We start from the raw sequence: 144179 nt of genomic DNA, 5'->3' as shown, positions 1-144179 counted from the left end.
ATCCAATCATTTACAGAGTTTTTAATTCAGTGATATTCAAAGAATTTCAAGTCTGCAAATTTGATTCATTGCTCGTCGTTTTTAAAGTAACATAAATAAATATTCTCACAAAAACTTGAGAAAAGATGAAAAAAAACAAATTCAAACAAAATGTCTCAAATGATGAAATGATCTTCCTCACTTCGATACCATCAAGTTGTTGAAGTTGATCCAGTTCTTGTTACGCATCTTCTGCGTGATTCTCTTGAATGTGAAGCAGTTCTTGATAGTGTGCCTTGGGACACCGCCCTGATATTTGCAATGAGCGTTCTCATCATACCGCCTGGGGTATGGGGCTTCATGGGTTCCATCGGGTATGGCGACACTACGTGAGTGTCAAAAAGTTGTTGGTAAAGTTCCTTGTAAGTCATAGGAATAGGATCGAAATGTTCCCATTTTTTATGAGACATGTGAATGTAATAAGAAAGAGAAAAATAATGCGAATGTAAAGAAATGAAAATAACAAAATGAAAAATATGTTTAAATGCATAATGCATGCAATGTTCGAGGTATTGATCCAAAAAATGTGTTTGTTATTATAAAAAAATCCTTATTGGGGACAAAAGTGTTACGATTTTAAGAGAAAAAACATTTTGATGGTATAGATCCCGAACTGCCTCTGAAAAGTTGATTCGTCTTCCGTCTTTTTTCTGTCACCGGTTGAATACCCTGTCGAACCGTTCCGGCTCCTTTAGCTGAACTATGCAAGTGACGAGCTGCTTGCCCCAAAAAAGTCTCGAATGACTGCATCTTCGGCTTTCACTCTCTGCTGAGAATGTTCCTAACGAAGCGCCATTGGAGCCCTCAATCGATAAGAATTATCCGAAGTCTAGCTGTGTGTTTCTTGAATTTGTTAATAATGGCCTCCGACTCAACTAGGGTTCCGCCATCTTGTTATTGTTGTCTTTGAAGGGACCCCTCAAGTCAGTAACCTTTTATCGTCTTGCCCCTGCAACCCTTGCCAACTCAAAAAGTTGACTTTTAGTGTGCTCGGTGTAAACCCTGGTCCATCCTGAGTATTCTTTGACTATAGCTGGACTTCTGAGCTTTTCATTTCTTTGTATTATAACCCATTTATCAATTAATATAGATTATTTACGTTTAACGAAAACATTTTTGGTGGATCAACACCTCTTTTGAATGAATGATGCAAATGATGAAAATAAAATAAAAGAGAACAAAAATGAAAAGAGTTGGTGAGGTGAAAATAATAAAAAACAATCATGAAAATAAAAAGTCCTACCCCACATGATATCTATCCTACATGCTTTTTATTCCTACCCGGACATGATTTCTATCTCGTAAGTTGATTTTGAACAAGTCATAACCGCATAAATTTCTAGTTCACATGCTTTGAACATAAAATAAAGCAGGATATAATCAAAATAGCCTAGGGTTTGAAATGAGGTTTTGGGGTGGGCTCTAATTCCCTGCAGTCTCCCGGTTTAGGTTCTAAAAAGGTCCTCGAGTTCTCCTTACTGGTGCCCCCTTGGGCTTGCCAGACCCTTAGTCCTAAGCTGATTATAAGCTCATGTAGACTAAGTTAAACTCGAGAGGATACATTCCCTTATGCCCGCACGGTGAATAAATTCACACGAAGACATAAGGTATATAAATCCCGAAGGTTACTTGTTAGGCCCGCACGGAGAATAAATTCTCACGAAGGCGTCGCTTTCACCCCCACTTAAAAGGGTTCAGAGCTCAGGTATAGAGCCTGATATGAAAATTTTGAAAATCTGAAATCATTGAAAAAACGTCAGTACAACTATTTATTTGAAAAATAATCAAAGATAAATAATTAGAATTGAATAAATAAATTAAAACTTAAATTTGTAATTTTCGCTCAAAAAGACAACCGTAAATTAATTTCAGCCTGACTCACTTACCTGTCCCCATCAAAGTCGCCAAGCTATCGCGATCATCTTTCGGTTGGGCCCGAAATTGGGCTTTGACTTGAATAATTGGGTTAGAGTCGCCATCTATCACTTTAAAACGATATTTAGGTGGATCGGACACCATCTTACCTGATTTGCGTTTTACCAAAAATGTGTCGAGTTCGGGAGTCGGTTACGGCCAAGGAAGGATTAGCATCCTTGAACCACCATTTCGGTACCAATTAATTTGTTGGTTGTCTTTATTTGCGAAAATTAAGAATTTAAATTTAAATTTAAAATCCGATTCGAATTGCTTACCTTTGATCGGTTGAACTTTAAAAAAAGGTTAAAAATGTTAGGGGGGAAATGAATAAAACATAAGAATGAAAAGGAAAAAAATGATAATAAATAAAAAAGGAAAAAACAACAAATAAATAAATAAAATAAATAAGATAAAAGAAAATAAAAAAGTAAAAGTAAAATAAATAAAAATAAATAAAACAAAATAATAAATATCCTAAAAAAAGAATACCAAAACAATGAAATAAAAAAGTAAAATAATATAAAGAGACAAAAAGGAAATAATAATAATAATAACATACATATATAATAAATAAATAAATAAATAAGAATAAGAATAAAACAAAGAAATTGAAACATGAATGGACCAAATTGAAATAAAAACAAACTGGGTGTTAAATTTCAAAGAGAATTTAGAGGCAAATTAAAATATTAAAAAAAATAGGGGGATCAATATTGAAATTTCCCCCTTTTACTCACAAAAACGTGCGGATCTTTTAATCTCGGGTCGGGTTACGGGCCAACCCAACGGGTTAGTATATAATCCAAAAAATGCCCCCATTTCCTTCATTTCTCATTCTCTCAAAACATAAGAGAGAGAGACCTAGAATCTGGCGAAGCCCCACCGCCTCGGCCGCCGCTGACTGGCGGCGACTGTCGTCCGCCGGCGCTGGAGAAGAGAAAAGGCGTCACCTTTCGATGCGTTTTTCAACCCTGGAAATGAATACGGGCTTCGTTTTTCCTGAAAACGCCTCAAAGCCCGTAGATCTACGAAAGACTTTTCATATTTTTTCTGTTTTTCTTTTGCTTTTGTTCGAATGGCTTCGGGTTTCTCTTTTGTTGATTTATGTTGGTATTTTGGCCTTGGTTGTTGTCTTTTTGATGCTCTGTTTGTTTCAATCTTGTTGTTAGTTTTCTTTGTTGATGCTTAGTTTTTCTGTTGGTTCTGTGGTTGTGTTTCGTTGTTTGTGATCGATGATGGTTCTCGTGGGTTCTCTCACTGTTCTCACTGGGGGCTTTTATAGCCCTAGTATGGTTGTTGTTGACCCCGAAATAGTAGGGATCATGGCCGTTGTGTGACCGGTCACCCCGGTATGGGTCCGTCCCGGGGATCTCGGCCGGTCATTTGATGTTGACTGGAGCGTGGCCTTATGCGCACCCCTCAGTTTCCCTCCTATGCGACACTTTGACTGATATCATTTTAGGGTTTCCAAACCCTAAACCTTATCGGGCTGGATCAAGCCCATCTCTGGATTGCTTATTGGACCCTGACAGTGGACCTATTTGGACCTGAAACAAAAAGAAAAAAGAAATGAATAATAAATAAATAAAAATAAAATAAAAAAGAACATTTTAAAAATCATATGCTATATATATGTTTTTAAAAAATATTTTTAAAATCATATAATATATATTTTCAAATAACATTTTAAAACTATATATTATATATTTTTAAAAAAATATTTTCAAAATTATATATTATATAGTTTTCAAAACGTTTTAAAAAACTATATATTATATATATTTTTCAAAATGTTTTTAAAAACCATATAATATATATATTTTTAAAATGTTTTCCAAAACTATATTATATATATTTCCAAAATGTTTTTTTAAAAAAACTATATAATATATATGTTTTCAAAATGCTTTTAAAAAAACTTTATATTATATATCTATTTCAAAAACCATTAGCATATATATATATAAATACGGACGAAAATGAGTGTCTACAAGTATAATTACACAATTTTCTTTTGATGGATTTATTCGCTCCTATGATATTAGATAATTGTGGTTAACCATCTCTAACAATATAACAACAATATGAGTATAACAATAGCACAATTGTAATTTTTCTAATCAAATACCATTAATGTACTTTCCCATCTTGTAAATTAAGGTAACAATCCCATATAGTCATAATTTTACACATTCAATAATATTCAAGCTGATTTGTGTATATAAACATGTCTCACATTTGGTATCTCACTGGAATATGAACTTTCCATTTTTTTCTGAACATAATGCACATGTAATTTACTGTAAGCACAATCATTTATAATTCAACTACTGTACATATGATATAACGTTGTCAATGTCTCATGGAATATAATATAAAATGATAATTTTATGATTCAAATCTTTATATTTATCAATTAAAAATACATCTCAAAATTTTCAAAATCGATTTTTTCACCAATATTGATATGAAAAATCAAAGAAAATGAGGTGATTGGAGAACTCAAGAGGCATCACCACCTCAAACTAGATAATGTTACCTTATCCACTCCCATGTTAAAAATATCTTTGCCATCAAACCTTATCTATATTCATGTCATCAATGAACTCAACTTCATATATATATTGCTACTTCTCCAAACCCAGCATTTCACAAGATCCCCAGCAACAAAAAATGCAGGCAGCCTTAAGCTTGACACTTTCATCACCTCTCCCCATAGTTACAACCACCAAAACTTCGTCTCCGCCGTGCAAACCCACGCTCCAATTGCAGACTCCTAGACGTTTCGTTATCAAAGCAACGCCCGTCCGACAGGACAACTCGACGGTTGATTACAGCTCCACGGCCTCGTAAATATCACGCTCCACAAACTTCTGTTATCACGCTGATGATCTATTTCCCTCCTTGTTTTAAACCGGACGGTGGCTTTGTTGCAGTGTATTTCCAGCTGAGGCATGCGAGACCGTCGGAGGAGAAGCTTGCGATGTCGAGATGTTCCCCGAAGTTAAGCTAAAGAAAGAAGCTCAAAGCAATAAGGAAAAGAGTGGGCCGGAGCAGATTGAGAGAGAATACTTGGAGTACAACAGTCCCAAGACGTAAGTTGATGATCATCATTTGGATACGTTGAAGTTTGTAGATTTTAATACATGGAACTTGATGAATGATTTCAGGGTTTTCATCGGAGAGGCTTGTGATGATCTGGGAGGAGAATTCTGTGAGCCCGAGTATCAGAAAGGGGTTCAATGATCACCAGATAACTTGAAATGAAACAGTTATCGTAGATAAATAATGTATGGTTCATCACCATACTTGTAACCTATTTACTCTCCTTTCCTCTGTTTTCTTAATAATTTGAATGATTATAATACATTTAAAATTTTCTTAATCAATCGATAATTTATACATAATTTATTTACATAATTGTTCGTACTCAAATTTTTTGAGAAATAATGTTCTCTTCTATCATTAAAACATATTATACATATATGTATGCAGGAAGACATAAGACTCTATGTAAAATTCTGACTTTTATATGTGATTAATTTCACAAAATCCTAGTAAAATTTTCATCATTTGTTTTATTGTAAATTTTAAATAATAATTAAAATTTAATTAATTATCATTCTTAAGATTAAAATTATCGAGATTAATATTAAATGTTAGATGACTAAATAGATTCAATATTAAATAGGAATTTAGATTTAAAGATTAAATTGAATAGAAATTAAGCTAGAACTAGAGACTAAGAGAAAGGATTAAATTGAATAAGAGATAGTAATTACACCAATATTTAAAGATAAAATATCACAATTCACCCATAATATTTGGTTGCATAAGACTATTATTCTTTTATTTTGATTCACTTTAGTCTCAATATTTTATTGATATGATAAATCATGTGTCCAAAGTGTTGAAGTGACATTGTTAAATGTATACAAGTAAAAACATGATATTTATCACATGTCTAAAATGATAGCGTGACATTAGTCGATCAATAAATTCCTTAATTAAGGTCAGATGTTCGAATTTTAACGTTGTGAATGGAGCAAACTGGGTTGAGAGGGTCGCTCTCGCCTCTGCAATACCCAAACTGGATGAGTCGATCAATTAACCGAATACCAATGATTAATTTTAAAAATGTAACATTATCACATGTATATAAGTTAAGACATGATATATACCATATGTCTAAAATAATGACGTGACACTATCAAATTAATTTAAAATATTTTATTTATTTGTTATATTAATATTATTTAATTTTTATTAAATTAAGTCTATTCAATGAGATTAATTAGAAAATAGCAAGTAGTGAGATTAAGCATAGGCTTTTAGGAAGGAAAATTGAATGCTTAACTACCGAGCCAAGTTAGTAACATATAGTAATATATTTTATAATTTATGTTATAAAATATTTTATGATTAATATATTAATATTATTTATTTTATATTTTTTATTTAATTATCAGTATCCAATAAATTGATAAATTAATCTGAATCAGATATTGCAGAGACATATTTATGAGATAATCCTTTCAACTCAATATATTTAATTCAATAAATCAATATTTAAACTCCAAACTTTTTTTAATATCGGGTTGTCTCCTCAAAAGCTGCCCAGTCAAATGGTATAACGTTGACGAGATCAGCTTCGTGTAGCTGGTAGTTAACTCATCGATGCATTACCAAAAACAGAATAAAGTCGTGGATTGAACAACATTGATATGTATACAAAGCCCTATATTTATTGAGGGGTGGTAAAAGAGAATAATCCCATCATTAATCCTACAATGTAGTTTTATCTAAGCAAACCTACATGCAAATGCTGAGCACCAGTAGCCTAGTCACATCATGATATGAGTAGTAGTCTTAACACACCAACCATAAAAACAAAACCTCAGAAAAGCATAAATTAAGAATCATAATCCATAAGGAAGCAATTAACCTATCTAGCTACCTAAGTTCCATATGATTCCATACTCCTTCCACACAACACTCTCTTCAGCCATGATAATCGAAACCAAGTTTTCTTACCAACTTTATCGCTTAATTCCGGCGTCTTCCCGTTGTCATTTCTCTTTATGAACTCGGTCTGCTGGCTTGCATTATCATCTACCAGTTCCGAGACCTTGAACCTCAGTTCATTCCACAGCTTCTCGTTCTCCATTAGTAGAGAACCATCACTTATATTGCGCTGGAACTTGATGTTCTTTTGCTTATCGACCTTTTTCATCTTGATCGAATTCGAGGGATCTTGATTGAATTCGATCTCCTGATCAGTGTCTTCGGCAGTGAACTTGGGATGCAAATTAGAATAATGGACTCTGTTAAGTTCCTCATGTCCTTGAACATAGTTTTGCAGTCCTTGGGATCTCAATTGGTCATACTTCTCAGCTAACGACCGGTACGATCTTTGCAACTCTTCGACCCTCTCGATGAGCTCGGGTCGCTTTTGATAGTACATCTCGGCCCTCTTGGCGAATGTATCTCCATCTTGTACAATGATGGTAAGAATGGCGTTTATCTTCGTGTCCATATCTGCATACAAACATATATAATTATATATAACAACAGAACATATGATGCCATTAATGAAAGAATTTCTACAGTAGTATAACATCATCACCATTGCAGGCAGTGACATTACTGTCTTCCATTGAATCTATATGGAATCACCAGTCTCCACTGAGAACCGAAGCAATAGTTAAATCTCTCTTATACTAACAACCACATGGAACTGGAAGAGAAATTTGTTAGAGATGCGTATGAATGAAGTAAAAATTTTGTTTTTCTTCCTGTGTGCGTGAAGGAATGGTGATGGGGCTAGTGTCTCATTGAAGCAAAAGCAAATGGAAGAGCTATACTGCTCAAGGGGACCAGACTAGGCAGCCGCCACACCAGTTAACATGGGATGGGTCCAAGCCAGGAGTGAGTAGCCATATCCCTAAATGATTACTTAACCTTTTTAACAAAATGAGGAACACTAGTTTGAAGCCAGTGGGATTACTTACCCCCATAAACAACAATAATAAACAAGATTATCGTTGATGATAACATTTGAATTGTTGTAATAATAGGAGGCTTTTTTTTAGCTTGGATGAAGAGTTGCAACTAATGATTTCATGACGAGTGGTAGATTTTTGAACTATAGAATGTATCTTTTCCCCGAGAGGAAGAGAGAAAGAATGGTTTTCTTCAATCTTACATGAGATTGACTGAGAAAGAAGAAGAGGTTCCATCAAACTGAGATTACTGACTATTAAAACTCATTAGAGGTAAAATTTAATTAATTTTATACTCTTTTTTCATCAAAATATTTTTTTATAAAATTTGATATTACAATATATAGCAATTTAACTAAAATTTGATTTTTTTAATATGTTATAACTTTATTTTTTCATAATTTATAAATTATTTTATAGAATCAAATGTTTTTTTATTTAATAATTTGTTAGTAGGTGTTGAACTCAGTTAAAGCAGCAATTACTTATATGCTCAAGGATATGTAAATGTAATAAATGCTCAGGTGTTAATAAGAACGATGGTTTATCTCATTTTTCAGTATATTTTCCCCTCATTTTCTTGAATTTTTCTTCTTCCCAAACACTATCTTATTAAACCCGAGACCACTCCTTTGAATTTCCATGGTAGCCATCATGCCACAACAATACCCAACTCCCATTCACTTGACCCAGCTCCACCATAGTCGCCATCAATGCAACGAAAAAGAAAACTCAGATCACCTGCACCACTACATTAACCCTGATCCGTTTCTTTACTTAATCATCACTAGAGGTGTAAATGAATCGAACTAGAATGAACAAGATCGTATTTGTAATCATTTGTTTATTTTTTAATATGTTCATACTATGTTTGTGCTCATTTCAAATTTTAATATCATGTTTGTGTTCATTTGTTATCTATAGAGTTGTTTATGTTTTAATTCGTTTAACGTTCACAAACATATTCATTTGACATTCACAAACATGTTCATTTAATATTCACAAACACCATACGTGATATGTTATACACTTAACAAACCAATGAAAAAAAGTACAATTTAATAACACTACTAATCAATTTGTAACACACTAATCTAATTTACCTTTAAAATCAAAATATGTAGACTAAATTTAACTACTAAACTTTGATAGTAATCTATACTTAGCTCCTGACCCTTCTTCCTTGAGAAACTTGCTTCAAATCCATCTGCCTACTGACGCTACAACTGATCTAATTAAAAATGTTACTACTGATGAGATCAAAGAAGCTTTATTTAATCAAGGGAACGACAAAGCTCCGGGCCCTGATGGTTTCACTCCTCACTTTTTCAAACATTCTTGGTCAGTCATAGGGAACGACTTTGTTGATGCTATCAAGTATTTCTTTCAAGAGTCTAAGATCCATCATGCTTTTAATTCCACCATCATTGCCTTGATTACTAAAATCCAGAATCCTAGTAAAGTTAAGGATTTTAGACCCATCTCTTGTTGCTCAGTAGTCTACAAAACTATTAGTAAAATCCTAGTCAAAAGAATGAATTTGTTGTTGCCTGACATTATATCCCTCAATCAAACCGCTTTCGTGAGAGGTAGATCTATCATTGACAACACCCTCCTTGCTCAAGAATTGGTCAAAGGCTATGGTAGAAGGAATATTTCTCCAAGATGTGCCCTTAAAGTTGACTTACAAAAAGCCTTTGATTCCCTTAACTAGGATTTCATCTCCTCCATTCTTAGAGCCATTGGACTACCTCCCATTTTCACTAAATGGATTGAAACTTGCTTCAAAGAAGCTAGATATTCCATATCTTTTAATGGTAGTCTAATAGAGTACTTCAAGGGTCAGAGAGGTATTAGACAAGGAGACCCCTTATCTCCAATCCTTTTTGTGATAGCTATGAATACCCTCTCTAAAATTCTCAATCTTACTGCAGCTAGAGGTATTTTTGGATACCACCCTAAATGCAAAAAACTTGGTATTACTCACTTATCTTTTGCTGATGACCTCTTAATCTTTTGCAAAGGCAATCTTGATTCTATTGCTGGAGTGACAAGTGTTCTAAACCATTTCTATGTTTTATCTGGTCTGAACCTCAATGTTAACAAAACAGAATTTTACGCGGTTGGTATTCTTGATAGAACCCTGGACTCCATTAAATCTGTCACTAGCTTCAAACAAGGTTTCCTGCCTGTTAGGTACCTAGGAGTTCCTCTAGTTACTCGGAAGCTTACTGAAAAAGACTATCTACCTCTCTACGATAATATTATTCGTAGGCTTCACCATTGGTCTGGTAAAATTTTAAGCTATGCTGGTCGTCTTGAGCTTATTAAAATTGTTCTATACAGTGTTGTTAACTTCTGGAATAGGCAATTTATCCTTCCTCAGAAAGTTATCAATCGTCTAGAACAACTTTTCTCTCGGTTTCTTTGGAAAGGTAATGGTACTGCTGCTAAAGGTGCTAGGATTAGCTGGGATAGACTGTGCTGTCCTAAATTTGAAGGAGGTCTCAGGTTGAAGAACATTCATTCCTGGAATAAAGCTTGCATGTTGCAACTAATACGAAAAATAATGGCTGGAGAGGGCTCTCTATGGGTTGCTTGGATCCATTGCTATGTTATTAAAAATAATGATCTTAACGACATTAATGTTAATTCTTCCCACAGTTGGACCATCAGAAAATTGATGAAAATAAAAAGTGAAGCCTATCCAAATTTAACTGTTGGTGCCACGAAAACAAAAGATTTATGGGAAAATATAAGAGTTCATAGAGACAAAGTTTTCTGGCATAAGGTGATTTGGTTTCCACTACACATCCCAAAGCTAAGCATTATCTCTTGGATGGCAATTCTGGATCGTCTTCCTACTCGTGATAGACTTATTAAAATGGGTATTGTGACTGATAGTTATTGTATTTTGTGCAATCAGGACCATGAATCTAGAAATCATTTGTTTGTTGACTGTATTTACGCTACTTCACTATGGCATTCTATTATGAATCTATCTAGCATGAGAGATACTTACTGGTCTTGGGATTCAAGGCTTCATTGGGCTGCTCAAACTTGGAAGGGCAAATCTCTTATTTCTACTATATTGAGGATCGCCTGGACTGCTTTCATATACTTCATTTGGGAGGAGAGAAACAGAAGAATTTTCAACAGAGGAACAAGAACAACAGACCAACTTCTAAAGGCTATTAAGGAGCTTGTTCGTTTCAAACTCAGTGCCAAAGGTTTTAATAGACTAGACTATGTTAATTCTAGACTTTATAATTATTGGGGTATAGACTAATTCTGTAAATATGTGTTTATACTCCCAATTGGGATGACAGTTGTATGATGAACCATTTCTATTGGGTAATAAAATTATACTTATCCAAAAAAAATCTATACTTAGAACTGAAAATTCTGAATATTAAATATGTATACTTCTTAAATTTATAGTTAAATATAGAAGACGTATCAGCACATGCATATAACATTAATATCATTAAAAAAATAAAAAATAATCTTTCTATCGTTTTTTTTTAAAAAAAGTAGTGATAATCTTTAAATGATGTACATACCCATAGCATATTGTTTCTCTTTTTCCCCCTTAACTAATTTCCTTATTTGACCTTAAGTTTATTCAATTTTCAGAAAGCATGCAAATAAGAAAAGCGACATAAAACACAATGAGATTGCGTAGTCGACGGGTTTCATCGTGGTCCTCTTGAAGCCTAATTTTGTATCGAATCTCTCGTCCTATCGCCTGGTTACGTATGGGGTAGGACCCTATGAGTCTTAATTCTCAAGCACAGCCTCTGACAATACATTCAGATCAAAGTACCACATTTGACTCCAATCTCACTCTTTGATTCTAATTCTAGTTTTCCTTCCAATTCCTCAAACCCATAGTCTTCTCCATCTTCTTCAAAACGACACAAATATAGCTCTGGAATTATTATTATTTTTTTCTTTTTTGATTCCAGCGCAAGACTCAAAGGACCACCAAAATCAACAACCAGAACACATCAAATAATATAATAAATAATAGAAAAATGAATTGCAAAACAATTGCAAACACCATCCGTTGCGTTTCTCATGATTTAAACATAGAACAACCCTAATTCCCAAGTCAGACCAGTTTGGATACCATCAATGCTCTCCTCCCTTCTCTCATCTTTTTTCCTTCGAGGACCGTTGCTTTCTTTATACCTTTAGAATACTCATTGATTCCATCAGTGAGAGGTTTTCTTTTTAATTAGTTGTATTTCATTTTTTTTACACAATTAGGCATTTGGCAATTTTATTAGTACTGCAAGTGTTGAGCTTTAATGAAATCGCCCCCCTCCAATGCTCAATCAGGTCGTATTTTCAAATCCTAACAACCCATCATTAAGGTTCTCTAAGGGCAGAAAAAAATTTCTACCCACTCTATCAAAATCAAACCGAGTCGGGACTACTTTCATCAGGTTGGCAGTTGAAGGTTGGTCTGCAATTGCCAACCATAGCGAGTGGATAATGTGTTAAAAGCGAATCTCGGGTTATGGATGTAAAATCAGATAATCGTTCAAGTTTCAATCGGATTCTGTTAAGTCAAGTAAAATTGGATGCATATCATGTCATGTCATTTTGATGGTTGGACTCCGATCAGGTCGGGTTCAGGTCAAATTAGTTCGGTTCATTTTCAGGTTTATTTGACATCAGATTCAGTTCGGGTTCAGGGCGAGTTAATTTCAGTTCGGATCGATGTCAGTTCAGGTCAAAACGGTTTAGGTCCGAAATAGTTAAACACCAAGTTAATTTAGGTTCGGATGGACTTCAGTCAGATCTCTTTCATATCGAGTCACATCATTGGCAGATAAAATTCAGGTCGGATCTTTTCTGGATATAGATTGACTTCAGGTTAGTTCATTTTTTATTTTTGATTAATTATTTTTCTGCTTTCGGAATTACAATTTGTAATTGTATATGATTTAGAGTAAATTAGTAAAATTATAAATAATTATAGATCAATTTTGATAAAAATATAATTTTAAGGATTAAATTGAACCAATATGAAATTACAAATAAAAATTTAAATAAATTAAACAACATGCATTGATGAGAGATAAAATCGAAATAATTTTAAAATGTGAGATTAAAATTAATATAAAAAGTACTAAATTATACCCATTTAAAAAGTTATGGGCCAATTACAAAAATATAAATTAGTAATAAGTATGAGCCAATTTCATATGCAAATATAATTTTAAGGAATAAATTGAATGAATGTGAAATTACAAATAAAAATTTAAATAAGTTAAACAACACAAAGGGATCAAATTGAAATAATTATAAAATATGAAGAAAAATATGTAAAATAAACTAAATTACATTCATTTCAAAAGTTGATAAAAAAGTTGAAACAATTATAATATATTAATATATATAAAAACTATATAATAATATAATATAGATAAACTATATAATTTATACATAATATATATAGTTTATACATAGTAGTATATAAGAATAAACTATATGGTTTATATATAGTTTATATTAATAAACTATATAATTATACATAGTATATATATAAATATAAACTATATAGTTTATATATAGTTCTATATATAAACTATATAATTTATATTAATAAACTATATAGTTTTTATATATAGTATATAATAATATAAATATAAACTATATATACTATATATATAATATATATAATTTATATATAAAGTATATAGTTTATATTTATACATATACTATGTATAATTATAAATTATTTATACTATATATAGTTAAATAATAGTATATAAACTATATATAAACTAGAGGTGTTCGCGGTCAGTTTGGATCGATTTTTGGCTAAAAATTTCATCCGATCTGAAAGTATAAATGTTTACGGTTTGGATGTTTCTAAAAAAATCCGATCCGATCCAATTAAGTGTGGCTTTATTCGGTTTGGATTTGTGTGGTTTTTGGATTCTAATTTTTCAAAATAATTCTTGAATTTTTTTCATAAAAAAATATATGTATAACAAAATCAAAGAGAATATATATTTTAACAAATGCAAGCTTGTGAAGTTTGCTCACATTAATAGTTCAACAACAGTTTGTAGATCGAACCAAGATTTTTCATCTTTGGGCATAGCTGAGTCCATTTCTTTCCATTTTGTAAATTCAATATTACCAAAATGCAAAATTGCAGCAACCACTCGAAATATTGCTTCCAAGATAGTGGTGGGGGACAAAATATCAAAGCATTGAAGCACAGTGTGCATTCATTGTAAGAGACTATCGGTTCGGTTCGATTCGGTTTGGATCAGTTTCGGATTTCCAAACCGAAACCGAACCGAACCGAACACACTAAATCGGTTTCGATTTTTTTCGATTTTCAGTTATTTTTTTGGATCGGATTGCATTTGAACACCCCTAATAAAAAACCATATATAATATATATAAACTATATATACAAACTAAATAAATTATAGTTTACATATGAACTATATATGTAAACTAATAAACTATATAAATTATATATAAACTATATATGAACTATATATAAACTGTATAGTTTATATTTATATACTATATATAATTATAAATTATATAGACTATGTATAAATTATATAGTTTATTGATATAAACTATATATAAACCATATATACTATGTGTAAACTATATATATAAACTATATATATAAATTATATAAACTATACTTTATATATAAACTATATACTATAGTTTATATATATATATATAATATAAATATACATTATAGTTATAAGTATATAATATATAAGTATAAAATACATATACATAGGACTAAATTAAATAAGTATAATATATATATATATATATATATATATATATATATATATATATATATATATATAAGTAGAAAGTATTAAAGTATAATATTAGTGTGATTGTATATGTGTGTGTAGGACCAAATTAAATAAGTACAAAATTTTAAGCTGAAATTAAAAAACAATTAAAATAAGATAAAGAATTAAATTGAAATAATTTAAACTTAATATAAGTGTTGAGTTAATCGATTGACGGAATCGACCAAGAGGGGGGTGAATTGGTAATTAAAATTTTGTGGAAACTTTTACAGAAAATTGAAAGTAATTGCACAGCGATTTAGAGTGGTTCGACTTTATCAACCAAAGTCTACGTCTACTACCTTAGCTATCCACACTAAGGATTTTCCAACAAATTTACTAATTTGTTCTTTCTTTTGAGGCCAAAGAGATAACCTTACAACTCCCTCAAGAATATACCCCAATTCTTGAGAACACTCTTTTCTCAAAGAGAAGATTACAAATTTGCAAACTCACAAGAAAAACCTCACAAGGCAAATATGTTTGCACAATTCTAGAACAAATGAAGAACACTCAAGAATAAATACAATTGAGCACAATAAGTGTTCTTGAAAGAAAAATGAATATTGAATGAAAAATAGGCTTGAAATGCTCAAACTTGAGGTTTGATGTTTTCTCTTTGATTCTCTCTTAATTCTAGTTGCTTGATGTTTCTTGTTATTGATCAATGGCTTCTAAGCTTGCTTAAATACACCTTGAATCACTGCTGAATGTTAGGGATGATTAGTGGAGTCAATAGAGCCGTTTAAGTGTGAAAACAATTAATTAAAACAGTTAGGAGCGTCAGTGCATCGATGCATACCCATGGTGCATCGGTGCATCAGTGTAAAATTCAAATATTTTGACCCTTGGACCCTTAGTGCATCGGTGCACTAAGAGTGCATCGATGCATCAAGTGAATTCGATGATTTAAAATAGCCAGAGTGCATCGATGCATCAAATGCATTCGATGTTTTCATAAAATCCTCAGTGCATGGATTGGTGCATCGGTGCATCACTCTGAAAAATTGATTTCAGGCTTGATTTTGGTTCAAAATACTTTGTGAAAATTGTTTCAAAAATATATTAAGTATAAAACACAATTTTACACATTTAGTAAGGTTTGAATTTGATCTTAAAAGACTTGGAGTAATAATTTGATATTCAAGTAATTAAATCGAATATACTTTTAGAAAATCATTTGTAAAATCTTAAAATTCATTTAACTTAATTTCTTATATCGAAACATCAAAATGTTTTCAACAATCTCCCCCTTTTTGATATAACAAAACTCTTGAGTAATTTTAAGATTTTCTTTGAAAATAAGTTTTGAAATAAATTGAAAAATTACTCCAAATTACACCCTTACTATAACACTTCTCCCCCTTTAAAACTTTTAACACTTAACACTTCCCCCCTTTTTGTTAAATAAAAAAGACTTAAAATCGATTTAAACAAGGTTTTCAAAAACATAGCCAATTGATTAAATATCTATATATATATATATAGCTTAAGCTGCTAAGATCACAATCAAAAGAGAGATTAGCCATTAGTTTCATAATCAATATTCATAATAAAAATGTGAAATGGTAAATTGGTCATATTTCAACTAAAAAATAAATGATGCATATGTTGTAACAAACCAAAATATATATGAAATAAAATATCAAACAATCATCCAACAATCAAAGAAAGACAATCCAAAATGTTTTAACAATTCAAGTTCAACCCAAAAACAATCAAAGAAAGATAAGTCTATTCATCCATTGAAGGATCGGGAGGAGGAGGAGGGTAACGAGCTCTCATCTCAAGCGAGAGTGCATCCAAACGATCATTCATATCTTGTTGTTGAGCTCCCAAGGTAGAGAGCTGGGACTCAATGAATGTGAAGCGCGAATCCATGGATGCATACCGTAAATCAAATGTCTCCAAAAACGAACGAAAATACGGAGGCATTTGTTCTTCTTGTGGAACTGGTTCCGGTGCAGGCTCGTCATCAGGTACGTGATCATCAATGTCTTGCATAATTTGTTGAAATTCAGGATCATCGTCATCAGCCGGAGCCGGAGGAGGAGGAGCACGAGAGGAGCTAGGAGCAGTTCGTGAGGAACTAGCTCCCGGAGTTTGCTTGCCTGGTCTAAAAACCCATTGACCAATTACCTCGTCTTGTTTCCAATCCGCTTTCTTCAAGGATGTGAGATTGATTTGATTTTGAAGTGGGATAGGATTGTTAAGAGAGACGTCTAGACCAAGTTTGATAAAGAGGTTACAAAGAAGACATCCATAAATCAATGTTTCAACATGTTTTGAAGGAACAATGTTTATGATGTCCACTAGTTGACTGAATATAATATGGGGTATATTTATTTTGATTTTATTTTTAAGACAATACATCCACCATAAATCCTTAGCACGAAGTGTGGAGTACCTACCTCCGGATGGTCTAAACCACCATGAGATCATCAAATGGAGAAAACGATCGTGATGAGATCGTAGAGCACAAACACTGGAGTTTGGAACATAGGGATATTCCACATTTTCATTCTCATTATATACACCACTATCATCTAACCCAAATCGAAAAGCTATAGTCTCGGGGTCAATATTAATATATTGGCCTAAAAGATAGGATCTAATGGCTATAGTTTCACATTGAGTTTTATTTTGAATACACACCGCATTGGAATAGAAAATGCGGACCAATTGTTGATAGACTATAGGTTTAAGCTGAAACAATTTATCAAACTTCCAAGCTTTAAGAGTCGGAAGGTATTCGAAGTCAATGTCAACCATGGTTTAAAGCGAAGGAATATGCTCTTCGCGAATTCTATAAGTTTGGAAAGAATTTCTGTACCTAGAGTACAATTCGTCTCTACGACGCTCAGGCATGTTAAAACAAGATCCTAATAGAGATGAAGGTGGAGGAGGAACGGGATTAGGAGGTTGGTTTGAATGAGAACGACTCGATGAAGTTCTAGGGCGTTTAGGATTTGACATTGTTTAAAGGAAATCGGAATAAGGAATATCACCTGCAATTTGAAACACATGTATGCATAATCAATCCCAAAACTCAAATGAGTCCTCAATAATTCAAGGTTCTCTAAACCATATCCTAATGGGCATGTTTTGAAAACTATTTAATAATATTTGATAATCATAATCTAGTTTTCATGAAAACAACACAATTAAATCAAAAATATTACTAATTTTCGAAATCAATATTTTTTTTAATTTCGAAATTCAAAGAAAAATCTTGAAAAATTGTTTATTTTTGACGAAATTGGTAGTAAAATCTAGTTTAGAACCAACAAACAATCAATGCCCGATATAATGTTCATCCTAGAACTAATCAAAACTAGTTCTAAAATCAAAAATCAATAAAATAGAGGTTTTTGAAATATTACCTTGAAAATTCAGATTGAGAGGGATGAGGTGTTGTTTTGCACGATTTAATGATATAAGCAGGTTTGAAAGTTGAAAAACTTGAAGATTTCGACGAAAAACCGTTGATTTTGAGCAAGAATGGAGATTTTTAGAGAGAGAGGGTGAAAGATGGGAGAGTTTTAGTTTTAGGGTTTGAGAAAATGAAGAAAATGAAGCATTTTAACCCAAAACCCGACGGATGCATCGATGCATGACCCTGTGCATCGATGCACATTCAAGGCGTGCATCAGTGCATCAACATGATGAATCGATGCACATTCAAAGGGATGCATCGATGCATTGTTAAGTGAATCGGTGCATGAAGCAAAAAAAGTCAAAAATCCATTTTAAATACTTAAAATGCTAAATTAATTAGCTCTAGTGATATTGACAACTCATATATTAAAAATTAATCATGTTCAATCAATTAAATTAATATTTATTTGAACATAAAATTAATTTTCATCAAGAATCATAAACTCCCCCTAACTAATAGTAATGAATGTAATCATAAATTACTATTATAAGCATTTTTCATTTAGTCTTAAAAGTGCTAAAATTATTTTAAACACTAAGTGAAGATAGGTTAGTTAAACCTAATTCTCTCCTAAGTGTCCAAAAACGTTCCTTGTCCAAAGGTTTTGTAAAGATATCCGCTAATTGATGCAAAGTATCAACAAATTCTAGAACTACATCTTCCTTAGTGACATGGTCTCTAATGAAGTGATGTCTTATTTCAATGTGCTTAGTTCTAGAGTGTTGGATGAAATTTTTAGTGAGACAAATAGCACTAGTATTGTCACACTTGATAGGAATGGTACTTACTTCAATTCCATAATCAAAAAGTTGTTGTTTCATCAATAAAACTTGTGCACAACAACTATCGGCTGAAATGTATTCGAATTCAGTGGTAGATAATGCAACACAATTTTGTTTTTTTGAAAACCAAGAAATCAGCATATTTCCAAGGAATTGGTAAGTACCGGAGGTGTTTTTCCTATCTAATTTGCATCCTCCATAATCCGCATCAGAAAAGGCATGCAAGCTAAAGCTAGAGTCTCTAGGATACCAAAGTCCTAAACTAGGAGTGTCCTTAAGGTATCTAAAGATTCTCTTAACAGCTAGTAAATGTGATTCCTTATGTCATGATTGAAATCTAGCACATAAGTAAACACTAAACATAATGTCAGGCCTACTTGCAGTTAGATAAAGTAGAGATCCAATCATTGACCTATATAATTTAACATCTACACATTTACCTCCTTCATCTAAGTCAAGCTTTGTTGAAGAGCTCATTGGAGTGTCATGAGGTTTGCCATTTTCCAGTCCAAACTTCTTGAGCATATCTTTGACGTACTTAGCTTGATTGATGAAGATGTCATCTTTTCTTTGCTTGATTTGGAGTCCCAAGAAAAATGAGAGCTCCCCCATCATGCTCATCTCAAACTCATTTTGCATTAGCTTAGAAAATTCTTGGCAAAGAACATCATTAGTAGAACCAAATATTATATCATCAACATAAATTTGAACTACTAATAAATCTTTACCTTTATACTTTAAAAACAATGTAGTGTCAACCTTCCCTTTTGAAAAACCTTTTTCAATTAAAAAGTTTGACAATCTTTCATACCAAGCTCTAGGAGCTTGTTTTAAACCATAAAGTGCTTTTGTCAATTTAAGAACATGATCTAGAAATTTTGAATCTTTAAAACCTGGAGGTTGTTCCACATACACTTCTTCTTTTATAAAACCATTTAAAAATGCACTTTTAACATCCATTTGATATAGTTTAAATTCATGAAAACATTCAAATGCTAATAACATTCTAATTGCTTCCATCCTAGCTACGGGAGCGTATGTTTCATCATAGTCTATGCCCTCTTCTTGAGTATACCCTTGAGCAACAAGTCTAGCCTTGTTTCTCACTATATTACCACTCTCATCAAGCTTATTCCTAAATACCCATCTAGTACCTACAGTAGATTTATTACTAGGCCTTTCAACTAATGTCCATACTTTACTTCTCTCAAATTGATTTAATTCTTCTTGCATAGTGTTGAAAACATTTTGATATTTCGATATAACAAATTAAGTTAAATGAATTTTAAGATTTTCCAAATGATTTTCTAAGTATATTCGATAGAAGTATTTGAATATCAAAACATTACTCTAAATCTTTCAAAGATCATTTTTAATCCTTACTCAAAGTGTAAAATTAAGTTTTAAACTTAAAACAATTTCAAAATAATTTTACAAAGTATTTCGAACCATTTCAAAGCCAAAAATTCCAGATTGCTCAGAGGGAACCGATTCCCCCTAAGGGGGTACCGATTCCCCCTTAATGGTTTGGCTCCGAGAATTCCAGTATGCTCGGAGGGAACCGATTCCCCCCCAGGGGGTACCGATTCCCCCCACGCTCCAAACTGTTTTATTAATTGTTTTCACACTAAAACGGCTATATTATTTTCTCTAATCATCCCCAACGTTCAGAAGTGATTCAAGGTGTATTTAAGCAAGCTTAGAAGCCATTTATCAACAACAAGAAACATCAAGCAATTAGAATCAAGAGAGAATCAAAGAGAAAGCATCAAACCTCAAGTTTGAGCATTTCAAGCCTATTTTTCATTCAATATTCATTTTGCTTTCAAGAACACTTATTGTGCTCAATTGTATTTATTCTTGAGTGTTCTTTCTTTGTTCTAGAATTTTACAAACATATTTGCCTTGTGAGGTTTTTCTTGTAAGTTTGCAAATTTGTATTTCTCTTTGAGAAAAGAGTGTTCTCAAGAATTGGGGTATATTCTTGAGGGAGTTGTAAGGTTATCTCTTTGGCCTCAAAAGAAAGAACAAATTAGTGAATTTGTTGGAAAATCCTTAGTGTGGATAGCTAAGGTAGTGGACGTAGACTTTGGTTGATAAAGTCGAACCACTCTAAATCGCTGTGCAATTTCTTTCAATTTTCTGCAAAAGCTTCCACCAAAATTTTTATTATCAATTCACCCCCTCTTGGCCGATTTAGTCAATCGATTAACTCAACAATTGGCATCAGAGCCTAACTCATTTGAAGGTTTAATCGCCTCTTGAGTCGATTCGGGAAGAGTTATATCGATAATCAAAGTCATCAATGGCCTCCGCTTCAAACTTCAACTCCGGTCTCGACTCGATGCCCGTCAACAAGCCTCCTTTCTTCAATGGAGCTAACTATGCCTATTAGAAGAATATAATGATGTACTTCATTCAAGCAAGTGACATGGGAGCATGGAATGCTGTAGAAGAAGGATACATCAAACCTCTCACTCATCCAAGGTTGTGGAGTGAAGGAGAGACAAGAATGTTCCAGCTCAACTCCAAGCCATCCATATCATTTTTTGTGCTCTTGGACCAGATGAATACGGAAGAGTTTCATCGTGTACAACTGCCAAAGAAATATGGGACAAACTTCAAGTCACTCATGAAGGTACCGATGAGGTAAAGAAATCTAAAATTAGTATTCTAACACATAGCTATGAAAATTTCAGGATGAAACCAAATGAAGATATCAAAGCTATGACGGATAGATTTTCAACGATTTTCAATGGTCTCAAATCATATGGAGAGATCATTTCAAATGAAAAGCTTGAGAGTAAGTTAGTCTACTCCCTCCCAAAATCGTGGCAATCAAAGAAGACGACAATCATCGAGTCTAAGGACTTAACGTCCTTAACTATTGAAGAGCTAATTGGGTCACTCCTCACTCATGAAATGATGCTCGAAGATGAGGTGGACCTCGACAAGATTAACGAGACACCAAAGGAGAAGGAGAAGAAGAAAAACATTGGAGTTGCTCTCAAATCCACAAAAGATGAGAGTGATTCGAATAACGATGACGATGACGAGGAAATGACATTGTTTGCCAAACGGTTCAGAAAAATGATGAGACCTTATCGAGGAAGAAAATTGAAACGAAATGAAGGTCTCAAAAATGAACCGAAAGAGAAGGACCCAATCATTTGCTACGAATGTAAAAAGCCAGGGCATGTCAAATATGATTGCCCACAATTGAAGAAAAAGGGTCAATCAAAGAATAAGCACAAGTCTCATGTGGCTACATGGAGCGATGAAGAAAGTTCCGATGAAGGGGAACAATAAGTAGCTAACTTGTGCTTGATGACATTTGGGGAAGATTCTAAGGTAACCTCTAACTCATCCGATTTTGATGATTTATCCTATGATGAGTTATTAGAGGAATATAATGGGTTGACTTCGGATTATGAGAAATTATTTTTAAAATATAAAAATGATGTTTCAAAATTGAAAAATGAAAACAAACTCATATCCAAAACCAGCAACGATCTTGAAAGTAAAATCAAAGATTTGCAAATCAAACTAGAAGAGTTTGAAAAGAAAAATTTAGATTTGCAAAATTTACTTTCAAAGATCAATGATGATCATCAAAAGAAAATTGATGATCTTAAAACTTCTTTTGATAAAGTTGGAACAAAACATTTTGAAAAAGGTGGAAATTCAAAATCCAACTTTGTTAGAAAAAGTTTTAGAAACTACAATCATAGAGGTCCCCAAAGAACCTCTAATGGAAAAATCGTTAGAAGTATGTGGGTTCCTAAAAACTCATTACTACTAAAGATAAAAATATCTTACACAAATTGATACCTAAGGGGACTAGGATTTTGGAAACTAATGAATATGAACCCAAAAGAATTTGGTTACCAAAAATCAAAAATTAATCTATGTTTGTAGGGAAAGGAGCATTGCTACAAGCCACGGGAAACAAATTCAAATTCATGGTACCTTGGTAGTGGATGCTCAAGACACATGACCGGAGACAAAAGCCGGTTCATTGAGCTTAACGCCAAAAATGGAGGAGAAGTGACTTTTGGAGACAATTCAAAAGGTCACATTGAAGGTATTGGTACAATAGGTAATACCTCTTCCATACAAATTAAAAATGTTTTATATGTGAATGGATTAAAGCATAATCTATTGAGTATTAGTCAATTATGCGATAAAGGATTCAATGTCTTATTTGAAATTAATGGTTGTAAAGTCATTGACATTGCATCTAATCGGATTATGATTGTTGGTCATAGAATAGGAAACATATACATGGTGCATTTAGATTCTTTTGATATGACTAATTTATGCCTAGTTGCTAAGGATGAACATGATAGTTGGTTATGGCATAGGAGACTAGGACATGCTAGTATGAGTGTTTTGCAACGGTTAATTCAATGAGACCTAGTAAGAGGGTTGCCTAAGATTAAACTTGATAATGATAAAATCTGTGATGCTTGTGCTAAAGGAAAACAAAAGCGAGTTTCTTTTAAATCCATTAATGATGTATCAACTAGTAGAGTTTTACAATTGATCCATTTAGATCTTTTTGGGCCAACTAGAACTACTAGCTTGGGTGGAAAACAATATGCATTTGTCTTGGTAGATGACTATTCTAGATATACTTGGGTTCTTTTTTTAAATACTAAAGATGAAGCATTAGAACAATTCATCACGTTTTCAAAAGTAATCCAAAATGAAAAAGGTTACTCTATAACTAGTGTTAGGAGTGATCATAGAACTGAATTTGAAAATCTTGGATTTACTGAATTTTGTAACTCTAACGGTATTAGCCATAATTTTTCAGCACCTAGAACCCCTCAACAAAATGGAGTTTTTGAGAGGAAAAATCGAACTTTAGAAGAAATGGCTAGAACCATGCTTTGTGAAAATAATTTGCCAAAATATTTTTGGGCAGAAGCCACAAATACCGCTTGTTATGTTGTAAATCGAGTAATGATTAGGCCAATTTTAAAGAAAACTCCATATGAAAATTTCAAAAATAAAAATCCTAACATTAGTTATTTTCATCCTTTTGGATGTAAATGTTTTGTTTTAAACAACGGTAAAGAAAACCTTGGCAAATTTGATGCTAAAAGTGATGAAGGAATTTTTCTGGGTTATTCCTTAAATTCTAAAGCCTATCGTGTATTTAATAAAAGAACTTTAGTTGTAGAAGAGTCTATACATATTGTTTTCGATGATAATCCCCTTCCGAGGAAGGATTCTTGTGTGAATGATGATATAGGTGTTATAAATACGAATGACGTTAGACATGACGTTGGAGAACCATCATCAAAGAAAGAAATGAAAAATGAGGAAACTCATGATCCTCTTGAGAATCCAACCATTGAAGAAAGGGAAGTATCTTATCCAAGAGAGTACAACTATGTCAAGGATGGTAAAATTATAGGTGATCCATCAAAAGGGGTAACAACTCGATCTTCTCTTAGAAATATTTGTAATTATGTTGCATTTATCTCATGCATAGAGTCTAAGAATATTAAAGAAGCATTAAATGATGAACATTGGATTATGGCTATGCAAGAAGAGTTAAATCAATTTGAGAGAAGTAAAGTATGGACATTAGTTGAAAGGCCTAGTAATAAATCTACTGTAGGTACTAGATGGGTATTTAGGAATAAGCTTGATGAGAGTGGTAATATAGTGAGAAACAAGGCTAGACTTGTTGCTCAAGGGTATACTCAAGAAGAGGGCATAGACTATGATGAAACATACGCTCCCGTAGCTAGGATGGAAGCAATTAGAATGTTATTAGCATTTGCATGTTTCAATGAATTTAAATTATATCAAATGGATGTTAAAAGTGCATTTTTAAGTGGTTTTATAAAAGAAGAAGTGTATGTGGAACAACCTCCAGGTTTTGAAGATTCAAATTTTCCGGATCATGTTTTAAAATTGACAAAAGCTCTTTATGGTTTAAAGCAAGCTCCTAGAGCTTGGTATAAAAGATTGTCAAATTTTTTAATTGAAAAAGGTTTTTCAAAAGGGAAGGTTGACACTACATTTTTTTTGAAGCATAAAGGTAAAGATTTATTAGTAGTTCAAATTTATGTTGATGATATAATATTTGGTTCTACTAATGATGTTCTTTGCCAAGAATTTTCTAAGCTAATGCAAAGTGAATTTGAGATGAGCATGATGGGGGAGCTCTCATTTTTCTTGGGACTCCAAATCAAGCAAAGAAAAGATGGCATCTTCATCAATCAAGCTAAGTACGTCAAAGATATGCTCAAGAAGTTTGGACTGGAAAATGGGAAACCTCATGACACTCCAATGAGCTCTTTAACAAAGCTTGACTTAGATGAAGGAGGTAAATGTGTAGATGTTAAATTATATAGGTCAATGATTGGATCTCTACTTTATCTAACTGCAAGTAGACCGGATATTATGTTTAGTGTTTGCTTATGTGCTAGATTTCAATCATGTCATAAGGAATCACATTTACTAGCTGTTAAGAGAATCTTTAGATACTTTAAAGACACTCCTAGTTTAGGAATTTGGTATCCTAGAGACTCTAGCTTTAGCTTGCATGCTTTTTCTGATGCGGATTATGGAGGATGCAAATTAGATAGGAAAAGAACCTCCGGTACTTGCCAATTACTTAGAAATATGCTAATTTCTTGGTTTTCAAAGAAACAAAATTGTGTTGCATTATCTACCACTGAAGCCGAATACATTTCAGCTGGTAGTTGCTGTGCACAAGTTTTATGGATGAAACAACAACTTTTTGATTATGGAATTGAAGTAAGTACTATTCCTATCAAGTGTGACAATACTAGTGCTATTTGTCTCACTAAAAATCCCATCCAACACTCTAGAACTAAGCACATTGAAATAAGACATCACTTCATTAGAGACCATGTCACTAAGGAAGATGTAGTTCTAGAATTTGTTGATACTTTGCACCAATTAGTGGATATCTTTACAAAACCTTTAGACAAGGAACGATTTTGGACACTTAGGAGAGAATTAGGGTTGACCAATCTATCTTCACTGAGTGTTTAAAATAATTTTAGCACTTTTAATAATAAATGAAAAATGCTTATAATAGTAATTTTTATTGCATTCATTGCTATTAGTTAGGGGGAGTTTATGATTATTGATGAAAAATTAATTTTATGTTCAAATATCGTTTAAAGATTAATTGAATTGTTTGAACATGATTAATTTTCAATATATGAGTTGCCAATACCACTAGAGGAAATTAATTTAGCATTTTGGATGTTTAAAATCGGATTTTAGCATTTTGGTGCAGAGAGAATCAATCCCCCCTTGAGGAAACCGATTCCCCCTTTGAAGGGGAATCGATACCCCCCACAAGGGAATCGATACCCCCTTAGGGTTCTGGTTTTAACACGGGCAGAACCCAATATTTACTCAAACCCTCTCTTATTCCTTCACGTCGTTTCTTCCCTCTACTCTCTCAAATCTCCATTCTTGCCTCAAATCAACATTTTTAATCGGAATTCACTTCAAATATCATCCTCTAAACCTGTTGGAATCATCAAAAATGTGCAAACTTCATCTAATCTCACTCAAATCCGAAATCATTCAAGGTATTTTTCCAAAACTTCTTTTTATCAATTTATGAACATAGAACTAGTTTTAATTAGTTCTAGGTTGAATTTTTGATCGGGCATTGATTATTTAGTGATTAGAAACTAGATATTACAACTAATTTCATAAAAAAAACACAAGATTTTTTTTTCAAAATTTTCTAAATTTTTGAAATAAAAAAAATTAATTTTCAAATTATTGTGTTTTGATTAAATTATGTTGTTATTATGAAAACTATACATATATTGTTTCTCAAAACGTATTTTTCAAAAGTTTTTCTAAAACTTTGCCCATTAGGATTGATTTAGAGAACCTTGAAATATTGAGGACTCAATTGAGTTTTGAGATTGATTGAATTGCATACATGTGTTTTCTAAATTGCAGGTTATCAATTCTATTCTGATTTCCTAAACCATGTCCAATCCTAAATGTGCTAGGTCATCATCTAGTCGTTCACACCGTCAACCAAATCCACCTCCAAATCCTCCTCTATTCCAATTTCTAATACTAATCCCATTGATCCTAACTTGACCATCCAAAATTCGTGTTTCAATCATCCTGGTCCTAGAAATCATCGTTTTTGGTATTATCAATATTTTGACTCTTACAAAATCCGGGAATAACGTATTCCTTCTCGTCAAGCTATGTTAGCTATCAATTTTAAATATCTTCCTCTTTTACAAGAGTGGAAATTTGATAAACTCTTTGACCTTGAACCCATCGTTTACCATCCACTTGTTCGTATTTTCTATTCTAATGTCGTTTGTGTTAAAAACCAAACTGAAACCAAAACCATAAGAATTCGTTCCTACCTTCTAGGACAATTCTTATATATTGACTCGACTTACATAGCCAATACATTCGGATTAGATAATGATGGTATTTCAAATGAAAAACATGTTTTAGGATCTTGTTATAAAAGAAGGGATAGTGCAAGTGTCCTAGACCTTCATGAACGTTTTCTTCATCTAATGATTTCTTGGTGGTTTCGACCATCCGGAGGTCGTTATTCTACTCTTAGAGCCTTAGATCTTTGGTGGTTACATTGTTTCGAAAACAATATTAAAATCAACCTACCTCAGATTATTTTTTGCTGAAATTGTTGAAACCGTAAATATTGTTCCTAACAAAAAACTCTGTTCATCTCTTGTTTACGGTTGCATTTTGAGTAATCTGTTTTCCAAAGCTGGGCTTAGAGTCGGTCTAGATGCCGTTTTTCCCCTTAAGAAACAAATTAACCTTCTTTCCTTAACGAGAACGGGATGGATTAAGAATAAGGAAATCGATGAATGGGTTCGATCTTCTGCAAATACTCCGGGAGCTAGTTCTTCACAAGCTCCACCCAAAGCTGACGAAGATCTCGAGCTTGAGCAATTAATGCGAGACATCGATGAAGCCAAAGATGAGCCTGAGTAGCCCGAGGAGCAGCCCGAAGAGCAAGCACAACAAACGCATCCAATGCCTCCATATTTCTAATCCTTTATGGAGACATTCGATTTTCGATACGCTACTATAGATTCGCGCTTTACTTCTATAGAGTCTCATTTATCCACAATGGGAGCTCAATAATTAGAAATTCTTCACGAAATGCGTGCAAATAATGAAGCAACCAACGCACGTATTAATGACCTCACTAACGAAATGGCCGCTATGCAAGCTCGTTTTCCTCCTCCTGATCCGGATATGTGATTCTATGTTTTGCTTTGAACTCCAAACTTATTGTTTTAACATTTTGAATATTTTGGAATGTTTGAATTTGTGGATTGATTGACTTTAAATTTGTTTGGATTTATGAATGGTTAGAAATTATCTATTTGGTGTGATTAAATTTATTCATTATTGCATCATTTACTTCATGATTAGATATATGACCAATTTTGCCATTTCACATTAATTATGAATATTGATTATGAAACTAATGGCTAACGTTTCCCTTGCTTGTGATCTTAGCAGCTTATGTTATATATAATCAATTGGCTAAATGACTTCAAAAACTTGTTTAAATTCTTTAAAATGTCTTTTTGATTTAACAAAAAGGGGGAGAAGTGTTAAATGGTGTTAAATGCGTTTTCTAAATGCTAAATGGGAGAAGTGTTAAAGTAAGGGGGAGTAATTTCAAAACTTGATTTCAAAATCTTAAAATTACTAAAATATTTTGTTATATCAAAAAGGGGGAGATTGTTGAAAACATTTTGATATTTCGATATAACAAATTAAGTTAAATGAATTTTAAGATTTTCCAAATGATTTTCTAAGTATATTCGATAGAAGTATTCGAATATCAAAACATTACTCCAAATCTTTCAAAGATCATTTTTAATCCTTACTCAAAGTGTAAAATTAAGTTTTAAACTTAAAACAATTTCAAAATAATTTTACAAAGTATTTCGAACCATTTCAAAGCCAAAAATTCCATATTGCTCAGAGGGAACCGATTCCCCCTGAATGGTTTGGCTCCGAGAATTCCAGTATGCTCAGAGGGAACCGATTCCCCCCCAGGGGGTACCGATTCCCCCCTTGTATAATGGTCAAAATATTTGAATTTTACACTTAGGGAACCGATTCCCCATAGGGGGTACCGATTCCCCCACGCTCCAAACTGTTTTATTAATTGTTTTCACACTAAAACGGCTATATTATTTTCTCTAATCATCCCCAACGTTCAGAAGTGATTCAAGGTGTATTTAATCAAACTTAGAAGCCATTGATCAACAACAAGAAACATCAAGCAATTAGAATCAAGAGAGAATCAAAGAGAAAGCATCAAACCTCAAGTTTGAGCATTTCAAGCCTATTTTTCATTCAATATTCATTTTGCTTTCAAGAACACTTATTGTGCTCAATTGTATTTATTCTTGAGTGTTCTTTCTTTGTTCTAGAATTGTGCAAACATATTTGCCTTGTGAGGTTTTTCTTATAAGTTTGCAAATTTGTATTTCTCTTTGAGAAAAGAGTGTTCTCAAGAATTGGGGTATATTCTTGAGGGAGTTGTAAGGTTATCTCTTTGGCCTCAAAAGAAAGAACAAATTAGTGAATTTGTTGGAAAATCCTTAGTGTGGATAGCTAAGGTAGTGGACGTAGACTTTGGTTGATAAAGTTGAACCACTCTAAATCGCTGTGCAATTTCTTTCAATTTTCTGCAAAAGCTTCCACCAAAATTTTTATTGCCAATTCACCCCCCTCTTGGGCGATTCAGTCAATCGATTAACTCAACACATAGCCATAATCCAATGTTCATCATTTAATGCTTCTTTAATATTCTTAGGCTCTATGCATGAAATAAATGCAACATAATTAAAAATATTTCTAAGAGAAGATCGAGTTGTTACCCCTTTGGATGGATCACCTATAATCTCACCATCTTTGACATAGTTGTACTCTCTTGGATAAGATACTTCCCTTTCTTCAATGGTTGGATTCTCAAGAGGATCATGAGTTTCCTCATCTTTCGTTTCTTCCCTTGATGATGATTCTCCAACGTCATGTCTAACGTCATTTGTATTAATAATACCTATATCATCATTCAAACAAGAATCCTTCCTCGGAAGGAGATTATCATCGAAAACAACATGTATAGACTCTTCTACAACCAAAGTTTTTTTATTAAATACTCGATAAGCTTTAGAATTTAAGGAATAACCCAGAAAAATTCCTTCATCACTTTTAGCATCAAATTTGCCAAGGTTTTCTTTATCGTTATTTAAAACAAAACATTTACATCCAAAAGGATGAAAATAGCTAATGTTAGGCTTTTTATTTTTGAAAATTTCATATGGAGTTTTCTTTAAAATTGGCCTAATCATTACTCGATTTACAACATAACAAGCGGTATTTGTGGCTTCCGCCCAAAAATATTTTGGCAAATTATTTTCACAAAGCATGGTTCTAGCCATTTCTTCTAAAGTTCGATTTTTCCTCTCAACAACTCCATTTTGTTGAGGGGTTCTAGGTGCTGAAAAATTATGGCTAATACCATTAGAATTACAAAACTCATTAAATCCAAGATTTTCAAATTCAGTGCCATGCTCACTTCTAACACTAGTGATAGAGTAACCTTTTTCGTTTTGGATTACTTTTGAAAATGTGATGAAATTTTCTAATGCTTCATCTTTAGTACTTAAGAATAGAACCCAAGTATATCTAGAATAGTCATCTACCAAGACAAATGCATATTGTTTTCCACCCAAGCTAGTAATCCTAGTTAGCCCAAAAAGATCTATATGGATCAATTGTAATACTCTACTAGTTGACACATCATTAATGGATTTAAAAGAAACTCGCTTTTGTTTTCCTTTAGCACAAGCATCACAGATTTTATCATTATCAAATTTTAGTTTAGGCAGCCCTCGAACCAATTCTCCTTGAACTAACCGTTGCAAAACACTCATGCTAGCATGTCCTAGTCTCATATGCCATAACCAACTATCATGCTCATCCTTTGCAACTAGGCATAAATTAGTCATTTCTATAGAGTCTAAATGCACCACCATATATATGTTTCCTATTCTATGACCAACAAGTATAATCCTATTAGATGCAATGTCAATGACTTTACAACCATTAGTTTTAAATATGACATTGAATCCCTTATCACATAATTGACTAATACTCAAGAGATTATGCTTTAATCCATTCACATATAACACATTTTTAATTTGTATGGAAGAGGTATTACCTATTGTACCTATACCTTCAATGTGACCTTTTGAATCATCACCAAAAGTCAATTCTCCTCAATTTTTTGGCGTTAAGCTCTATGAACCCATTTTTATCCCCGATCATGTGTCTCGAGCATCCACTATCAAGGTACCATGATTTTAGATTTGTTTCCCGTGCCTTGTAGCAATGCTCATTTTCCTACAAACATAGATTAATTTTTTATTTTTGGTACCCAAATTCTTTTGGGCCCATATTCATTAGTTTCCAAAATCCTAGTCCCCTTAGGTATCCATTTGTGTAGGATATCCTTATCTTTAGTAGTAATGAGCTCTTTAGAAACCCATATACTTCTAACGATTTTTCCATTAGAGGTTCTTTGGGGACCTCTATGATTGTAGTTTTTAAAACTTTTTCTAACAAAGTTGGATTTTGAATTTTCTCCATTTTCAAAACGTCTTGTTCCAACTTTATCAAAAGAAGCTTTAAGATCATCAATTTTCTTTTGATGATCATCATTGACATTTGAAAGTAAATTTTGCAAATCCAAATTTTTCTTTTCAAACTCTTCTAGTTTGATTTGTAAATTTTTTATTTTACTTTCAAGATCGTTGTTGGTTTTGGATATGATTTTATTTTCAATTTTCAATTTTGAAACATAATTTTTATATTTTAAAAATAATTTCTCATAATCCGAAGATAACCCATTATAATCCTCTAATAGCTCATCATAGGATAAATCATCAAAATCAGATGAGTTAGAGGTTACCTTAGAATCTTCCTCGAATGCCATCAAGCACAAGTTTGCTACTTCTTGTTCCTCTTCATCGGAACCTTCTTCATCGCTCCATGTAGCCACATGAGCCTTGTTCTTAATTTTTGATTGACCATTTCTCTTCAATTGTGGGCAATCATATTTGACATGTCTCGGCTTTTTGCATTCATAGCAAATGATTGGGTCCTTCTCTTTTGGTTCATTTTTGAGGCCTTCATTTCGTTTGAATTTTCTTCCTCGGTAAGGTCTCATCATTTTTCTGAACCGTTTGGCAAACAATGCCATTTCATCGTCATCGTTATCTTCATCCGAATCACTCTAATCTTTTGTGGATTTGAGAGCAACTCCAATGTTTTTCTTCTTCTTCTTCTCCTTTGGTGTCTCTTCAATCTTATCGAGGTCCACCTCATCTTCAAGCATCATTTCATGAGTGAGGAGTGAACCGATTAGCTCTTCAATAGTTAAAGACGTTAGATCCTTATACTCGATGATTGTTGTCTTCTTTGATTGCCATGATTTTGGAAGAGAGTAAACTAACTTCCTCACAAGCTTTTCATTTGAAATGATCTCTCCATATGATTTGAGACCATTGACAATCGTTGATAATATCTCCGTCATAGCTTTGATATCTTCATTTGGTTTCATCCTGAAATTTTCATAGCTATGCGTTAGAATACTAATTTTAGATTTCTTTACCTCATCGGTACCTTCATGAGTGACTTGAAGTTTGTCCCATATTTCTTTGGCGGTTGTACAAGATGAAATTCTTCCGTATTCATCTGGTCCAAGAGCACAAAATATAATATGGATGGCTTTGGAGTTGAGCTGGAACATTTTTGTCTCTCATTCACTCCATAATCTTGGATGAGTGAGAGGCTTGAAGTATCCTTCTTCTACGACATTACATGCTCCCATGTCACTTGCTTGAATGAAGTACATCATTCTATTTTTCTAATAGGCATAGTTAGCCCCATTGAAGAAATGATGCTTGTTGACGGGCATCGAATCAACACCAGCGTCAAAGTTTGAAGTAGAGGCCATTGATGACTTTGATTATTGATGTAACTCTTCCCGAATCGAATCAAGAGGCGATTAAACCTTCAAATGAGTTAGGCTCTGATACCAATTGTTGAGTTAATCGATTGACGGAATCGACCAAGAGGGGGGTGAATTGGCAATTAAAATTTTATGGAAGCTTTTGCAGAAAATTGAAAGTAATTGCACAACGATTTAAAGTGGTTTGACTTTATCAACCAAAGTCTACGTCCACTACCTTAGCTATCCACACTAAGGATTTTCCAACAAATTCACTAATTTGTTCTTTCTTTCTTTTGAGGCCAAAGAGATAACCTTACAACTCCCTCAAGAATATACCCCAATTCTTGAGAACACTCTTTTCTCAAAGAGAAGATTACAAATTTGCAAACTCACAAGAAAAACCTCACAAGGAAAATATGTTTGCACAATTCTAGAACAAAGGAAGAACACTCAAGAATAAATACAATTGAGCACAATAAGTGTTCTTGAAAGCAAAATGAATATTAAATGAAAAATAGGCCTGAAATGCTCAAACTTGAGGTTTAATGCTTTCTCTTTGATTCTCTCTTGATTCTAGTTGCTTGATGTTTCTTGTTATTGATCAATGGCTTCTAAGCTTGCTTAAATATACCTTGAATCACTTCTGAATGTTGGGGATGATTAGTGGAGTCAATAGATCCGTTTAAGTGTGAAAACAATTAATTAAAACAGTTGGGAGCGTCAGTGCATCGATGCATACCCATGGTGCATCGGTGTAAAAATTCAAATATTTTTACCGTTGAACCCTTAGTGCATCGGTGCACTAAGAGTGCATCGATGCATCAAGTGCATTCGATTATTTAAAATAGCAGAGTGCATCGATGCATGGCCGGTGCATCGATGCATCAAATGCATTCGATGTTTTCATAAAATCCTCAGTGCATTGGTGCATGGTATGTGCATCGATGCATGAAATGCATTTGATGTTCAATTTAATTCGTGGTGCATCAATGCATGGATTGGTGCATCGGTGCATCACTCTGAAAAATTGATTTCGGGCTTGATTTTGGTTCAAAATACTTTGAAAAAATGTTTCAAAAATACATTAAGTATAAAACACAGTTTTACACATTTAGTAAGGTTTGAATTTGATCTTAAAAGACTTGGAGTAATAATTTGATATTCAAGTAATTAGATCGAATATACTTTTAGAAAATCATTTGTAAAATCTTAAAATTCATTTAACTTAATTTGTTATATCGAAACATCAAAATGTTTTCAACAATAAGACTATCGCATCCACAGAAGCGCGAGTCTAGAAGTCCAAATTAAAATGTAATATAAATATCATTTTTACTGATTTTTAACTTTAATTTTCTCATTTTATTAATTCTCTCCCTCTAAATTATTTCTCTCAAAAAATCCTCTCCCCTCTCTAGAAAAACATAAATTTTCCAAATATTAATTTTTTAGATCAAACCCCTAAAATTGATACGTGTTTTTCCTCTGTTCTTCCAAAAAAAGCATGTTCGATCCAAAAAAACAAAAATGTTTATTTTTTTGTTTTTTTTTGGATCAAAACACAAATTCCTTCACCAGTTCTTCATTATTTTTTTGATCCAAAACAACATCAAAAATCGTTCTTTTCTTAATTTTTTAGATATAACCCAGAAAATAAACAATGTTCATCTGGGGAAAATCTCTGGAATCCTCCAACTTCTCGACTCTTCATATTCGAAACAAAATCAAAAATCATTCCTTTCTTTTTTTAGATCTAACCCATAAAATAAACATTATTCTTCCGAAAAAAAATCTCTAGAATCCTCAATCTTCTCGAATCCTCATCTTCTATAGTTCTATTCTTCATAAAACCCAGAAGAAGAAGAAAAACAAATGTTCATCCCAAAAATTTTATGACTCTTTACCTACTGTTCGTGACTAATCATCTTCTTAACTCCTAATCTTTTATTCTTGGCTACTTTCATTTTTTCAACCGGATCCTTTTATTTTTTAGGATTCGATGGATTATCATTCGTATGAGATAAATTTCCCGGGTAAAAAGACATGGTGTTTTTTTATTTTTCTTCTTCTTCTATTTTTTTGGGGTTGTAACAAATAAATAACTATATTTTTTCTCATGCATGAGACCTACAAAGAAATCAAAATGATCAACCAACACAATGGAGTTAAAAAACTACAATGTTTTATTTTTTATTTGGTTTTTGTTTCCTATTTTTTATATGTGTTAAAATTTTCTTTTTTTTATATATTTTTTTGTTTTTATATTCTGTTTTGTATTTGTTTTTTATATTCTCTTTTGTATTTGTTTTTTATTACTTGTTTTTTATTTCTTTTCGTTTTCTATTTTTTAGTAGTATATTTTGTTTTCTATTATTTATTATTTGTTTTATACTATTCATTTTTAATTCAGAGTTGTTATGTTAAAATGTAATTCTGGGCTGTTATGGGATCCGATTCAAGTTTTTGTGCTACGAGTTAGTTTGGTTTAACTTGATTAGACTATTGACTCAATTGATTTAATTGGATAGTTCAATCTTATTGAAAACATTAGAAAACATAAATTAATAAAATAATAAAATTGCTCTAAATTAATAAAATTTGGTAGATCTAATATTAGTGATTTAATATATGATACTATGAGAAGTTTAAGCCTTTGAACCAGTCACTTCCAAAACTTATCAATTGATATAAAACAATAACATTACACAAAAGCTATACAGGAACTAGGAATTAAACAAAAATTAATAAAATCTCAAGTAGAACACAAAGTCATGCAGGAACATAAACTTTAAAGAAAATAAAAAAGGGGAAAATATACAATATGATCATCAATTTATTATATTTGCTGAAATCATGTACATACTTTAAAAAATACTAATATGTTACTTAACATTTCTTAGATATCTTTAAACCTTAAAAAAATTAAAGAAATTTAATCTTTTTTATTTGCTATATATATATATATATATATATATATATATATATATATATATAATGTTCTAACAAATGATTTTTTTTGTTTTTATTTCTTTTATGGTGTTCATTTTATTTGTTTTTTATTTTTTTATTTTTGAGGGTTGTAACTAACAAATGATTATGTTTTTTTTTCTCATGCATGGGCTTACAAAGAGATCAAAATTATCAACAATTCCAAAGAGGTAAAAAAAACCATTGTTTATTATTTGTTTTTTATTTTCTAATTGTTTTTTTGTTTTTTATATGTTTTTTTTTAATTTTATATGTTTTTAATTTTTTGTTTTCTTTTTTATTTATTTTCTGTATACATTATATTTTTTTATTTTTCTGTTTTCTATTTTATTTGTTTTTATTTTCTATTTGTTTTTTTATAAGTTCAATCTTATTTTTTGTTATTTTTTATTTTTATTAGTTGATTCTTATGTTAATGTGAAGGACTTTGAATTAGCCGATTCTTATATTTATTTATATTTTTATTTGTTTTCTGTTTTTTTATTTCTTTTTTATTATTTAGTTTCTGTTTTTTTTGTTATTTATTTATTTTCTGTTTCCCGTTTATATTTACTGTTCTAACAAATGATTATTTGTTTTTTTTTTCAAGACGGTTTCAATGATCAACAGTCTGTAGCAGTTGATGACATTATTTCCTCTAAGAGGAATGCTTCATCAGAATTCGAGAGAAGAACTTCTTCTTTTTGAGACCATTATACCTTTATCAAGTCTCCCGAATATGGTCTTTATGCCCAATGTAAGTATTGCAAAATCAAAAGGTATACAACTTATTCTTATATTGGTACATCTAACCCTAAAAGGCATACTGATAAATGCCAAGCTTATAAGGATTTCCTGGCTGAAAATCCTAAAATGGTAAGTTCTTTTTTATCAAAATAGATATTGTGAATTGTTTGTTGATGCTATTATGTGTCATGGTTATGCTTTATGCATGGTTGAACATGATAAACTTAGGGCTTTGTATCATTACCTTAATGTTAATGTGAAGGATATTTCGAGGTATATTATTACTAAGTTTTGCATGTTGCAATATGAAAAGCAAAAGCAGTACCTACATGATTCAATGTATTTTGTTTCAAGTCGAATCTGTTTTACATGTAATGGATGGTCTGCTTGCACTTCACGTTCTTATTTTGTTCTCACTACACAATATGTTGATAATAATTGGATTCAACCTAAAATACTAAATTTTCATTGTTTTCCTCCACCACATGATGTTGAGTCAATTTTTAAGTATGTGAAAAAATAATATACGAGTGGGGTCTTGAAAGAAATTTTTTACCATAACTCTTAACAATGCTTCTGCAAATGATAAAATGGTTAAAATACTTAGAGATTATTTGCATGCTATTTCTCCTCTTCCATGTAATGGTAAATATTTTCATGTAAGGTGTGATACCCACATTTTGAACTTGATAGTTCAAAAAGGTTTGAAGGTAATTGATTCTTCTGTTATTAAGTTATGAGAAATTGTTAAGTTTATTGATTCTTCTGATTCTCGACTTTGTGCCTTTGAATTAGGAGTTAAAGATTGTGAATCTTCTTTTCATGGTAAATTATTACTAGATGTTCCTACTCGATGGAATTCTACTTACTTTATGATTCATAGGGCACTTGATGCAAATTTAGCCATTAATTTGTTTGTGAATAAGGAAAATGACTTGAATGTTATTACTGAATATGATTAGGAAATTGTTCAAACAATTTGTGATTTTCTTGAGCAATTTTATGAAATTACTACTCTGTGTAAACACTAATTTTTTTCATTTTATTATTATTATTATTATTTTTATAAATATTATTATTATTATTATTATTATTATAAACAATATTATTATTACAGGCCAAAAATAATAACCCAGAGCCCAAATTACAAAGGAAGCCCAACCAGACCCAAATTACAGTCCACCTGGTCCAGAACCCGGAGGTCCAGACCCGACCAGGTCTAGCAAACCCAACTAGGGTTTTTCATCATCAACTCCCAGCCGCCAAATCCTTTCCACTGTTGGATCTGGCAAGATCCAACGATCCATATCTCTCCCAGTAGAAACCCTAGGGTTCACCAACCCTAGGGCGATTTCGGTGCCACCGCTCCTTTCCAACTGCTCCGTCGCTTTCTCTCCAACCACTCTGCCACCATGTTCTCCAAGCATTTGTTGCCACGACTCCGCCGCCGCACCGAAGGCTCTAGAAGAAGTGATTTAAGCCGCATACTTCACGACTCTATGGAGAGTCACCATCATAGATCCGGTGACTCACCATAGATTCATCAAATAAACGCCATTATCGAGGCCTATAAAAGCCTTCGATCACCTATAAGAAAAAAAGGGGTGGAGAGCAAGAAAGATACGAAGACACAGCAAAACACCGAATCAAAAAAAATAGAAAATAACCAACAACCAACCGAGAAACAAAACGGAGAAGAAGACTTACCATCGTCAGGAAGTCAAAACGTCATTGGAAAACTTGACACATCAAAGATAAAATTTTAGATCTACGTTGATCTAAGAGTTTTTAGGGAAAAAAGGTTCCCGGATTTGGCTTTAGGGAGAAAAGGGCTTTAATTTGGTATAGTTGGGTGAACTCCAGCCACCATGGATGGTGGCCAACGGTGGAGGTTAGTGGTAGTTCACGGCGGTCGACGGGTGACCGTCGTCCCTCCGATGGGAGGATTTTAGAGAAAGTTCAGAGAGAATTTAAATCTCTCTCTTTTAGAAAGATAAGAGGAAAAAAAGAAAATGAGAGAAATGGTTGAGTTTAGGTCGGTTTTGGGCCTTTTATCTCCCTTCCCAAACGACGTAGTTTTGGAAAGGAGTGTCTGTGTAATTTCCTTATTGGTAAAATCACGTCCGTGATCCCTCCGAATTTATATCTTTTTATAATTTGGTCACTAAATTGACTTTCTAAGTCTTTTAATTTTGTATTCTTATTTTATTTTATTATGTTATAGTCACTACCATATTTATTAAATATTTAGGGTAAATACTAGATTTAGTCCTTTTAATTTTAAAAACATATATTTTAATTACCAGTTAATAATTATAGTTAAATTACACTGTTCATTCTTATATTATATAATATTTCGAGTTATTTCTATTAACTTTAATTTTTTACAATTTCATCCTTAAAAGCATGTTTTTATTTATTTTTTGGAATTTATATTTTATTTATTTTTAGTCATTTATACATGTATTTTAGGATAAAATATGACTAAGATATGATTTAATAATTTTTTATTAAACTTTATTTTTTTTTCTTTCCAAATTAGTGATGATTGATATACAGATAATGATCCTATTGACTTAGTGATAGCATGATTGTCAATAAATTGATTAATGAATTTATAAAATATGTATGTAGGGTATATAATTAAATTACTTTATTTTTGCTACTATATGCACGTGAAAAGCATATTATAGATAAACAATCATATGATCCCACTTTTGACTTGATAAAATCTTAAAGAAGGATCCTATGTCTAGGTGTATTAATAAATTAATTTTTTTTAGAATTTAATATTTGAATTTTATTATATTAGTACATGTTATGTTTATATATATATTTTAAAATAAAGTATCATATTTAATCCTATATTTGTATCACTTTTTAATTGAAATTTTTATTATTACCCTTTTGTGTTTAGATATTTTAAATTAAATCTTTTAATTATTATTTATTATTTTATTAAAATATAATATTTATTTATTTTAAATATTAAAAAGGCTGTGTTAAAGTAATTAGATATCTTATTCTGATATTTTAAAAATAAATAAATATTATGCTTATAAAAATATATATATTTCAATAATTTTTAGGAAAATTATTATATTAATATTTATTTATTTATATTAAAGAAAAATGCAGTCTTAAAGCAATTAGATGTCCTTTTTTGATATTTTTAAATAAATGTCATATTTACAAAACCCTAAATATATATATATATATATAATATTTTTTCTTTGGAAATGTCAGATTAAATTTGAAATAATACAGTTGTAAATTAAATTCATATTCGAATTCTTAAATTCTATTATTAGATACAATTTATAATCGACATGTACCAATTTTGGGCGTTGTAGGGGTGTTAATCCTTCCCCAAACGTAACTGACCACGAATCCTTTTTTATTTCTAAAAAGAATGAATTTTTGGTTAAACGCAGACTGGTTTATCTTTTAACTGGTGTTTTCTTAAAAACTCTTTTAAAAGATGATTTTTAGGTATTCGACCTACTTGACTTAAAAGGCCGATGGCGACTCCCAAAATATTTTTTAAAATCATTTTTTATCCACATTATTTTTCCCGCCAAGTAAAATTTCGTGTCCGGGCGAAAACCGGTTACGAAAGCTTGGCGACTCCACTAGGGACCCTGGTCAACCCAAGTCGATTATATATTGTCTCCATAATTAGAAATTGAGAATCCAATTTTATTTAATTTATGATCTTTTTGATTTCTTTAAATTTATTTTATACTCTTGTATATTAATATTTAATTACTTTTTAGATATTAATTTTTGTGTGAAAATTTCTCCTCACACACAATACTTTCATTGCATAACGTAAGCTTTATAATCAAGCTTGTCCCTTTTAAGTGGGAGTGAAAGCGACGTCTTCATGAGAATTTATTCTCCGTGTCAGACCTAGCAAGTAACTTTTGGGGTTCATATGCTCTATTTCTTCGTGAGAATTTATTCTCCGTGTCAGGCATAGAGAAATGTGTCCCCTCGAATTGAACTCGGTCCGCTTAAGTCTGTGATGGACTAGGATTGAGGGTTTGGCAGCCCAATGGGGCATCCCACTCGAACCCAAAGAATAGCCTCATTAATTATTCACAATATGAGGAGAGATTCAAGAGGGCAGATGAAGCAATCAGAAATATGAAATGTGTTAATAATTCCCACAAAGAACTAGAAGCAAGAGAGCTCAGCTTGGTTCTAGATTTGGTTATTCCCCATGAATTCAAAATGCCTGATTTTGAGAAATATGATGGCACCAGTTGTCCTCTAATACACCTGAGAATGTTTTGCAGAAAAATGGAAGGGTATTTAAATTTTGATGATTTATTAATTCACTCATTCCATGATAGCCTCATTGGCCCAACAGTAGTTTGGTATAATCAGTTGACCCAAGAACATATCAAGAAATGGGTTGATCTAGCTGATGCATTTTTGGGACAATATCGGTATGTTAAAGACTTAGCTTCAACACTTATGAATCTTCAAGGAGTAAAGAAGAAAGCCAATGAAAGGTTTCGAGAATATGCCTTAAGATGGAGAGGAGTGGCAGCACAAGTTCAACCTCCCATGTTAGAAAAAGAGATATCATGTATGTTTCGTGATTCCCTTCACGCTCCTTTCTTTGAGTTAATGCAGGCAAATCCAACGAAGGAATTCGAGAATCTTGTGACAAATAGAGAATTGATTGAGAATGTAACTAGCAAAGAAAACTCAAAAGTCACATCCAAGAGCCCGACGGATCAAAAAGCAAAAGCTGATGATGTAAATGAATGTAGCATCCAGAGTCACCGCAATTGCAAAAGAAAAAGAGCAAGTAGTTGTTCGGATCGACCAAATAAAATCATGCGATCAAGAAAAACTTTGAAAGTGTTCCAAACTTCCATTTCAGACTTGTACCCTCATTTGGTTAAAGGTCAATACATTACACCAAGATCTGTGAAAGTACCACCAAACCCTTCTGCTCATTGCTATGATCAAAATAGTTTCTGTAATTTTCACTTAGGGGAAAAAGGGCATTCAACAGGGAGTTGTTGGCCACTGTTAAAAAAATAGAGACGCTTGTTGACAAGGGAGTCTTGACACAAGAAATGAGGGGCAAATGAGGACAATGACCCTGATCTTATTACACACCCGACATTAGAGGAGTAATGATACAAAATAAGTGGAAGTTGTTATCTACCACTATAATACCTTTATATTTTCAGCATCTTGTTTGAACTTGTTTTTTATTCCTTTCTATGCTTTTGTACAATAAATAAATTTGTGTTGTTTTTATGGTTATGAGCAAGGAATCAAATTTTAATCTTGAAATTTTTTAGTATCAAGTAGATTAAATATTCTTTTAATTTTTCAAGAATTATAGATCTTTGGCAAGTGGTAAAATTATATCTTCCATATCTCATTCAACGCCAATTACTTAATCCTTACCAAAACCAAATCCTAACACTACAATTATCTGAGACTCTGAAGAAATGTCTCTACCTACTTTTGAAAGACCAACTCCAGATGTTTATTGGTTTATGATAATACCTTCTACCATATACATGACTTCATAAGTCACACTTTTGTCCTTCCAAATACAAACCCATCATAAACAAAAAAACTTCAAAAGAACCAAACTTTCAAATTATCCGTGAAATTTCCTGCAAGAAGAGACGAGATGAGGCATCATGGATCAATTTATTGAAGATAATTTTGAGTGATTAGGGCATACTCAAATAAGAAAAAATAGATTGATTTAAATAAATATAGCATGCATTAATTACATTGTTTTCATGTAAATAAAAGTTAATCTTGAATATTCATCCCCCTGGAGATACCTCTTTTTACAAAGACTTCTGTGTATGAGACGACTGAACTTTATGAACAGTTTAAGCATGCAATCTCATTGACATATCGCCCAAAGATGAATGGGGCATTTGAAGGAGAAAATAAGAACGTTAAGAGGATCATTACAAAGACCACTGAAACTTACAAGGATTGGCACGAGAAGCTACCTTTTGCCTTATATGCATATCGAAATACTGTTCGAACATCACTAGGGCAATACCTTATTATTCAGTTTTACCGATTTAAGTTGAGATTCCACTACTTTGTATATTGAAGGAGGTAAAATTGGAGGAGGTTGAAGGGATCCAAGCTCGATTTTATCAATTAAACCTTATTGATGAGAAGAGATTGAAAGCTATTTACCATGGGTTGATGCATCACAAACAGATTTCCATGAGAAATGGATGTCTAATTAGGAAGGGTCATATGTTGTAAAAAAAAGGGTCTTTTCCGGAGGAGCATTGATTTTGGTAGAAATGGATGGGAAAGTTATGATAAACCAAATAAACTCAGATTCTGTCAAGAAATATTATACTTGAAGAAGAAGAAGAAGAAGAAAAGAAAAAAGAAAAAAAGAAGGAAAAAAATGAATCAAAATAGGCGACTCATAGAGCCTCAAATTACAAGATTGATCAAGTACAATTAGTTCAAAGATTCATATTCAACAAGAAGCGCAAGAAATAATGGAGATGAATGAATCTTATGGAAAAATCCCCAGCAAAGCATATCCAAGTCAAGCAAAGCAAGATTGAAGGCATCTAATTAAAAGAGAATATCTTCATAATTCATTCCGCCTCTCAAGATTGATTTTTATTTGCAAAAGTTGGTTTTTTAAAATCTTTAATGTATGATATGAAAAATGATAAAAGGGGGTTCTAGATGTAAATTTTGAATAACATCTTGAAACCAAAGGAGGATTCGAGTTGAAAATCTGAAAAGGCGGCTCGAATATTAAATGGTGCAACAACGACATAAGAGACGATCTTAAGCTCTTAATGAAGCACCACACATCCCAAAGATGTTCCTGAGAGTTTGAACACAATAAGTATCTCTACGAGATGAGCATAACAACGAGAAGTATCTCTACCAGATAAGCATATCAATCGTTTCTTCAAGTTAATGGAAATCCAAAGAGACATATATGCTGGATTAACCTGAGAGACTTTACTTTACTGTAATCAACCTACACCTTAAATCAGTCAATAATTTTGACACTTGTCATAGGACTATGATTTTTGAATGATTTAAAAGAGTAGTTGATTTATTTGATATTCATTAATTTCATATTTTATGATTTGATTCCATTGTGAGCCTAAATTAAGAGGCAATATTTTACAAAATTCTTTCATTTTTTTGACAAAGAAATGAGAAAAATATTTTCAAACAGGACAGCCTCAAATGAGAAAGGTTCTTGAAGCAAATTGTTTCCTGTTCTACCTCTATTAAAGAAAAAGAATGAACGAGGCCAGAATGATGAAGCACTTCACATCTCTTAAAAACAAGTGGTTCAAGAAGTCCAAGAAGTCTAGAGAATTGAACTTATGACGCTCTCCTGTGACATTATTGGCAATTCATCAAGAAAGATTATCACTTATCTCATGTTGAAGGCGATAAGCATCACCAGACAAATTATTTTCCCCAGCCACTAATCTAGATCCTCCAATCACAGAGCTACAAACAAGTCAACACATGCACTCTGGTTATACGTGATACTGCCTCAAGTCTTGATACATCATTGCTACCTCTTCTATACCGATCATTTTTTTGTCAGGATTATATCCATTATGTCATTCAGAAGATTGTTGAACTTGAAATTGAGAACTTATAGGTGTGTTTCTTGAAGCAGCAGAAGAGGCAGTCACTATAGCAGTCATTGCAAGAAAAATCACCAACAAAAATCTTCAAATCTATCCTGGTGATGTTTATTTCTTCCAGTAAGGTTGTTACACTGGATGCCACCAAAAACAAGATCGAGTCCGTCAAATTTAATCATCAATTGCTCCAACTGATCACCATTCAGTTTTTGCACATTTCAAGGATATACCAAGACAGTAAAAGGCAACCTCTGCATCACTGATTCCAGAGAAAAGATACAGGACATTGATACCACTGGGGAACATGTCTCTAGCAGATCCTCCTCCTCGTGTATGGTTTTTAGGGAAACCTAGAAGCATTTCCACCTCATCAGGTTTAAGTGGAGCAACTTTATTTCTTCCAACCCATATCAGATTCCATTTTCGGCACTCATCAAGAACATACTTATGGACACTTGAAGGTGGCTCATCGTCATAAGCTTCAAGAGCCTTACGAATCCTTTCTGTCAATTTGGTACTTCTTATACATATTTATAAACATTTCAACTTTGTTCTTGGATCCCATGAAGGCCACCAGTTTTTGTCAATGGAAAAGCATCATGTATGGTACGTGGAGGAAGTGGAGCAAAATAAAATATGTTCTCAATTGGCAGATTATGAATATAGCTCCTTTTCCGTACAGCAACACCAAAATACTTCGAATCTACAAATTCTGGATCTACATCGTATAAGTACCGTGACATTTCAGTCCAAACACCAACTGGAACAAGTTACACGTTCTCGTAGTAGAAATAAGGAGACCCAATATCATCTCCTGAAAGTATTCTTTGAGTTATCTGATATGGTTCGGTAGAAACCCCAAAACCAATTATTGGATTTAGAAGATGAACTGCATGATCGTCTTCATTAAGAAGCTTCTTTTCAAGCTTCCTTTGTTTATTCCTTTTCCAAAAATCATAGCCCGAGTTTCGCTTTTTCTTGTAATTAGGTTCATTGCATAATGGCTTCCTATTTTCTACTAGAAGAAGTACGTTAGTAGCCTTAGCCATTTGAGCATTACATATAAAATCTATCAACTCTGCAATTGATGAATCCGTACCACATCTCTCCATGGCTATTGAAGCCTTAGCCTCTGAGTACCCCATTTTCGTCAAGTATAACAATTTATTCTCCTCATCAGAATCAGAATTCAGGATTTCCTCGGTATCAGAAGAACTATCAATATCTGTGAAATCATCCTGAAAGATCGCTTCATAATCAAATAAGTAGTTATCAGAATCAACATGTTACATGGGTGCAGACTTTTCAAGAGCCTTCACTGAAAATAAGGTTCACTGTGTCAGCCTGAAATGAATTACCAAGCGATTTATACCATTCTGTCCTACTAGATCCCTCCAGATCCAAAGAATGGGCACATCATTCAGAAGAGACACATATCTCTGACATTTCTGTCATAAAGATTAATCACTTGTTAAGTTTGTGACAACATGAAGAGAATTCCTCAAGTTACTTGACAACTGTTGTTTAGTGACACCAAAATGAGAGTATTCAAGATAAACATATTTAGGGAACGAATGAAGCCACAAGTACCCACAATAGTACATTGTCAAAATCAGACCTCGTGGGGATCATGATATTCAAGTCAAACAGACGTTGAGAGTGAACCAGAAATAGAATGTTGGGGCATCTCGAAAACCCATTTCAGACAGAAATAATCCATGTGTGGCATTTTGAATGTCCATATCAGTATGAATATTTGGGCATTTTTGGAGGCTAATCTTAACAAGAAGTAATGTGAATGCATTTTTAACATCTGTATCAACAAATGTTGGAGCATGCTGAAAGCCCATTTCAATCAGAATCAGGAATGTTGATACGTTCATATCAGCAAATATTGGGGCATGCTGAAGGCCCACATCATCATGTGTTAAATATCATTGATTGCAAATACTTCCAATGAGGAAGAAAGGTATGAAGAATGAAAATGTTGAAACAGTGACAGTCGAGCTGATTATACATAATTACTTCGTTCATCAGGCAGTTGCATTAAGGTCCTGTTGTTGAACAAAATTTTATTCAGCAAGAATAGTTTCAAATACCCAATCTTCTTAACCATGTGTCACATAACAACATGTTATTTTTTAAGCTACATCATGGTTGCATGAATAAAGATGGTCCCCAGGCAGATCATTCGATCTAGGGTTCAGTTCCTCAAGATCTCAGATTTTAAATTGGTCTTCTGTGTGTCAGTGATGATTAGAAATATTTCTTTGAGGTTTCTGGTAGTTAGTTTTAATCATACTGATGGGGCTACGAAGCTGTTTTTCACAAAAATTTTCGCTTACTTGATGACATTGAAGAAAGAGGCTCATCTTATGTATATTACCCTTATTCCCGTTTTTACTGGGGTTATCATTGCCAATCAAGTTGAACTGAGTTTTCATCTATTTGGTTTTATCTTGTACGTTTCATTTACAGCAGCAAGAATTCCATGAACCTCCTTCTGTACATGATTCCTATAGCTGATGTGTTTCTACTTCCTACAATGCTCATTACGGAAGAAAACGTGATCTGTATTACACTTGCCTTGCTCAAGATGATATCAAGATCAGTTGGTATCTCTTATTCAATTCATTATTAACATATTTTTTGAATTTGACCAACTTTTTGGACATGAAACATGCCAACATCTCATTTGTATTCCCATTGAGTTTTAGACTTAAGTGGTCTTATGACATCATACAAAAGTTCTGAACACTATGAAAGAGCTTCATTGACCAGAAATCTGTGAAGAAGCCACAACTAGATGAATGTATTGTGAAATGTTTTACAAACATCTGTGCAGAAATTACTAGAAAAGATGAATGTATTACTAACATCTGAGCAAAAACCACATGAGATGATGAATGCGTTGTCAAATGTTTTACAAACCAGTGATTATGGTGCTGAACCAATGTTACTATCATATGGTGTTTTCATTTATTGATCTGAGATAAAGTTTGAATTCTTCAACCCCAACGTCAAAAGTGATATATGATGAAAATTTCTTTCCACAGAAAGGAAGAAAAAATTTTAACAATAAGAAACTAGTGGATCCAACTAAGGTTGAACGACAGGTTGTTGTTAAACATCTCGACATGATATGGTCCAAGTTGCCTTGTTCGAGATCCAATTAGATATGGAGACATGAAAAGAATTAGGATAAATCCTTCTTATGATGTGTTTCAAGAGTCAAATCAGAACAGACGCTGATCTCCTAATTAATTTACTGAGGCATGCATATCTACATCTAATATTTTCAAAGATGATAGATTCTCTTTTCAAAGATAATAGATTCTCTCTTCAAAGATGATAGATTTTCTCTTCAAAGATAATAGATTCTCTCTTCAAAGATGATAGATTCTCTCTTCAAAGATGATAAATTCTCTTTTCAAAGATGAAAGCTTTATTGGATTTCTTCACAAGTCCAGGCAAAGAAAGTTGATTTTATCCGCAATAAAATGGGGCAACAAGATCATAATTTTGATTACAGCAAGAAGCCCATAAATGAAACATTTCTTCTGAGACTTTCATAAAACAAAGAAATCACAAAGATGCAGATTGATCAAATGGTTCTTCAGAAATATATCAAAGGTTGCTATACTGATATTCGAAGGTAACCCTGAAAATAAATGATCAAGTGAATGAAGACCAAGTTCACCAATTTGAAGTCAAATGAAGATTGCATCAACATTCATGCATTTATAAGAACATCATTTACACAATAGACAATGCATTACATTGATACATCTGAGTGCATTTAAACATGAAGTTTTACAGATCTTCCTATGAACAAGAAGATTCATGATGGAAAATACCTTACAATAAGAAGGTAGAATTCAAAACCTCAAATACAAGAATCACGCAAACATATAAAGAATAGATGGATGCAATCCACAGAAGAAGCATTATTTTAAAATGGGGCATGTTACCCAATCAACAAGTTATTTCAATGAGAAAATGATTTCCAAAATTTCTCATTTAATCTTTTCTAAAAATGAAATTGTTGAATAGTAAGAAAATGATTTCCATAGTTTCTTACTTAGTAAACTATTTCCCACATCTGTAAGCCCTTCAGTGCATGATGTTATCAAAACCTTCGGGTCATCTGTAAGCCCTTCAGTACATGATGTTATCAAAACCTTCGGGTCATCTGTAAGCCCTTCAGTGCATGATGTTATCAAAACCTTCAGGTCATCTGTAAGCCCTTCAGTGCATGATGTTATCAAAACCTTCAGGTCATCTGTAAGCCCTTCAGTGCATGATGTTATCAAAACCTTCGGGTCATCTGTAAGCCCTTCAGTGCATGATGTTATCAAAACCTTCGGGTCATCTGTAAGCCCTTCAGTGCATGATGTTATCAAAACCTTCGGGTCATCTATAAGCCCTTCAGTGCATGATGTTATCAAAACCTTCGGGCCATCTGTAAGCCCTTCAGTGCATGATGTTTTCAAAACCTTCGGGTCATCTGTAATCCCTTCAGTGCATGATGTTATCAAAACCTTCGGGTCATCTGTAAGCCCTTCAGTGCATGATGTTATCAAAACCTTCGAGTCATCTGTAAGCCCTTCAGTGCATGATGTTGTCAAAACCTTCGGGTCATCTGTAAGCCCTTCAGTGCATGATGTTATCAAAACCTTCGGGTCATCTGTAAGCCCTTCAGTGCATGATGTTATCAAAACCTTCGGGTCATCTGTAAGCCCTTCAGTGCATGATGTTATCAAAACCTTCGGGTCATCTGTAAGCCCTTCAGTGCATGATGTTGTCAAAACCTTCGGGTCATCTGTAAGCCCTTCAGTGCATGATGTTATCAAAACCTTCGGGTCATCTGTAAGCCCTTCAGTGCATGATGTTATCAAAACCTTCGGGTCATCTGTAAGCCCTTCAGTGCATGATGTTATCAAAACCTTCGGGTCATCTGTAAGCCCTTCAGTGCATGATGTTTTCAAAACCTTCAGGTCATCTGTAAGCCCTTCAGTGCATGATGTTTTCGAGACCTCTGGGCAAAATGTTTTCAACATTTCTATCCTGCTCAAAAGAAGCCAAATGAAAAAATTATTGTTTTTTTCGTCTTTGCTCTATTCTTGTTAACACAAAAATGAACAAAGAGGGGCAGTTGTAAACACTAATGTTTTCATTTTATTATTATTATAATTATTTTTATAAATATTATTATTATTATTATAAATAATATTATTATTACAGGCCAAATACAATAACCCGGAGCCCAAATTACAAAGGAAGCCCAAGCAAACTCAAATTACAGTCCACCCGGTCCAGAACCCGGAGGTCCAAACCTGACCCGATCTAGCAAACCCAACTAGGGTTTTTCATCATCAGCTCCCAGTCGCCAAATCCTTTCCACCGTTGGATCTGGTAAGATCCAACGATCAAGATCTCTCCCAGTAGAAACCCTAGGGTTCACTAACCCTAGGGTTATTTCGGCGTCGTCGCATCTTTCCAACTGCTCCGCCGCTTTCTCTCTAACCACTCTACTGCCATGTTCTCCAAGCATTTGTTGCCACGACTTCGTCGTCGCACTAAAGGATCTAGAAGAAGTGATTTAAGCTGCACACTTCATGACTCTATGGTGAGTCACCATCATAGATTCGGTGACTCACCATAGATTCATCAAATAAACGCCATTATTGAGGCCTATAAAAGCCTTCGATCACCTACAAGAAAAAAGGGGGTGGAGAGAAAGAAAGATACGAAGACACAGTAAAACACCGAATCAAAAAAAATAGAAAATAACCAACAATCAACCGAGAAACAAAATAGAGAAGAAGACTTACCATCGTCAGGAAGTCAAAACGTCATCGGAAAACTTGACACATTAAAGGTAAAATTTTAGATCTACGTTGATCTAAGAGATTTTAGGGAAAAAGGTTCTCGGATTTGGCTTTAGGGAGAAAAGGGCTTTAATTTGGTATAGTTGGGTGAACTCCGGCCACCATGGATGGTGGCCAGCGGTGGAGGTTAGTGGTGGTTCACGGCGGTCGACCGGTGACCACCGTCCCACCGATGGGAGGATTTTAGAGAGAGTTCAGAGAGAATTTCTATCTCTCTTTTATAGAGATAAGAGGAAAAAAAGAAAATGAGAGAAATGGTTGAGTTTAGGCCAGTTTTGGGCCTTTTATCTCCCTTCCCAAACGACGTAGTTTTGGAAAGGAGTGTCTGTGTAATTTCCTTCTTGGTAAAATCACGTCTGTGATCCCTCCGAATTTATATTCTTTTATAATTTGGTCACTAAATTGACTTTCTAAGTCTTTTAATTTTGTATTCTTATTTTATTTTATATGTTTAGTCCCTACCATATTTATTAAATATTTAGGGTAAATACTAGATTTAGTCCTTTTAATTTTAAAATTTTATATTTTAATTACCAGTTAATAATTATAGTTAAATTACACTGTTCATGCTTATATTATATAATATTTCGAGTTATTTCTATTAACTTTAATTTTTTACAATTTCATCCTTAAAAGCATGTTTTTATTTATTTTTTGGCATTTATATTTTATTTCTTTTTAGTCATTTATACATGTATTTTAGGATAAAATATGACTAAGATATGATTTAATAATTTTTTATTAAACTTTATTTTTTTTCTTTCGAAATTAGTGATAATTGATATACAGATAATGATCCTATTGACTTAGTGATAGCATGATTGTCAATAAATTGATTAATGAATTTATAAAATATGTATGTAGGATATAGAATTAAATTAATTTAGTTTTTGCTACTATATGCACGTGAAATTCATTTTATAGATAAACAATCATATGATCCCACTTTTGACTTGATAAAATCTTAAAGAATGATCCTATGTCTAGGTGTATTAATAAATTAATTTTTTTTTAGAATTTAATATTTGAATTTTATTATATTAGTACATGTTATGTTTATATATATATTTTAAAATAAAGTATCATATTTAATCCTATATTTTTATTTTTATCACTTTTTAATTGAAATTTTTATTATTACCCTTTCGTGTTTAAATATTTTAAATTAAATATTTTAATTATTATTTATTATTTTATTAAAAGATAATATTTATTTATTTTAAATATTAAAAAATGTTGTGTTAAAGTAACTAGATGTCTTATTCTGATATTTTAAAAATAAATAAATATCCTACTTATAAAAATATATATATTTCATTATTTTTTAGGAAAATTATTATATTAATATTTATTTATTTATATTAAAGAAAAAGGCAGTCTTAAAGCAACTAGATGTATTTTTCTGATATTTTTAAATAAATGTCATATTTACAAAACCCTAAATATATATATATATATATATAATATTTTTTCTTTGGAAATGTCATATTAAATTTGAAATATTACGATTGTAAATTAAATTCATATTTGAATTCTTAAATTCTATTATTAGATACAATTTATAATCAACATGTACCAATTTTGGGCGTTGTGGGATTGTTAATCCTTCCCCAATCGTAACCGACCACGAATCCTTTTTTATTTCTAAAAAGAACGAATTTTTGGTTAAACGCAGACTGGTTTATCTTTTAACTGATGTTTTCTTAAAAACTCTTTTAAAATATGATTTTTAGGTATTCGACTTACCTGACTTAAAAGGCCGATGGCGACTGCCAAAATATTTTTTAAAATCATTTTTATCCACATTATTTTTCCCGCCAAGTAAAATTTTGTGCCTAGGCGAAAACCGGTTACGACACTCTGTCACCTGGATCTAAGTACCCCCACCTCTAACTTGTGTTTGGCTAATGTTGTTGCAATTGAAAAGTTGTTGTGTGATGCTCACAATGACCATTGTCAAGGCATTTCTACAATGGCATGACCTATGCTTGAATTATATGAGAAATATTGGTTTAATCACTCATTGATTCTGTATATTGCTATTTTGTTTGATCCTCGATATACATTACAACTCTTGAAGGAGTTTTATAGTGTTCTTTATGTAGAGGACAAGGTTAAACGAAAAGGTAAATGTCATAAATAATGAGTTTATTATATATATATATATATATATATATATATATTATTCAAAATTTGCACTTTCTAATTCTTTTTGTCTAAAGTAACACATCTCTAGAGACAAGTGGGTCAAGTTCTTTTAATTAGTCTCGAACATTTAAAAAATATGATCTATTTCAGGTTGGTTTTTTATAAATTTAATTAATTTAATTTGATTATTTTATTTTCATAATTATGACTTTTTATTTTATTTGTCTTTTCAAAATTTTGATGCTAATTTAGCTACTTCAAAGACTAGAAAATCATATATTGATTCCTACGTTAATTTGCCTCTTGTTCCTCATAATGATGATGTTGAGTTTGACATTTTGGGATATTGAAAATCACAAAATGCTTCTTATATGGTACTCTCTCGCATGACGAGAGATATATTGGTCACTCCAATTACTTCAGTTGCTTATAAATCTTTCTTTAGCATGGGGGTCGTATTTTGAACAAGTTGAGAGCCAAACTTTTACCTAAAAATATTGAGATTTTTGTAACAACCCGAAATTGGTTGTATGATTTTAAACCAGAGAAAAGGGATAAAGAGTATCTTACTGTAGCTACTGATTCTTCCCTTTAAAGGTAAATATTTGATTTGCTTTATTTTTCTTATGTTTATTTCATTTAAATTGTTTATTAAATGATTTTTTTTGTTTTTGTAGGGTGCTACTGCTTTTAAATTTACAGCAAACACATTTGAATGAATTTTTAAATAATTCTTCTTGATAATTCCCTTTTATGATAATTTCTTTATTGTGTTTATTTCATAATTTTCATTAATACATGAAATGATTTATTTTAGGGTGCTACTACTTTTACATTTACTGCTTTTTCATTAGTTTTCATGAATTTCAGCAAGCATGCTACTCCTTTTACATTTATTGCTTTTTGATTAATTTTCATAAATTTCAGCAAGCATATAAATGTATGCTTTACCATTGCTTCAACTTCTGTAAGTTTGGTAAGGTCGGAAATGTTTGGCATTGTTAGCCATCGTATTCCCCTTGGCTTTACCATTGATTAGATTAGTATGAATTATGACTGGAATTAGTCTGAATGTTGATTGAAATTCGTCTGAATGCTAATTAGAAATAATTTTGTTGGGATTTTCGGAAGCTCGAATCGATAACCGAAATTGCTTGCAAAGAGGGTCAGGATCGATTTTTGTGTTTAGGGAGTAAGGAGATTGAAAGATAGATAATTGCACAGCGATTTAGAGTGGTTCAACTTCCCAACCAAGTCTACATCCACTACCTTAGCTCCTCACCAAGGATTTTCTAACAAATTCTACATCCACTACCTTAGCTCCTCACCAAGGATTTTCTAACAAATTCACCAATTTGTTCTTTCTTTTGAGGAAAAACAGTAACCTTACAAACTCCCTAGTTTTTCCGGGATAAACTAGAACCTTTCCCTAGCTTTTACACGAGATTAGCTAGAACATTTCCCCTTTACAAAAGGATAAAAGAAGTAAACAAATAAACCTCTCAAAGGTGGGTGTTTACAAGATTGAGCTCACAAGAACAAAATATTTACAAGAGAAAGATGAAATAAGAATGAAAAACTCTTCTCTTGTGTTTGATTGCTTGGATAGTTGTTCTCATACTTCTTCAAGTGTCCTTAGCTTGTATTTATAGCTTGGAATGTGTTTGATGTCGTATATAACCGTTGGGGATGTTTTGGAGCCGTTTGGGATGATTTTTCTACTCAAAAAGGCTGCCCATTCAGTGTACTATTAAGGTGCATCAATACCCCTTCATTAAATTCAAATAAACTAGTTGTTACTAGCCGTTGCAGCCTTGGTGCATGGATGCACAGCAGAGTGCATCGATGCACTAATTGCATTCAAAATGGAGTGCATGGATGCACTACATGGTGCATCGATGCACTAGTGGAAGGTGCATGGATGCACTGTAGGGGTGTATGGATGCACTTTGACACCCTTTAGCATTTTTGCTCAAATCCGAATTTTATGGACTTTGAATTATTTTTGAAACCTTTTTAAAACTTTGAATAAATTCAATTCAAGTCCAAAAACATTTTGCCTTTAAATTTATTATATCGAAACATAATTCAATAGTCTCCCCCTTTTTGATATAACAAAACATTTGAAAAATTATTTTTGGCAAAACTCCCTCTTAATAAAATGTTTAATGAAAAAGATATCAATTGTTAACAAAAGGATATCAATTGTTAAAAAAGATATCAATTTTTACCAATTGTTGGAAAATAAATGAAAATGTTAAGCTCCCCATTTTTCATTAAGAAATTATTTTTCATTAAGAAATTGAATTTTTCAAACCAAACTTCTCCCCCTTTTTGTTATATAAAAAATAATTCAATCTTTGAAGTTCAAAATAATTTTGGAGAGTAAGTAGTAAATTTGACATTTAAAAAATCATTTGAAAAATCAAAGCTCCCCCTCAATAATAGAATTCCAAACAAAATTTAGCTTTTAAGATCATGACACTTAAACAAAATTGAATTTCAATAAAGAATAACAAACATGTTAGTAGCACATGAAATTCAATACATCCAAGTCTAAACTATTTTATGTAATATCAATTATTGAAATTAAGTTCATGTGTATAAAGTTTTCCAAAAATGTTATGCCTTTGAAAATTTTGATATCAATTGTTAGAGAGATATCTTTTGCATTTTAAATCACATGCATAAACATTTAAATTTAGGTCAAAATTTAAAATTTATAAAATCAAAGTATTTGAAAAGTTGATATCAATTGTTATAGAGATATCGTTTGCATTTAAAACTAATTTTGATCAAAATTTTATTATGATGAACTAAAAATTCTGAAAAAATCATTAAAACTTTAAAATGTTCATCATAAAGCATCTTTTCAACATACATGAGATTAAAACAATGCATAATCATTCAAAATCAAAACTCATGCACACATAAATCCAAATGAATAACCAAATAACCAAAATCAAAAGCATTAAGTTTAGAGGTTACCCATTCCTTTTTCATGTGTAGCTAGAGCATCTTGAATATTATCACTTTTATCACCATTGCTCCCACACACCTACAAGAGACATTTAAGTAGATTTTGGTATCCAAATTGCTTTGGATCCTTGAACATTAGTTTCTATGCCCCTTGTTCCTTTGGGAACCCATACTTGTTTAATTTTAAAACCTTTTCTTTTCTTCAAAGGACAAGTATGTTCCTTATGACCATGAAAATGACAATGTGAGCATTTTGTCATTTCTAAACATAATAAGTTGTTTTTAGAAATTAATTCTTTTTATTTTGTTAAGCTTTCAAGCTTAACTCCTAACTCAAAAATTTTCTTTTTTAAATCATTTATTTTGATTTTTGAAAGCTCTAAATCATTTTTCAAAATTTCATTTTGATTTTCAAAATCAACTCTAGCTTTCAAAATTGATTTATTTTCAATTTTGAGTTTTGAAATTAATTTCGTATATTTGGAATTCATGGTCTCAAATCCCAAATACAACCTATTATAAGCATCTTGTAACTCATCAAAAGTAAATGAATTAAAATTATTTGAGTTAGAAGATACCTCGAATTCTTCTTGAGTGGCCATGAGGCATAGGTTGACTACTTCATCTTCATCGCTCCAAGATGCAACAAATGCCGTCTTCCCCTTTTTCTTTAGAAGATGACATTCATACTTGACATGCCCCTTTCTTTGACAATTGAAGCACACCGGGGGACTCTTCTTCTTGGTTGATTCATGTTTCACTTCCTTGGAAATCATGAATCTCTTGAGTTCCTTCAAGAGCTTGACCATCTCTTCTTCTTGTTCATCATCATCTTCATCCACCTCATCACTTGAATCATGATATCTTTCATTGGTGGATTTGAAGACAATGCCTACCTCCTCATTCTTCTTCTTCTTCTTCTTGTTTTTCTTCTCTTCCCTTTCTTCATATTCCTTTATCATCATCTCATGAGTGACAAGGGAACTAATTAGCTCGTTGAGAGTGAGAGACTTTAGGTTTCTTGCTTCGATAATGGACGTCTTCTTCGATTTCCACTCCTTTGGAAGAGAGTAGATTATCTTCCTCACACGCTTTTCATTTGGGATTACTTCTCCATATCCCTTGAGACCATTGACAATCACGGAAAATCTATCTGTTATAGCTTTGATGTCTTCATTTGGTTTCATCTTGAAGTTCTCGTAACTATGGTTGAGAAGACTTTTCTTTGATTCCCTCACTTCGTCGGTTCCTTCATGAGTGACTTGGAGCTTATCCCAAATCTCTTTGGCACTGGAACAAGATGAGATTCTTCCATATTCATTTGGGCCTAAAGCACATAATAGAATATGTATAGCCTTAGAATTAAGATGAAAATTTTTCTGCTCTTCTCTACTCCAATCATTGTACTTACTGGGTAGAGAAGAGTAACCGTCCATGATTGAGATCCAAGCTCCTAGATTGTAAGATTGAATAAAGTACATCATCTTATTCTTCCAATGTGCATAATTTGCTCCATTGAAGAATGGTGGCTTGTTAACCTGTTGTGAATCCATAATAGGATATTCTTCAAGATAATAAGCACCGGAGGAAAAAGTCATTTCTTTGTCGGTTGTGTCAGGAATTGGTAAAGCTTCTTCGAGGATCGTCTCAAGGTGGTTAAACCTTCTTAACGAGTTAGGCTCTGATGCCAATTGTTGGGATTTTCAGAAGCTCGAACTGATAACCGGAATTGCTTGCAAAGAGGGTCGGGATCAGTTTTTGTGTTTAGGGAGTAAGGAGATTAAAAGATAGAGAATTGCATAGCGATTTAGAGTGGTTCGACTTCTCAACCAAGTCTACATCCACCACCTTAGCTCATCACCAAGGATTTTCCAACAAATTCACTAATTTGTTCTTTCTTTTGAGGACAAAGAGTAACCTTACAAACTCCCTAGTTTTTCCGGGATAAACTAGAACCTTTCCCTAGCTTTTACACGGGATTAGCTAGAACCTTTCCCCTTTACAAAAGGATAAAAGAAGTAAACAAATAAACCTCTCAAAGGTAGGTGTTTACAAGATTGAGCTCACAAGAACAAAATATTTACAAGAGAAAGATGAAATAAGAATGAAAAACTCTTCTATTGTGTTTGATTGCTTGGATAGTTGTTCTCATACTTCTTCAAGTGTCCTTAGCTTGTATTTATAGCTTGGAATGTGTTTGATGTCGTATATAACCGTTGGGGATGTTTTGGAGCCATTTGGGGATGATTTTTCTACTCAACAAGGCTACCCATAACATGGTGCATCGGTGCACTATCAAGGTGCATTGATACCCCTTCATTAAATTCACATAAACTAGCCGTTGTAGCCTTGGTGCATGGATGCACAGCAGAGTGCATCAAAGCACTAATTGCATTCGAAATGGAGTGCATGAATGAACTACATGGTGCATCGATGCACTAGTGGCAGGTGCATGGATGCACTGCAGGGGTGCATGGATGCACTTTGACACCCTTTAGCATTTTTGCTCAAATCCGAATTTAATGGACTTTGAATTATTTTTGAAACCTTTTTAAAACTTTGAATAAATTCAATTCAAGTCCAAAAACATTTTGCCTTTAAATTTGTTATATCGAAACTGTTGAGTTAATCGATTGACGGAATCGGCCAAGAAGGGGGTGAATTGGCAATTAAAATTTTTTGTGGAAGCTTTTGCAGAAAATTGAAAGTAATTGCACATCGATTTACAGTGGTTTGACTTTCTCAAACAAAGTCTACGTCCACTACCTTAGCTATCCACACTAAGGATTTTCCAACAAATTCACTAATTTGTTCTTTCTTTTGAGGCCAAAGAGATAACCTTACAATTCCCTCAAGAGTATACCCCAACTCTTGAGAACACTCTTTTTCCCAAAGAGAAGATTACAAATTTGCAAACTTACAAGAAAACCTCACAAGGTAAGATGCTTGCACAATTCTAGAACAAGAAAAGAACACTCAAAGAAAATTACAAATGAGCACAATAAGTGTTCTTTGAAAGAAAAATGAATATTGAATGAAAATTGGCTTGAATTGCACAAACTTTGTGTTTGATGCTTTCTCTCTTGTTTCTCTATAATTTGTTGTTGATCAAGGGCTTCAGAACTTGTTTAAATACACCTTGAATCACTTCTGAACGTTGGGGATAATTAATGAAGATAATATAGCCGTTTTAGTGTGAAAACAATTAATAAAACAGCTTGGAGCGTGGGGGGAATCGGTTCCTCCTTATAGGGAATCGGTTCCCTAAGTGTAAAATTCAAATATTTCGACCGTTGAACAGGGGGGAATCGGTACCCCCTATGGGGGAATCGGTTCCCTCCGAGCATTCTGGAAATCTCGGAGTCAAACCATTCAGGGGGGAATCGGTACCCCCTATGGGAGGGAATCGGTTCCCTCTGAGCAATCTGGAAATTTTGGGTTTGAAATGGTTCGAAATACTTTGAAAGATTATTTTGAAATTGTTTTAAGATTAAAACTTAATTTTACACTTAAGTAAGGATTAAAAATGATTTTTGAAATATTTGGAGTAATGTTTTTATATTCGAATAAATTTATCGAACATACTTTAGAAAATCATTTTGGAAAATCTTAAAATTCATTTAACTTAATTTGTTATATCGAAATATCAAAATGTTTTCAACAATCTCCCCCTTTTTGATATAACAAAACATTTTAGTAATTTTAAGATTTTGAAATCAAGTTTTGAAATTACTCCCCCTTACTTTAACACTTCTCCCATTTATCATTTTAAAAACACACACTTTAAAACACACTTTCTCCCCCTTTTTGTTAAATCAAAAAGATTCAAATAAACGTGAAAATATTAAGCCATTTGATTAGGTATATGTATGCATAAGCTGCTAAGATCACAATTAAGAGAAACGTTAGCCATTAGTTCCGTAATCAATATTCATAAATAATGTGATATGGCAAAATTGGTCATATTGCTAATAATGATGTAAATGATGCAATAACGAATAAAACACACCAAACATATAAGTTCACACCGTCCATAAATCCAAAATCCAACAATCCACAAAATCAAACAATTCAAAATGTTGAAACAATATTCATTTTGTTCAAAGTTTTAAAGCTAAACACAAAATCAAGCATCCGGATCGGTAGGAGGAAAAACGGGCTCGCATAGCAGCCATTTCATGAGTTAGTTCATTAATACGAGCATTGGTTGCTTCATTGTTTGCACACATCTCCTGAAGAATCTCTAATTGTTGAGCTCCCATTGTGGATAAATGAGACTCTATAGAGGAAAAGCGCGAATCCATTGTCGCATAACGGAAATCAAATGTCTCCATAAAGGATTGAAAATATGGAGGCATTTGAGTCGATTGTTGTGCGTGCTCCTTGGGTTGTTCAGGTTCTTCTTCAGCTTCATCGATATCCCTCATTAATTGTTCAAACTCGAGATCTTCGTTAGCTTCGGGTGGAGCTTGTGAAGAACTAGCTCCCGGAGTAGAAGATCGAACCCATGCACCGGTTTCTTTATTTTTGACCCATCCCGCTCTTGTTAAAGAAAGAAGATTGATTTGTTTCTTAAGAGGAAATGAGGCATCTAGACCAACTCGGAGTTCGGCTTTAGAAAAGTGATTACTAAGGATACAACCGTAAACTAGTGAAGAACAGAGTTTCTTATTTGGCACTAAGTTAACGGTTTCAACGATCTCAGCAAAGATAATCTCGGAAAGGTTTATTTTTATATTGTTTTCAAAACAATGCAACCACCAAAGGTCTAAAGCTCTAAGAGTAGAATAACGACCCCCGGATGGTCGAAACCACCAAGTGATCATAAGATGAAGAAAACGCTCATGGAGATCTAAAACACTTGCACTATCATTTCGTTTATATCGTGAGCCTAAAACTTGTTTTTCGTTTGATAAACCTTCATTATCCAAGCCTAAGGCATTGGCTATGTAATCCGGATCAAGATGGAAATATTGACCTAGGAGGTAGGAACGCACTCCTATGGTTTTGGTTTTGTCACGATTTTTGATACAAACGGCATTACAGTAGAAGATACGAACAAGTTGATGATAGACAATGGGTTCAAGTTCGAAAAGTTTATCAAATTTCCATTCGTGCAAGATAGGGAGATATTTAAAGTTAATATCAACCATAGTTTGAAGAGATGGGATACGTTCTTCCCTAATCTTATACGAGTCAAAATATTGGTAAAACCAATAACGATAATCTTTAGGACCCGGTTGATTGAAACAAGAATTTTGGATAGTCAAGTTAGGATCAAGATTTGGAATAGGATTTTGAGGAATAGGAGGAGGATTTGGTTGACGACTAGAACGACTAGATGAAGACCTAGCACGTTTAGGATTGGACATGGTTTAGGAAATCGGAATAGAATTGATAACCTGCAATTTTAAAAACAAATGTATGCAATTCAATTAATCCCAAAACTTAAATGAGTCCTCAATATTTCAAGGTTCTCTAAATCAATCCTAATGGGCAAAGTTTTTGAAAAACTTTTGAAAAATATGGTTTTGAGAAACAATATATGTATAGTTTTTATAACAACAACATAATTTAATCAAAACACAATGATTTGAAAATTAACATTTTTTTTCGAAAAATTAAAATTTTTGGAAAAATTCTTGTGTTTTTGATGAAATTAGTTGTAACATCTAGTTTCTAATCACTAAATAATCAATGCCCGATCACTATTTCAACCTAGAACTAATTGAAACTAATCCTATGTTTAAAAACAATGAAATAGAGAGTTTAGAAAAATTTACCTTGAAAGATGAAGATTGAGGGGATTTAGATGTTGTTTGCACGATTTTAATGATTCCAACAGGTTTAGAAGATGATATTTGAAGCGAATTCCGATTAATATCGTTGATTTGAGGCAAGAAAGGAGATTTGAGTGTTTGAGGAGGGTGAGAAACGGTTTGAAGAAAATATAAGGGTTTTGGGAATTTTGGGGTGTTCTGCCCGATTTTAACATAACCCCAGGGGGGTATCGATTCCCCTGTGGGGGGAATCGGTTCCCCTTCAAAGGAGGAATCGGTTCCCTCAAGGGGGGATCGATTCCCTCTGCACAAAAATGCTAAAATCCGATTTTAAACATCCAAAATGCTAAATTAATTTTCTCTTGTGGTATTGGCAACTCATATATTGAAAATTAATCGTGTTCAAACAATTAATTTAATCTTTAAACGTTATTTGAACATAAAATTAATTTTTACTAAGAATCATAAACTCCCCCTAACTAATAGCAAGAATGCAATCAAAAATTATTATAATAAGCATTTTTCAGTATTTATTAAAAGTGCTAAATAATTTTAAACACTAAGTGAAGATAGATTGGTCAAACCTAATTCTCTCCTAAGTGTCCAAAATCTTTCCTTATCTAAGGGTTTTGTAAAGATATCCGCTAATTGGTGCAAAGTATCAACAAATTCTAGAACTACATCTTCCTTAGTGACATGGTCTCTAATAAAGTGATGTCTTATTTCAATGTGTTTAGTTCTAGAGTGTTGGATGTGATTTTTAGTGAGACAAATAGCACTAGTATTGTCACACTTGATAGGAATAGTAACTACTTCAATTCCATAATCAAAAAGTTGTTGTTTCATCCATAAAACTTGTGCACAACAACTACCAGCTGAAATGTATTCGGCTTCAGTGGTAGATAATGCAACACAATTTTGTTTCTTTGAAAACCAAGAAATCAGCATATTTCCAAGGAATTGGCAAGTACCGGAGGTGCTTTTCCTATCTAATTTGCATCCTCCATAATCCGCATCAGAAAAAGCATGCAAGCTAAAGCTAGAGTCTCTAGGATACCAAAGTCCTAAACTAGGAGTGTCCTTAAGGTATCTAAAGATTCTCTTAACAGCTAGTAAATGTGATTCTTTAGGACATGATTGAAACCTAGCACACAAGCAAACACTAAACATAATATCCGGTCTACTTGCGGTTAGATAAAGCAAAGAGTCAATCATTGACCTATATAATTTAACATCTACACATTTACCTCCTTCATCTAAGTCAAGCTTTGTTGAAGAGCTCATTGGAGTGTTATGAGGTTTCCCATTTTCCAGTCCAAACTTCTTGAGCATATCTTTGACGTACTTAGCTTGATTAATGAAGATGCCATCTTTTCTTTGCTTGATTTGGAGTCCCAAGAAAAATGAGAGCTCCCCCATCATTCTCATCTCAAACTCACTTTGCATTAGCTTAGAAAATTCTTGGCAAAGAACATCATTAGTAGAACCAAATATTATATCATCAACATAAATTTGAACTACTAATAAATCTTTACCTTTTCTCTTTAAAAACAATGTAGTGTCAACCTTTCCTTTTGAAAAACCTTTTTCAATTAAAAAATTTGACAATCTTTCATACCAAGCTCTAGGAGCTTGTTTTAAACCATAAAGAGCTTTTGTCAATTTTAAAACATGATCCGGAAAATTTGAATCTTCAAAACCTAGAGGTTGTTCCACGTACACTTCTTCTTTTATAAAACCATTTAAAAATGCACTTTTAACATCCATTTGATATAATTTAAATTCATTGAAACATGCAAATGCTAATAACATTCTAATTGCTTCCATCCTAGCTACGGGAGCGTATGTTTCATCATAGTCTATGCCTTCTTCTTGAGTATAGCCTTGAGCAACAAGTCTAGCCTTGTTCCTCACTATAATACCACTTTCATCAAGTTTATTTCTAAAAACCCATCTAGTACCTACAGTAGATTTATTACTAGGCCTTTCAACTAATGTTCATACTTTACTTCTCTCAAATTGATTTAATTCTTCTTGCATAGCCATAATCCAATGTTCATCTTTTAATGCTTCTTTGATGTTCTTAGGCTCTATGCATGAAATAAATGCAACATAATTACAGATATTTCTAAGAGAAGATCGAGTAGTTACCCCTTTTGATGGATCACCTATAATTTCACCATCCTTGACATAGTTGTATTCTCTTGGAAAAGATACTTCCCTTTCTTCAATGGTTGGATTCTCGAGGGGATCATGAGTTTCCTCATCTTTTGTTTCTTCCTTTGATGATGATTCTCCAACGTCATGTCTAACGTCATTTGCTTGTACAATACCTACATCATCATTAACAGAAGAATCCTTCCTCGGAAGGGGATTATCATCGAAAACAACATGTATAGACTCTTCTACAACTAAAGTTCTTTTATTAAATACACGATAAGCTTTAGAATTTAAGGAATAACCCAGAAAAATTCCTTCATCACTTTTAGCATCAAATTTGCCAAGATTTTCTTTACCGTTGTTTAAAACAAAACATTTACATCCAAAAGGATGAAAATAGCTAATGTTAGGCTTTTTATTTTTGAGAATTTCATATGGAGTTTTCTTTAAAATTGGCCTAATCATTACTCGATTTACAACATAACAAGCGGTATTTGTGGCTTCCGCCCAAAAATATTTTGGCAAATTATTTTCACAAAGCATGGTTATAGCCATTTCTTCTAAAGTTCGATTTTTCCTCTCAACAACTCTATTTTGTTGAGGGGTTCTAGGTGCTGAAAAATTATGGCTAATACCATTAGAATTACAAAACTCAATGAATCCAAGATTTTCAAATTCAGTTCCATGATCACTTCTAACACTAGTGATAGAGTAACCTTTTTCATTTTGGATTATTTTTGAAAATGTGATGAAATTTTCTAATGCTTCATCTTTAGTACTTAAGAATAGAACCCAAGTGTATCTAGAATAGTCATCTACCAAGACAAAAGCATATTGTTTTCCTCCCAAGCTAGTAGTTCTAGTTGGCCCAAAAAGATCTAAATGGATCAATTGTAATACTCTACTAGTTGATACATCATTAATAGATTTAAAAGAAACTCGTTTTTGTTTTCCTTTAGCACAAGCATCACAGATTTTATCATTATCAAATTTAAGCTTGGGCAACCCTCTTACTAAGTCTCCTTGAATTAACCGTTGCAAAACACTCATACTAGCATGACCTAGTCTCCTATGCCATAACCAACTATCATGCTCATCCTTAGCAACTAGGCATAAATTAGTCATATCAATAGAATCTAAATGCACCATGTAAATGTTTTCTATTCTATGACCAATAAGCATAATCCGATTAGATGCAATGTCAATAACTTTACAACCATTAATTTCAAATAAGACATTGAATCCTTTATCGCATAATTGACTAATACTCAAAAGATTATGCTTTAATCCATTCACATATAAAACATTCTTAATTTGTATGGAAGAGGTATTACCTATTGTACCAATACCTTCAATGTGACCTTTTGAATTGTCTCCAAAAGTCACTTCTCCTCCATTTTTGGCGTTAAGCTCAATGAACCGGCTTTTGTCTCCGGTCATATGTCTTGAGCATCCACTATCAAGGTACCATGAGTTTGAATTTGTTTCCCGTGCCTTGTAGCAATGCTCCTTTCCCTACAAACATAGATTAATTTTTGATTTTTGGTACCCAAATTCTTTTGGGTCCATATTCATTAGTTTCCAAAATCCTAGTCCCCTTAGGTATCCATTTGTGTAGGATATTTTTATCTTTAGTAGTAATGAGTTCTTTAGGAACCCACATACTTCTAATGATTTTTCCATTAGAGGTTCTTTGGGGACCTCTATGATTGTAGTTTCTAAAACTTTTTCTAACAAAGTTGGATTTTGAATTTCCACCTCTTTCAAAATGTTTTGTTCCAACTTTATCAAAAGAAGTTTTAAGATCATCAATTTTCTTTTGATGATCATCATTGATCTTTGAAAGTAAATTTTGCAAATCTAAATTTTTCTTTTCAAACTCTTCTAGTTTGATTTGCAAATCTTTGATTTTACTTTCAAGATCGTTGTTGGTTTTGGATATGAGTTTGTTTTCATTTTTCAATTTTGAAACATCATTTTTATATTTTAAAAACAATTTCTCATAATCCGAAGCCAACCCATTGTACTCCTCAAATAACTCATCATAAGATAAATCAAAATCGGATGAGTTAGAGGTTACCTTAGAATCTTCCCCGAATGCCATCAAGCACAAGTTTGCTACTTCTTGTTCCTCTTCATCGGAACTTTCTTCATCGCTCCATGTAGCCACATGAGCCTTGTGCTTATTCTTTGATTGACCCTTTTTCTTCAATTGTGGGCAATCATATTTGACATGCCCCGGCTTTTTGCATTCATAGCAAATGATTGGGTCCTTCTCTTTTGGTTCATTTTTTAGGCCTTCGTTTCGTTTGAATTTTCTTCCTTGGTAAGGTCTCATCATTTTTCTGAACCGTTTGGCAAACAATGCCATTTCCTCGTCATCATCATCATTATTAGAATCACTCTCATCTTTTGTGGATTTGAGAGCAACTCCAATATTTTTCTTCTTCTCCTTTTCCTTTGGTGTCTCTTCAACTTTATCAAGGTCCACCTCATCTTCAAGCATCATCTCATGAGTGAGGAGTGAACCGATAAGTTCTTCAAGAGTTAAGGACGATAGGTCCTTAAACTCGATGATTGCCGTCTTCTTTGATTGCCATGATTTTGGGAGGGAGTAGACTAACTTCCTCACAAGCTTTTCATTTGAGATGATCTCTCCATATGATTTGAGACCATTGACAATCGTTGAAAATCTATCCGTCATAGCTTTGATGTCTTCATTTGGTTTCATCCTGAAATTTTCATAGTTATGCGTTAGAATACTAATTTTTGATTTCTTTACCTCATCTGTACCTTCATGTGTGACTTGAAGCTTGTCCCATATTTCTTTGGCGGTTGTACACGATGAAACTCTTTCGTACTCATCTAGTCCAAGAGCACAAAAAATAATATGGATGGCTTTGGAGTTGAGCTGGAACATTCTTGTCTCTCCTTCACTCCACAACCTTGGAAGAGTGAGAGGTTTGATGTATCCTTCTTCTACAGCATTCCATGCTCCCATGTCACTTGCTTGAATGAAGTACATCATTCTATTCTTCCAATAGGCATAGTTAGCTCCATTGAAGAAAGGAGGCTTGTTGACGGGCATCGAATCGAGACCGGAGTCGAAGTTTGAAGCGGAGGCCATTGATGACTTTAATAATCGATATAACTCTTCCCGAATCGACTCAAGAGGCGATTAAACCTTCAAATGAGTTAGGCTCTGATGCCAATTGTTGAGTTAATCGATTGACGGAATCGGCCAAGAGGGGGGTGAATTGGCAATTAAAATTTTTTGTGGAAGCTTTTGCAGAAAATTGAAAGTAATTGCACAGCGATTTATAGTGGTTCGACTTTCTCAAACAAAGTCTACGTCCACTACCTTAGCTATCCACACTAAGGATTTTCCAACAAATTCACTAATTTGTTCTTTCTTTTGAGGCCAAAGAGATAACCTTACAATTCCCTCAAGAGTATACCCCAACTCTTGAGAACACTCTTTTTCCCAAAGAGAAGATTACAAATTTGCAAACTTATAAGAAAACCTCACAAGGTATGATGTTTGCACAATTCTAGAACAAGAAAAGAACACTCAAAGAAAATTACAAATGAGCACAATAAGTGTTCTTTGAAAGCAAAATGAATATTGAATGAAAATTGGCTTGAATTGCACAAACTTTGTGTTTGATGCTTTCTCTCTTGTTTCTCTATAATTTGTTGCTGATCAAGGGCTTCAGAACTTGTTTAAATACACCTTGAATCACTTCTGAACGTTGGGGATAATTAATGAAGATAATATAGCCGTTTTAGTGTGAAAACAATTAATAAAACAGCTTGGAGCGTGGGGGGAATCGGTTCCTCCTTATAGGGAATCGGTTCCCTAAGTGTAAAATTCAAATATTTCGACCGTTGAACAGGGGGAATCGGTACCCCCTATGGGGGAATCGGTTCCCTCCGAGCATTCTGGAAATCTCGGAGTCAAACCATTCAGGGGGGGAATTGGTACCCCTTATGGGAGGGAATCGGTTCCCTCTGAGCAATCTGGAAATTTTGGGTTTGAAATGGTTCGAAATACTTTGAAAGATTATTTTGAAATTGTTTTAAGATTAAAACTTAATTTTACACTTAAGTAAGGATTAAAAATGATTTTTGAAATATTTGGAGTAATGTTTTTATATTCGAATAAATTTATCGAACGTACTTTAGAAAATCATTTTGGAAAATCTTAAAATTCATTTAACTTAATTTGTTATATCGAAATATCAAAATATTTTCAACAGAAACATAATTCAACACATTTGAATGCTGATTAGTTTTGGTCTAAATGATGAATTGCTGCTTGTTGGCTAATTGTTGCCTTGTAAATTGTTGTTGTTGATATGATAGAACTGAACTGTTGTAAATTCTTATCTAATTAGTTACCCATGGTTTAATTATGTTAGTGTTATTTTGGCTTTAAAAACTGGAAAGATGCCCATAATTTAATCATGTTGGCAACATTTAGATATTTTGATATAAACAAAAGCTTGATGAAGAGATTTATGCTAATAAAGTCGGGTTTTCAGCCTTTAAAACCTTTTCTATAAGATCTAGGAGCTTAAATTTCAACGTAAATTTATTTACTTCATTTAATTGTAATTGTGGTATATTGAATTGTAATAAATTTAATGTGTATATTTATACATTTTGTTAGTTTCAATATTTATAAAGTTATTAAATTTTTAATCTCATATTATAATATTATCAATAACTGGAACCATGTTTAATATATAAATTAAAATTTTAAGATAAATTATATTTACGTTATCAATTATTACGTAAAAATGATTCATGAATTATTTAATAAATTAATTTAATAGCCATATTTAATTTTTTTAATATTATGATCATAATAAACATACAAAGTCAATTTAGTAATTTAAAGTAAATTTAGATGATAATTAATAATTTATTTTATATTTATTATTAATACCAACTCATTAATTTAATAAAAATTTTAAATATATTTATAGGCTACAATTTATAAGAATAAAAAGTAAATACATTAATTCAATTATCATACATGCATTATAAATTGTGAAGAAGTATTATGACACATTGGAATATTAAAAAAATATAATTTTCTAACTTCATCAATTATAACTTACAAGTCAAATAAATATCAAGTCCAGTTCAGTTTAATAATAGGTCGAATCATTTACAAGTTGAATCAGTTACAGATCATGTTTATAACATGTTAGGCTGATAACAAGTCGTATGATATCAATTATTTGTCAGGTTATTCTCAAATTCATGTTCATATCAAGTTGGATGCAGGTCGGGTTCGATTGTCACATTATCAAGTCAAATTCAGGTTTAGGTTGTTCTCAGGTTGAGTATAGATCGAGTATAGGTTGTAAATTTTCCGATTCAACTCGAGTTCAATTCAACATCAGTTTGGACTCAAATCAATTTCGGATTTTCACCATCTAAGGTCACAAACAATTTTAACTCGAGTCGATTTTAATCAATTTTGCAAGTCGGGTCAGTTTTTTACATCTATACTCGGGGTGCACTCTCGGTCCCGATGTAAAACAACCCCGAAAAAAATACCTGATGGTTTCATCTCTACCCACGTTTGACTCTTGATTTTATTGGGTCTTAGTTTTATCATGAAAATGATTAGGGAGGTGATTATTTATTGTTTAATCGCAAAGTCATTCTCATTCGCCCTTCGATACAGCAGGGCTGATGCTTCCACCCTGTTTTGTAAAAAGAGTGGAAAGGGAGGAAATGTCAAGTCTAAAAAGCTAATAATTGCCACCATGCAAGTGAATTAAGGAGGATAGATAATCTCACCAGCCAGGGTGAACAACAAATTTTCCAGTAGATAGAGCCCAATTCACCTGTGGGAAACAATATAATGAATTAAATTTGGTTAAACCGAAACAATGAGCTCAGATTTCCCTTGCTATTGTCAATGAACCCCACGAGACAAACTTTTGTTCAACATAAAAACTGTATGGCAAGCAACAGTTATAAATTGTCTAGCAGCTTGGATTCAGGTAAGGCCGACTAATTGTCCTGAACAATGCCAGCATGCAGAGCAATTAAACTGAAAAAATAAATTACCTTGTCTGTTCCGAGAGAGTTGGCCACCACGTGTGTAACATGCTTATCTATCTGATTTGTGCAAACAGCTCCGAATTGCTCTGCTGTCTGCCACAAAGGATGTAGGTGAGGATTGGCTTCACCTACAGGGAACACCCTACTAAATACTATACGACAACAGTACAAAATCTTCCTTTGTTCTGTTGCTAGGATATTCCTAACATCCAAATCATCTAAACTCTGATGTGAAAAGAAATTCTGGTGAATTCTCTCAATAACCTATTTGAACAAAAATAGGGTCAGGCAAATATTAACTTTTCATAAATGAAGATTTCAAGCAGAACAGTCTTCTCACCGCCAAAGAAGAAGCCAAAGTCCCATCTTCTGGGCGCTCGTCATGGTCAATCTCAAGAAGAGATGGACCTAAAAGACCAAATTGGCGTCTACTATAAGGAAAATAAGTATACCTGTAGAAAATATGATAGATGGACACAAGATCAAGACAGTGGCATGGATCATCGTACTTGTAAGTATAATCAAAGACATGCATACCTCTCTACAACAATCAAGTTAAGTTTATTATGAGGCCAGACTCTAACAGAGTCATCAATGATAACCACAGACGATTCCATACCCAGAACCCCTTCAAGATCCTTACTTCGAGGAACCCTCTCATCACCATCAACGGGATCTCCATCATCACCCCTAGATATAACTCGCCCAGCAAACAAAACCCCTTTCGGATCAAGCACTTTTGCTATTTCTGTGGCATAAAGTTTGTTGCCCATTGTGTAAAGATGCAGTTCATACAACTTGCTAGCCTAAAATGATAAGGGAGAATCAGTGTCAATTGCAAATGAAGTTCCAGAATCCAGAGAGTTCTGAAGTCAAGGAAGAATTGAAATAGCATACTTTCTCTAAGAAATTCCAGACTCCAGGTCGCAATTTGGTCCACATTCCCATATGATTAAAGCGGAAGAGATGTCTCTGCAGTTTTTCACGATCCTGTTCCTCTTTCTTTCTTAAGATTTCTTCATGCACAGAGTCTACTTCAATAAACTGTGAAGACAAAAAATTAAATAGTCTTGAATTAGAAAACTATCAGATTTGTTTTTTTTTTAAGAAAAGGGGGGAAGGGGAGGAGGGAAGTTCACACTTATTAACGAAAACTCACTTTGGCAGAATTGAGAAGTGTATGATCCAAATCCAAGACGAGACAGAGTTTGCGTGAAGCAAACATTTTCTTTTGCTCTTCTAACCTCCTCGCCCTTTCTCTCTGGATTGCTGCCTTTTGCCTGTCATCGTATTTTTCAAAGAGATGTCCTACATCTCCCCATGTATTCTGCGGAGGAGGATTTGCTACACCATCAGATGTTGCACCAGTCCCATTCTGCCGATCCTCTGAATTAGACACTGTTGTGATCATATCCGTGCTGTCAGACTTAACTTGTATTGGTTGGGAGACTATATTCTGGGATGCTACTGGCAGACTGGTAAATGGCTGCGAAGCAGACATCATACCAGCAATATTTTTGAGACTTTGGGTAAATTGCTGGGCGATATCATGTGGTGGAACAAGCTGAGAATGTATTGTCTTAGCTACTGTATGATTCTCAAGCTGCTTCTGGGTATTCATATTATCCTTGCTTCCCTGGGTGCTTGATGTAGGGGAGATCCCATTTGTTTTTATTTGATCAGATCCCACGCTACCACTCTTTTGAAACACATTGCCAAGGAGAACGCGACGAGGGTCACGACGTTTCATACAAATTTTGCCAGACTCTTCCTGGAAGGTTGTCAATTATTAAACATTAGACAAATAAGAGATGCAAAATAAATATTAATTTTCAAGCATTCAACTAATGGGAAGTTAAACAATATTATTTATCCTCATCCGCATGAAACCACAAAAAGCAATGAAGTGCTCACAGGAGGCAAATGCTTAAAACAGTATGACTTGCACATTTTTGCGTTTTATTTTATATATGTATATATATATAAATATAATTATATGTGTATATATAAATATGTAAATATATAATGAGGTGCTCACAGGAGGAGGAACCTGAAGATTTCCTGCAGGTTTTGACAAAGTAGCAGATGAGCTTGAAGGAACAATGTTAACTGAGGGTGAGGGAATAATATTTCCTGGGGGAACTACTCCCAGAACTGGATTTGAGCTTGGCTGATACAATGTACTTTTTACAGGATCGGGGGATTTCTGCTGGATTTCAGATGCTAATCTCTGATGTTGTCCCATCTTAAGTATATTTATCAGCATGGTCGGATTTACTGCAATATCTTTCAACAAAGCAGGCAAAGAAGGGGTATCCTTGCCTGGCAGCGGCACTTGCTCAATTTTGTTGACAGTCATATTGATTTTTCCACTTAAAGTACTTGAACAAGATACTCCATATTCCATTTTCTGGGAATTGGAATCCAAATTCTCTACGTTTTGGTTTCTGTTTGCCATCTGAGACCCACTATTATCAGTATCCCCTAACCAACCACCATGTCCAGACATAGCTTGAACATGATCCCTAACAACTCCAAAATTTCCCAACTCATTCTTTTGTCTCTTGAGTGCAGGACCATCTAAAACAGGCTCTTCTACATTCTTTTTCTTTCTTGAATCCATAATTCCATCAACAGGTGACGCTTTAGAAGCATTGTGCAATGGCCGTTGGTTTAGATCCAAAGCACTTGCATTGGAGTTGGCAAACCGAAGTCTAGGGTCTCTACTTTTTGCTGAAGCCTTTGACCCTATATTAGATGCAGAACTCACAGTCACAAGTGTAGCATTTTGAGTTGTCAGCAGTCCCTGCATGCTAGATATTGAACTGGCAGTATCGATATGAGGTGGCAAGGAAACAGTTGGATGCCCCTGAACAGGCATATTTGGTTTAAAGTTACCAATGCTGGAGGAGATAGAAACCTCCGCACCATTATCACCACCCTCATCACCAGATTCTTCAGAAGGGGTTGGGCTAGGAAGTCTATCACTTGAAAAGAAAAAACCTCGACCAAATTTTTGTGGATAGCTAGAAAAGGCTTTGAGGGCATCGGTTTCGTAAGGGTGCAATTTATTACCAACTGCATCATGTGAACCCTTAGCCATCATAAGCCCAGATTTAACAATACCGTCTCCAATAGTCATTGGCCTGGGTATGGGTAAACTGGGTAAACATGGTGTTGTTTCTCGTGTAGGCGAGGGAAGGCTGTCTGCGTCATGATCCTTGTGAAGGTCTAGAAGGGGTAGTGAAAGACCTTTGTTCCTAAAATTAGGTACTCCAGGCTTTAAAGTTTCTGTTAACGTATTTGGCTTATTATAAGATTCGGAATCAACAGATAACGGCAACTTATTAGTTATGGTCAAATCATGACCAGCATTTTCAGCTAAGGTATCAGGATCCTTATTATTCACAATCTCAATCTCTTTCTCCATGCCAATTACTCTAGCCGTTGAATTCAGAGAGAGCAGCATCACATCTATCTGTAAAGCAGACATAGCGTTTAGTCTCACCATAAACACAACAATCTTACAATGCTAATAGTTCATAAACTAGTAAGTCATGAACCACACACCTCTTTCATCTTGTCAGCACGAAACAGAGGAGGATCAATACCTTTCACAACAGAAAGAAGCCTGTTCCCGAAATGCAAAACAATGATTTGACAAAAAGAAAAATAGATAAAATGTATTAAAACCAAATAAAATACCTTGATATAATGGACACATTCTGTTCGCTTAAATTGCCATTCAGAGCAACAAAAACCTGCAATGAAAAGAAATAAGACTCTGCAATATTTGCAATCCGCAATTTATAAATTGACCAAAATTTTCATATAACCATCAGAGCAAAACTATGAGAATATAACTCCTCCATTTCTTACTGAATTAACTGCTCCAAAAGCCAGTTCAATAAGTGTATCTTTTGTGGGAACTCTAAATTCAAATACCAATCCTCGTAAGCTCTCCAAAGCATTCTGCAATCTGGTACAAACTGCCCCGAATGATCTACAAAACAATAAATTTGGAAAAAAAACAATTCAGCAGAGTAATTTTACTCGCTAATATTAAAAAAAGGTCGTCCTTTCATTACAGTATTCATACTTCTCTGCTTCAATCACAGTAATCCCTTCCAGTACTCCCCGAAACAGGTTAACTCGCTTCTCCAACTCATCCAAGTTACCAGCATTTCCATCCTCACTACTCAAAATCATTTCTTTCAAGGGCTCCGAATCCAAATCAATCTCCCCCTCTTCCAACTCCCCTTCTTCTTTGTCAAGAGTGACAAACTTGTCCTCATCCATCTCATCCCCACTATCATCAATCACAACTCTATAAGTTGAATTCCCACTAGAGCCCTTCTCCTCTTTGCTATTTACAGAAGCCACCGAAGATGACGGTGACGATCGCTTGGAGTTGTTGTTCTCGTCTTGCTGCGGTTGTTCGGCCTCCTTACCAAAAATTCCATTGAAAGGTTTCTTCTGAACCGCTTGTGCCCAAGCAAGATTATACAAACCCGATGAGTACCCTCGTAAAACAGACGGGTATTTGCAGAGATCCTGCATTGTCCAAACTCTCGAATTAGAATTCGCTTCCCCAACACCTTTCGTCGATTTCGATTCCATCAAAATCGTAACTTCTTGCTTGTTAAAATCTTCCTCGTTGATCTCTATTGAAGCTGAATCCGAAATTTCACCTTCTTCAACATCCTCCATTTTGATTTCATCGTTTGCCATCTGACCTAGGGTTCCCCTTTTTTCGTTTCTAATTATTTTACTCTAATCGATCCAATTAGACCCAAAACCAAACATATATTTTACGCACCAGTCACTTTTTTCAAGAACTGGCGAAATTTTCTTCAGTAGATCTCGCCCAATTTCGAGGCAGAAACAAAACAGAAAAGGAGGAAATTTCGAAGGCACTTAGATTAGATTGAATACTCAGCCCCCCGATGAATACCTGGAGAATATAAATTGAAGATTTCTTAAATTTCTCAATAATTTGAACTCAGATCTGTGATGTTGTTTTTGAGGGTTTTAAAAAGGTGGTGACAAATGTTTATAAGGAAGAAGGGGAATCTAGGACACGCAAGAGTTTTAAATCTGGACCGTACACGTCAGCATATAATAAACCTAAAACAGAGTTGTCCTTTGGTGAGCAGAAGTCTGATGTAACTAGGAATAGTTAGGCGGAGACCGGGATGGACGATTGCCATGACTTAATGGCCATGGCTCGAACAGTATGTTATTTCTTGAGAAAAAAAATAAAAAGGGGTAAAATCGCATTTAGTATCCAACTATCAATTTTATTTTATTTCGGTCACCCATCTATTTATTTTTTTTGGGTAAACTACATGCTAGGTAACTTTTGTTTAATATTTGTATATTTTTTCTCACTGAATTCAACTTAATTTTTGTTGCTTACCTTATCGTTTTATTATAATTTGGTCATTGAGATGTTAGTTGCCGTTAGTTTGATGATGTCACACGTTATTAAAAAGGTTTAATTTTTATTTTAATTTTGAACTTTAGATAAATTTCTAATAATGGGTTTTTTTATTAACCCAGAGTAATTTATGGATAAAATATCAATTTGTTTATTTTTTTTAATATGTTTTCTTTTAAAACTCTATCTTGCGCTTGCACCGCACACCTTTATTACTGTTTATCTTTTCCGTCGTCAGTCACCTGACGAATATGGAGCGAGAAGCTTTGGAAAACGAGAGTTTCTGACTCTTATAGTTTGAGATACCCAAAAAACATGATCGCAGAGGATTTTTTCGCAATTAAAGAGTGATTTCACATCAATATCCATAACATTCAACCAGTTCTTGATTGTAAGATCGAATGATTTTCAATTCATTTTGTTGATCTAGGAAGATTTGAACTTTTCGATCCCAAGAACCAGAACTGCTTGATCAACTACTGATCGACTATTGATGGAACCTTTGTGATAGGGAAGAACTGCTTGCAGGCCTCTTGAAAGGTGCTGCCATCACTACAGTAAAATTGTTCTATAGCGGCGTTTTGGGAGTAAACGCCACAAATTTTAAACATATTGCGGCGTTTAAATAGAAAACGCCATAAATGGTAACTTTAGCGACGTTTTTATACAAACACCGCAATAGGTTTATCCATAGTGGCGTTTTTTCAACAAACGCCGCAACAAAGTAGTACTTTAGTGGCGTTTTTATACAAACGCCGCTAAAGACTCGTACTTTAGTGGTGTTTTTATACAAACTCCGCTATAGACTCGTACTTTAGTGGCATTTTTATACAAATGTTGCTATATAATTGTACTTTAGTGGTGTTTTTATACAAACGCCGCTATATAATTATACTTTAGTGGCGTTTATATACATACGCCGCTATAGACTCGTACTTTAGTGGCGTTTGTGTTTACAAATGCCGCAAATTTATAATTTTTAAGTGCCGCACCTTTAACCCTTTTTTTCATTTTTCTCCCTTTACCTATTTTTCAATCCCGCCTTTTACACAAACCTATCTGCTTCACTACCAAACCCCAAACCCATCTACATCACTATCATTTTTTACGCTATCTCTGATTTTGATTCCCTTATCCACATTTCCCCCAACTTTCAAATCCTCATTTTTCATTCTGCGAAATTTATCGTTAACACCATCACCAGTCGTTGTTGTTATTTTGATTTTGATTTTGATTTTGATTTCGTGGCTTTGGGTTTTACTTTGAACTTTGGTTTTATCAGTACAAGGTCGCCCTTTGCTTTGATGGTTATTTCTCACTGCTATAAATAATGACTCTCTTTGCTCATTTCTTTTTCCATTTCCATTTAGTTTCAAAGAAGACAGAATCATGAGAGAAAAATGAAGTACGTTCTTGTTCACCCCCACCGAGTCGGTTATGGGCGCAACTTCTACAATGAGTTCTGCTTAAGCGATCTCCGTATCGGGTCGAGCCTAGTTTCATTTCTTGCACTTTCAAAGTCCCTTCTCGCTTCATCGTAAGCTGTCCCCAATAAAACTCTATCTCAAATTCCCTGGAATTAGAATTCTATCAGATCTGGCTTCATTTCTTTCAATAAAGTAGTATCGTTTTGTTCCAAAAAAGAATAGAAGAAAATGAAGCATCGGTTCTCTCTTTCAGAACTAGTACGATGATCCTTATCTAGTAATAAGCAAACTGATTAGATTGTTTCAGTTGGGTTTTCATAGTTAGAATCTTATATAGTAAGACTAAAACTGATTAGATTGTTTTAGTTGGGGTTTTCATAGTTGGAATCTTATCTAGTAAGAATAAAACTTCAAATAGAACATTCAAATAGTTGGAATCTTATCTAGTAGTGAGCAAACTGATTAGATTGTTTCAGCATTATGCATATTTACATGTTCATACTTATTGCTTGATAATACCACTTTGTTATAATTTTGTATTCTTGATGATGCAAAGCTCTGTAGAGAGGGAGAGAGCTTACTACGCATCTATGACTGTTCATACCTGGCATGCAAACATGTTCATACCTGTTGCATGATATTGCACCAAGGGCAACTTCTAGAATTAGGATAAAGCAAGGCTTCATATGGTCTACTGGTCATTGGTTCAAGACTATTAGTAACAGATAATATTCGTTTCTTCTTCGATATTTTCTCTAATTAGATGTCATCTAGTTAACATGAAAGTTCAATTGATTACAGGTATTGATAATAGTAGTAGCACAAAACTCTGATCAATGATTTTTCTTTTCTGCAGCTGTAACCCCCTCAGACCGATACGGATAGCCTAATCCGATATGGAATGTCACATTAGGGCCACCGGAGCGACCCACCGTAAAAATAGCGAAAAATTTAAAAATTTTATCAAAACATGTAACTCATAAAATGATTTATTATTATTCAGAAATAAAACAGTTTTTCATACTCATATATAAAACAAAATGCAATTACATGCCCTCTAATCACATGTACCATACTCTGTAAGTAACGCCGGACGAACTCCCTTACTGATGTCGATAGATGCACCGGTACCATTCTTTTAACCTGAAAAGGTGAGTAACAGAGTGAGCTTTGGGAAGCTCAGTAATGCAGAACTACCAGATGATGCTACAGGACATGAAGATAACAGATAATCGTATGTTTCCTTATTGGTTCCGATATCTGCAGATTTTTATGTTGAGCGGAGATCTTACATATATTTCATGTAGTAACAGACTGTAAGCTTTCAGTTCAGATGGAAATATTTCGGATGTTTGGGTTCAGGATATCAGAATTAGTTGTCTAGTGTGTTCCCGTAAAACATTTAAAACAATTATGCTTTTTAAAATTAGTACAGATCACGGTTATTAAAACATCATAGGAGTTTTTAATTTAAAAACTCTGAATCGTCCTCCAACCGAGCGCCATGTGCAGATCCCCAGAACTGCACAACCTAAGGGAGTACCTTGTGGCCTGCGAGTCTACCCAAGAATATTCCCGGGGCCACAAAGGCTTACCCAAGAAAATCTCAGGGTCGCAGAGCCTACCCAAGGCTTGACTTAGGTCCATAAGGAATTACCAGTCAGTGCAGAACCTATAAAAGGAATTAACCGCAGTGACTGAACCTGCCAGAGTCTTCATACCAGAACCCAGAGTGCCCCGAATAAAACATTTTCCTTCAGTAACGGAGATATCAGAAATCAGAGTAGAAATCATAACAGAATTCAGAGCAGAAATCAGAGCAGAAATCATAACAAAATTCAAAACATAAATCAAATAAAATATTCATATGATTAAGGAACACACTAGAGATTATAGATATGGTTCAGAGGTATTGGATAATCTTATTGGACATAAAAACAGGGATCTTTAGTATACCGATAGAATGTTAGAAATTAGAATCATTATCGGAAGAGTTTATTAGCTAATGGGAACATCGATTATTCAGAACGTGACTAATCATGATCATTTAATATTCGAACAGTTTTCTGAGGCAAAAGTATTCAGAAAGTTTTTCAGAATCCTTTGTATATGGGTTACTTGTTTTTTTCATATATGACCAGAGTGATTTGAGCTGATAAGGGAGAACAAAGATTTCGGACATTTACCATCTATGTCGATCGATCGGATTTTCAAACAACTCGAGCTGAACTACTTCCAGAACTGATACTTGTTGACTGATCAATTCATTTCCCTTCTAGGGTATTCAATCATTCCTAGGCTTAGTGATATTCTTGGGTCATTTGCATATCAGGGGTATTTGGTCATTTTAAAGATCTATGGTATTTCAATCCTTTCATTTCGTCTGGTCTTATTATTTAATTCAAACATATCTTTTACTTCAGTCCTTTTTAAACAATTCTGACAAAAGAGCACCATCAATAAATTATTCTTCAGGTATTTACTCTTAACTCAGAGATTTTCGGGTCATGTGTCTTCTCAAATTTTACAAACGAAATATCAGAAATTTTCTATACAAAGACATGATCTTAACAATTAAAACTGTAATTTATCGATTTAAGTATGAATCCTCAGGGTACTTTCTCATTCAGGGTCAACTCAGACTATTTTTACCTCTTAAGGGCATTTTCATAATTTTACTTAATCAAAGTATTCTCATAATTTATTGCTTAAATCATATTCGGTTCAAATCCATCCATAATCAAACATGCATAATATATATATATATATATATATATATATATATATATATATCCATCCATTTATCCATTATCAACATGTTCCATAAAGCATAAAGAGGTAGTAATGCATTACCTCGATTTCTGTGTCATACTGATCGACCAAATAAATTCCATTCGAATGCCCCAAATCTTTAATTCAACTTCCAATATTTTCTCAAATACATAACAATAAACATTTCATCAAAAACGAGACTTAATTATGAAAAACGAATCGAATCGGGTGATTAATCAGTGAAAACCAACTTACCGAGTTCGAATTTGGTGAAACAGACCCCAAAAACGGATTCAAGACATCGAAAAATGTCAGAATATATATACACAGTCAAAGTCAAAGGTCGTTAAACGCCCGGTCAATGCCGGTCAAAGTTCTGGTCAACAGTGGTCAACGCCGGTCAACAGTCAACAGTCAATAGTCGACAGTTTTACACAAATATCACCCTAACAGAAATTAATTACAAAAATACCACCCTTTTACAAATATTTACAAAACTATCGCCCTGGTTTTTTACACATTTATCACCCTACGGCTAGACAATGCCCACTCTCGGAGGGTGGCGCGTAGGGCGCGTGAACAGTGATACGGTGTCGAAAAATTCCCAAAAAAATCCTAAAAATTATTTTAAGAAATTTTGAGGCATTTATAAAGCTCGGTTCACAATTTCAAATGGTGGAGAGCTCAATTTCAACAAATCCGAAACTTTGACCGCTTTACCTCCTCACGTACCGCCACCGATGGAGACAATGAGGACACCGACAGACTCGGAACGGCACAAGGAACACGATGGTGCGGGAGGTGTCGAAAACGGATGGTTGGATCGTCGTGAATCAACGAAAAACCAATAGAAATTGTGTTAAAATCGATGATACTTCCAACTGAAATTAACAACGAAAGGTGACGATTCACGACGAGAGGCTTGAGGAGTTTTGTTCATCGGTCGACAATGAACACGATGGTGGTTTCGGTTTGTCGATCGGAGGCCGGACGGCGAGTAGATCGAAGATCACAGTCGTTGACCAGGAGAAGAATTATGAGCATTTTTCTACAGAAATACACGGGAAAATGGATGTTTATATTTTCTCCTAAAGAAAAAAAAGTCAAATCATGAGTTTAGCCACTGAATTTCCTACACTTCTTAAAACATTCTATCAATTTTGAAATTTTACAATTTAATCCACCGTTTCTTTCAAAATACCAATTAAATTCAATATTTTATAATTTTTAAAATTTAGCCCCTAAATTGGGGTGTTACAGCAGCATTATTCTTTTACATGGGCCTCCAGGGACAGGAAAGACATCTTTATGCGAAGCACTGGTACAAAAATTATCCATTAGTTTCAGCTCCAGGTCTTTTGTTAATTTCTATGCTCAAAGCATATATCACTTTAGGGCCTTATACATTAGCTTGTGAGATTGTTAGTTCTCGCTGATTTTATTTTTGGCTTACCATTCTTTATTCAGATATCCACAGTGCCAATTAATCGAAGTTAATGCACATTCATTGTTTAGTAAATGGTTCTATGAGAGTGGCGAGTTGGTATGTTTCTGTATCAATTTTTTGAACTTATGACAAAAGTATCATGACGTCCTGGATGTTAATGGTATGTAGTTTACATTATTAACTCTGTTCCTAAACTTTAGGTTGTAAAGCTTTTCCAAAAAATTCAATACATGGTGGAGAAAGAACACAATCTGGTATTGTTCTAATTGGTGAGTCTTTTATTACCAAAGTTAGGGTTTTGATCATTTCTGGTCTTTCTAGGTTATGACTCTTTAGATATATGATGTCGTTGCTACCACAGATGAAGTTGAAAGTCTTGATGTTGCTTTGTCTGGTTCTGAACCTTCAGATTCCATTCGGCTAACAGTTTTGTACAAGCAATTAAACTTCTTTATATTTTTCTCTTAAATGCACATATTTATGTGAGTATATTTACCTCAACTTTAGACCGAATACAACTTGAAAATGTACCTCAGGTTGTAAATGCGCTATTAACTCAGATGGATAAGCTGAAATTAGCTTCCAATGTTATAATTATGACTACGTCCAATATAAATACTGCTATTGGTAAGCCTATAATCCATTTCACATTGGTTTCTTATTCTGAAATATATGGTATTTACATGGTAATTTACCATTATCTCCTTGTGGATTCAGTATTGGAATCTTCAACTATTAGAAACTTTTATCAGTCCTCTCATTTAACGTACTGAGGGATATTTTACATTTTTCATATTTACCGATGGCACCAGTCCTGAAATATTAGACTAGAGAAGAATCCACCCTTTTGGAATGTATAAATTTACTACTAGCGTTGCAGATATTGCATTTGTTGACAGAGCCGATATCAAAGCATATGTGGGTCCTCCAACTCTTCAAGCTCGTTACGAAATTTTAAGATCATGCTTGTAAGAGCTTATGCGGACATGAATTATATCAAATATCCAGGTAAGAATGTAAAACAATGCCTAGGGCCTCCATATTTCGATCTCTTCACTTAATACCAAGTCGAATACGGATCTCTTTAGGGTTCAAGTCAATACATCCTTCCAGACTATGCTACATTGAAAGAGAAACTGAATATAGATGAGAATCAGGAGGTTCAAACAACTATTCACCTGTGTAAGCAATTAGCAGAGGCTGCTGAAGCATGCAATGTTAGAATTCGAAGCCCTGAATGTGAACACATCGAATCTAGCAACGATTTTCGATGAAATAAACAAGTATTTGTGGTATGTTTGTTTACAAGGATTGAGTGGAAGAGTTTTAAGAAAACTACCATTTTTGGCGCATGAAGATACATATACACGAACATGCATACACATTATCAATTAAAATCAAAAGGGTTACTTAGAAAAGAAAGCGCTTCATTTAATTTATTTAAACCAGGGGAAATAAAATTAGAGGAAAACTCTGCTTCTTGAGATGAAATTATTGTTTAGGAAAGATGGAGTTAACTTTTGGCAACATAGTTATCGACTACCCGTAAGCTCCTAGCTTACTTCATTTTCTGTATAAGTCATTTTTTTTTATAATTGATTACATTCTGATTTGATGTTTATGGAGTGGCAACATAGATATGTTGAATGCACCTCAACAGCAATTCAGGCACTAGCCTCATTCAGGAAATTATATCCTGAACATAGAACAGAAGAAAGCTCCTGGTTCGTTTAGAACTATTCCATAATCTATATCTTTTATGTGTTTACTTTGTAATTATTTGTCTTTACAAATTCTGCTAATTCGAGCAATTCTTCAATATGGCAATCTCAATATCCATTGCTGAAGAACTTGCTTTGTGCTGTCATTTTTTGCTAGGTATGGATCCTGGGGCATCTGCTTCAGTTATGCAGGATTCATTTACTTATAAGAAGGAGATGCAAAGCAAGAAGTTTGATACTTGATTTTAGGAATTTACTAATTTAAATATTGATTCTTTATTCTTATGAATTTATATTGGAATATTTATTTTTCTTAAATATTTTTTTATTTCCTTATTCAATAATCCTAATTTATGGTCACAAAAAAATAAAAGCATTAACAAAAGCTCAAGTATTTACTCATCGCGGCTATTACAGGAACTGCTGGCTATGCTGGTTATCTCTGTTACAGTAAGTCTTTTTTCTTTTGATTAAGATTGGGTCATTTGTGATTTAATTTATATTACAATTTAAATGTGGGTTTTTAATATGATTAAAAACGTATATATTTTAAAAAAAAATTAATTCGTTTTGCAGAGTGTTCGTAAGAGGAAGTAGATTAGAAGGCAAAGGCATTGCGGGCTGCTGCAAGTTTTGCTCCTAGTGAAGATGCATCTGCTGTTGATGTATGTTTGAGTTTGTTTGGAATTTTATCATTTTTAAATGAATTTTATCATTTTTAAATGAATATTCTCATTTTAGCGTAGTATTTGAATAATGTTGTTCTAATTGTTCAATCTTTTTTAGTAAAATTACCTTTACAAGAAGTTGTTCTAATTGTTTACCATTTAATTCTTCGATTTGAATTTTGTAGGAATGATCTTACGGATGGATTACTGGAGAGGCTTTAAGTAGTAAATTTCTGGTTGTTGGTCTTGAGGACATTCATATATCATGTGTTTCTTAGTGTTGGTAGGACTTTTTTATGTTTTAATCAACTGTCCTAAACCTTCTCTTACTTGAGCAGTATTTTGGTGTCTAAACTTATGTAACGTCTAGCTTGATGTTTCAATACCCACCAAAGATTTATTTATTTAACTTGGATGTTTGTAAACTTTGATTTTTTTTTATGTTTTTATGTTTTCTTACTTAATTAGAATCGTAATGAAATTTAAGATGGTTATTAGATATTGTTATAGGTTCAATTTGGGTATTATAAAATTGGAATAAAATATATTGAAAATCAATTTCGATTAGCGGCGTTTTAAGGGAAAACACCACTAACATAGTGCATATTTGGTGGCGTTTGTTCCAAAAACGTCGCTATAGATCTGACCTTTTGCGGTGTTTGTATCCAAAAACGCCGCTATAGAACTAACCTTTTACGGCGTTTTTAGAAAAAACGCCGCTATATATCTCTACTTTTTGCAGCATTTGTTCATAAAGCGCCGCTATAGATATCGACATTTAGCGGCGTTTGTTCCAAAAATGCCGCGATAAATCTTGACCTATTGCGGCGTTTTTTGTTCTCAAACGCCGCTAACTTTAGCGGCGCTGGTATGATCGGCGCTTCTTGCGACGTTTGGAAAAACGCCGTAAGTGCTTTTAGTGACGCTTAAAAACGGCGCTAAAACTCTATTTTGCTGTAATGCATTGATGATAACTCTGTCATGGAAGCAGCTTCAAAGTGTCCAATCTTGAGGAAGACAGTGTAGAACTATTCTCAAATTTTGATGACTTTTACTTACTATAAATACCCTTTGGGGTTGCCTCCTTGTCCCTTCCATTGAAACACCATTTGCAGATTGCTTGTTTTTTATTTATTTAAATTTGTATCTTGCTAAATAAGTCTCGATCAACTATTGATTTCCGGAACAATTTGTAGATCTTTACACTCTTTGTCATAACCAGAACTACCTTTACACTCAGTAATAGCCTTCAAATATGTCATTGCTAATGCTGAAACTTTCTCCACTTTGTTGATTGACTAACCGGCTATTTTCAGCCATTCAACCTCATCTTCTTCATCATCATAGTGGAAACTGGCTGAGCTATCCGACGAAAGACTCGTCGAGACCGATTCCGGATCGACTGTTCAAGGATAATAATTGATAAAACTCTTTTTTGAGCCTTTTCAAGGTGATTTGCATGAGGTTTTGAACAAGAATGAGCTCTTGAGGAGATGAATTTTGAGAAACGAGAAAATGTTTGGATCCACGAAGATCCATACCGCATTTGTGATTCTCTTTGGCTTCTTTTCTGTTATGGTGAAAGAGAGTAGTAACACTAGTTAATGAAGAATAGTTTACACTTTACATCCACTTTTTGATGATTGATTCAGCATTTTGAATGCTTTGTTTCGCCATTGAAGCTGTTGGGGAGCTTGGAGATGAAAAGGTGGAAATGGATGTTTTAGAAAGTGGAGACAATCCTTTTCTTGGGATATTTAGATGATTGCGATTGTTTGAAGTCTGAAATAACATCATTTTTTTAACTCAAAGGTGTAAGTAGGATTGTTGTTTGAGACCGATTCGTCATAGCTTCTTTCTCCATATCCGTCAGGTGACCAGCGACGGAGAAGATAAACAACAATGGAGATGTGCAAAACGGAAGATAGGGTTCAGGAAGAAAACGTTAAAAAAAGGGTAAATCAATATTTTATTCCTAAACTATTTTGATTTAATAAAAAAACCCTCATGATTAGTATTTTAGATAAAGTTCAGGGATTAAAGTAAAAATTAAAGATTTTTACTAACATGTCACACCATCAAATTAATGGTAGTTAACGTCTCAATGACTAAAACTTAATAAAACGATAACATAAGTGATCAAAAATTAAGTTTTTTGAATTCAATAAGGAAAAGTCTACAATTAAATGAAAGTAACCAATCTTGTAGTTTACCCTATTTTTTAAAAACCATATCTAACGTTACTTTTAGTTTTGTCGCCCATCGTTAAAAAAAATAACATAATCGCTAATATGGTATTTAAAAAATCAATGATGATGTGGCATTACCTTATGATAACATTTTAATATCATCATTAATTTTTTACCATAATGAAACCAAAATGTAATGTTAAGTGTGATTTTGAAATAAAAATTAGTTAAGTAATCAAAACGAAACAAAAATGATAGTTGAGATACTAAAAATATAATTTTCCTATAAATAATTGCATATTATATCTCTAAACCTTCGTTTTAAATTGATCTTTAAATATTAAAATATTTTATATTAATTATTAAATTAGGACTTCATTCTAAATTAGTTCTGAACTTTTATTTTGTATCGGTATTTGAACTATCAATATTATTTTATTAGATAACTACATTGATGATTTTTTTTGATATGTTATGTTTTGATCATCAGTTTTGGAAAAGTTTGATTTAGTCACTTACATTTTTTAGTTATAAACATTTTAATCATTCGGACGTCAATTTTGTTAGATTTTTGACGTAGCACGTTAATAAAATTTCTTAATTTCTAATATGACTCCTAAACTTTTAAAAATTCATTTTTCACCCATTCTCAAATTAAAAAGGGTAAATTATATGTTTAGAACCTCAATTATCACTTTTGTTTCGTTTTGACCATTCAACTATTATTTTTTTTAAACTCATACCTAATGTTAGGTTTTGGGTTCTATGCTATTAAAGATAAAACAAATCTGTCCCATGCTAGATAGATACCAGTATTATTCACAAAAGTCATTCATGCAAGAACATGTCAATTCATTCACTAATACATCGTAAATATCATTAACAGTTGATTAGGAAAAAGATTTGGGCAAATCTTAAGTGCAATAGGTTATGACATAATGGACAAAACATACTTCCCACCGAACAAGAAACAGAATGACAGATGCACTTAGTTCTGAGGTTTCTGTCATATCTCTGTAATACCAACCAACTCACATATATATATAAATATATAATGATGAGAATATTAATTTACTGCAATTAGTTTTTTGCTAATGAGGCATGCAAATTCTCTAACGTTAAATGTAGCCTTTTAATTGGCAGTCAAAAGGAGGCACGTAGGGATGAATTCGGTGGTTAAAAATTTTAAATTATCATATATTTTAGATTTTTGTTTCTATTTTTTATAATATATTTTTGTCCCTTAAAATTCGTCTATTCTTAAAATTTTAAAAACTCACTTTCTAACATAAAATATCGTATGGTCTCTTGTTGCTTGTAATACCTCTGATTCGCTGTCCAGTTTCAACTTTTTAACCAGATACTACTTCATTAGTGTCATCTTCCCGTCCCTGAAGATTTGAATCAAATGAAGGTCCGAAACATGAAATAATTGTGAACAAGAACTAGTATTACTTGATTCTCATGTAGCTTTTTGGTATTTGAGGCAAGAATGGTTCTTTTGATCTGAAATGTAAACAAGAAAATGAGAAGAATAAAAAAGTTCATTTAGGGGTTGTTTGTTTACTTCAGAATGATTAAGCGTTAAATGATTCAAATGTTAAATGATTCAGAGGCTTTGTATGAATTAACTCTGAATGTGACATGTTATTTGATAATGGCTCTGAATCATTCATAATGTACTTCTGTGTTGAATCTTTCAACACTGTTTTACTGAATCAGTCAGCATTGAATAATTCAGAGGTGTGAAACAAACACGCTGAATGCTGAACGGTTCAGTATTCAGCGCTGAATGGTTCCATTAAGAGGCAAACAAACAGCCCTTTAGTAAACTAAATGTCAGAATGAGGTCTTCTAGGTGGGTGAATGATTCTAACATCCAAGCTCGTCGAATGATATGTTAATTTACACCCCTAGCTAAGAGGGTCTAGGAAAATCACAGAAAGAAGCTAATGAAATGGTCAACCAAAAGGAGGAAAAAGAACAAGGCTCCTGGACTTTGAGCCCATATCCTCAGTCTAATAATAACTTATCAATTAAGTGGGAGCGGGGAATGAATACATGAGCCCGTCTATTGGCCTTTTTAGGCCAGAGGCTCAAATCACAGCTCTTTGATTTCTCCAATGGATTCTTTGCTTCAGTGTGAAGACGATCTGTAACTGGTAATCCATGATTACAGTCCGATTTGTAAGTTTTGTTACCAGTTGTAACGATTCCAATTAATTGGTCACCTCTAATTGTTTCCAGCTAGTATCTTGGCAAAGACTGCCTTCAGGCTGGTATTGTCTAAACACTGACGGTGCTGCTACAGGTGATAACTCTATAGGCTGTGTCGTGCATTATTCCGATGGTGAATGGCTGCTTGGTTTTATAGGGATAGCTTCTGTTCTGCAGGCAGAGTTGTGGAGAATTTAACAAGGCCTGCAATTCGCTTGGACCAATGGGTTCGAGCGTCTACAGGTTCAAACGTACAACACCCAGCTCGCAAGGCTATTTGAGCTATCTATCAGGTTGTGTTCCAGGTGCCGGGTAACGGATACCAAGCTAATTCACCGAGGCGAATATGGTCGTCGATGGTCAGACAAAACTCACATTCTTTAATACGTGTTATATCTTTTAAGATGGTTTTCAGAAACCTTCAAATCTCCATTAAATTAAACAGTCGACTGTCCACCAATTAAAGTCGATAAATATTTTCATCTACTAGAACGTCTGACTAGTCTATACCTTTTGATTGGAGGCTTTTTAATCAACTACAATAATTAGACAAGACTTTTGGCATGTTCATATGATAGAATAAAATCTAAAGTTGAATTAACAAATTCGCCTAATATATTTCTCTACGAATAGTTATACTACTACTGACACATTAAAAATCATTATAAATACTCACAACCAAATAGAAAAAGGATTGAAACCCTCACAATCCCTAAATCATCTTCTTTATTGTCCAAATTAATCTTTTTCTATATAAAAATATCAGACCAATAATTATTATTTTACAGGTCACGATTCTCAACCCAAGCTAGAAAAATTATAACTAGGTAAATTTGTTGATATGAAAAACTAATTTTAGTTAAATGGTATTTTGAATAACTTTTTATTTAATTTTAATTATAAAAGTATATAAAATAAATATTATAAAAAATAAGTTTTAAATATATATATATATATATATATATATATGAGGCAGGCAGCATGTCCTGGGCCTCTATCTGCATATTTTTTTGTACTGGTGCACTGCACCTTTTTTCAGGCTTTTTATCCCTTCTTCACTGCTGAGATTCCCTTCCTCTCTGCCACCTTTAAAGTAACAAAAACAAAAGGTTCCTTTGCCAATAGCTAATGGATAATAGCCAATGGTAGCTATTCCCCTCTTGAACCAGAACCACAGTCTTCTTTATATTCCAATAATTTTTTATTTAACTAACTTATTTATTTATCAATTAATTTAAATCAAATAAGATAAAGATCTATAATAAAATATGTTCTATATATATATATATATATATATATATATATATATATATATATATATATATATATATATATATATATATATATATATATATATATTCTAAATAAGTAATTAAAATATACCATTTTTCATTGAAGTTCTTAAAGTATTTTTGGTCAAAATAAACACTTAAAATATTCAATCATTTTCATCTAAGTACTAAAAAAGTTGACACGTGATATTAATTAAAGAATATTTTAGGTACTTGGATGAAAAAGATTGAATAAGTTAGGTACCTATTTTGACGGAGAAATAAGCATAGATACTTACTTTGACCAAAAATATATTCTAAGTACTTAAATAAAAAGATGATATACTTTAGATACTTGTTTGTTATATAAGTCTAATAGATATATTAAGAGTGTCTCTGATGACACATTAGTAGAGACTTATATTCTATTATATTTAAGGTTTAGGGTTTGTGTTTATACATTCTCAATATATACCACTACCAGGGATGCATCTAAAAGGCCAGACAGGGTCTTACCCTCAAGATGGAAAAATACACTTGAAGTCCTACACACATGCAAAAATATAAACTTATTGAAATGATAAATTTATATTTTAATCCTCTAAAAATTAATAATTAAATTTCGACCACTTCCAAATGTTTTTCTAGGTTGGTCCTTGATGGATAATTGATGATGAACTACACAATAACACGTGGTAAAAATAATTAAAAACAAAATATAAATAATTAAACTTATATGCTAGTAATATATGAATGTATACTTCATCAATGAAAATTTAAAAATAAATCTATTTAATGGAGTGGTTAGAAGAAGTGACAGTGGACTTCCTTTTTTGAATTGAGTTTCTATCATATAAACATTATTATCAGAAGCTTTAGCTAAATATTACTCTTGACCCAAACGTGACTATTTTTAGATTATAAAACGAACGAGAAAACATTTGATTATATATATACACTGCGGTAAATAATTTTATAAATTTTCAATAGATTTTTTAATTTTACTTATATTGGTCGATCATTAAATCTTTTATTGTTGTTTAGGTTTTTTTTTGGTGAATTATAAAAAAAATCGATGAAACTTTCATGTCAGATCTATATTTTCATACTCCCTTTGATTTATTGGTGTCAAAGTATTGTATTTTAAATTTATCGATGGAAAGATAGAGAAAAAAGAGAAAAAATATATATTGATTCTACGATGATCAGAAGGTGGAGATTGCAAATTAAGCTTTGATTTCAATTTTATCGATATTTTGAGGAAAACTAAATTAAGAAGAAGGAATAGAGAATAAAGGAGAATGGTTTGATACCAATTATGTCGCAAATAAGGATTGACGGAGGTCGAATGGTGATAGAGAAAGATTAAAATCACGGGAAAGAGGGTTAAAATTTTAAGATAATTTCATAAAAAAATCTAAAAACGTAACATTTTGACACTAATATTAGCCATTTAAAGATAGAGTGACCAAAACATACAAAATTTAACAATAAAATTTTAAAAATTAAAATTGAATGACCATAATAAAAATACAAGAAAAAATGAGGTAAAAACTAGTTTATATATATATATATATATATTATAATCCATTTACATTAGAATCATTGGATAAGTGGAAATATACGGTTGATATTAATTTTTTAATGAATATATTTTTTTATTGTTAATCTCATTTATCTATTTTCATGATCTAATTGTCATAAATTGTGAAAATTAAAAAGTTTTTATATTGTATAATAAGATTATATATTAAAAAGCATCTCTTTCACTCTCTCATGGGTCGGGAGAATTTTTAGGAATGACGCCCTTTTTTATTTTCAACTGACCAAACAGTTCAACTATTTCGAGCACCTTTATAATAGATTAAATTATTTTATATTAAAAACAATAAAGATTAATATTTAGATTTAGAAGGAATAAAAAACTTAATTAATATTTAAACTAGTTAATTTTTTCAAATAATCAAAGTTTTGTCCTAAAAAATTCTAACCTATTATTCTTTTTTTTTACCTAAAAAGGATATCTAATATCTAATCACGATTCACCTAAACATGCATAATAAAGAAAAAATTGAGAGATTAAGTTGAACAACAATAACAAGGAACAAAATGTTTAACTTCTAACTTAATTTAATGAAACGTAAATGAATATAGTCAACGAATTATATTTAAATTATGTGATAATGATGCTTAGTCAAAACAAGCAGATAAGAGATCAATTGAAACTTATATTTTTTGATTACAGTAAACACAGATAAGTAATCTTATTTATACTTTTTAATTACATCAATTTAATATCGAAGTTGATGTTATAGTGCTAACAATTAAGAGTTTCTAAAAAAATGATAACAATTAATTATATTGATGTGATAGTCTAGTATAACGATTTGAGTCAACAATATCTAGAGGATGAGGTTAAAAAAAATTATGTTTACAATTTATCTCCCTCTTAAATTGTGGGTTCAATATCTAATAGGAGTAAAAATTCTCCTTTCCCTTCATTCTAGGTAAGAATTATTCAAAAAAAAAATTATAACTATTTCATCATTTATGAGGTTGACCTATCGGTATACTATCTTATAATCACCATAATATTTAAAAAAATGCTATGGATTTATCAACAGCCACAGGTGAAGAAGAATCAAAGCTTAACTAAATAATTCATTTGTCTAATATGTTATAATTCCACACACACACAATAAAACAGATGATTAAGAGAGGAGAAAGAAGAAGACAAATGGGGTTCAAGGAGAGGCATTTTGGGATCGATCAAAGTGAAGAAGTTGACCATTACATTTGGGGCAATCTTCAACCTGTTTGGGGACCATGAAATACATGAGACAGCTCTTGCAACCCCCCACTACCAACACATTATCTTTGTCTTTCTCTACCCCATGGTGGTTGCTGTTGCAATGCACTCTCTCTCTTGTGGAACAAGGAGATGACTCCGACGGCGACTCTTCACTGTCAAAATAACTATCATCGTCTTCGTCGTCATCTTCCTCTGAGTAAAAACCTCCGCTGTACTGAGCTGTCGTCCTCGGATCCTCCCTCGCTTTCATCCCGTTCTTCCAATTTATGTAGTAAATCCCTCCCGTCTGCAGAGATTAACGCAGGACTTTAAGTCAATAATGAAAAAAAAGTTATATTAGAAATTTAAAGAGCGTAAAATTACAAAATTCTAAGTTGCAAAATTAACTTATATAGAAATATGAAATTTTTAAAAAGCGACCGCGACCCAATACCCTGAACAACAACGAAAATAACCCAGAATTTTTTAGAATGTGAATATCAGCTGCAAACCTATAATGTACTAATCAATAGGGATGAATCTCTTAGTTTATAAACTATTTGCAATTTCGATTTGCATAGAAAAGTGCATCAGATATCAGGAAATTAATTCTTACAACAAGGCAAAGAAGGGTTACATATACGTGTGTTTGTATGTATGTATTTCTATTTTCTAGGGTTTCTTCTGCTCTGTATGGGAGACTATGAAGACTCCATCTGGGAAGCAATAAATACGAAGAAAAGACCGAAGAGAAACATTAAAGGGAGCAAGATCTGCCATGGGTTTCACATTAATTGCGTCTGTAACACGAAAACGACTAAAAACTGTTTTTTTTTAACCCTTCCAAGAGAAGAAAAAAACGAACCTTTAGATCAAGGCATTGTTCCCAATGGTAAGGCAGAGAGAGATGGGAGTTGAGCTCCAAGCTAGTGTCAGATACGCTGATTGGAGGGCTGCTGTTGCTTCTGCTGCTGCTGCTGTTGCTCTCGTCTGATGTCGACGACCTCCCTAATAATCCATCCTCACCGCCGCCTCCGCCACCGTTACTGGTTCTTCTTTCGTGGTTCAACGAACAGTTCCGCAAAGACCTTTCCAATGATTCCGTTATTGTCGCCATGTTTGGTGCTGTCATTACTAACGCAGAATACCAACAGAAATGTAAGAAACGGTGAGGAAATTGAAAGAGGGAGCGACTGGGAAGAAGGGACGAAAACTAAACACCAAGGGCGTGTTTGTGTGAAAATGATTATTAATAAGAAATTTCTATCGGATAAACTATGTATTTAGTCATTCAATTATCATTTTGATTACATTTTGGTCATTAAATTATTTTTTAAATCATCATTAACATTATATTTTGGATTCATTTTAGTCATCTATCACTAAAAAAATAATGACTAAGTTGACGTGTCAATATAAGATAATACCACATCAAAAATTATGTTAATTTAACAATGGGTGACCAAAATGAAATCAAAATGTAGCATTAATGATGATTTTAAAAAACAAATAGTTGAATAACTAAAACGAAACTAAAGTGATATTTGGATGATTAAACACAAAGTTTACCCTTTTATGTTTGGGTGGAAAAATAGAAGCTGCACGCTCCCTGCCCATACGCGAGGGGAATTAACGGATAACACTTGTGTGGGTCCACACCTGTCATCAACAGATAACCACTGCGGGTTGCATTTTGTCTCGCATCTGCGGATGGGAATTTAAAAGGTTGCAGACGCAGCGGAGGCGCGTGAATAGAGTGTAGTTATCGGTCCACACCTTTGGCCCCGTGGAAAAGAAAAGGATTAGGGTTGGAGAAATCGTTGGGTTTTGAAAAAACAAAAACTTTACTTTTTTTATGATAATACTATAAAGAATTTAGAAAGAAGAGATTTAAAGCTAAAAATGATGTTATCAAAAAGAATGCTGGAGCTTTGTTTAACAATTTCTTGTTTTTCGAATCAAAATGGAAGCTTGTTTATATATAAAAAAAATCTATGCTTCAAAGAACGCAATGCTACGTTGTGTTACTCGTAAGGAATAATACTAAATTTAGTCATTAATATCTATATTTTTATCAATTTAATCCCTTTTAGTTAAATTTAATCTTAAATTTTCAAAAAGTTAAAATTTGATCTTCAACCTTTTAAAAAAAATAAAATTGGTAATCTTTAACGAAATGCTGACTGAATGTTAAATTTTTAATGTCATTGACATGATAAACTAGTTGGCCTTCTCTTCAAATGTTGTCCTAAACTATTGCATGTATCATCACTTCTAATAGACTATCGTCGTGCATCGCCACGGTCACACTATCGTCGATGGCAATTACTCGATCTCAAATTTCATGGACCGCTTTTCCTTGATGCATAGAGTCTAAATTGGATGTTTGTTTTGCTAGTAGAAACTCCAAAATTCTTAGATCTTAAAAAACTGTCTCGACTTCTTTTTCTATTTATGTCTTTCCTTTTTCTTTTGTATGACATTTGACTATTTTTCCCTTAATAGGTTTAGAGATGCTTTTTAGGTATTTTGATGGTTTTTTAGGATTTTTTATGGATGTCTCCTAATTTTTTTTAATCTCTCTTTTTTAGATTTCGTGTGAAGTTGTTATATGGTAATAGGTGGCTATACTTTTTAGATTTAAGGGATAAAGGTAAGGTGAAAGTTTGAGATTTTGGTTTGTGATAAGAATTTATTTGAGATAAAATAGGTAAGGTGTTGCGGATAGTGGAAGTGTTTGGGTAGGAGAATGTGTATTTATTTTCGTCTTTTTCTTGTAAAACCCCTAAAACTACTTATGTTGTTGTTTACGATTTATTATCACTTGTCGTCAGTCACCGTTTTTAACAAAATTAATATCAAAATATTCATATTTCTCTTTTCTTCTTCTTCTTCTCAATTTGAGTTTTCATGAAATGCACTCAAAGTCAACGAAAATTCATCCAAAGCTTCAACCTTCTAATGATTTGATCTCCTCTGACTATATAACGATGAGGCTAATTTCAATATATGCTACTCATCTTCTCAGAAGAATGCTTCTCATCTTTATTTTTTGAAGCAGACACTCAAACCCTTCAAACATGACAAAGTCCTTAAACTCACAAAAAAAAACCAAAAATGAACTTTTTTGTGAGTTTTAAAGATTTTTTTATATAAAATCTAAACCAGTAGAGTTGTAGAAAACAATAAGACGTGTTTTACGTGACTACAAACGACGTCAAAGAATGTTAATTTCTGGCAACAACTAGGAATAGAAAAAAAAACTCTAAAGTTTATAAAGAATGTGGTAAGGAGGAAAAAAAGATAAAAGAAAATGTTACATCAAAAAATGAATAAGAAGACATTTTTGGCTTCCAAGTAAGCATAAAAATATGTCATCCGACTACTTATGATTTAACGATCCAATGACAAAATAACAAATCTAATTCAAAAAGTTTAATAATAAAATTAAAAGTTTTTATAGTTTAGTGACCAAAACGAGACATGCCTTAAAACCCAGTAGCTAATAATGTACTTTACCCTTAAAAAATCCTCAAACTTCATTGTTTTGCTTTGATAAGTTCTTAATACATTTCTTTATGCTTAAATAACTCCATAATCCATATCTCTGTCAACAAGGTATCTGTTAAAAGGTCGTTATCTCCAAATTTTATTATAGTTTAAACTCTAATTATGTATGGATTTTTAGGGGATAAATTATGGATTCAGTCCTTTTAATCTGATTGCACCTTATAAAATCCGGATAAATGTCAAATTTTAATTCAATTACATGTTCTAGAATTAAAGCAAAGTTGTGAACTATTGTCCAAATTGATAATATTCTATTTAACTCATTACATGTATATTAATAACATGAGCAAAGGACAAACAATTTTTAAAAGCATTTAAAAGTCAAATGCTCAATTTGCAAAAGCTGGCATCAATTATTTTCTATCACACAACTCTTCCGGCCGTTGTACATGGCATTGGCACCCATCGTTGAAGATTAAGTGCATTTAATCTTGATTCTTCAATCATTTGAGAGAGAGAGAAAAACCAGTGATTACTTGTTATATAAGGCATAATGCTAAAATTCATTATTAAAATTTGATAAAATAATCACTTTCATAATTTTTTTAAACACTTTGACTCTTAACATTTTATTTTGAGGCTAAATACTCTTACAACAACAACAACAACAAAACCCTATTCTCATATGCAATGGGATAAGGGGGAGGCAGGTTAGTAGGCTGCCCCCAACGCCAGGTTTGAAGCAGCTTCCGTGTAAGACCTCCGGCAGTCAGAAAATTAAAAATAAAGATAAACTGCAATGCATGTATAAATAAATAAATAAATACATAGTTGAACAATCTTCATATGCAATCTTTATATGCGCGTTTGTAATGGGAAGTAATCCCTGCAAATAAATCCCTGCGTAAAAATCTCTGCATATAGACAAAAACGTAAGACCCTGCTAAATTTAACAATAGAACACATGAAAAGAAGGATACATAGAAGTTAATGATAGCAAGCTAAGAGAAGGAATAGAGTCAAATGGGTTAAAATTGAAAACTAATGCAACACTACTCCGCTACCCTAGTTCTAAGCTTTCGTATATTCTAATGACATAAACGTATAAGAGAAGTCATGGAAATTACTACAAAGGCATTAAAAGAAGACAGAGATGATACACCCTATGGATGTGACCTGCACTACTCGGCTACTCTGGTCTTAAGTCTCCATACTTTTGTATCAGATGTCATGTCCTCGGTAAGGGCTAAATCCTTCAAATCAGGTCTCAAGCAGTCTTCCCACTTCCGCCTTGGTTGTCATCTCCTTCTGGCACCGTCGACTGTAATCGACTCAACCCTCCTGACCGCATCCGAAGGTTGTCGCCTACGGACATGCCCAAACCACCGTAGTCTTCCCTCTCTCATTTTTTCGGATACAGGCACCACCCCCAAGGACATCCTAATAGCAGAGTTTGGTGTCATGTCCCATAGAGTCCTACCACATGCCCATCGAAGCATTCTCATTTCTACGACCTCCATCCTCCTTACGTGATCCTTCTTGATTGCCCAACATTCTGATCCATACAGCAGCGCTGGTCTTATTCACATTCTATAGAATTTTCCCTTAAGTTTTAAAGGCACATTCTTGTCACACAAAACTCCAGTAGCAGCACTCCACTATAGCAATCCCGCCTTTATACGGTGTGTAACGTCATCATCTACACCACCATCTTTATGTATCATAGACCCTAGGTACTTGAAACAATCATTTGAGGGGAGAACGTGTCCTTCTATGCATACTTCTACATCTTCATCGTTTTGGTTCTCACTGAAGTTTGAACATAGATACTCTGTCTTTTCAATATTGATCCTTAGACCTTTTTCTTCCAAAGCAGTCTTCCAGGTAGCCAGTCTACTATTCAACTCAGTTTTTGTTTCAGCAACTAGGATAATGTCGTCAGCGAAAAGCATACACCAGGGAACACCGTATGGTGTCGCACAATAGATGTCGTCCATAATCAAGGCGAAATACTCTTAATTGGATATAAATCATTAGTTGATATCAATGTGTGTCACTAATATGAGACTGTTACGTGTTCTAAGTGATTATGTGTTACATGTCATGTGCCAAAAGTGACAATATGATACACGTCACGTGTTGAAAGTAATGATATGATATATGTCAAAAGTGATAACATAAGATATGTCACATGTTGAAAGAGGTGACATGATAATTTCACGTTAGTTACGATCGATGATTGTTAATGAGTTAAAGATTTTCATCTAATTATGAATTATTTTGTCTTAAAATGAAACATTGAGATCAGAGTACTTCAAAACATAAAAAATAAAAGTCAAAATAATTATTTAATCAAAGGTTAAGGAATATCATTTAAATGACGTTGATACAAACAATTTTGTATGTAGATATGCCTAGCAGCGAGTATGTGAATGAATGTTTTGAAAGGAGAGGAGTTATTAACCGACAAGCACAAACAGACGAGCATGCAAGCAAGAGTCCACAGTCTCATTGTATTGGGGCAGCCGCTCCCCTCCTCAGTCACCCGGACACACCATTTGCTAAGAGCCACCCCTTTTCTCTTTAGATCTGTTCAAATATTCTCTTTTACACTGAACGGTAAAAGAGAATTGTTTTTAGATATTTTTAATTTGAACAGTTATATTTGTAGGATATGTGTATGTTGTTAATAAATTAACAAAATTTTAAACAAATACTACAATGTAATCACCCTGAACTATTTAAAACTATACATATTCCCTTCAACTCTGACTGCCTACCCCGCACTGCCTTTGCCTGCCTGGGTAGTACCCCTAATGCTTTACACTATTTTTCTTCTTAAAATTTCAAGGTACTTCCTTTATTATACAGCTGTTATTTTGATTTAAAAAGAGAATAAAAGCTAGTAGTATATATATATATATATATATATATATATATATATATATTTGAAGGATAAAGAATGTGGCTTTGTGGATGTCTGATTTTGCGAGCTTCCCAATTCATTCCTGTGCACGTTGAGAGATGTTGAATTGGTGGGTTTTGTTTAATTTAATCGTTTTTTGGAAGCATGAAGGAAACATGGCATAGTGGTCTCGGCGTGTGGTCCTTTGCCGATGCCTCTGCCTACGCATTCTCTCGTCCATATTCTATTCTATGATTACTTGAACTAATTAAAATATCTTATTTCATTTTATTATTCATCGGACGGAATGTTATGTAATGCTTCCTTTGCAATTTAGTAATTTTCCTTTTCTTAGAAATCTTGACGTTCAGTAATCATGTGAGAGTATCATTACCATCAAGTCCTCTAAGCCCCCAGCTATGCAGCTATGCACATCAGAAGTAAGATTAGGTTTTGTTGATGGTAACAAGATGATTATATGGATCATGGACGGTTTATCTTTTTTTTTAAATTTTGACGGAGAGTCTCAACTAGTGATTTAACGACTGTTGGTCGATGATAAAGAAACGAAGAAGAGTCGAGAGAGAAAGAGTCCAAAAGGAAGTGCTAGAAGAATCTTCCTTTTTTCTATCATATATGTTTATATATCAACTCCTCATTTATGTTAGTGTCAGATGTAGGATCAACATTACCTAGATTTAAGCCAATAAAATATATAAATATAACTGTCAAACAGTAGATTTAACCCTGATAGATATCTTGGATTTATTAAAGGTACTGTCCATAATATTTTGTCGGTCGAAGAACTTCTTTTATGAAAAAATCCTTTCGAAAATAATTTTAATAAACAAATAAGAGACAAGAGTTGTATCTCTAAATAAGTTGTATATCCAGAAACGTAATAAGGTTTGAGCTAGAGGTGGTACTAAAGCACATTAGAACATTCACATCTTACAACAATTGAAACGTTTTAGAAGAATGCCTAGCAATGTAAGAATACCATTAGCATTCATTTGAATTGACATCCCCTTCTTGAAACCCAACACACATTAGCTTCTTTTTTTTTTTTGAGAAGGAGGTGATCTAATCGCATCTTCCGGTATGCGTACCTTATTACGAATTTACTCCAACCATTGATTATATCTTTAGTATCTTCTTTTTTTGGAAAGTAACGATTTCAAGCATAACCAGCTCTCATAATGTGATAGGCGATGTGTGTAAGGCCCGAAAATGAATACACAATCGTATGATTGACTACAAACCATTCAAACTTTCCTTGTATGGCTATAGGAAACAGAGATGTAATGGCTTTGATGGCTACACTGTACTTCAAGGCCGTGGGATTCAGCACTCAATTGGGAACTCGTTGATGCCTCCCCCAACTTAACTCTTTATGAAAAGAGCCCGGTCCAAATATGGAAGAAAAATTACAATTTTGTTTAAGATATTTACATTTAGAAGTATTATATTAACTATAAGACTGACATCCGTTTTACGATAGTTAATAAAACATATTGATTATTTTATGCGAAAACTATTTACAACAATAGTATTCTGAAATCGAATTAATTTAAGTGGAGCAAAATCTAAATCGAATCAAGTTAATTTTGTTTTAATGAGATGGCTATTTAAATAAGAATAGATGAATTCTATTTATTCAAAAATTTTAGAGATATATATTTGCATATATATAATTAAATATCATATATTAATTATATATATATTTTTAAATAGCTTAGAGTGATTACAAGATAGAATTTTTTAGCTTATTGACAATGTACATGTACCCTGCAGACGCAGTTATTCGAATACAGAATCTTTAAAGAAAATAATATTATTTTTTATCACTGAAACCACTTGATTAGTTAAATTATAGATATAATTTTAAGTGTGAAATAAAATTTATACGTGATAAATGATTGTGAGTAGAGGTAGATCCCAAAATTTAGTCTTTAAAAGTGAGAATGCACCCTGCAAAGCGATGGGATAAGGCTCGCAGATTTTGGGCTTAATACAGGTTGTGCCTATTAGCTAGGGAGGGTTTGCAGGGCTTTTAGGCCCAGTCGGAAAATAGGGTAAAATTCGTGAGAGATAACTGAAGGAGCAACGGTGGCGAGAGAGAGAGAGAGATGGCGGGAGGAATAGGAGCATTTTGGGCAACAAGAGTGCTGGAGATAGTGAAGAAGCACGACTCAGGCGGCCTCGTTTGGAAGAGAATTAAACTCACTTCTACCCGCAAAGCCAACGCCAAGAAGCGTCTCCGTCGCGTTTGGCAGGTCTTCTCTCCTCTCTTTTCAGGATGTTTATCTCTTTTGGCTTATTTACATATTTTTCTTATCATTTCAGTTCTCGAAGCTTATTTTTTATGCCAAAACCCTTTCTTCTTCCTGTGTTTTTGCCTCACTAGTTGATTTTATTCTCTGAATTGATTCGGTTAGTTGTTGGGAAGCAGTAGAATTCAAGGGTAAATATCAACTGTAAGAGAAGGTTGCGCTCTATAGATATATCCTCAGGATAGCATAGAGCTTAAGTCAATTTGGTGTGAAGTCTTGTTAATCTATATTTCATCGTAAGGGTATTCAGTATTCATGAGTGATGTTTTATTTCATTTTATGGTCCATTGGTATATATGTCCAAATATTACTCGGATTCTTAAGGAAAACTAAGAGTTCGGTTAACACAGCTGCATGGTAATAAATTGCAGATGCAGTCGCGGTGTCGAGGTGACCTTGAAAGTGTTACGAAGAGGTCGTTTCACTGCATTGCTACCTTAATTTAGTATTATGCACAGCTGAGCACATAGAAAGGGTTAGTTAATCTTCAGTCTTGAAGAAGGGATAATATAGGGTTTAGGCATAATGGGGCAGTTTTACCTTGTATCTGATAACTTGGTTGGTCAGTTAAATGTTATCATTCTACTTGGACAAAATGTAGTTTAAATTTCTAACATTAGGTTGTATGCATACCATGAATTTTGAATCTTGGGGTACTCGGATAAGAGAATAATCATATATTGTCTTTGGGCCTATCATTTGATTGGATTTGAACTCCTTGTGTTTTTATCATATTATAAAAATAAGTCATCTAATTACAACCATGTGATATTCCGAGAAAAATTATCATTTTTGTAAATGTAAGTACTTGACCTTTTGTGGTGGCATTTGGATGGTGGATTCAAATCCTTTGCCAATAGTGGAACTTAGTCTCTCTATATACCAACTTTGATTCTCTTAAGGCCCAGTTGTGTCAAGGGTGCAAGACACTCTCTAGGCTTTAGATCTCTTAAGCCTTGCCTAGAATTTCTGTGTTTACGTGTGTATGTGTATAAAATCTTAAATATATAGTTATGATAATAAGTTCTGAATAGTGGTCAAGTTTATCTACTAAACAAGAAACATTTAGGTGGCCAATATGCACGATTTCTTTATGGTCCCATGTTGTTTAGTGCTCAAATATTTGAGAACTAGAGAGTTTAGAGTGGTCAGTCTTATCAGTAAAACATGGAAATTTTTTGTTAGCCAATATGCATGTTTTCTTTTTGTCCCATATTGTTGAATACTCAAATATTGAGAGGAAGAAAGAGTTTGATATTTCTCTTTTACTAGTTAATTTACGTTTAATAAAGACGTTGAAAATAAAACAAATTAAAGAGAATTTCAATCAGGCAGGATTTTCTTACACTTATTTTTCTTACTAGAAAGAGCACCTAGGCACACCAGGCATGCACTTGATCGAATACGCCTTGCTAGAAAGGTTGGATGGCTTTCTCGTTGTCTGAGGCACATTCCTTGACAACATCTCCAACTGAAAGCCTCAAGTTTATAACCCGTTTAAGAAACCAGGTTGAGGTGTTCTGTTTTTCTGTTTGCCCTACATACAATACCTAATGACTGCTTTTCCAAGGGGCTTATATGAATCGGGATACCTTTGACTTACACCCATCTGCATGCTGAAAAATTCGAAATGTTTAGCAAACTGTAATTTCCCTCATTTTTATCCATTCTCAGACTGTTGATCCTGTTACTTGGGTGTCTTGGATGATTCCTTTTTGGCCTGATTCATTTTAGATATAATCATTCAAACCTTGTATATATTTTTTTAAAATATTGGAAATGTTTATATTCTTTCAGAATGAAGCTGTTTTGAGGGCATGTTCAGAACCACCTCCTTCAAAAGCAAACGACGAAGAGAAAGACATAGAACGACCAACATAATGGAAAATGAAAGAAGACACTACATGAGCCTCAGAGGAAGTTAGTGACCCTTGGGGTAATGTAGCAACTTTTTTTTTTTTAAATCTGAGATTTGAATTTAGTTGGATGGGATCATTGACCCCTTTCTTTGCTATTGTTGCTAAAAACCATTGATGTGAGCTAGTTGCTTTATGGACATAGGCAATCATAATCACAAGCCTCTTCATAACTAGCCGTCCATAAAAAAGATATACGCAATAGCCGTTTACTTATGATGTTCTTTTTTGCTTGTTTTAAGGGTTCACATGTTAAAGCTCAAAATTTAGCGGCTGCAGGTTTGCTTCTTGTTTCGGCAGGTGACATAAATGATAGAACCAAATAAACAACTAGAAACCGGTTTTAGAGGATTGGTGGAAAAGTAATGACATTTCCCCATAGGAATAGTGGTGAGAAAGATGAAGTGGTCCATTGTGGTATGTATTGAGGGAGTTGGATAGAATGGTGGACCCATAACCACTAAATGAAAAGGTTTAAGAACCCCACCCGCTAGTTTGATTTTGACATTGGAAGGGACAATTAGACTTGGGAACCCTTCTTTCCATACGTCTCTTTTTATCCACTTGAAGAGATCCTTAAGAGTTAGCATCTTATTTTCACACGCAACAAATCACATGATGTTCTTAATCTTATCACATGTTTTTGTTTACCAATACTTTTCTCTTGATAATGTCTTCTACCATAAACTTTGTGTTGGTTAACATAGAATATTGGAGATACCAACCAACCCTTTGAAACTTGAGTAAAACTTTTAGTTTTATATCATTTTTCTTCTGTACATTACAAATTAGAAGAGAAATTACATCAGTAGGGTTTGGATCTTTGATGCCTATGAGAACTTCAGTGGAAATTTAATCACTACTCTCTTGTTTTGTTTGTAGTTTTACAGTGTTTGATGGGTCATTAGATTTTAGGTTTTAAAATGTCAATTTGTACATTTTTGAGATTTTCAGAAAAAGAAAAAAGTAAGATAAAAGACCTAGATAACGTTTGGTCTTTTGTAGCGGGATAAGTTGGGTTTCTTTGAAGGGATTGACCTAATTCATGTGTGAAGGGGTACAAACTTTTTGCCTCTTCTCATTGTGTAGGTGAGGTGTGGTCCTCCACGTAAGGATGTACTTATATCGTGTAAAATTTATTAATATTACACACACAAAAAATAATCAATAGGTGGATCTAAATGAATGTCTGAGATTAAAATTATTGTTAGCATGATCCCCATGAAAACAGGAAAATAAAAAGGATAATTTTAATAATAAAGTTTTAATTTCAATCGTCCATTTGGTTCCATTTGATGACAAAAAGTAAATTTATAACTAATATTATTAGCATAACAAAAAAATTATAATTTGATATATTATAAGCAAAATAATATGGATTTTAATATGGATTTGATTATGATATAGATTTATATTTTTGGTGAATTTATTTTTAAATGATATAGATTTATATTTTTGGTGAATTTATTTTTAAATGAATATTAATGATAATTTTATTGTTGTGATTTAATTTTAAAGGAAGCTGATGGATTTGAAGTTAAATTTGTTGAGTTCAGTGTATCTTTTGTAAAATGAACATCAGAATCGCGTTCAGAAGATCAAAATGAGTAAATTAAAAATTTTGAAATCTAAAGGTTATTATCAAAGGTGATTGTCGATTGTTGGTAGGGATGGTGGTGAGTGGTGACCGAAGAGTCAAATTGATATTTCATCTAAAATTTAGGGTCTCATTGGTATTTCATCTAAAATTTAAGGTTAAATTGATATTTCATCTAAAGTTTAGAAATTAAATTTTAAAAAAATTCTTTTATCAATGTGTCATATTATCAAATTAACATGAGTTAACAGTTTAATGATTAAGATGAGATAATCAGTAACATAAGTAATTAAAATGTAATAAATTAATAACACAATTGATATAAATGTAAATAACACTAAAACAAAAGTAATCATTTTGATAATTTACTCATTTTAGCTTCAAGGACTGAGGCCATTTAGATTTGGATATTGATTTTAAAGTTAATTTTATTGTTTAAATTTTTTATACAACATCTTTTAAAAATCATCACTCAAAAATAAATAAAGTATTTATTTAAATGATAAAATTAGGACTTTATAATTTTTAAATAAACATATTCAAGTCTTATTCTTATATAAAAAATCTCATTTTTCAACTATTGTGGATTGAAATAACTATTGTTTAACTTACATCCACTAAGTATTCCATTATCTAATATTTATTATTTAATATATTTTGTTCAAAATATTTTTCTTTAAAAAAGTATATAGAAGTGTTGCGTAAAGAACTGCAATATCGTGAGCTGATCTAAAACCCATTTTCAGTATATATATATTGCTTGTGTGTATCGGTGTGTGTATGCTGGTTATTTTATGGAAAGGACGATTCATGTGGTGTTATTTTTTAAAATAATTATATTATATTATTATATAAATGATAAAAAAAATAATATTATTTGTATAAAAATTATTAACATAATCTGATTAATTATTTGATATACTTAACCTAATGTATCAATTTAAGATAAACTTTGAAGTTTCCTTGTGTACTCTTACAACCCATCTTATGCAAGTATTATTTTCTTAATCCTTTTTTATTTATAATATTTGGTGGATGATTACCATATTTGATAACTTGTAATTTCAGCTTAAGTTATTTATGGTTAAGGGTGAATAGATTTGGAATCGATATAATTCGACTCGTAATCTTGTAAATTTCATTCGAGTGAAAGAAATTAAATAAAATTTGACTTATAAAATAAGATTCGAATAACTCGTAACTTTTAGGTTCGAGTTAAGTCTCTCAACTATGCATCATATATATATATATTGTATATGGTTATATAAAGTCGTTTAATTATAATCAATTAATATCATAATATTATAAATATTTATAATTAAATTTAAATAAAAATTTGAATAATTCTATTTAACTCAAAGAAATTTAAATAATTTTTGAATAATAAATTAAGAATGAACAATTAAATTAAATTAATTTTTTTTAACTCGAATCAATTTGTTCGTCAAGTACGTGAAGGATGTCAACAAGAAAAAGGGTACATGGTCCTTTGCATGTAGGACACTTGTACCATAGAACATGAAGTTGTGGGTCTCAGTCTATATATAAACAGTGGCATGGTAGGCGCAGAATAGTGGGAGAATCTTACTGTTAAAAGACCATTGGCTATCCGTGAGAATATTTTTCTATTGCGTACAAGTTATTTGAAATAGGGTTCTACTTTTCTTTATATACAAGGAATATTTAATATATTCCTTTTCTCAGTTCCTATTAAAACTAAGAATAAGAAAATGTTAATAAATGATTGTTATTCAAATTTGTATATCAAAGGGTAGTTTTCATATGCTTCACAATTAAAATCATAAATGGTAAAACTTTTCTGTTAGCATTTTAAAGTTCACGTCATTAAAATCACAAGTATACTTTTCTCATTTGTTCACGTCAAAAATATTTTTCAACCCCATTAAAAATATATTTTTAAAGTTCAATTTTTTATGTTCTTACGTAAACATGTGACTTCGATGTTAAAAGAATTGTTGTTATCCCTTGAGGTTTCAGGTTCGAGCACCAGAAATACCAGGTTACGAGCGTTAATTTTCAAAATATTGAGAGTTATCTTTGCACAAATATTACTTTGTATTTACCCCGGATTAATAAAAAAACAATCATGTTCTTTAGAAAATAATATTAAGTAAAATTATTTATTTGTATGTGTCATAATTTTTTCATATCTTTAAAAATGATTTTTTAAACACTTCAATTTTTTTAAATATATAAATACTATAATACTGCACTTTAGGGGGGAAAACAATGAATAACAAGTTCTAACTTCCAAGTGTTGCCTTTCATAAATGTTATTAAGTTATTTAAATTTTGTTATTAAATAAATATATCTATTTCGGTATTTAAATTTTCTTATTAAGGTTTACTTTAGTTCATAAATGTTTGTCTAATTAAATATTTAATCGTACTTTTAGTTGAGAATGATACATAAATTTAGTTTTATGGTCTATAAATTGAGTCAATGTCAAGGCGTCTTTACTCAAACTAAGATATAACAATAGTTATGATTGTTAAGCCTCTTAACCATGTATGAACCATACAGTTTTTCCCGTTTCAACTCGTCTTTGAAACGCCTCTACTCTTGTTATCTCCCAAGCGTCGAGTTCTTCCTCTATTAAGTTGATATTGAAAGGTTTCTACTCAAATTTTCTTCATATAATATTTTTTAAAAGTGTTGAGATATCTCTGCTCTTAAGCTAATGTTGAAAAACATTCACTCAATTGTTCTCCATATAGGATTACTCCAAAGTGTTGAGTTGCATCATGTGTTAAGTCCACGTTGAGAAGTCTTCGCTTAAATATTTTACAAAATTGTTCTCTTTTACCCGTTAAGATTCTCCATCAATACGATATCAAGATGCCTCCGCTACACAACAGCTAAATTCTTCACTAATACGATGTTGAGATACCTCCGCAAAATTATCAAAATATATAGTTCTTTATTAAACTATTTATTGTCTCTCCACATCCACCACCAAGTCTTGCAAATTCAAGTACTAGTTAACCATGTTTGCCTGCCTACAACCTTAGACCTACCCTTTTCTGTTTCAGGGTACAGAAGCAGCTCATTTTCCAATGTATTATACTAGGAATGGAGCGTACATGAAGGAAGCTGAGAACTAGGTGCCGCCGGTTTCAGAATTTCCTGGAGATTCCCATCCATTTTCAAACAGTGAATAAGATATATGTCAATGGGAATTGGGTTCTTTTCCTTTTCCTTTTCAAATGCTGATTTGCAAAGATCTTAATTCTTATGCCTTATTCTTGTGCTTCCAAAACAGCTTCCAGCTTTTGCTAAAGCTCTCATATATTGCACCTTTTCTGCTCCCTATAAGCATTACTTTCTCTTAAAAATCATAACCCTTTTTTTCTTACTTAGCTCTGCAATGTTCATGTGCAAAAGTGCAAAGCAATGTGAAGTTGACCATATCAAAAACAATAATAAAATACCAAAGGAAAGTAATATCACTAACATTGATAACATTTTGAGAGATCAGATTACAAAGGGGTGCCCATGTTTTCTTTTTCCAACATTGTTTTTGCTCTTCTTGTAGTACTTAATGCCGACCAAAGACATAAATTACCATATCCTAGACTGATTTAAGGTTTTGTTCTGAAATATGGCAAACTATTGCAACAACTGGTTTCTTCATGATCATCTGTGTCATTACTTGATACTTGGGTGATCCCACTGGAGACAGAGGAGGAAGAAGAAGGGACAAGATTCAAGTCTTTTGTGAGGAAATCATAGAAAACAGGCCTGCTCGTTGTCCTTGGTTTACCGACTTCATCGTTTTTAGCACCTCTTTTCTTCAAGAATATCCGGCACAACACCCAATTTTCCATAGGCACTGCATTGGTCTGCACATGGTTTTTTGAAACAGAAATCATTGGCTTTGTTTGAACAATGTAGCATACCATGTTTTGTTTAACAGAAATGGAGGAAAGAACCCGAGAAGTCACCTGAATTTGGTTCTTCTTGAGCGGTGGGACATTGCAGGCAGTTGTCACAAGTCGATACTCGTGCATGATCCAATCTGTTCTACTTCCATTCGGGGCTTTTCCTCTGTAAAAAACCAAAGTTTTCTTCATCCCCACAGCTTGGTTGCTCCTGGATGCTACGATTTGTTTGTCGAGTCCGGTTGCTTTCCAGTAGCCTGAAACAGTGGTTCTGTTGGATCTATTGGTATTGGGATACTTGGCTTCCCTGGTGCTGAAAAAGTACCTCTCCTGCTCCAAATCACCTGCTTTTACACACAACAAAACACCCAAATTCATTATTAAAAAAAACATCTAATTTGGTTGTAAATGTTGATTAAATCATGAGTGAGATTCTTCAACCAACCTGGTAAATCCCAAGGGTCAGCTTTGCAAACATCGACCTCGGGGATGATAGTGGCAGGCAAGGGCCAAGCTAGCACCTTTCGTCTCAAGTATTGAACCACTAACTCTTCATCTGTGGGATGGAAACGGAACCCTGGAGGCAATCTCAGCACACCATTCTTCACAAAATTGAGCTTCTCCATCTTCAAAATGCAAGCAGCTTAACAACAACAACAACAAAAACCCCAGAAAGGATGAGCCTTGAAACCACCCGATTGAGCCTAGAATTGAAGCAAACCACAAAGTGATGCAAAGGGAAAAGCTCGTGGACCGTTGAGATATGGGGAAAGTGAGAGAGATGAGTATAAGACAAGGGGGAAAAGTGTGGGGTTCTTTATAGATGGTAATGGTTGGGGGAGGAGGGCGAATGGAATAAGGACGATACAAATGGCGTAAACAAGATTCAAATCTTTATTTTAACAAAAGGATTAATAGTATTAAATTGAATTTGTGGTGGCTTGGGAAATGGTTTAAGTTTGGTTTTGTTTTGGATGAAAGAACCCAATGCGTCTAAGGAGGGGGAAGCCTAGTTGTGTTCGACTTCTTTGTCCCCATGCGTATGGGAATAACTGTAGCTGCTTCACTTCATTTTCAAAGCTTTTCCTTCCTTCCATAATATCTTATCTTTTTTTAATTAGTATTGCTCTACCTATTTTCAAGTGTTCTATAAATCTTTTCACATAATTATTTATAAATTTATGTAATTTGTTTTTTTAAATAAACAACGGATTTTATTGAAATTAAATGAAACACATTTTCCTAGACTGTGCCAGCTGTGCATCAATTTCTATGGGTAAATTAATTGTATTAAACAAACAAAATCATAACTTTACTAAACTAAAAAATCATTCCCGGCCATTCTCCTTGATTTCTTCTCTTTCTTTCTTTGAACGCACAAATGCTTGGAGTTAAGTCTTGATTTATCGATCCTTCTACTCTGCTCTTCCTTCAATCGGATCTATGGTGGGTCGGTCCACCTTTTGTCCTCCGATGTCTGCCTCGTCGTCTTTTCCGGTTCCTCCTCTACCCAGAATGTGTCGCTATCTCTAACAGATTCGCTATGACCAACAAATGAGCCGTCTTATTTCCTTCTCTTTGCACGAATTTGTACTCACACAAGTTGAAACCCTTTTGCTAGCTTTTATGCTTCCCAAATGAGCACACATATTTCAGAATAATCGGGTTTGGATGTGGCTAGCTTCTTCATTACCGATCTTGAATCCCCTTCCAGAATCACTGGTCTGAAGCCTAAATCGAGTGCTAGTTGGAGCGCATGTCCTGCTGTGGTGGCCTCTGCTGCAAATGCTGATGGTACTCTCAAGGTATGTTTCTTGCATGCCCCTAATTCGAACCCATTCTTACTTCATATAATCACGTCTGACCATGCTTCTTGTTTTGCTTGAATGAAACTTAAGTCGAAATTGATCTTTGCTATACCTTCTGGTGGCAGGCTCTTTCTCACAACACTTGCTCGCACAGGTTCATGGATCCTATTGTTAGCTATGATAAATTACTGGCAATAACTTTGAATGCATATGATGGTTTATTCATGTAACATCTTCAATATCAGATTAGTGATTAAATTGTAAAATTTTAGAATTTAAGGATAAAAATAGAATAGTTTAATAGTTTAATAATTTATGTGAAGATATTTTTTTAAAATTGTTAGTAATTATTAAAGGAATTAAAGGACAAAATAATCATTTGACTTAAAAATAAATAAAATAATGATATATGTGGAGATAAAGTTGATAGATTTCTCCAGAAATCTCTTCACTCTTCATTTTTTATTCTTCTTCTTCTTCAACATGAGACACTCAAAGTAAATGTGAGTTTTTTGATTTCTGGGTTGGTTGTTGTTGATTTTAAGCATGGTTTTTTATCATTAGATGATAAATAAGTTTAAGAAAAGCTTAAGTTATCTTAAAATCAAAAGATAAAGGAGTTATGATAGATTAAAGAAAATGAGTTTTTAAGTAAAATTTTGAATAAGAAGGTTTAAATAAATTTAGAGGATGAATTTGACTTGTCATCTATAAGAATAAGAATTCAAAAGTGTTAGAATTAAGTTTGGATAACATGAAAAATTTGGTATGATTCTTAACCTTAAGAATTTGGATGAAATATGGAAGATTATAAGGTGTTGGGGTGATAGGAATTTATTAAAGTTATTATAGATGAATTTAGTAGCATAATAAGGATTTTATATATGAAAATTTGGATGAAGTGTTGAGGATTTTTGGATGAAATGGCTTATTCTGGGCAGGTGTATCGATGCACTAAGAAAATTTTTGAAGGTGCATCGATGCATGAATATTTCGAAGCTATTTTGTGTATCGGTGCACCCATAGTGCATCGATACATCCCTAAAAGAAAAATGGAATTTTTGTTTATTAAATTAGCCTAAGTTATTAATACCAAGTTATAAGGTTTAGGCTTTTGATAATTGTATCGGAAATTATGTTTATGTAGGTATTGAGCCTAAACAAGTTCCGGAGCAATCAAAGAATTAGGATCGAATCAAAGCAAGGCTAAGGTGAGTACAATTTAATTTGTGCTTATAGAACAAACATTGGCTTGCGATGAGCCAGTGATGGAGTTACTATGATAAGAAGTGACTCCTAAAATGTTATTTGATTTGTGATTCTTATATGTGCATGAATACATGAAATGAGTATAAGTTATTATATATGTTACATGATCTGCATGCTTACATGAATTTGCAATATGTATTATATGTTAAATGAAATGACATAGATGTTTACACATACATGTGGTATGTGACAGAATAAAATGTATATGTGATCACAAGAGAAATGACATGAGTATATGAACATATGAAACACAAGAATAATGCCCATGGTATATATGATACGAAAGCTATAGGTATAGTTGGCATGTCAAGAGTCGAGGGTTTTACGTGGTCCTTCGGGACATATATGTATCATTTGAAACATTTACAAGGTCTTTTGAGATAGATTTGATCCACTGGAATATGTATATGGTTCTTAAGGAGTGGTCATTCGGGACAAATACAGTAAATAGGTCATTCGGGACAAATACAGTACATAAGTCCTTCGGGACAAATACAGTACATAGGTCTTTTGGGACAAAATTTTATAGCCCCTAGTGGGACCCCATATGAGCTGTGGTGACAACAATAATGCATAACCTCAATGTACTCGAATACCTTGAGTTCTCAAAAATGTACATGGGCCTAAAAAAAGGTTATCAAAGGTAAGTGCATTATTATAGTTATAGGTTACCATATTATTATTGTTTATATTGAATTGCATATGACATGATTGAATTGATAGATTGCATGTTCATATTCATACGGAATGCATTATTATCATATTTATATGTCTCACTAAGTCTATGACTTAGCGTGTAAGCGATTTACACGTAGGTACTGAGAAGCAGGAAAATCAAAGCTAAGCTTAGCAGAACAACATAACTCCACTTGAAGGTCAGATCAAAAGTAGATTAAATAGTATGTTTTATTATGTGAAAATAGATTGACATGTAAACAAAGTTGATAAATTAAGTATTTATGTTCTGATCAAGTTTTGTAATGTTTTAAACGTATTTAAGTAAATGTAAATGTATAGTAATGAACAGTTAATTTTTTACAAGTTTTATGAACGTTTTACGAAAGTCACTGTAGCAGTGCATCAATGCACAAATTTGCTTTGAAATTTTAGTGTATCGGTGCACTGTAGCAATGCACCGATGCACTATAGTATTGTTCATGGTATTGTTCATTAATGTTCACGGTACTGTTCATACTGTATAGTATTATTCATAAATACGTTTTTCCTTTAAATTTTTATAATGAAGTATAATTCAATAATATATCATCGTATTTTCTTAAAATGAGTTCAAATATTTGGTTATTTTGGAAGAACATCGTTTTAAAAGGTCAATGTGACATCTCGGACTCGTATCCGGGTTGGGTACGGGTTGAGGTTTTACAATTCACTATTTTGTTTCGTGCATACCATAAGGCCCATATGGTTATTAATGCTTCACTATATTTGTAGGTGAGACATTGACAAACAACCAACTAAGCCATTCTTTAAAATTTCAGTTCAAACTCTGCGGTGGCCACTAGTAAGCTAACTTTTGCCAGACTACCAATGCTAGCGTGCAGTCCTTGATAATGTGTAGTCCTGTTTCAACTTGATTTAGGCACAAATTGTAATATGGTTCGTTTATAACATATTTGTGAAAGAGAAAATAACCTCAGTGATAGAAAATGCCTTATAATATACGATTTTAACCAACTTTTTTTGGATTTACGAAAATGACCAACAAATTCGCAACGCGAACTCCTATTTCGCAACTCAGTTTCCAAATTCGCAATGCAGAAGTTAATTTTGCAACACAGAAGTCAAATTCGCAACACTGAATTTCAAATTTGCAACTAAATTTCAAATTCGCAACTGAATTTTAAATTCGCAACTCGATTTTCGAATTCGCAACACGAATTTAATTTCGCAACAGGTTTTAGTTTCGCAACACAAATGTTTTGGGTATATAGCTACGCAGCAGTAGTAAATCATAACCTAAATCCCTAAATCGCAACTCATTCCATCTCCATCTATAACTCACTCCGGCGACATCCGTTTCTATATCCAACGACATCCTTCCCCATCTCTAATTTTTTTTAAATAATTTTATTTCTATACAATTTTTCAATAATTTCTCTCCCAAATTATCAACTATCAACTTAATAAATGTATGTTTTTCTCTAAGTTAGTGCTGATATCTAGTTTATAGCTCGTTTGTTTAGTAAATTAATTTACAATTTGTAGAATGAAATCATCTAATGTTGATCATGTTTGGATAGATTTGTGTTTTGGAGGGTCATGGGAGAATGTTCATGTTGTTTTACAATATATGCCTTTACCCATGAATCTTCAACTAAAACTGTCATTAAAAAAGTTAACTTATGAAACTCTAATGTTACATGTTGCAAAGAAATTGAATTTAGAGCCTCTAAGTGGATTTAGGCTATCTTATCAGAGAAAAGGTAAAGTTTATTTATTAACCGACAATGAAGATGTTGAACGATTCATTGCTTACATTAGTGTTTCGCAAGAAGATGATGTTACATTGTATGTTGTTGAACCTAGAAGTAGTGAAGTTGGGTCAGTAGCGGGTGGTAATCAACTAAGTTCTTCAACCCCAGTTTATGGTGCTCACAATGTATAACGTTCTTATCAACCTCAAAATTTAATAGTTCCTCAAAATTTAATGGTTCCACCACAATTTCATCACCAAGAAAATTTTGTTTCACCACATTTCCAATACCAAACACAATCTCAAAATCTACAACCTTTTCCTAATCTAAATCCCAATCAACTTTCAGCACCAAATTTTGGTTTTCGTATTGACCAGTTAGACGATTATGAGCCAAAATAAAAAATTGTGAGTACTAGTCAGTATTCGAAATTTGATCTTGGTCAATACCCGGACTTTGATCTTGGTCAATACTCGGATTTTGATGATGTTTCAGAAGAAGAAACAGACTCTGCGTGTAATGATTTTGATATTGGTCAATACCCGAATTTTGATGATGAAACAACTGCTGCCGAGGAAGATATTGTTGATGATAATGAGGATGAAGTTACGACTGTGAATAAACATGTTGAACATCCATTCTGTAATTCATATAACCCTGAAGAAGAAGAAGAAGAAGAAGTCCCCGGAGAAAAGAAAAAGAAGAAAATATCACGGGAGTATAACTGGAGTATGCCAAAATTACTTCAAATACCGGAAGAAGAGTTAGTAAAGATAGTAGTTGATTGTTACACAAAAGTTATTCGTATCAAGAAAGATGATTGTTTTGATACAAAGGAAGACTTGAAGATAGCTTTGTATACGAAATGTGTGGAAGATGGCTATTAACTAAAAGTTAACAAATCAAGCAAAGATCGTTTCGAAACAAAGTGTATGATTGACAAAAACTGTACGTGACGTATGATTGCAAAGAGGATAAAAGATTACAAAATGTTTCAAGTTAGGACTTTTATTGATAAACATACATGTTCAAGAACCCAAGTTTTTCCTCACCATAGACAGACAAACAAAAATGTGTTGGGTGGTTTTCTGGATGAGTTAATGTTTATGAATGACAGAGTATATCGGGGACATGAAATTATGATTGACATGAATGTTCGGTTCAAGATTAGTATCTCATATTTTCAAGCTTGGAGAACCAAATGTTATGCCTTAGAATTGTTGAGGGGGTCTCCAGAAGCATCGTTTGCCCAACTACTGGCTTATTGTCACAATTTAAAGCTGAAAAATCCTGGGTCGGTAACTCATATCAAAATAGATAGAGATGGACGCTTTGAGTTGTTGTTTATCTCCATTGGTGTTGCGGTTAGTAAATTAATATAATTTTGTTGACTTATTCTTGTTAATTACATGCATTTCACATTTAAATGATTATATTTCTTGTGTATATTATTTTGTAGATTCGTTCGTTTATTACTTGCATGCTCCCAGTTATTATAGTTGACGGAGCACATTTGAAAGGTCGATACCTTGGAGTAAACTTATTAGCAGTAGCCATAGATGCTAATAATGGGATACTGTCAATAGCTTACGGGGTTGACAAATCTAAAACCTCTTATTCATGGACATGGTTTATGGAGAATCTTAGGGATTGCATAGGTCCTATTAGCAATCTGACAATCATATTCGATAGGGCAAACTCAATTGACAACGTTGTTAGAAGGTGTTTCCCAGATGCTTTTCATGGACTTTATGGTGTTCATTTGTACAGAAATCTAAAATCAAGGTCTGCTGGTATAAAAAATCACAAATGGACATACTGGAAGGCTGTAAAAGCTTATCAGGAAGTGGATTTTAATAAGCATATAAATTATTTAAGACGTGTTTTGCCTCAATGTGCTCAAACACTAGAAGATGCCGGGTTTGAAAGATGGTCAAGAGTACATCAACTTGGAGCAAGATATGGTTTCATGACGTCTAATAGTGCAGAATCAATCAACGCTCTTAGTCGTCATTCCCGGAAATTACATATTACTATGTTAATGGAGTTTTTTCGAGCCTCTATTCAACAGTGGTACTACAAGAAAAGAAATCATGCATGTATTATTTCTTTAAATTCGTAACTTACCATATATTTTACTAAGTATTATTTATTTAAATTTACAGGAACATTGGAACGTCGTGTTACACCATGGGCTGAAAAAAAGATCACTAAATGTGTTGTGAAGTCAACGTCATGGAGAGTTGAACCATGTTCAAACACTTTGTTTGAAGTATTGGATAAAAACTTAAATTGACTTGTCGATCTAAATGCAAAATCGTGTAGTTGTATGAAATGGCAAACATCTGGTTATCTGTGTGGCCATGTTATAAAAGTTGCTCTTCATCTAAACCAAGATGATTCAAGCGCATACGCTATGGATTGCTACACTACAGAAGTATATCGACAGACTTATGTCGAGATTGTCTACCCTATTCCACATCCTTCTGAGTGGGACATACCGGATGACTTACAAATAGTTTTGCCACCAGTCATGAACAGCAAGCTACCTAGCCGAATAAAAAATCACGATCGTATACCGTCTAAGGGTGAAGAGAAGAGGATATCGACATGTAGTCGGTGCAAGGAAAATGATCATACAAGGTTGACCTGTGGATCACCAGTGCCATCACAATCATCTTTTCCTCTACCAAAATATGAATCCTCATCAAAATCCAAAGCTCATATGGTGTCAAGCAAAAGGAAATCAAAATCGTAATCAAAATCAAAATCCCAATCACAACTGGCTTCACCTTTTGGGACTTATTAACTTAGGTGATTTTTAAATGCAAACGTTGTATTATGTGTATTTTATGTGTGAATGTATACATTTTCAGTTAGACATTTATTTGTAGTTTGAGTTTGAACATTGCAATAATCTGTTCAGTTGTTATCACTTATCAAATTGTTGTCTGTTATCTTTTTGAAGGTGTTTTCCATGAATTCGCAACGCGAAAGTCATATTCACGCTACGATTTTTTATTGCGATTATTGCAAAAGTCAAATTCGTAACGCGAAAATCAAAATCGAAAATCGCAACGCGAATTTGACTTTCGCGTTGCGAATTTAACTTTAACGTTGCGAATTTGACTATCGCAATGCGAATTTGACTTTCGCGTTGCGAAAGCGTACATTCAACAGTCTTTTTTGCCTTCAACATAATGCAGATTAAATTTAAACAAATCAACTTTTACAAATCAATGAAACAAGTAAAAAATAATTCTTATTTACACATCAATTAAACAAATCAACTTTTACAAAATCAACAAGCAAAAAATAATTCTTATTTCCTCAACAAATCAACTTTTACAAAGAGAACAAATCAATGTAAAATTCAATTAAACAAGGAAAAAAAGTGTACCCCAGACAGTTGTTTATGCACAAATACATCAATTTCACGCAGCTCACGTCAGAAATAATCTGCAGAAACCAAACATTTTCTCAAACAACACTTTCTACACATCTAAAACCATAAACAGCAAATTATTGAATTCTAGGTACTTAACCAACTATTTTCAAACCAACAAAGAATATATATGTTAACAACACTTGCTCAAACTTACCAATTGTTTATGCAAACTTTCAGCACGCGGATGCAGGTAGGCAACATCTCGCATATATCGCTCGAGCCATAAAATACCGAAACCATAAGCCTACTGCACCTCTATCTCTATCTGTGTGAGGTAGAAGGTGTTTACTTCCTGTCGTCAAACGCTTCAAGCACATGCATACAAGAGGACCACAATCCCCTCTGGCTCTCTCCATTTGTTGTGGCGCGGTATCGTCTCTAATCATTGTAACTTTGAACTTTTTTGTCTTCTTGTTTCCAGAATTAGTCCAATAATCAATCGCGTCCAAGTATTTCGCCAAATGAGCGCTCCATCCCTTACAAATAATATCTCTCAAATCAGACAAATGTATGCAATTCAACATGCTGTCATATATCATTGTCTTCAGGGATGGGAGCTGAAGCTCGATGAGAAGCCAATGACGACATTCCAAAACAGGGATAAAAATTGCAATCATAAATAATTGCGCACATCAAATAAAATTTATGAAAACCTTTAAAATATTCAAAAAATAAATACTAACCTTATCGACCTCCCACCACGCAGGATAAAGTTTAGCTTTTCCATTACCCAACGTATATGAAGCATCTCTCGGATCCTTCAAGTGAGCTACGTGAAAAGACGTCGGCATAATAGTCCATCGAGTATTTCTTATTTTCCTCAATTTCCTTATTATTAGAAGACATGACACCCATACATCAATATGTTGTTTTATAAAAAAAAATACATATATTAGTGCATTTATTAATAATTTTAAAAAAAATTAATCAAAATGCAATATAAGAAGAATATAAGACTTATCACCCCTTCGAGATAGTCATTATCTTCAACCCCTAATAAAATACCCCACCAAGACCGATCAAGAAACAAATGCATAACATCATCGAGTTTGCATAGGTCAGAATAACACCCCTTGCTCCGCTCATGTAGATAAAAATCAACTACGGCCTTAGCCCAAAGGGTATTATCCGCAATTGTGTCCGGTAGTGTTCCCCTCTCCTGTTGAGGAATGGTATTGGCCGGTAACACAAAAGAAAGCCAACTCGTATCCATCATATCGGGCACGAGAGGGGTTTTATCAATATGTCGACATATGACGCCATGTGAATCGGGCTCTTGAACGACGGGCGGGACCTCTTGAACGATGACAGGGGCCTCTTGAACGGTGGGAGGGGCCTCTTCGATGATGAGAGGGGCCTCTTGAATGATAGGAGGCGTCTCTTGAACGATGATAGGTGCATCAGGCTTTTTCTTACAGAGTCTTGGCACTAGTGGGGTGAACGGAGACGTAATGGCACGTGCATGACGTCTGATGCGTGAACCTCGTCGTGCAAGAAAAACCCGACGTAAAGCATCTACATTATCGGGCCACTGAAAATAAATTAATACATAAATCAGTAAATAAATAAATAATGCCGAAAAAGGTTATTTGCATTTTTAGTATAATATTAAACAAATTTACCTTATTGCGTAGAGTATGAACCTCATTCTACAGCGATGAAATAATCTCGCGTAGAGCGGCAACCTCATCACGTAAAGTAGATACCTCACCACGTAGCCCATCATTTTCATCGCGTAAAAAATCCACCTCACCACGTAAAGACCGAACCTCATCACTCCATGCACCATTGTCTTCACGTAAAGTACCGACCTCATGACGCAAAGCACCGACCTCATCACGTAACTCCCCTAACTCATCCCGTGAAGGTGGAGAACAGGGAGATAAATATCGTGGCCTCTTTGTCGGTTGCCTATCATGAGGTGATAATGGAGAAGAGGCTCGATGATGTGATGGAATAGGTGATGGTGGAGGTGGAGAAGAGGCTCGATCAGGTGATGGCTCCGAGTGTCGAGCTGTAGAATTGGCCCGATCAGGTGATGGCTCTCGAAGTGGAGGGTGCTCATCATCCGTCCCATAAAAAACCGCTTACTAGCTTGCCACCAATCAGTTGCAAGCTCAGCCTCTGTGGGTGTCAGCCTCTGTAATGGATAGTTGGCCTCCTAACAATATAAAAGCTCAAACAAAGTTAAATGTATACTAGTAATAACTTATTTATATATGATATTATTTGTGTGTTAACTTACATCATTCATCATCGTATATGGAAGTAACTCTTCCCAATCCAACATTCAGATCCTCTTCCAGGTAATAGCTCTAGGAATATCATTTGATTTTTTTATCGTATATGTCTGCATGCTGGGTGTCGCAACCGTCTTTCGGTTGAGCCTCGGAATTGGGCTTCGACTTAGGAAAATGGATTAGGAGTCACCACCGATCATTTATTTTAAAGCAAATGGGTTGATCGGACACCCTATTTCTTACCTGATCTGCATCTTACCAAAGATGTGTCGGATTCGGGAGTCGGTTACAGCCAAGGAAGGGTTAGCACCCTTGAATTGCCCTTTCGGTACTACGTAATTTCCAGTTGTCTTTGATTAAGAAAATTGTAAGTTAAATTAAAAGATAAAATGACGATCCAAATTACTCACCTCTAAGGTTTGGAAAATGAACCCTTAAATAATCAAGAAAAGTGTTAGAAAAACAAAAACGATGAAGATAAATTGAAAATAAAGAAAATGAAATAAAGAAGAGATAAACAAAAAAAATAAATAAATACTAACAAATATGGACGGAAAGTAAACAACAGAGTTGATATGAAGATTATGAAAATAAAAGGAATATATAAAAAAAAAGAAAGATAATGGAATAAGATAAATAAATAAATAAATAAAATAGGAAAAATGAATCAATGAATAAAGAAAATAAAAATAAAATAAATAAACAAAATGAAGGGAAAAGAGGTAAAAAAGGAAATACATACATATTAGCTTGTAAACTAAAAAATATATAAAGAAAAATATTAAGAAATAACGTAATATATATGTATATATATATATAATATAACATATAAATAAAATAAATAAATAATAAAATAATAATGATATATGTATATATATAACAACAAAAGAAAATAAATAATAATAATATAATAGAGTAATATCAAATATATACTATAATGTAATATTAAATAAAATAAGAAGAAAATTGAAATTCAAATCTAGAAAACAGACTAGAATGTAAAAATAGAAAATCAAATGACAAATTTTATAGCACTTTGAGGATGAATTGGGATTTCAGGGTGGAAATTAAATCCTTTATAAATGAGGGGACTAAGAGTGAGATTACCCCTTTTTCACACCAATTCCGAAAATCAAAGTATTTTCTCAAGAAAAGAAGCCTCGGGGGCTAGATCTATAAAAATAGATCCCGAAAATGCCCCTGTTCATCGGTAAAAAATCATTTTCTTTGGTGTTTTTCGAATACAAAATGTAACTAGACACATGCATGCAAGCGTAAACTCGAAAAAGGTACTATATTTACCTTGTATTTCTCTTCGAAAACTTGCAGGAAAAAAAAAAACTCTGATTTCGCTCTAAGATTTCTCGTAATTTTTGCTTGTATTTCGTATCTCCATTCATGTGTTACAAATAATATGGATTACATGTATTTATAATGGTAAAAACATACTATTTTTAGAATCCTATACAAAATAGACTTCTAACGCTCTTTGGTTGCTTTGAAAATTGGCTGCAGGAGGAGTCTTCGGGGAGGAGACATGTGGCGCTGGAAAATTAGTGTCTACAGCTGCCCTCTTTGTCCTTTTTCGTGGAATGAAAAATAGGGCAAAGATAAAAGACACAAATTTTCGTTCATATCGAATATCCTCTATCGCAGAGTTGAAATCCGATATTTGATTGGTTTGCCAAATTGAACTGAAATATGGAATGACTCCCTCGTCGTGAGGTCGAGTTGAACTGGAAGCTTCTGAGCACGATATCCTTCGTCGTGAAGTTGAAATCGAACTCAAAGCTTTTGGCGAGTGGCCTTTGAATCATCTTCTGGATTAAGATACTTTGTCGTGAAGGTGAAACTTGTCCTGAAGACTTCGGTGTTGCTGCGTTACAGATGACTCCTTCGTCGTGAAGTTGGGTCAATCTTTTTGTGAAGTTGGAATCGAATATGGCCCCTTCGTCGTGAAATTGAGCCTTGGATTTGGATATTATTCGTCGTGAAGCTGAAATCCAATGTAAGTTGCGTTGTTTCGAGGCCAATATCCTTCGTTGTGAAGTTGAAATTAACTCTGAAACTGAAAAGTGTGTTGACAAACGCTCCTTATTTGAGTTGGATATCCTTCGTCGTGAAGTTGAAATCCAATCTAGAGATGGATGTTGCTTGTGTGCACGATTCCCTTTGTTGTGAAGTTGAAACCGTTGGTGACCCTTTCGTCATAAAGTTGAGTCTGGAATTGGATACCCTTCGTCGTGAAGTTGAAATCCAAGTAGGTTGTATTGTTCCGAGTCCAATATCCTCCGCCATGAAGTTGAAATTGGTTCTGGAACTGGGAAATTGTTTGTTGACAACCAGCCGTCCCTTCGTTGTGAATTTGAACTTGTGTTGTTTCGAGTCCAATATCCTTCGTTGTGAAGTTGAAATTGGTTCTGAAATTGAGAAATTGTTTGTTGACAACCAGCCGTCCCTTCGTTGTGAAGTTGAACTTGTGCTGTCTCGAGTCCAATGCCCTTCGTTGTGAAGTTGAAATTGGCTCTAAAATTGGGAAATTGTTTGTTGACAACCAGCCATCCCTTCGTTGTGAAGTTGAACTTGTGTTGTCTTGAGTCCAATATCATTCGCTGTGAAGTTGAAATTGGCTCTGAAATTGGGAAATTGTTTGTTGACAACCAGCCGTCCCTTCGTTGTGAAGTTGAACTTGTGTTGTCTCGGGTGGCGCGATATCCTCCGTTGTGGAGTTGAAATCGTGGATGTGTGGGAATGATATCCTCCGTCGTGGAGTTGAAATCGTGGATGACCCCTTCGTCATGAAGTTGAGCCTTGACTTGAATATCCTTCGTCGTGAAGTTGAAATCCAAGTATTGTGAAGTTTGGCTTCGAGCTAGATATCCTCCGTCGCGAAGTTGAAATCTACTCTCGAGTTGATTGTGTAGCTTTGAGCTCAATATCTTTCGCTGCGAAGTTGAAATTGACTCTAGCTAAAACCTGAAAAAGTTATGCATATATGTGATGAGATGGATGCAATGCTCTTGGGTATGCCTAAAATGCATATGCAACATATGTTATTTTTGGGCTCAGGAGAGAAATCTCAATCTCCGGTTGCTTTTCTGGAATCTTAGTTCTGGAATCTTCAAGTTCTGATCCCTGATCTCGAATTATTCAAATATTCAAATATGATGTGCATATTCTATATTTTTGATTTGAGAAATGCTTTCGACCATCCCAAGTATGTGCCTGAGCTGAGTGTAACGGTTCAGATGATGCTTCAAGAGAAATTGTCTCGAAAGAGACAGAATTCGTTTCAAGGGAAACGACCTCAAAGATATATGTTGTTTCATGAGAAACGGTCTCAAGGGAGACAAAATTTTGTTTTAAGAAAAACTGTCTCAAGAGAGACAAAACTTAGTTCCAAAAGAAATTGTCTCATGGGGAGATGAAATTAGTTCCAAGGAAAACATATTCAAAGATTTTGTTTCAAGGGAAACTGTCTCAAGAGAGACAAAATTCATTTCAAGGGAAATGTTTTCAATGTTTATGTTTTAAAGGTTTTTGTGTTTCAAGAGAAGCAATTTCAAAGGTTTTTTTCCCAAGGGAAATTGTCTCAAGAGAGACAAAGTTTGTTTCAAGGGAAACTGTCTCAAGAGAGACAATGGTGAGCACGATTCCCTTCGTCGTGAAGTTGAAACCGTGGGTGGCCCCTTCTCCGTGAAGTTGAGCCAGGAATTGGATATCCTTCGTCGTGAAGTTGAAATCCAACTTGAAAATGCGAACTGGATCGGTTCTGAATTAGCTCTCGAACTCGTCTGAAGTTGATTCTAAGATCTATCGATCTTTCAATATATCAAATTAGTTGAGGTGTAGTTCCTTGCTACTGAGTTAAGCAACCACTATCAGTTTTTACAAACTCTTTTGAATCAGGTATCTTTCGCATTGAAGTTGAAACTTGACTCTAAAGCTGCAAAAATTATGTATGCTAAAAATGATAAATGTGATGCTCTCAAGTATGTCTAAGATGCATGCAACATGAATTAATATCATTTATCTCTTGGATAGAGCCTCATTTTTGCCTACTTGTTCCTGCATGTGGAGGAAATGCCTTCAGAAGGTCTGATAATTCGCATTAGGATGTTGAATTCCCAAAGATGCCCCAATATCCAAAAATGCCCCAATATTTGATGTTGAATCTTCAAAGATGCCCCAAATGTTCCTCATTTCTTGCTTCAGCATTGATTCTGAACACGAGCTTTGTGTCTAAGAGTCACATGTCATTTACCAAGATCCACTCTAGAGAAACTGTCTTGTTTGAAAAAAAATGTTTTTCTTTCTCTTTTATTTTCAAAGTTATGAAAATATCAATTAAAAGAGTTTCGAAAAATGTTTAACCAAAAGTTTTGAAAATATTGTCACTTTCACGGTTTTACAATTGAGACGAATCATAAAACTAGAGTTCATCGGATATCAAAGAATTAATTACAATGTTAATCCTTCAATAAATTATAGCTATTTGACAAGTGTCAAGATCAAAGCTATCTTTGGGAAATGGTTAAGTAAGGAACGGATAAAAAAGTCTCAGATTATCGTGTTTGGTCAAAGGTTTGGCATTTTATGCTCAAAGGATTGATGGGGTAGGTTGCATGTTTCTCTGCTGGAAGTGTTCTCTGACTCCTAACCTTCGTTGTCACACTCGGATTGTGCGATGCCTTATCAAGGAATTTGTGTAATCGCCTCAGTTGCACAATTTTTATATTCGAGCCGCCTTTTCATGTTTTCAACTCGAACCCTCCTTTGGTTTCAAGACATTATTCAGGATTTACGTCTTGAACCTCCCTTTGTCATTTTTCTCTACCATACATTAATTACATTATTTTTTTGAAAATTAATCCTGATGGACGGGATGAAATCTGAAGATAGTCTCTTCTGTTTAGTAATCTATGTATGATTAGAAGTGACTTTCAAGGCACGTAATGTAGGCCAGGGCTCATGGTTATGAAAGAAAAGGATAAATAGGCCCAAATAAGTGTTTCAGGGTATTAAACCAAGGATCAATTCATTCTGATTCCCTCGATCTTGTCTTGCTCAAAATGTCTCTTTCTCCTGATGCTCTATGATCTTCGAGTGAAGTGATTCAGTGATTCAAGAATGATTATGCTTGATCAATCTCATAGTTTGAAGCTTGATGTGCCATTTGTCTTTAGGGAATCTTTGCATGTGCTTTTTGTCCCTTTTCCTTTTGATTTTTGCTTCTTTTCTTTTTTGTTCTTGATTGAATCTTCGCACTTGGTATTTGGCTCACCTTTTCCTTTGGATTGATGTCTTCACTCATATGAGCAAATTTCTTCCACCTTACCCCCCAGTGTGGAGGGTGATCCTTGGTTAGGGTTGAATCAGAAGAAAAATACTATAGGCTCAAAAGGGGACACAAAGGATATATTTGTTCTCCTGTTGTGAAGGGATAAAGAAAGAAAGTCGTTCATCATTTCATACATGGAAGTCCTCACAGAAGATATATCCCCAGGGGGATAGATTTTCATGATTAATTCTATTTACATGAAAATAGTGTAATTAATGCATGATAGAATTATTTCGGATGAATTCTTCTTCTTTTTTCCCCCAGATGTCTTAATGTTCAAGCTCCCTACGAGATGCCCCAAGTTATGTCTTAGAAGAATGCTCATGTTCAAATGAACAACTCGATGCTGTGGTCTTTAATGGTGTAAAAATGTCAATTTTGAGTCTAAAAAGACAATGGTGTGATCTTATTGACTCAAAGAAAGGTGTGAGTGTATCAAAAAGATAAAGGTAATGTTCAAGAATTTCAAAGGGAGGTAATGTCAAAATTTGATCTTTTTGGTAATGACCATGAGTTATTTAGGGTGAAGAATCAAGGTATTTTATTTTAGGGTTTGAGACAGGATAAGAAAGGTCTAACCTTGCGCTATATGTCAAAAATCTATAATTCTTGAAGAATTAAAAGAATCCTTAATTCATTTAATATTCGAAGAACTAAAGATTAGAATTTGTTCAATTGCTCCACCTTAGAAAGTAGCATAAATTCAATCCTTTAAAAGATTAAACAAACGATGAAAGATTAGAGACGTGTTTAAACAAAACAATCCTCTAAGTGCAAATGGTATATGCCATGCCCCCTTCTTCTGCCGTTTATGCCCCTGAATCCATCAGGTTTTGGATCTTGCACTTCAGCGCCTTATAGTTCTCAGAGGAATATTTAGGGCTTCTTATGTAGTAACAGCTAACAGCTTCAACATCGTAGTCCTTAGGACATGGGGATTCTTTTCTTAGATCATCCTGGCCGGCTTTGTCCTACCATCAGCTGATCAGGCTCTTTAATGTTACAATCTTGCTTCTATGTGGTTAAATCCAGTTCATCGAGTCATTCATGACTTAATTTCATGTTTGTGAAAATGCTTAAAAATGTAGATGAAGATGCAAAAAGGCAAAAATGCAAAATGCAAGAATGCATGAAATGTTCGAGGCATTGATCCAGAAAAGTGTCCATTATTATAAATAATCTTTACTTAGACAAAAATATTTTATCTTGTAAGAGACATAAAAATGATCAAAGGTACATTCAGACTAAATCCTCTAGACCCCGAACAGCTTCTAGTAGGTTGACAAGTCTTCTGTCTTCATCTGTCACTGGTTGTATGCCTTGTCGGACCATTCCAGCTTCCCTTGCCATGCCGTGTAGATGACGAGCTGCCTTCTGTACTTGATCCAGGAAGTCTCGGATGACTGCGTCTCTGGCCTTCACCCTTTGTTATGCTTGCTCCCAACGAAAATGCCATTGTAAACCTCCGTCGAAGAGCACTATCTGAAGCTCGCTCACTTTCTTCTTAAACCCATCTACAATAGCTTCCAACTCAGCTATTGTTTTGCCATCTCTCTTATGTTGTTTCTCCAGATCAGCCATCTGGATTCTCAAGCATTGGTTTTGATGCTGTCTGTCTGCTAAGCGCCTCTGGGCAGTCTTCATCTGTTCCTTCCAAGCTCTCTCATCAGGCCCTTCGAACTTTCTTTTCAGGCTATGAGCTTCGTCTTTCCAGTATTCAGAAGCCACTTTCAACTTGGAGTTATCCTTGACTTTATCTTGATACCCCTTTCTCAAGTCTTCAAGCTCAAAACAGACTTTTTTCTGTTCTTTTTCAAGTTTGTCTGCTCGATCTTTCTGAGAATCGACATCTAGCTTCCACTGATAGTGCTCAGCTTCAAGCTCCTTTACCCTCTGCTTCAGCTCATTATTCACAGCTTCAAACTCTGTCTTGGCTATCTCAAGTTCAGAAAAGACGGGCATGAGATGTTCTTCCAGGGTTCGGGTATCCTCACAGTCTGGCACGGGGATATTGTCATTTTTTCTCAATCTTCGCCACTCCACATAGTCCGGAGTAAGCATGTTTCTGGCAGCTACAACATCCATCCGGAATACTTTCTTCCATGAATCGACTGCTTCCTTGATCATCTTCTTATAGTTGTCACCGTGATACTCAAACTCTGATCTGGCTAGTCCGCATGTTGATGGGACAAACTGACGTGCCCCATATTGTCTAAGTGCTAACAACGGAGCATACCCAACTCCACCCCAAAGTCCAAGTAAGGTCATAGTATCGGAGTCCCCACATCGAAAAAGAACGTCACTGAGTAACAACCAAGGGGCTCTCCAGGTAATATCCTGATCTTGGAGATGAGTGAAGACTTTCATCCACTTCTCTTTTGAAGCGCCTTCATGCCATTTCATGGTGATGAACTCTCTCAAAGGTGAATACGTAGTGCTAAATCGGCTGTAGGCAACCCCATTAGTCTTCCAGAAGTAGTTGTGAATCCAGACTTGAAGGAGCTGAACACACCCAATGAATCTACCTCCGCCAGCTCTTCGGCAATGGTTGAGAGACCGAAAGGTCTCGGCTAAGATGGTCGGTGTTGTGTTGACTCGTTTCGAAAGTTGCTCAAACAGTTCCACCACGGTTGTGTCAATGTACCCCAAAGTCTTTGGGAATATAATCAGGCCATACAGACTCAGTGCAAACAGGTCTATTGCCTTCCACTCATCGGGATGGTCCTTCATCAGTTGCTTGATATGAAGCCAGGCAATTCCTTCCCCACTGCCTTTACATCGAGCTCGGTCTGTTACCCATCTTTTGTCAACCCCAGTAACCTTGGCTAGTGCACTCTTGAAAGCCTGACTTTTGATGTGTTTAATATAAGCTCGCTTCAGTCTGATATTTTCACAGTGCAACAATGTAGTGTACTCTTCAATGGTGGGAACCATGTCCTCCTGATTAAAAATGAAGCAACTGTATCCCGAGTTCCAGAACTGAACCAAGGCTTTGATCAAGGGCTCATCAGTCTTGATTTGAAGCAACAATGCAATGTCACCATACTGTTGTCTGAACTTCTGTTTCTGATCATTCTTTCAACTGCCCCAGATGTCCCAAAGCTCTTGCACGTCGTTCTGCTTTAGGCTGATATAGGCGTAGCTAACCAGCTCTGACACATAGCTTCCTTGAAGACTATCTCCATTTTCCTTCTAAGTCTTCTCGGACCATAGTCGTACCTTGGGGTTTTTAATCTCTTGTATTACAACACCTTTATCCATTAATTCAGATTATTTTGTGTAACAAACACCTTTTTAGGGATCAATGGCCTCTTGTTATGATGCAAATGCTTTAAAAACAAACACAAAGGCAGACAGTTAGTAAAATAAAAATAAATAGAAATAAATAAATAAATAAAATAATGACAAGAAAAAAATATAAGAGAAAAAAAACATGGTTAGGAAAGAAATGTCCTAGGTTTTGGAATGTGGTTTTGGGGTAGGCTCTATTTCTTCAAATTCTCCCGGTTTAGGTTCTAAAAAAAGGTACCCGAGTTCTCCTTGCTGGTGCCCCCTTGGGCTTACCAGACCCTTAGTCCTAAACCCATCACAGGCTTGTGTGGACTAAGTTAAACTCAAGAGGACACATTCCCTTATGTCTACGCGGAGAATAAATTCACACGAAGACATAAGATATATGAATCCTGATGGCTACTTGCTTGGCATATGTGGTGAATAAATTCACACGAATGTGTCGCTTTCACCCCCATTTAAAACGGGTTCGGAGCTCGGGTTTAGAGCCTTGAATGAAAAAGTTTGGAAAGCTGAAATCACTAGAAAACGGTCAGTTTAACTATTTACTCGAAAAAATATAATCAAAGGTAAGTAATAAGGATCGAAATGTTACCTTAAAATTTAAACTTACCCTTTTCGATAAAAAGACAACTGAAAATTACCTTAGCCTGACTCACTTACCTGTATCCCCAGCAGAGTCGCCAAGCTTTCGCAACCGTCTTTCGGTTGCGCCCCGAAATTGGGCTTCGACTTAGGAAAATGGATTAGGAGTCACCACCGATCATTTATTTTAAAGCAAATGGGTTGATCGAACACCCTATTTCTTACCTGATCTGCGTCTTACCAAAGATGTGTCGGATTCGGGAGTCAGTTACAGCCAAGGAAGGGTTAGCACCCTTGAACTGCCCTTTCGGTACTACGTAATTTCCAGTTGTCTTTGATTAAGAAAATTGTAAGTTAAATTAAAAGATAAAATGACGATCCAAATTACTCACCTCTAAGGTTTGGAAAACGAACCCTTAAATAATCAAGAAAAGTGTTAGAAAAACAAAAACGATGAAGATAAATTGAAAATAAAGAAAATGAAATAAAGAAGAGATAAACAAAAAAATAAATAAATACTAACAAATATGGACGAAAAGTAAACAACACAGTTGATATGGAGATTATGAAAATAAAAGGAATATATATAAAAAAATAAAGACAATGGAATAAGATAAATAAATAAATAAAATAGGAAAAATGAATCAATGAATAAAGAAAATAAAAATAAAATAAATAAACAAAATGAAGGGAAAAAAGGTAAAAAAGGAAATACATACATATTAGCTTGTAAACTAAAATATATATAAAGAAAAATATTAAGAAATAACGTAATATATATATATATAATATAACATGTAAATAAAATAAATAAATAATAAAATAATAATGATACATGTATATATATAACAACAAAAGGAAATAAATAATAATAATATAATAGAGTAATATCAAATATATACTATAATGTAATATTAAATAAAATAAGAAGAAAATTGAAATTCAAATCTAGAAAACGGACTAGATGTAAAAATAGAAAATTGAATGACAAATTTTGGAGCACTTTGAGGATGAATTGGGATTTCAGGGTGGAAATTAAATCCTTTATAAACGAGGGGACCAAGAGTGATATTACCCCTTTTTCACACCCATTCCGAAAATCAAAGTATTTTTCTCAAGAAAAGAAGCCTCGGGGGCTAGATCTATAAAAATAGATCCCGAAAAATGCCCCTGTTCATCGGCAAATAATCATTTTCTTTGGTGTTTTTCGAATACAAAATGTAACTAGACACAAGCATGCAAGCGTAAACTCGAAAAAGGTACTATATTTACCTTGTATTTCTCTTCGAAAACTTGCAGGAAAAAAAACTCTAATTTCGCTCTAAGATTGCTCGTAATTTCTGCTTGTATTTCGTATCTCCATTCGTGTGTTACAAATGATATGGATTACATGTATTTATAATGGAAAAAGCATACTATTTTTAGAATCCTATATAAAATAGACTTCTAACGCTCTTTGGTTGCTGTGAAAATTGGCTGCAAGAGGAGTCTTCGGGGAGGAGACATATTGTCATAACCGGTTTTCGTCCGGGCACGAAATATTTATTTTGGCGGGAAAATCGATATGAATAAATGGTTTTGAAAATAATTTGGGGAGTCGCCATCGGCCTTTTGGGTCAGGTAGGTCGAATACCTAAAAATTATTTTTTAAAAGAGTTTTAAGAAAACATCAATTAAAAAATTGAACTGATCTGCGTTTATAACCAAAAATTCATTCTTTTTAATAATAAAAAGGGATTCGTGGTCGGTTACGTTTAGGGAAGGATTAGCACCCCTACAACGCCCAAAATTGGTACTTTTTAATTATAAATTGTCTCTTATTATTAAAATTTAAAAATTCAAAAATATATTTAATTTATAATCCTATTATTTCAAAATTATATAAAAAAATATTTATTTATTTAAAAATATCAGAAAAGAACTTCTAGGTGCCTTAAGACAGCTCTTTTCTTTGATATTGATAAATATTAATTTAAATAATATTGTTTAATTTTTAATTTTAAAATATCAGAATAGGACATCCAGTTGTATTAAGACTGCCCTTTTCTTTGATATTGAAAACTAAATATTAAAATAATTTATTTAAAATAATTTATTTATTATATATTTATAACAACATTTAAATATATAAACAAGTAAAAAATTAAAAAAAACAATTCTAACTATATATTTAAAAGCAATAAAAAAATACTTAAAATAAATAACTAAAATATAGTGAAATTAAAATTGAAAAACCTAATTCATAATTAATCAGAATTATAGGGATTAAACATGCTATTTTCTTATTTAATAATTTAGTGACTAAAATAAAATTATCTAAAATTAGGATATTAGAATAAAATAAATTAAAAATATAAACTAAGGATTAAAATATTATTAAAATTAAGGGATTAAATCTGTTATTTATCCTAAATATATTATTTTAATATAAAGGACTAAAATAAAAGAAATTAAAATTAAAGATCTGAATTAAAAGTATTATAAAATCGATTTAGTGACTAGAATGTAAAAATTACAAATTGGAATGGCTTTGGACGGGGTTTACCCTTTGTGAAATTACAGAAATACCCTCCCCAAAACGACGTCGTTCGGGAGAGGGTATTTATAACCTAAACCGGCTGGCCCTACTGGCCAGCTTCTCATTTCCTTTTCTCTGTTCTCTCTCTAACAGAGAAAGAACAAATTTCTCTCTGCCCTCTCTCTAGCTTCCCTCATCGGAGGGAAGCCGGTCACCGGACGGCAACCGTGTGCCGCCGTGACTGTCACCGCCGGCCACCGCATCCGGTGGCCGGAAAAATTTATTTTTACACTAATAGATAGATCGGACCGTCCTAAGGACGATTCCGGTGTTATTTTCTCCTAAAAAGCTCCCAATCGGAGCGAATCTACAAAAGTACCTTCGGTGTTTCGAAGGTTCCGGTGAGATCCGGTGGTCGGGGCTTCCTCGGTAAGTTTCTCTTCTTCCTTTTTCCTTCTTTTTTGTTTCTTTGCTGCTGAGATCGTTGGTAGTATTTTGTATATATATATTTTTTTTCGGTTTTGTCTCTCTGGGATCTGTTTTCTGTCTTCTTCCTCCTTTTTTTTTCCAGGTTCGGGTGGTGGCTTTTATAGCCACCACCGGTGTGGCCATCGAACCGGTCCGAAGAGGGGGTCTCGGTGAGTCACCGGACTACCAGTGGTGACTCACCCCGTAGCCATGGCGTGGACGGCTGGCGTTGGAGCTTCTGGAGCCTTCGGTTGGGACGTGGCAGCGGCGGAGGCGGCGAGAGTAGCAGCGGCGGCCGCGTGTCCCTAGGGTATCAGACCCTAGGGTTTCCATCTGGAGCAATTTGGACCGTTGGATCGTGCCAGATCCAACGGTCAGTCTGAGGCGGCTGGCTAGATTAGGGTTAGGAAACCCTAACTGAAACCCCCAAATGTTTAGGGTTTCTGGTTGGTCTGGACCGGTTCTGGTTTGTTTGTAACTGGGCCGGTCCAGTTGTAATTGGGCCTGTAATTAATTATTTATATATGTATTTAATATATATTTAATAATAATAATAATGATAATAATAATAATAATAATAATAATAATAATAATAATAATAATAATAATAATAATAATAATATGGGTAAAAAATTAGTATCTTCAGCTGCCCCTCTTTGCTCATTCTTGTGTTAACAAGAATAGGGCAAAGATGAAAAGATAATAAATTTTTTTATCCATTTGGCTTCACTTGATCATAATGGAGATATTGAATAAATTCTTCTCTCTCTCCAGAGGAGTTCTTCTCATTATGAACTTTCTGCTGGGGATGATACTGACCTCTTTCTTTCTGTGATAGAGTCATTCAAAAGGTTGAATAAGCTCTTGATGAGTTCTTCTCATTATGAACTTTCTATAGAAAGGCTGATGCTAATCTATCTCCTTCTGTGATAGAATTATGCAAAAAGTTGAACAAATTCTTCTTATTATGAACTTCTTCTTTCTTCTTTAGATGAGTTCTTCTCATTATGAACTTTTCTGGAAAAGATAATCCATCAAATGATGGATTCAGGTAAAAGGTTGAATAAATTCTTCTCATTATGAACTTCCTCTGGAAAAGATGATCCATCAAATGATGGATTCAGGTAAAAGGTTGAACAAATTCTTCTCATTATGAACTTCTTCTTCTTTCTTCAGATGAGTTCTTCTCATTATGAACTTTCTCTGGAAAAGATGATCCATCAAATGATGGATTCAGGTAAAAGGTTGAACAAATTCTTCTCATTATGAACTTCTTCTTCTTTCTTCAGATGAGTTCTTCTCATTATGAACTTTCTCTGGAAAAAATAATCCATCAAGTGATGAATTCAGACAAAAGGTTAAACAAATTCTTCTCATTATGAACTTCTTCTTCCTGCTTCAGATGAGTTCTTCTCATTATGAACCTTCTCTGGAAATGTAAATCCATCAAATGATAGATTTGAATCTTTGCTAAAATCTTTGAAATTCCTGTTAAAATTTCAACAAGAATAAAAAATGAATGGAAATGCATCTATTTTTGCAAATGCCTAAATATGATGCATTAATGTTAAGTTGTTTGATTTCAGATTGGTGAATTGAGTATTTCTTCAATTGTAAAAAAACCCAATAGATCTTTCTTCTTCAAAACAAAGAATCTATCATCTTTGACAAATGTAGATGTAGATATAATGTCACAAAACCTTTTGAGAATAAAACTCAATAGTATAGGCTCTTGAAAAGCTTGCATTCAGGCAACATGTTGATTCTGATAACAACTCATCTGATTATGAAGTGACCTTTCAAGATGATTTCACATTCTGATGAGGAGAATAAACTATTATACTTGACAAAAATGGGATTCTCAAAGGCTGAAGCTTCAATAGCCATGTATAGACGTGGTCCAGATTCATCAATTGCAGAATTGGCAAATTTTATATGTGCTGCTCACATGACTAATGTTACTGACACATTTCTTTCGGTACAAGATGGGAAACCATTATGCAATGATCCCAATTACAAGAAAAGGCGAAACTTGGGCTATGATTTTTGGGAAAGGAATAAGCAAAAGAAGCTTGAAAAGAAACTTCTTAATGACGACGATCATGCAGTTCATCTTTTAATTCCAATGATTGGTTCTGTAGTTCTTACCAAACCAGATCAAATAGCTCAAAGAACACTTCCAGAAGATGCTATTGGCAAATTCATCTTCTAAATTCAATGATTGGTTATGTCCAACCAGATCAGATAACTCAAAGAACACTTCCAGAAGATGTTATTGGCAAATTCATCTTCTAAATTCAATGATTGGTTCTGTTCAACCAGATCAGATAACTCAAAGAACACTTCCAGAAGATGCTATTGGCAAATTCATCTTCTAAATTCAATGATTGTTCCGTCCAACCAGATCAGATAACTCAAAGAACACTTCCAGAAGATGCTATTGGCAAATTCATCTTCTAAATTCAATGATTGGTTCTGTTCAACCAGATCAGATAACTCAAAGAACACTTCCAGAAGATGCTATTGGCCAATTCATCTTTCATTTAATTGTTTGGACTAGGATATCACTATGCTTATTTGATGTAGAGCCAGAATTTGTAGATTCAAAACATTTCCATGCTATTACACTGAAAAGGGCTATATTCATAATTCTGCCAATTAAGAACAGATTTTCTCTTATTCTGCTTCCTCTATGTGCTGATGTTTTTCCATTGACAAAGAAATGATGGCTTTCATGTGATCCAAGAACAAAGTTGAACCGTTTATAAACATGTACAGAAAGTGCCAAATTGACAGAAAGGATCTGTAAAGCTCTTGAAGCTTATGACAATGAGTCAACTTCGAGTGTTCAGAAGTATGTTCTTGATGAGTGCTGAAAATGGAATCTAGTATGGGTTGGAAGGAATAAAGTTGTTCCACTTGAACATGATGAAGTGGAAATGCTTCTAGGTTTCCTTAAAAACCATATACAAGGATCTGTATAGAGACATGTTTCCCAGTGATATCAATGTCTTGTTTCTTTTTGCTGGAATCAGTGCTGCAAAGATCGCCTTCTACTGTCTTAGTATATCTTTGAAAACAGATGTGCAAGAACTGAATGGTGATCGATTGGAGCAATTGATGAGTAGATTTGGCGGATTCGACCTTGTTGTCGGTAGCATCCCGTGTAACAATCTTAATGTTCATGGCTTTAAGATGATGATGATTTGCTTATTTCGTATTCCATGTATTTAAAAGTATTAACATAAAGTGATATTCAGAAATCTTTAAATTATTTCAAAATTATGTTAATTCATATAAAAGAGTAAATTGAATTTTCAAAAATAAATTGAATCTCAAATAAATTGAACTTGAAATATATATAATTGTATTCAAAGTTATGGCAAGCATAAGAATGATAAAAATTCAAATGTCTCAACAAATTATAAGCATAAGTATTTCTAATTTAATCAAGTTGACACAACTTAGAGAAATGATGTAAGCTTTTGTCTGGAAGATATCAAACATTGTCGAAATGCTTGTAGATGTGAAGTTTCTTCCAAACTGTCAAAATCTTAAGAGAGTTCAATTGCCAGATGCCTAATATCAACCTGCATTTGAGCCACCTTTTCAGGTTTTCAACTCAAATCCTCCCTTTTGGTTACAAAATGCCCTTTGCGGGTTTTCACCTTGACCCCCTTTTTTCTTTTTTCTCTTTTTTTTTTCAAGCATAATATTTCTTGACAGAATCCGAGTTCATTGGATTTCTCAGAATTTTTCCATCCATTTCTGCTACGATCAATGCTCCTCCGGAAAAGGCCTTTTTCACAACGTATGGCCCTTCCCAATTAGGCATCCATTTCCCACGTAAATCTTTATGTATAGGCAAAATCTTTTTTAGTACTAGATCACCCTCTTGGAATTCTCTTGGATGTACTTTTTTGTCATGAGACTTCATCATCCGTTTCTGATACATTTGTCCATGACAAATAGCTTTCAATCTTTTCTCCTCAATAAGGTTCAATTGATCAACTCTAGCTTGGATCCATTCAGATTCATCCAATTTTGTTTCTCTCAATATTCGAAGCGATGGAATCTCAACTTCAATTGGTAAGACTGCTTCTATTCCGTAGACTAAAGAAAAAGGCGTTGCCCCAGTAGATGTTCTAACAGTAGTTCGGTATGCATATAAAGCAAAAGGTAACTTCTCGTGCCAATCTTTGTAAGTTTCAGTGGTCTTTGTAATGATTCTCTTGATGTTCTTATTTGCTGCTTCAACTGCCCCATTCATCTTTGGACGATATGCCACTGAGTTTGCATGTTTGATCTTAAACTGTGCACAAAGTTCAGTCATCATTTTGTTATTCAGGTTCAGAGCATTATCTGTAATGATCCTTTCTGGTAGACCATACCGGCAAACTATCTCTTTCTTTATGAATTTGCAGACTGTGGATCTCTTAATATTGGTATATGAAGCAGCTTCAACCCATTTGGTAAAATAATCAATTGCCACAAGGATGAAACAATGTCCATTCGATGCTTTTGGTGTGATTGCACCAATGACATCTATTCCCCACATAGAAAATGGCCAGGGTGCTGTCATTACATGTAAAGGAGATGGGGGTACATGAATCTTGTCTGCATATATCTGGCATTTATGACATTTCCTTGCATAATCAATGCAATCTGTGTACATATTAGCCCAATAGTATCCATATCTCATTATTTTTCTGGCCATGGAAAGACCATTTGCATGTGTTCCACATATTCCACTGTGTACTTCTTCAATGACGTTTCGAGCTTCGCTGGTATTTAAACATCTCAATAGCATTTGATCATTGCTTCTTCTATAAATAATCTCTCCATCAAGAAAATATCCAGCAGCCATTCTTCTCAAGGTTCTTTTATCAATTTCTGATGCATTTGGTGGATAACTTTGATTTTTGATATATTGCAGAATATCATAATACCATGGTTTACCATCTACCTCTTCTTCCACACTATAACAATGTGCAGGAATTTCATATACTTGCATTTTGATTGGCATCATATCAACTTTCTTAGTTGCCTGAAACATAGCAGCTAATGTAGCCAAAGCATCTTCCATTTGATTTTCTTCTCGAGGGAGATAATTGAAGGTAACTTTCTCAAATTCTTTCACTAATTCGAGGATAAAATTTCGATATTCCAACAATTTGGGATCTTTTGTTTCCCATTCTCCCCTCAATTGATACACCACTAACGATGAATCTCCATATATCTTGAGACATTTGATTTTTCTTTCTATAGCTGCTTTCAATCCCATGACACAAGCTTCATATTCCGCCATGTTATTAGTGCAAAAGAACTCCAGTCTACTTGTAAAGGGATAATAAATATTTTCTGGAGAAATTAATACTGCCCCAATTCCTCGTCCCAAAGCATTAGATGCTCCGTCAAAGTAAAGCTTCCAAGTTACAAATGCATCATTTGTTTTGACTTTTTCATTAATGGATATGCACAACAAATCTTCATTAGGAAAATTGAAGTTCAAAGGCTGATAATCATTTGATACACGACTGGCCAGAAAATCAGCTATTACACTTCCTTTTATTGCTTTTTGGTTGACATATACAATATCAAACTCAGATAATAACATCTGCCATCTAGCCATTCTGCCTGTCAAAGCTGGTGATTCCATTAAGAATTTCAAAGGATCAAGTTTGGATATCAACCAAGTAGTATGGTATAACATATATTGTCTGAGTCTTCGAGTAGTCCACACCAAAGCACAATATAATTTTTGTATTGGTAGATATCAAATTTCACAATCAGTAAATTTCTTGCTCAGATAATAAATAGCTTTTTCTTTTCTTCCAGATTCATCATGTTGTCCCAGTACACATCCCATTGAATTTTCGAAGACCGTCAAGTAGAGAATTAATGGTTTATCAGGCATTGGTGATACTAAAATTGGGGCATTGGATAAATATTTCTTAATAACATCCAAAGTTTCTTGACATTCTTCATTCCAGACTTCAGGATTGTTCTTTCGAAGTAATTTGAACACTGGATCACATTTGTCAGTTAATTGAGAAATGAACCGAGATATATAATTTAATCTTCCCAAAAAGCCTCGAACTTCTTTTTTTGTATTGGGTGGTGGAAGATCTTGAATTGCTTTTACTTTATCTGGATCAATCTCGATTCCTTTTTTGCTGACTACAAATCCCAAAAGTTTCCCGAAAGTTACCCCAAAAGTGCATTTTGCGGGGTTGAGCTTTAATTGATACTTCCTCAATCTCTGAAAAAGCTTTCTAAGATTTTTAATATGTTCTTCTTCAGTTCGGGATTTGGCAATCATGTCATCTACATACACTTCAATCTCTTTGTGCATCATGTCATGAAACAAAGTTACCATGGCTCTTTGATATGTTGCCCCTGCATTTTTCAATCCAAATGGCATCACTTATAACAGAATGTGCCCCACATGGTTACAAATGTTGTTTTTTCCATGTCTTCAGGATTCATTTTTATCTGATTATATCCTGAAAATCCATCCATGAATGAAAACCATGCATGTCCTGCAGTATTGTCCACCAATGTGTCTATGTGGGGTAATGGAAAGCTATCTTTCGGACTAGCTTTGTTGAGATCTCTGTAATCCACACACATTCAAACTTTCCCATTCTTCTTTGGTACGGGCACAATGTTGGCTACCCATTCTGGATATTTAGATGCCTGTAGGAAACCTGCATTGATCTGTTTCATTACTTCTTCTTTGATTTGCAACAACATTTCTGGCCTCATTCTTCTGAGCTTTTGTTGGACGGTTATATTCTGGATTGATTGGAAGCTTGTGTATCACTATATATGTGCTTAAACCAGGCATATCTTGATAAGACCAGGCAAAGATATCTTTGAATTCTTGAAGGAGATTTATCAATTCTTGTTTTATCTGGATTGTCAGAGTAGTACCAATTTTCACCTCTTTTATTTCTTCATCTGTTCCCAAATTCACAGTCTCAATCTCTTCTTTGTGGGGTAGAATTTGTTTGTTCTTTTTCTACCAATCTTAATAGTTCAGTAGGAACATCACATTCTAGTTCATTCTCACACCATTGATTTCTTCCAGATATAGGCTGCTCTAAATTTATCACTGGATTAAATTAGGAATACACATGCTATTAACACGGTGACACCTGCAAATTTAAATCGGACATATTTCCGAAAGAATATAGTAAATTTATGAAAAAATAAATGTAAAAATGTAAGAAAATGTAAAGAATGATTGCCATATGAAATTTTAAAGAAAATCTTATATTTAACATAATTTCTTTTACAAGATAACAAAAAGTTTTCATATTTTGAACTAAACATAAAGATTAGTTCTGAATATTACTCTGCGTTAATATTAAAAACTATAGGAAGATCTTCAGTCCAATTGGTGAGTGTTTCTCCAGGAAAACATGGTCGAATCCTATCCAAGTATTTGCCAGTATTGTTGTCATTCATGATCATGTTGATAAATAATCCGTTCATAGCTTCTTCAACTATGTCTTGATCTTTCGTCAACTTTTCTTCTTTAAAGGCTTCAACAAGCTGCTGTTCTACATTAATTGTTCCCCCCTGATCTGAATATGGTCTTCAACTGTGGGAATGACATGTGTTCCCAAAGGATTTCTCCCCCTTTCAATTTTGCCCTTCTGTCTTCACATCTTCTTTTCATCTCTTTGTTCTTTTGCTGAAAATTGGGCTTAAATCCAAGCCCAAAACGATCCTTCTTCATCTGTATACTGACAGAAACTGAAATCCCTTGAAGATTCTTTCCTAAACCTTTCCCAGCTTTAGCTCCGATGCCTAAAGTTTGTTGTACAGTCATCTTGGTGCAATCAGACAATCTGGGATATGGAATTTTGCTTCCTTCTGCAATAAAGGTTGCATTTACAAATTCAAGAGCTCGGAAAGAGCATTCAAGAGCATCATCATTGGTGTCGATATATGGAACATCACTTGTTACCGACGCAATGATTTCTTCTTCAGCTCCTACACATATTAGTTGTCCAGCAACAACAAATTTCAATTTCTGATGCAATGAAGAAGGAACGACTCTTGCTGAATGAATCCATGGCCTCCCTAATAGACAATTATATGTAGGATGGATGTCCATCACCACAAAGTCAATATTATACACGACTGGACCAATTAACAATGGTATTTCCATTTTCCCAAGCACCTCTTTTTGAGTACCATCAAATGCTCGTACTACATTCTGATAACTCTTCATGTGTGATTGATCCACAGGCATTCTTTGAAGTGTGACTAGAGGCATCAAGTTGAGAGCAGATCCATTGTCAATCAATACTCCTGTCAACACATGACCATGACAATGTGTCGTGATGTTCAAAGCTTTTACTGACCCATTCCGCCTTCTGGTATTTCATCATCTGTGAACGTTATGTATTTGTCAGCGGCTATATGTCCCACAATTCTGTCAAGTTTATTGAGGGATATATCTTCAGGGATAAATGTTTGATTGAGAATTTTCATCAAAGCATTTCTATGTGCTTCTGAATTCATCAAAAGATCAAGAATAGAAATTCTCGCTTGTTGTTTGTGTAGTTGTTCAACCACACTATACTCACTATGTTTCAGGAATTTCAAAAATTCTTGGGCTTGTTTTTCTGTCACAGGCTCATTAAATGCTGGAAGGGATTCACCCTCAAATACTTTCTGAGGTATTGCCATGGCTTTTCCTTTTGCTTTCACTTGTTCTGAAGCATTGGATGTTTCGGGAGAGTAACATCTCCCACTTCTCGTAAAGAAACCGACTTCGCTCACTGCTTCAGACGTCGATTTGTACCCAAACTCTGTATTTCTCTTCTATTTTTTCTAGAGAAACAGATCCTCCTACCATTGAAACATTGGTATAATTCCAAGGTACCCTGCGGGTATCTTGTATGGAAATGGTAGAGGAGCGGTGATAACTACTTTCGGCTTTATTGGTGCAGGAATCACCGTAGATGATTTCACATTAATGATCACAGGATCATTTTCTTTGACTTGGTTTAGAATCCTCTGCTGAGCAAACATCATCTCTTTTTCCCTGGTCTTCTTCAAAGAATTCTATTTCTCTGTTGTTCATCAATTTTTGCACCAAATCCCTAAATTCAGGACATAGTTGAATTTTATGCCCTTTCTCCTGATGATATTCACAATAATTCTTGCCTTCATTCTGCTTTGGCCTGAATTGTTGTGGAATTATACCGGCTAAAGAGAGTTGTTGGAATACCCAAACAAACGGAGATTTAATTTCAGAAATATCAGTTTTTGCTTTCTTTGTTCTCTTCCTGAATTGCATTCACGTTTTTCTCCATGATTTGGTAATGGATGATTTGATGCAGATGGTGTATTGAATTCCAACTGTGCCTTTGTATCATACCAAGGAGGGAATGGTGGTTGTATGGGAACCAAAGGATAGGGTCGTATGACATCTGCTTTTAACAGCGAATCATAGATCTCAGCATATGGTACTGGTAAAGGTGTAAAAGACAACCTTTCATTTTCCTTTCGAGATCCTCTGGAATCTGCTCGATTAGTGTTTGTTTCCTCTTTCTTAACCCTTGGCTGGGTTATTGTAACACTTTTCGATGAATCCTTGCTGTAAGAATTGGCATTGTTGACTTCATTCTCCTTTTTCCGGTACGTAGGTCTTTTGGAACTAGACCCTTCATTTGATTCAATCTTGCCACTTTTCAAAACATTTTCAATGAGTTCTCCAGAAATGACCAAATCTGCAAAATTTCTGGTTGCATTCCCCATTAGATGATTTAAATAAGGAGCCTTCAATGTATGAACAAATATTACTGTGGCCTCTTTTTCTGACAAAGGTGGTTGAACTTGGGCCGCAGTGTCACGCCATCTTTGGGCATACTGTCTGAATGTTTCATTATTCTTTTTCTCCAAATTTTGGAGAGTCCATCTATCAGGAACCATGTCTGTTACGTGGCGATACTGCTCTAAGAATGCTTTAGCCAGATCTTTCCAGGATCTAATGTTGGCTTTGGTCAATTGAGTATACCATTTTAAAGCCGGCCCTGTCAAACTATCCTGAAAGCAGTGAATTAATAATTTCTCATCTTTCACATACCCTGCCATTCTGCGACAAAACATTGTAATGTGGGATGAAAGGCATGTAGTACCATCATATTTATCAAATTCAGGAGCTTTGAACTTGATGGGGAGGATTAAGTCTGGAACCAAACTCAACTCACTAGCGTCAAACCCATAGAATGATTCAGTTATTTCCACAGATTTCATTCGTTCTTCTAAGCTCTTGATCTGTCTGGTCTCTCATTCAGCTCATTCAAATCTGGGATCAAATGATCAGTATTAAGATCCCCTATTTTCACATCTGATAAAAGCGGATTTTTGCTTGAAGATGCAGGATTCACTTGTTGATCTTCATGTGGTTTGGCTTCTTGTAATGCAGATGTACGAGCATTGATTTGTATAGGTGTAGTACCAGAATGATAAATTGGTTCTGGTGGAAAACCTAAAGGATACATAAATTCTTGATCAAAAGATACAGGGTTTTCAGGCATTTTTCCAATGATAGCCTGCCTTTTAAACATGTCCTCTATTTTCTGCATCATTCTGTCTTGTGAATTTGCAATACTGGCTTCAATTTTTTCCAACTTCATTCTCATTTCTTCTTGTTCTTTATGATGCTATTCTCAATACGCTGTATTCAGGCATTTTCCAATGATAGCCTGCCTTTTAAACATGTCCTCTATTTTCTGCATCATTCTGTCTTGTGAATTTGCAATACTGGCTTCAATTTTTTCCAACTTCATTCTCATTTCTTCTTGTTCTTTATGATGCTATTCCTCAATACGCTGTATTTTATCCTCCATACTTCTCTTAGTAGCTGTCTAGTACCGTAGTGATGTTGTATTTCTTTTGGCCAGAATAACTGCGATTGAAAATCTTTTAATATATTTTTCCAAATTTTAATTAATGAATTTTATCTTAAAAAACAAAATAATAAAATTATTCATAAAGAAAATTATATGAAATGAATGAATGTATGCAAAATGTATGTATGCAAAAAGGTATTGATCCCAAAAAGTTAACTGTCATAGAACAACTTTCATCGGCATACAAAAGTTTCTTTAATAGTTCATAAACAGATAAGGCATAGCTTTCCTATTAAGCTCTATAACTTCTTTCATTAACCATGACACCTCTTTCCGCACTTAGAACTGGATCAATTGATGCTCAATTATTTTGGCTTCAACAGCTAGTTCCCCACCATATCTAGCAACTTCGCTCATTTGAACCATGGCCTCGAACACATATACTCTTTCTTCACTTCTTTCAACATAGAACCAGTGACTTTTGCCATGTTCATTCGTCCTTCAAGAGTTTGCTCTAACTCAGAGATTCTGACTTGACAATTGTGAGAATTTTTTCAAGATCTCTAATGCGTCTTCACAGTGAAGCATTTTCCTCATTACTTTCTTTGAGTCATTAGGTCCTGACGAACTTTTCTTGAAATAATGACTCTTCAAGTTGCAAAATATAAGCGTTAAACTCTGAATTTTTGTTTCTAGACTGATCCAGATCTTCTTCAAGTTTTGTTCGTGCTTCTTGCGTTCTTTGATTAAGCTTCTGGATTTGAACATCCTTGTTTCTACATCTTTGCATCCAATTTCTAGCCACTTCCTGCTCTACCTCAAGTCTGGTGTTGAAATTTTTTCTTTCCAGCTCCCATTTTTCTTTTTCAACATTGGATTCTTCCATCTTTTGTCCTCTGACTTCAAGTTCAGCAATTAGCTGGTTCATTTCAGATTCAAATCCTTTGAACATGATATTTTTCTCACCTTCAAATTTAACAAAAATGTCATTCTTCATCTCTTCTAAATTTTTGGCTCGATCCCTTTCTCTTCGCATTTCATTCATGATCTCACGATGTTCAGTCTTGTGTTTTATAATTCGCTCTCTTCTGTCGACCTCAAAATCTTCCATTTTTTGCTTTCCTTTCTCAAGGTTTTTAAGTAGACGGCTATTCTTTCCTTTCAGATCTTCAACTCGTCTTTTCTCGATGTTCAATTTCTGGTCATCTGTATTGTGCTTGGCTTGATCCTGATGCTTTCCGGGATTTATATAACTCCTGGTAATTTTTCTGTAATGCTCTGAATTCATCATCAACTTTTTCTTTATCTTTTCTCAACATTGAACATTGTGATGAATGAAAGTCAATGTCAAACCCCAACATAGCTTTATCTTGTCTCATTTGCTCTAATTCTTTCGACCAGCTTCTCTTTCTGCTTCAAACTCACTCTCAAGATTTCAATCTCTGACGGAACCACCTTAATGCGATCTTCCATAGAGATATCCTCATTTTGATGGTAGAGGAATATTTTCGTTTTTCTGACAGATCTCCATTCTTCATAATCAGGAGTTAGCATTTCTTTTGCTGCTTTAGCTCGGATACAAAAAGTTGTTTTCCAAGCTATAACGGCTTCCATGATTCTTTTATAATTTTTGCTGTGGAATGCGAACTCAGATGACTAATCCAGTGTGACAGGTACAAATTGACGACCTTCATACTGTCTTATAACCAGAAGTGGTGCATATCCAATTCCTCCCCATAATCCGAGCATCATTATCCAGTTGTAATCTCCACATTTGTAAAAGAATTCCCTTTGGATTTGCCACGGGGCTCGCCAAATCACGTCATTGCTTTGTAGATTTCGAAAGGCATTAATCCATATTTCTTAATTTCTTTCGGTCATTCCTGCTCCAGAAATTCTTTTAATGGTGAGTAATCCGTATTAAAGCGTCGGTATGACACTTTTTCTGTCCTCCAGAAATGACTACGGATCCAAACATATAACAACTGGGTACACCCTGAGAATCCCACCTCCTAACTTTATACAAGCATTTAACGATCTGAAGGTCTCTGCTAGGATTGCAGAAGCGGATTAATCTTTTTCGGTAGCTGCTCAAACAAATCTACCACTGCAGCTTCAACATATCCCAATACTTTTGGGAAGATGACCATACCATATATACCCAGAGCAAATAAATCGAATCGTACTTTAATATCTGGATGGCTCTGAATAAGTTCTCTAATGTTGGTCCAAGCAATGCCTTCGCTTTCGCCTTTTGTTTTCCAGAATTGAATTAGGGCTCGGAGTAAT

The 144179-nt window shown here is 33.7% G+C and overlaps 6 protein-coding genes and 1 pseudogene across 8 annotated transcripts; 3 read left to right on the top strand and 4 right to left on the bottom strand.

The window, feature by feature from the left end:
• Window positions 1–4583: 4583 nt before the first annotated feature.
• Window positions 4584–5345, top strand: LOC120150985 (light-regulated protein, chloroplastic-like). Its single transcript, XM_039163553.1, has 3 exons — window positions 4584–4805; window positions 4893–5051; window positions 5127–5345. Exons 1-3 carry the CDS (start codon window positions 4630–4632, stop codon window positions 5200–5202), a joined length of 411 nt encoding a protein of 136 aa, XP_039019484.1. The 5' UTR covers window positions 4584–4629; the 3' UTR covers window positions 5203–5345.
• A 1568-nt stretch (window positions 5346–6913) lies between these two features.
• Window positions 6914–7626, bottom strand: LOC120150925 (protein NETWORKED 3A-like). Its single transcript, XM_039163516.1, has 2 exons — window positions 7583–7626; window positions 6914–7494 (listed from the first exon to the last, which is right to left on the bottom strand). Exons 1-2 carry the CDS (start codon window positions 7611–7613, stop codon window positions 6914–6916), a joined length of 612 nt encoding a protein of 203 aa, XP_039019447.1. The 5' UTR covers window positions 7614–7626.
• A 61294-nt stretch (window positions 7627–68920) lies between these two features.
• Window positions 68921–74494, bottom strand: LOC120151091 (RNA polymerase II C-terminal domain phosphatase-like 3). Of its 2 annotated transcripts, none has more exons than XM_039163629.1 (12): window positions 73606–74494; window positions 73386–73509; window positions 73212–73267; window positions 73077–73137; window positions 71545–72984; window positions 70666–71277; window positions 70404–70550; window positions 70044–70312; window positions 69847–69958; window positions 69513–69770; window positions 69240–69286; window positions 68921–69142 (listed from the first exon to the last, which is right to left on the bottom strand). In XM_039163629.1, exons 1-12 carry the CDS (start codon window positions 74235–74237, stop codon window positions 69079–69081), a joined length of 3822 nt encoding a protein of 1273 aa, XP_039019560.1. In that variant the 5' UTR covers window positions 74238–74494; the 3' UTR covers window positions 68921–69078. The 2 variants fall into 2 exon arrangements, with proteins under 2 accessions (XP_039019560.1, XP_039019561.1); XM_039163630.1 differs by having other exon boundaries at window positions 71557–72984.
• Window positions 74495–78271: 3777 nt separating this feature from the next.
• On the top strand, window positions 78272–82556 carry LOC120150924 (annotated as a pseudogene).
• An 8803-nt stretch (window positions 82557–91359) lies between these two features.
• Window positions 91360–93199, bottom strand: LOC120150792. 2 transcript variants are annotated; one of them, XM_039163418.1, is made up of 3 exons: window positions 93093–93199; window positions 92315–92574; window positions 91360–91756 (listed from the first exon to the last, which is right to left on the bottom strand). In XM_039163418.1, the coding sequence occupies exons 2-3, from the start codon at window positions 92564–92566 to the stop codon at window positions 91403–91405; spliced, it is 606 nt and encodes a 201-aa protein (XP_039019349.1). In that variant the 5' UTR covers window positions 92567–92574; window positions 93093–93199; the 3' UTR covers window positions 91360–91402. The 2 variants fall into 2 exon arrangements, with proteins under 2 accessions (XP_039019349.1, XP_039019346.1); XM_039163415.1 differs by lacking the exon at window positions 93093–93199 and having other exon boundaries at window positions 91367–91756; window positions 92315–92657.
• A 6763-nt stretch (window positions 93200–99962) lies between these two features.
• LOC120151019 lies at window positions 99963–102080 on the top strand. The gene is made up of 2 exons (XM_039163576.1): window positions 99963–100140; window positions 101995–102080. The coding sequence occupies exons 1-2, from the start codon at window positions 99994–99996 to the stop codon at window positions 102076–102078; spliced, it is 231 nt and encodes a 76-aa protein (XP_039019507.1). The 5' UTR covers window positions 99963–99993; the 3' UTR covers window positions 102079–102080.
• Window positions 102081–107115: 5035 nt separating this feature from the next.
• On the bottom strand, window positions 107116–108354 carry LOC120150864 (NAC domain-containing protein 83-like). The gene is made up of 3 exons (XM_039163474.1): window positions 108059–108354; window positions 107677–107957; window positions 107116–107574 (listed from the first exon to the last, which is right to left on the bottom strand). The coding sequence occupies exons 1-3, from the start codon at window positions 108237–108239 to the stop codon at window positions 107314–107316; spliced, it is 723 nt and encodes a 240-aa protein (XP_039019405.1). The 5' UTR covers window positions 108240–108354; the 3' UTR covers window positions 107116–107313.
• Between the last annotated feature and the right edge of the window lie 35825 nt (window positions 108355–144179).

The sequence above is a fragment of the Hibiscus syriacus genome, unplaced genomic scaffold (assembly GCF_006381635.1).
Source record: "Hibiscus syriacus cultivar Baekdansim isolate YM2019G1 unplaced genomic scaffold, ASM638163v2 tig00111027_pilon, whole genome shotgun sequence".
Lineage (NCBI taxonomy): Eukaryota > Viridiplantae > Streptophyta > Magnoliopsida > Malvales > Malvaceae > Hibiscus > Hibiscus syriacus.
Note: the sequence above shows the minus strand (reverse complement) of the source record. Positions and strands in the feature narration are given on the sequence as shown.

Bases quoted from the DNA above. Each gene is read 5' to 3' on its own strand.
- LOC120150864 (XM_039163474.1), bottom strand. From the start codon at position 108,239: ATGGAGAAGCTCAATTTTGTGAAGAATGGTGTGCTGAGATTGCCTCCA. The intron at 107,958-108,058 runs GTTGGTTGAAGA...GTGTAAAAGCAG, and splicing joins TGACCCTTGGGATTTACCAG to GTGATTTGGAGCAGGAGAGG. The intron at 107,575-107,676 runs GTGACTTCTCGG...AACCATGTGCAG, and splicing joins TCAAGAAGAACCAAATTCAG to ACCAATGCAGTGCCTATGGA.
- LOC120151091 (XM_039163629.1), bottom strand. From the start codon at position 74,237: ATGGCAAACGATGAAATCAAAATGGAGGATGTTGAAGAAGGTGAAATT. The intron at 72,985-73,076 runs GTGTGTGGTTCA...TCTGCTTTACAG, and splicing joins GTGCTGACAAGATGAAAGAG to ATAGATGTGATGCTGCTCTC. The intron at 69,143-69,239 runs GTGAGATTATCT...TTTACAAAACAG, and splicing joins TTTGTTGTTCACCCTGGCTG to GGTGGAAGCATCAGCCCTGC.
- LOC120150792 (XM_039163415.1), bottom strand. From the start codon at position 92,581: ATGACAGCACCAAACATGGCGACAATAACGGAATCATTGGAAAGGTCT. The intron at 91,757-92,314 runs GTTCGTTTTTTT...TAATCTCTGCAG, and splicing joins AACAATGCCTTGATCTAAAG to ACGGGAGGGATTTACTACAT.
- LOC120151019 (XM_039163576.1), top strand. From the start codon at position 99,994: ATGGCGGGAGGAATAGGAGCATTTTGGGCAACAAGAGTGCTGGAGATA. The intron at 100,141-101,994 runs GTCTTCTCTCCT...ATATTCTTTCAG, and splicing joins GTCTCCGTCGCGTTTGGCAG to AATGAAGCTGTTTTGAGGGC.
- LOC120150985 (XM_039163553.1), top strand. From the start codon at position 4,630: ATGCAGGCAGCCTTAAGCTTGACACTTTCATCACCTCTCCCCATAGTT. The intron at 4,806-4,892 runs GTAAATATCACG...GCTTTGTTGCAG, and splicing joins GATTACAGCTCCACGGCCTC to TGTATTTCCAGCTGAGGCAT. The intron at 5,052-5,126 runs GTAAGTTGATGA...GAATGATTTCAG, and splicing joins GAGTACAACAGTCCCAAGAC to GGTTTTCATCGGAGAGGCTT.
- LOC120150925 (XM_039163516.1), bottom strand. From the start codon at position 7,613: ATGGAAGACAGTAATGTCACTGCCTGCAATG. The intron at 7,495-7,582 runs GTGATGATGTTA...GTTTGTATGCAG, and splicing joins TAATGTCACTGCCTGCAATG to ATATGGACACGAAGATAAAC.